This window comes from Melospiza georgiana, unplaced genomic scaffold, assembly GCF_028018845.1.
Source record: "Melospiza georgiana isolate bMelGeo1 unplaced genomic scaffold, bMelGeo1.pri scaffold_29, whole genome shotgun sequence".
Lineage (NCBI taxonomy): Eukaryota > Metazoa > Chordata > Aves > Passeriformes > Passerellidae > Melospiza > Melospiza georgiana.
This window is the reverse complement of record NW_026652215.1, coordinates 1806228-1949693: the sequence shown is the minus strand read 5'-3', so window position 1 is coordinate 1949693 and position 143466 is coordinate 1806228. Positions and strand designations below refer to the sequence as shown.

Genomic DNA, 143466 nt, shown 5'->3' with positions numbered 1-143466 from the left:
TACTAACAAAGTCAGAGCAGGAAAAGGGGAAATAAAATAAGCCCCTCACCTCTCTCCAGCTCTGCCTCCCACCCCAGCAGTGCAGGGAGACAGGGAATGAGGGTTATGGTCAGTTCATCACCCATGGCTTCTGCCCCTGCTCAGGGAGAGGAGTGGTTCCCCTGCTGCACCGTGGGTCCCTCCCAAGGGAGACAGCTCTGCAGGAGCTTCTCCCATGTGAGTCCATTTCAGGGGCAGCAGCCCTCTGCAAACTGCTGCAGTGTGAGTCCATGCCAGGGACAAGAGTCCTTCCCAAACTGCTGCAGCATGGGTCACTCTTCCAGGGGGTGCATTCCTCCAGGGACAGGCTGCTGCAGCCTGGGAGCAGGGCCCCTCTCTCCATGGCTCTCCTGCAGGGTGCCTGGGTCTCCAGGGCCTGGAGCACCTCCTGCCCCTCCTTCTGCACTGACCTTGATGTGTGCAGAGTTGTTCTTCTCACATGTTCTCCCTCTGCTCTCCTCTTAGTGGAGTTAAAACTGTGTCACAATCTCTATTTTGATTTCTTTTTCAATCTGTTATTGAAGCGGCATTGCCACCATTTGTAACTGGCCCAGCCTTTGCCAGCAGCAGGTCCATCTTTGAAGCCACCAGGAATTGGCTGTGCCAGACACGGTGGAAGCTTCCAGCAGCTTCTCACAGGAGCCGTCCCTGTGCCCCCCTGTGAAATACAAAGCTGTGTTTCGTGTCAGGTTCATACAGGCAACGTGGTATTTGTGATTGTAATATGGGTGGGAAGTGACCATGGGACAGTTATAAAGACGATTTCTAATAATTACTAAGGAAAGTAAAGCATAGCTTTGAACCTATCTTTTGTTCGTAATTAACCTTTATAAGTCTTAAGTTGATTTAGGAGCATTGGAATTAAATCTTTAGGGATGTTGCTTTTTGACAAGAACTTTATGCTTGTAGCTAAGCCTTAAAGAGTTTTGCAATAATAACCTGTTGAATTATAATTTTAGAATATTGCTTGTAGTAAGGATCTTTGAAACTATAGCTTTCGAATATATATAAAGGAAACATGCTTATCTCACACCTTACAAAACAGTGAAAAGCAGCTTGAGAAAGGAAGATGAACATCAACTCATGGATTAATAGTTTTAACCAAGGGAAGCTGGACATCACTGTTTTGAGATTTATAGTCTCTGCAATTAAAAGGTGGACCCACAACTGGAATCTGGACCACGCCATCTGGGAGATTCCTTCCTTCTTTCAGAAACTGAACCACCACCATCTGGGCATACTCCTTTCTGGGATACATCCTGAGGAAAACTAATCACAAAAGGTATGGAATTGTGACATAAAAATTGGGAATAGAAACTGCTGAGAAAGCTGATGAGTACCCCTATAAATACCTGTAAGCCTCAACTATCAGTGTGCAGTTGGAGGGAAAACTTCCCCCACTGTACCCAGCGCTGTATTGCTCATACTTTACCATATTAATTAATTGTTGAAGTGAAGGTGAGACGACCATCCTTTAATGCATTGAACTCCGATTTATTGATCAATCAGTCACTTTAAATAACAGTGTTAACGAACTTCATGCATATTCCAAAATCCAAGTTTATGATAGGCAAACAGAGAAAACTCTAACCACTCCTTTTGTTTTACAATACCGTTAATTGTTTACACAAAACAAAACCAGTGTTCCCACTGTGGTATGAAAGGTTCCCAAAACTTCCATATCTGTTCCCAGGGTGCCATCTTTTCCCAGAGAGGGTGTTTCGCTTATTATGGGAAGACTGTCTTAGAACCTTATTGTTTATAAAGTGATGCCTGAGAAAGTCTAATTGTTTATAGAAATCAGGCTGGGAACTGCTTTTGGAACTGCTTTGCAACTACCTTTTACTTTTCTCTCACTGTATGCCTTCATGGCCTTTTTCTTTAAGCCATGCTTGAACTAAACTCCCGACATTTCCCCTTTTTCTTTTTGAGAAAGGAGGTTTTTTTGCCAGGTTTTCTCTATCATCCTACTAACCATTTTTTGGATACAGCTACAGAAACAAGGTAATATAAGTAAGAGCAATAAGAGTACACCTAATATCCCTATAACATATATTACAAGGTTTCTTAACCATGGTCCCAATCCTAAGCTTTTAAGCCATTCATCAATTCCCAATCCTTCTTCTTCCTTAAGGCTGTTAAGCCCTAGCCATAGCTCTTTTATCTTAGCATGAATAGATACAGAATGATCAGATAAATTCATGCAACACATCCCTTCAGAGTCTTCAAACCCATGGCCTTGTGCTAGCAGCAAAAAATCTATGGCAGCTCTAACAACTTTGCACATCTGCAGCCAACATATCTAATATCTGTGAGGTCTTATTCAATTCACCCTTAGCCCAACACCCTATTTGTTTTGCTAAAGTCATTGCTTTGCTTGAAGCACCCCATGGTAGGAGAGCTGAAACCATCACTAGTTTAAATTTACTCCAGAACCATGGATCTCCTATTTGACTACAGTCTAAGTTATGTAAGCTGCGCCTTTGCCTGCTTGTCTTATGACTTAGTTGCATTAACACAGATATATTAGGGTGGAATAATGATAACTTGCCTAAATAACAAGGTCCACCCTGAGGTTGGGCAGTTATACCATTCCAGGCTCTATCTCCACAAATTAGAAATATTCCTGTAGGTAATTTCTTAGGTGTCATGATCCTAGAGCCTTTACATTGGTTATAAAGCTGTTTGGACACTATGTCTGGGCTTAGAGATGAATCCAGAGTAGCCCATGTCTGTTTATGCTGATTCATCTTTTGAGAATTAGAGTAATCAAAGCTGAACCACCCACCGTTGGAAGTGCTGGTCATGCTAGCATTTGCACTTCCAAAAAGAACTAACTTCTCATGTGGGGAATGCAAAGGAGTATTAAGTGATTGAATTAGCAGACATTGACGGTAGCTGTCACTCTGACTGGCAGTATACCCTCTTTGTGCAGGCAATTTATTGTGCAGGCAATTTATTATTTACCATATGGCACATACATAAGGCACGGTTATTAATAAGACTACAAAATTCTTGAGGAGACCATACTGGAAGCCCTACCAAACATGTTCGAAATGGATTAGTAACTCCTCCAAGGCTGAGACAAAGCAATGACTGATTAATCTGCCTAGCAAGTGTTATCCATACATTATCTCTAGGTTGACTAAAATGTGTTACCCTTAATTCTTCAGCTACCACTACACCAAGCAATATAACAAAAGTAAACCTCATTTTTCTGTTTTTACTTTGACCTTCTTTTTCTTATCAGTTTTTAACCTTGCTGTTCCCGAGACCTGAAGACCACACCTTTGTAACCTTCTAATGCAGTTATCTAATGCCTGATTGGGATCTCCTTTTATAGGCCCTACAACAGAATGTTGTGTTAAAGGCACCAGTTTTCTACACCTTACAGAGGCTATATATGATGCTCTTTGAGCTTTAACCCTTTTCAAAATACACTGTACCTCCCACCGATAATAGGCCAAGATTCTCTGCTCATGAGATTCATAAAGGTCTAAAGCTAAGGCAGTGTTTAGTCCTGTTTCATTCCGTAGTGCCCGCTCCCAATTATGTTCCCAGGTATGTCTATAATTACAGGTGTTATACCATAAATGAGATAGCGACAACTGATCCACCCAAAAGGTCTTATCACAACCCCCGCAACACAGTGCAACCCAAGCAGCACAATGTGGGCTGTGACATTCAAGGCAGTTCTCTTTTGCCGGTCCTTTTATATGGAAAGATGATGATTCAATAATGCCAATCAGTTCTCTGGTCGTCCGGCAACGGCGTGTTATCCCAAAGGGTTAAAACCACCCCCCAGCTGAGCCACAATGTCCAGCCTTATCAGGCATTGCACGGTAGGTGGTAATTGGACTAAGAAAAGAAAGCTGTTAGCTGATTTCATTCATGCGAACCTGGAGAGGAGGCGAACAGGCAAGTCTGAAAATGATCCCTTCTGTCCTTGGGTTTCTCAGAAAAGTTCAAAATCAGTTTTACAGTCTGTAATCCTTTAGTCATTTGGCTGAAATGGCATCAGCTGGGCGATTCTCAGTCCTTTGTTGATTTGGAGTGGTGAGAAAGCACTTAAAATATTTAACTTAGCAGACTTATTTTCAAATCAACAGAACTTAACTGGCTTCAAAATTCTATGGGCTAACTGTGTTACACTCTTTGCAACATAAGAATAGGCAATTCTAATAACTAAACTGTATTTTCAGCTAGCAAGGTTTCTCTGATGTTCACAACAACACTTTGAACACAAATCATAAAATAAACGCCTATTGTAAAAGCATAAATCTATCTAGCATCACTTAAACTCAATAGCACTTATACTTAAAATACTTAAAATATTTAAACTTAATAGAACTTAACATTACTTAAACTTATCTTTACTTAAACTTAACAGATTTTTAGATCAACAGAACTTACATGTAAAATCTCTTAATTCTAATAAAACTTAACAAAACTTAACCTTAATAGTATTTAGCATTTAACGACACTAGATAATTTAACTTAAACTACTTAATAACAGATAACTTACTATAGACATAAAATATAGCATTCATTATCACTCACCCACAGGCCTGACTCCAAAACACCAAACCAAAACAACATTTCTCACATTTTTGCTGCAGCATTTATACCAAAAAGCACACTCATACAGTCTCACTCATACAATCAATCCAACACATCTTAATATTTTTAAACTTTTCAAAATATAATTTTAGAGTCTGATGTTCCACTGACTGAACCATCTGGGCTTCTGATGTTAAAGTCTATGTTAATGCAGGTGATTCTGACAGCATAACCAATGCTGAGCCAAACTGGCCGAAATTTGACCCATGCATACAGTACGCTGATTCCTGTTTCATATTCTCTGCCAGGAAGAACAAAAGTGCCTTTAACTTTCCTTGTTTACCATCACTGGTTTCTCAGTTTCACAGAATCACAGAATCACAGAATTTTCAAGACTGGAAGAGACCTATAAGATCATCTAGTCCAGCCGATGTTCTAAGTGTTCAACTAGATCATGGCAGCAAGTGCCACATCCAGTCTTTTTTTAAATTCTTCAAGGGATGATGCCTCCACCACCTCACTAGGTAAATGATTCCAGTTTCTGACCACTCTTTCTGTGAAGTATTTTCTTCTTACTTCTAACTTACATCTACCTTGACGCAACTTGAGACTGTGTCCTCTTGTTCTATCTGTTGTCGCCCGGAGAAAGAGGCCGACCCCCAGCTCACTACAGCCACCCTTCAGGAAGTTGTAGAGAGTGATGAGGTCGCCCCTTAATCTCCTTTTCTCCAGGCTGAACAACCCCAGCTCCCTCAGTCGCTCTTCATATGGCTTGTGTTCCAAGCCCTTTATTAGTTTCGTTGCTCTCCTCTGGACACGCTCAAGTAACTCGACGTCCCTCCTGAAGTGAGGGGCCCAGAACTGGATGCAATACTCTAAGTGAGGCCTCACCAGTGCCGAGTACAGGGGAAGAATGACCTTCCTGCTCCTGCTGGCCACTCCATTTCTGATACTGGCCAGGATGGCATTGGCCCTCTTGGCTACCTGGGCACACTGCTGGCTCATATTCAATCGACTGTCAACCAGCACCCCCAGGTCCCTTTCCACCTGGGCACTATCCAGCCACTCCATCCCCAGCTTGTATCGGTACAGGGGATTATTATGGCCGAAGTGCAATACTCGGCACTTGGACTTATTGAAGCTCATCCCGTTTGATTCTGTCCATATGTCCAGCCTTTCCAAGTCCCTCTGAAGAATCCTACACCCCTCTAATTGATCTACACTCATTCCCAATTTGGTATCGTCGGCGAAACTACTAATAAAAGACTCTAAGCCCTCATCCATATCATCAATAAAAATATTGAACAAAACATTTGAACATATTGAACAAAGCAGGGATCTTTTCCTTTTGTTGACAAAAGTTACATCCATTAGGCTGTTAGGTCCAAGACCGAGGCTCTTTACCAGCTGCGGGGCGGAGAGACAAGCTCTGGCGCTAGAAAAGCACTCTGGTCGCCGCTTGTGCCGGAGCGGACGGGCCCCCCCCCCCGCTCCGCGCTGCGGGTCACTCCCTCTGCGGCGGCCCCGCTCCCCCTGCGGTGGCTCCCTGTGGTGTCGGGTTGGAGACAGGAGAGGGTGCCGATGCTGCAGCGATGACTTCTGTTGGTGCCCGGTCATCCGAGCGGCATTTTTGGCCCCAATTATTTGATTTGCAAATGCAGCTGACGCTTGGAGAGGTGCAAGAGCGGCTAATTCCTGACTCTGAGAGGACTTTGCCTGTTCTTGCAAGCCTATTCCTGATGCTGATTTCTGTTTGATCGCATCTACCACAAAAGCCTGCTGTCCCGTAGATATGAGGGCCATCTTTTCTAATGCCCCTTCTATAGTCCAATTAGTACCTAGGGTGTTAAGTACTCTCCTAGTAGTAGAATTACAATTTCGGAGAGCACACTCCCTGAGCAATGCTCCCCTAAGATATTTTGGCACCTCAGCTCTTTCAATTTCTGCAGCAACCTTATCAATAAAAGAGCTAAATGATTCCTCTCTGCCTTGCTTGATTCCTTTATATACAGGTCTCTCTTCTGGTTCCTTTACCCTTTCCATCGCGAGTCTGACTAACCTCATTGCCTCCCGGCACTTCTCCTGACCTATTAAGGCTTGTGCCTCAGGACGAAAGAAAGGTCCCAGACCCATAAGCTCACTAACAGTGACGCCATGGAGGGGGTCACCCTGCTGCCTTTGAACTGCCACGCACTCACTAATGAGCGCTTGCCAATGAGCATTAAACAGCAATTGTTGATGTTGGGTAAAGATTAATTTAACTATGCCACGACAATCATTAACAAGAAGGATGCTGGTGTCAAAAATATAGTCGAGCATTTGTTTGGCTGGTTCACTTTTAAAGCCAAACTGGCTAACAGTAGCTCGCAATTGAGATAACATCTTCCAGTCTAAAGCAGTGATTGTAGCCTGTATGCCCCCCCCCGGCCTGAGGAGTGAAAACAACTGGACAAGCCAGCTCGCTAGCCGTGCTTATCAGCTCTTGATCTCCCTTTTCCATGGTATCTTTGGCCAGAGCAGCCCACGCATCCCGTCTATCCCTCGCAGTCGTCGCCGCTAGATAGTTTTCCAACTGATTGCTTTTCGGGAACGGAGTATGCGTTTTTGGCCCCGGCTGCTGCGATACAGCGGATACGGGAGACTCAGAGCTCAAAAGGCAAATCCAGAGATGTCCAACTCAGCGCTTCCTCAGATTTCTGGAGAACATCTCGCCTTCAGCCCAACATTTTAAAGAGGTTTTCCCGCACATGTGGAGGCTTGCTGGCAGCACATTCCTTCAGCTGGGTGCCCATCACCTTGCAGAGGGCAGAGGCGAGCTTGGTGGCCACGGTGCGGACGTTGGCGCTCCACACAGGCAGCGCCTTGTTCCCCAGGCAGGGCCAGAGCACGGGCAGGGCGTCGCGCTGGGCGACTTCAGGGCTCCTGGCATGAACCCCCTGCACAAGCACTGCCGGGACAGAGACACAGCTCCTTACCCACCAGCCTCCCTGCAACAAGGATCTGCCTCTGCTTCTGCTTCTTGCCAGCCTCTCTGGCCAAGAGCAGCAAAACAGCACCCAGGGCCCCTTGGTCCAGAAACGGGCAAAGCAGCTGAGCATCCTGGAAACAGAACCACCCACCCCTCAGCACTAATTGCTCCAAACAGAGCCTTGTCCCTGTGGCAGACTTCCTACCTTTACTAAATTATTTCACAATCTCTGCATGAACAATGAATGAAATGTCCAATTGCCTTTGATTTCCATTAAGAAGTTGTCTAAACCCACACTGAAGATTTGGAAATGCACCATAGAGAGGAAATGGAGAGATTTCTAATAAAAGGGATGATTCTATTTTTGTAACTTTGATGTCAAGTGCCAAATGTCTAATCTGGTTCTTCCCTGTGCTCAGTGGCACACAGCAAAGGGCAGGATTAGAACACACCTCAAAAGTCCAGCCCACCAGAGATGGCTGCTGCCTGACAGCTGGATGAGAAACATCAGTGACCAGCTGGTGTCTTTGGCAGAATGCTTTTGGGGCTTCTTACAAAGAGCTGTTTCAAACCTCAGGGTGTCTTAGATAATTACCCAGACCCCATTGCTGTGGCATTTAGGCATCTCCACATTCTAATGCCATTTTCCCTCCCAATGGTAATGGCATTTTTTCTTATAATGTCCACTGAAATAGGGGCATAGAGAAAGAAAAATGCTACACAGGGGACTGAAATGTAACCAAAACATGTCTCTGAAATCTCTCTGCCCATTTTCTGAACTGAACTATATCAAACACAGACAAATATTTGCTACCAACAGGCTTCTTGCATGGCAGATTTTGCTGAGAGAAAAAAACCTCAAGTCCTTTGGAGACCATTCTTATTTTCTGATCAGACAAAATGTTATCTAGTACGCATTTAATATTCTGTGGTGGAAGAGACTTCATTTTCTCTATGCTGTTAATCCATCAGCGGTCATCAACACTGAAAGAGCTCCTGCAAGTACCCAAAACCAATTCTGCTAAGCAGGAAAAGAGTTATGGTACCCATTTTAAAATGGGAATTCATTTGAATTTAAATGCAATTAAAGACATCGGTGACTACTGAATGTGAGGAACAGCTGTGTGTTCCTACTAAATCTCAGAGAGAACATCTGCTCTTTCTAAAGTACTCATAATTTATGGTTAATTCCTTTATTTGAAAAATAGATCAAAAGAACTGCTAAACTAAATTCCCTATTGCTGGAGATCTACTTTATTCAAATACTCTTTAAAGGGCCTTTGACATTCCCAATTGCTGAACATGCCCTTTTGAGATTCCTAATGAAGAAAATAAGTGTATTACACCTTGCATTCAAAGATGTTGGCATAATTAGCAGTGAATTTAGCCCCAGTTAAAGCAAGGCTATCAATCATCTTCTCTGCTATATATTGAGATTATCCTTTTTCCATTCCTTGGCTATTGCTGACACAGCAAGCTCCTCTGAGGAATCAATTATCAGCTGCATGTGTAGCATTTTGGGCAGCGCTGACACAGGCAGACACTGCTTGCACACCCTGAAAGGCTCAGTCCAAGGCCCCTCTGACAGCACAGGCAGGGAGCCTCAGCACTCTGCTTCTGTCCCTGTGCCCCAGAGGCTGCCTTGCCCTAAACCTGTGCCTCTGGTACCTCTGTTGAGTTCTGGCCTAAGCTGTGACCCCCAGGCCCTGCACGGTTCAGCCTCAAAACTTTCCAAGGGAAAAACAAGAATTCTGTGAGGACAAAACAAACTGATGCCCTGAAACAGCATTTGCCACCATTTCCCCTCAAAGATCACAGATGTCCCTGAGCTCCCCAGAGAGGAGCCAGCTGGGGCATTTTTAGCCCTCCCTTTGCTGGAGGTGGTTCTGAGATGCCCCAGTGAGAGCTCAGCCCCAGGCCGAGCGCTGCCCCCATCTCAGGTGCTGCCCAGCTCTGCAGCAGCCAGGGAAAACCTGCCAAACCCACCTGCCTTGGCTATGGGGCAGCAGGGACACGCTCAGCACCTCCTGGTTTGGAGGAGCTGCTCTGCTGTCTGCTCACAGGCATTCCCTGTAAATACTCCCTGGGAAGAGCTCTGGGCTCAGAAGGGGAGGCCAAACCTGTGATACGCTCGGTGACATCCAGCAGGGCCTGGCCACTCAGGTGATTCCATTGGTAGCTGAACTCTTTCAGCAGGGACACTTTATCTACAAGGGAAACACACGTTTCTGCTCACTTTTCTCAGGTCATAGGAGAAAGGGCAGGGCCAACCCCATTTTATAAAATCAAGCACATTTCTGCAGATGTTTGAATCCTATTCTTCTTTCCTTCCAGCATACGTGGCAGAGTTTTAAATTCGAAAAGAAAAGCTCTCCTCTCGCATTTGTAAATCCAAAGTTGTCTGCTGTAGCAGGAGCTGTGTTAAAACATTTCACATCAGGGACCTCAAGAGTTCAGTCACATGGAAGCAGTGGAAAGGTTTTGCATCCCAGAGCAAAAAGGAAGAGCCGCATACTTGGGTCACAGAAAGGCACTGAGTCAGACAGTTCCTGAGATCACAGAGCAGCTGGGGAGGAGAAAGTGGAAACTCCTCTTGAAGACCTGCCTCTTCAACACACCTTTTTTCAGGCATATTCCTCCAGTATGGAATTTTCAGAGCTGACATAAATGTGTGTGACAAAGGAATTTAGAGCAGCCCTTGCCTATGTAGTTAATTGCTGTGGCCATCTTGCTCCATGCAAAACAACAGGTGGAACACGGCATCATTGACAGCTGGGTTTATACCTCTTTGTTCTAAAGAAATGAACTTGGTGAATCACAAGTTCCCCTTTGAAAATAGAAGACAAAGAAGAAAAGTGGAAAATAGGCAGCTAATGCCTCTAATGTAGAGCCTCCCAGGTGGCTGCTCTGCAGAAGCTCTGATGGGTCAGTGTCCCTTCATGCCAAAAGCAAAGCTGTTCATTTGGGAAGTCAGATGGGGCCCAAGCAAACTCCAAACCCCCTTTGCCTCTGAACTGTAGCAGAGCTGCAGTCCAGGACTTGCTCTTCAGACAAGCAGCAGAGAGCCAAGGGCTCCTGGGACTGTTGGGAAATGCTGATCCCATTCCAGCCTGTTGGGGATGGTGCATAAGGACTGCACCTGCACAGCCTCTGGTGGGTGTCAGCTGGAGTGTTCCACAGACAAGAGCAGCTGTCGAGGCACTCAGCGCTCTCTTGTGCAGGAGAGACAGAGACGAAGCTGAGGAGTGTGTCGCCTTCTGATGCAAGGCGAGGTGACCTGGTTCTGAGGAAACGGCACGGCGACCCAAACTCTCCAGGGTCACTCGGGCCAAGAACACACACAGACACCAGTATGGTGGACGGTTCAAGACCTTTATTGTCCTGTTTCGTCGGGTTTTATACCGGGAAAGTTTTTTCCCTATGTCAGGGGGCCTTACTTTACTGTAATTGGTTAGTAAGGAGTAGAAAGTTACTAATGTTAGGGGGGACTACATTCTTGGGTGATCCCTTATCACTAGAAGTTAGGGGGAGAAGTGCTCTACTGCTTTCCGTAACATCGCGAGATTTTCCGAGCGCTTGACCCTATCTACTACATCTCCCCCCCGTTTTTTACAAATGAACGGAGTAGTCATATACATAGGTACTGAGCTGAGGCATGGGGTTGTCAACAGAGAAAGGGGTTTGGTGAACCTGGGTAGAGAATCTTGTGACTGGTAGTGTTCTCTGGTCGAATTCACAGCAGCGAATTGCTGGCCTGTGAACAGGATGTTGGCCCGTTCTAGGCGGGTCTGAATGAATGAGACTAGCTTGTTCAGCAGGCATGGTCCGAAGGTGACAGCTAAAAGCAGCATTGCCAATGGACCTATTAGGGTAGAAATTAGGGTGGTTAGCCATGGTGATCGATTGAACCAGGACTCGAACCAACCCTGTTGGGCTTCCCTGTGTTTCTGTCTCTGAGCCAGTCTGTTTCAGAGTTCTGCCATGGAGTCTCTCACGACTCCCATGTGGTCTGCATAGAAGCAACACTCCTCTTTCAAGGCGGCACACAGGCCCCCTTGCTGCATGAACAGGAGGTCTAGTCCTCGCCTGTTCTGCAAGACTACTTCTGAGAGTGAGGAGACTGACTTCTCTAGAAAGGAGATGGATTTCTCAATCCTCTGTGGGTCCTCGTCAATTGTTGTCTGCAGCTGTGACAGTCCTTGGTGCTGGGTCACCAAGGCTGAGACTCCTGTGGCCGTTCCGGCTGCTCCTAGGCCCAGCAGCATTGCGACAGCTACACCTGTTGCTATTTCTCTTTTGTGGAGCCGGCTGGGCTCCTCGAAATGGCGATACACTTCTTCATCTGCGCGGCACAGGGCCCTAGGAACAATCAGAACTTGGACACAACAGTCGTTAGAGTCATTGAATTTGGCAAGGAACACACAGGGACTCACTCCGGATTGCTGGCAAACCCACATCCCAGATGCGGATGGGACTACCCACTTACTGTTTTTCCCGTTGGGTTTGACAACTTTGGTGCAGACGTTGCCTTTCCGCCTAGCTAGGGTTGCATTGCCAAAGCATCTGCCCTGGCCTGTGACTTGACTCAGGGTGATTCCTTTGCGGGGGGTGTCCCCTCTACATTGGTTGGGTGCATCTGCTGTGGGGTAACTGAAGGGAGTGTTTAAAGCGACTCCTTCATAAAAGGGAGGTTCGACGTTGTAACAGAGCCAGCAGGATTCGGTTAGGTTAGGGTTAGATTCGTTCAGGGATAGGAAGGTAGCTTCTAACATACGAAGGATTGGATCTAAATCTGACTCGGCTAAATGGTCTACCCGAAAGGACAGGTGTGTGGAGTGTGGGGAATTGGGGTCTACCTTTGGCCGTCCTGGAAACAGGTCGGTGATGCAGAGCACGAAGGATGGGGTGTTCGGTGTGGTGATTTCTGTGAGCACCTTGTCACTACTAAGGTGTCGCATGACCCACCTGAATGGCCGATGGGGGTAGTGGTCTGGGCTGACTTGCCCTCTGGCAACAAGCCCCAACAGCAAAATCACACAGAAACACCATTGATGCTTGGGTCTCACCCGTGCGGGTCTCTCGGGCGCTGCCTGACGGCTTGGTGGTCTGTCACTTTCGTCTGGAACCGGGATGTACGCGTCACGAGGACATCCCACGAGCAGGTCCTGTAAACAGAAACTCGCAACTCTCATCAGTCTCATTCTGCTCGCTATGGAGGTCCGGCTTAATTGACTTAAGTGGACGCCACCTAATTTGCCATCCTTTTTGACAGCTGCGTACCCTCTCCCCGTGAGCGTCAACCTCCAGCCCCGTTCCCATTCGCCTAGCTCGTTTCTCATTACCACCTGTGGGCCCTCCGCTCCTGTTTCTGCTCCCAGGCCTTCTGATCCTCCCTTTTTCATCTGCTCCAGTCGCTCCAGCTGCCTCTGGCCCTCCTGGTGCAGCTCCTCAGCCCTCAATGCCCGCTCCTCTACATTCTGCTCCGTCTGTTTCACAATGCCCTGCCGGGCTCTCATTAGCTCCTGCTTCCTCTGGCGCTCCAGCTCCTCCTGGACCTCCATGTCCTTCTCTCGCTCTATTTCCATCATCTTGTTCAGGCGCCTCTTTTCCTCCGTCAGTTCCTTGAGGATCGTCTGCTTCTCCAGGACTTGTTTGTCCCAGATCATGTCGGACTTGGCACTGAGGAACAGCGCGTTCCCTTCCCGCACATCTTCCTCCTCTTCCGGCTTCATCCTTGTCGCTCGCTGCGGCAGCTTCTGCTTCCCCTGCTGCAGCTCCTCATCCACGTCTCTCCCGCGGTCCCTCTCGTCCTCCAGCTCTGCCTTTGCTTCTTCCAACATTAGGGCTGCTGCTGATGTTGACACTCCTGGTCCCTTTTTTGTGTGAAGCGTTAAAGCCACCAACTGAGTGCTTTTCCACGCCCGAGACTGCCCTCCCACTTCGTTCACTGGAGGGACTTCTTTGAATTGCCAACGTCCGGGCCAATGCGCTTGGGGAAAAATCGTGCAGTCTGATCCCGTGTCTGCCCAGAACTGAAACCCTATGGCGTGGGGATGCTGACTGCCGTAAAGGCGGCATGTCCCCCACACCATCAGGGGCTCCTTCCCTATTCTCATGGCCAGGGCCACCCAGGGATCCCACGCTGGGGCGTTCCCTGCTGTTCCCGTGACTCCGGCGCGGCTTGTGGCGGTGGGAGGTGCGAAAGCATTACTGGTGGTGGTGTGCAGTTCTGGCATTGCGTTGTAGGTGGGGATGTAAAATTGACTGCTCCCTGTGGGGGCATGGGGTACGAGGGTCCCCTGCCCCACTGGGGGTTGCTGTAGTTGGGCCGCTGCACATTCCAGATGGGAGGGGGCTGAACACTGCCCGGCCACCCCCTCCCTCCCCCGTTTCCCTGGAGCCTGGATCTGCATTCCTCAGCTAAATGTCCCTTCTTCCCACATGCCCAGCATGGTCCCCTAAGTTCTCCTTCTCGTGGTGGAGCAGCTGCTGGTAGGCACCTTGGCTGGGGGCAGTTTGCTGCCACGTGGCCTGCCTGGCCACACTCAAGGCATGCCATCGCACTGGTTATTGCAGTGTGGACCGCTGCTTGGATGGCAGCAAGGTGTTCCTCCTTTGCCACGTGTCTGATCATGTCGGCTATGTTAGCCCCAGGTGGCAGTGATCTTAAAATGTCCTTGGTGGCTGAATTGCATTGCTGGCGTAGGCAGTCTGCCAGCACGGGACCCTTAGCCTCTGAGGGTAGCGCAGAGGAATCTACTGCGGCCTGAAGCTTGTCCACAAACTGAGTGAAGCTCTCACTCTCACCCTGTTTTATGGTGGACCACGGGGCAGGGTTAGCCACTACTTTGGAAGCAGAACGAATGGCCTCTCGGGCAGCCCGGGTGGTTGTCATAACTTCATGGGCCCTTAATCCCTCAGCCTGGGCCTGGGGGGTGATCATAGTGGGGTCTTTACCCATCAATCTCTGTATACTGGAGCCGTGTAGTGGATGGTCAGGTCCCGTTATCTGGGCTAGCTCCTTCGTGCATTGATCCTCCCACTCTTGTTCAAAAACAATCATTCCTGCCCCATCAAAAATCATCCTACACGTCTGTTTGATGTCAAAGGGGAGCATGTCATGCCCCCCAAAAACCCCGTCTATGAGTGTGTTAACCATGGCAGAATTAATTCCCTTGTCTGCAATCGCTTTAACAATTGCCTGCACATCTTTCGGATTGACCGGTGAATAGGTCCTTTGGTTTCCGCCTGCCCCCCCCACACGGACAGGGAACACTAGCTTAGCTGAAGGGTTGTACTCGGCGCAGGCTATCTTTATTTTTCGCCAGTCTGTAAGCGGGGTCCGGTCTTTCTCTGAGGATCCCTTCACCCATGCGGGAGCGCTGTGACTAGAGACCTTATATGCTGTTGCTCTCCCTCTGTTAAGGCTAGTATCCGAATCGGAGCTCCCCAACTCCCTCTCGGACTCGTCCCGGCTCGGGTCTGAGTCGGAGTCAGATGTGGATTGGCCGAGCACTTCTGGGCTGCTCTGCCTTTTTCTCGGGCTCCGACCCCGCCCCCTCCTGCGGAGGGTGGACTGTTCCCTCCCCCTGGGGTCCCCCCGCCTCCTGCTGGGGGAGGTCCTTGCCTTATGTGGGCTTAATTTGAATAGAGCGCTCTGATTGGTCTCACCCTCCACCGTGGGGAACGCCCCCCCCCCCCGCTCTCCCGCGCATGCGATGTTAGGCGCGCTGACTCCATTTCTGCCCTTTTCCCCCTCTTCTCTTCCGCCCTGACCATGCGGTCGGTCGCCATTTTCGAGCCCATACGGCGGCGGAGAGATCGTATCGATCCGGGCGGTTTCTGACCGTCCCGCTGCCTCCCGCGCCTCCTCCGCCAGCCCCCCCCCAAAAACACTGCGCCCGTTGCTCTGCCTCCTGCGTCGGGTCGGCAATCGGCGGGGGGGAGACGGGTAGAGGGGCCGCGGTTTTGTCGAGGGGCTCCGGGGGGGGACTGGGATCTGGCGGGCTCCACGGGGGGGTTGGGGGGTCTCCCGGGGGTTCTGGGCTGGGATTCGGGGGGAGGTGGGACGCGCCTCGCCCCCGCACGTCCCCGTCTGCAATCTGATCACTTTCCGGGGTGATCTGTGTCGCTGCCCCCACCCCTAGCTGCGGAGTAGCTATTAAGCAGCTTCTGGCACCTTTCCAGGTTTCTTGCTCTTGTCGAGCTTTTTGCAGAGCCCGGATGACTCTGCCCCACGATTTTAGGGCTTTCCCCGAGCCCGAAGACATGGTATCCTCGGCCAGGGTTTTCGTACAATTATCCCACACCTCCGGGTGTAAAATATCCCCGGGGCTCTCTATAGCCCCCAGCTTAATCAATCTCGACAATGCGAGAGTCGTATCTTTAAGCTTACAATCAATTCCCCATTGTGTGCACACTTCACTTACGACCTTTGCAATCACTTCCATGATTCGAGGGCGTCCCCTCCGCTGCACAAGGCCAGCTGTGCAGCCGCCGTCCTCTGTCCAGGCGATACCCGTTCCCCGAGCACTGGTTCGATCCCGGGTTTCCGGCACCACTTGTCGCCTTCTGATGCAAGGCGAGGTGACCTGGTTCCGAGGAAACGGCACGGCGACCCAAACTCTCCAGGGTCACTCGGGCCAAGAACACACACAGACACCAGTATGGTGGACGGTTCAAGACCTTTATTGTCCCGTTTCGTCGGGTTTTATACCGGGAAAGTTTTTTCCCTACGTCAGGGGGCTTTACTTTACTGTAATTGGTTAGTAAGGAGTAGAAAGTTACTAATGTTAGGGGCAACAACATTCTTGGGTGATCCTTTATCACTAGGAGTTAGGGGGAGAGGAGCTCTACTGCTTTCCGTAACATCGTGAGACTTTCCGAACGCCTGACCCTATTCTACTACACCGTTCAGTTATCAAGAACTGTCAAACCACAGAACAGAGGGGCCTTGTGAGGACATAAAATATATAAATTTAATCTGAAGTATGGCTTGTATTTTATGAAAATGAATCAAGGGTCAAATCCAGCAAAAAATTCCCAGAATATGTAAATTGGAAAGAATGTTTGAATATATATAACCCTCCTGAGTATGTATTTACCAAATACAAATGAAAAGGTACATAAGGAGAATTGTTGTAATTAACTGTGTGCCTCTGGCAGTTGCCAACCACCCAGCATGCTGTTTGCTGTCATTTTTATCCATTATTAAACATTTACAAATTTTAAAGAGTGAGTCCTGTTTCTCACACAGTTTAATCAAAAACCATTATTTTGGGTACAATAAGAGAGAAAAATGTGTGTGTGTTGTGGTGTGCTGTAAATGTCCCATTTTGGCCTTCCAGGTCATCCCCCCAGGTGTGCCTTGCCTCTCTCCCTTCCCCCTTGCCCCCACGCTGAGTGAGTCCTGTCAATCAGGCTTAACATTCCAGCAAGGCGTCGTGTGGTTGGTCAAGTTCAAAGGATGCCCCTATGCCCAGAGGTCATTGGCCTTTCTGGGTGTCATCTTCCCCTGAGACCCTGCCCCTCTCACCTGGTTGGTGGTCACCTGTACCTCCCCTCCCCCTGTCCCTGAGCTTAAAAAGGTGATCAGACCATGTGGCCGGGTTTCTGTTGGAGCAGTTCCTCACGTTTGGACCTCTGTAACGATGGAGTAAACCTCTGGACATTAAACCCTCCAGCAGAATCCTCTCCTTTTTCTCTTCACCATCGCCTGAAGCTATTCCTCCTGAGGTAAACGGGGTTCCTAACAAGCCTGGACTTGTTCAGTGCCCAGCTGCAACCACCAGCAAGCCAAGGTATCTCTGGGGTGATACACCGCAGTTGCTGCCTTTGGCCCGGCAGCGAGGGTCAGACTGGCCCAGGCACAATCTAACTGGTAATATTGGGAGCCTTTTTCCAATATGTGTGCACTTCCCCAGCACTGGCAGGGGGAATGAGGAGCCCCATGGGGAGCTGTGAAGAGGAAGAAGGGACCCCTGAAGGGAATCAATGCCCCCAGTGCCCCCAGTGTCACAGCACGTCATCGTAGTCACAGGGGTCCCGCTGTCCCTCATGGGGTCCCAGCAGCTCCGCATTGGTCACTTGTGGATCCTGAGGTGGGGCAGGGGTGAGAGACACCCGTGGGGGTCCTGAAAGTGACACTGGTTATGGGGACCTGGATGGGGGTGACACTTGTGGATGACGTGTCCCTGTCCCCCCCTGCACTTACCCTCTGCCCACTCAGTGCCCATGATGAGGGTGTTGAGCACAGTCCCCTCCTCCGGGGGTGTCCTGGGGGGGAGGGGGGGGTCTGGGTGGTGTCTGGGGAAGGAAAAAGGGGAGTCCCAGCCCAAGACACCCACTCACCTGTCCTGTGGCTTCCCAGCAGCTTCAAGGAAAAAGGGAGGGGGTGACTGTGGGAACCCCGGGGCCCCTGAACCTTCCTGGGACCTCAGCAGCTCCAACCACCAATGGGACACCCAAATCCCCACAGCAGCCCTGATTCCTAATGGATCCCTGATCTCTGCCCTCCCTCTGGTGCCTCCCCCTTACTCCAGGACCCCTGTCACGCCCCCCTGTCACCCACCCCAGCGGTGCCACCAGTGACAGTCCCCAATGACAGCCAGGAGCAGGAGCAGGAAAAGGAGGGTCCTGCCGACATTCACAGCCACTGCTGGGGACAGAGGGGACACGGTGTCAGGGTCACCTTGAACCCTAGGGGTCCTGAACCACCTGGCGACACCATGTGACCCCACCTGTGACCCAGGGTGAGCCAGGTGTCATCTCCAGTGCCACCTCTGGGCTGAGTGCCCGGAACACGCGGTGCCCGTCCTGTCCCAGCTGGTTGGTGGCCACGCACTAAGAGGTGCCCGAATGTCCCACATCGATGGCCCTGAGCTCCAGGACGGGACCCTGGGTGACCTCCTGCCCATTGTGCAGCCAGGTGAAGGTGATAGGGGCTGAGCCCACCTGCACGAGCAGTGCAGGGTCACGTTGTCACCTGCACGCACCTGGTGTGACAGGAGACTGGGGGTGATGGTGGCATTGGCCACGGGCACTGTGGGGACACAGACAGGGCTGAGGGCACAGGGAGGGGCTGGCAGCCGGTGTGTGGGAATAGGAAGAAGGGGGGATGGGTGTGATGGATAAAGTTGGGGATGGGGTCACACCACAGAGGGGTGTGGGGACTCAGGGCAGAGGTGGAGGAACCCAAGAAAGGTGTCTGGGGGTCACAGAGGTCCCCAGGAAGGGGACCTGAGGGGTCTCTTGGGGTCCCCATGCCCATCCCTGCACTCACTGCGCATTGTGACACGGAGCCGGGCACTGCTTTTCTGCACACCCCCCCTCGGAGCGCACCTGGCAGCTGTAATTCCCCTAGTGGGAGACCCCCACAGTGGGCACCAGCAGCTGCAGGGACCCTGTGGACCCCCCACAACCTGCCCATCCCGGTAGAGCACGTGCAGAAGGGGGGCTCGGGGCTGCGGGGGCCTGGGGGTGCTGAGGCAGCTGAGAGTCAGGGGGGACCCATTGGTGGGCTCGGGGGGACCCTCCAGCACCGGCACAGGGAAGAGCTCAGGGAAGGAGAGGGGAGGTGAGGACTGTGGCTCTGAGTGTGCGGGGAAGTGGTTTTGGGGGTGTCAGGAGATTAGAGTTCCAGCAGTGGGGATGCTCACTGTGCACTGTCACTGTCACTGCTGCTGACCATGACTGCCAGGACCCCACCCAGCCCTCACATCAGTAGCGGCTGTTGTGGCTCAGCTGCAGAGGGGACAGGGACAGCTCAGGCTCATCACGGACCCCCTCCAGTTTCTTCCCATCACGGTAGAAGGACACTGAGGCAACTGTGCTGTCCTGCCAGCCCCCGGCATCGCAGTGTCACTGTGTCCCCCTCCAGCAGTACCCCCGCCGGCACCTGCAGCACCAGCCAGTCTGGGGGACAGAGAGGTCCTGTCACACCCGATGGCACCGGGACCCCTGGTCACACCCAGTGCACTAGGGGTGCCCAATTCCAGCATGGGGTTCCCCCACGCTGGGATGCTCTGGGATGTCCCCAGAGCAGGGGATGGGCTGTGGTCACACCAGGAGGTGACCCATGGAGTGGAGCCCACCACCAGGAGCCCTCGAGGTCCCCATGGGTGTCAGGCGGGGGACAGCCAAACCACCTTACCCTTTAAGACACTCACAGAGGGGCTGAACTTGGTGCCAGGTCTTTCACACGTGTAGGTTCCTCTCTCGGTGACAATGAGGTGATCCTGTCCCTGCTGCCGTCGGCGCCGCCCATCCTGGTACCAGGTGGTAGCACTGGCAATCCCCGAGCCCTGGCAGGTCAGTGTCACCTGGTCCCACAGCACTGCCAGCCTCCAGGGGGGCTCCACAACGAGCTGGGTGGTCTGGGCACCTGTGGGTGACAGGGGACACCAGCCTGCCAGGGCCAGTGCAGGGCTGAGGACAGCGGGGTGGGGTCATGGCATCCCCCGAGGACTCACCAGCAAGGCCGAGGGTCTGGGATGTAAGAGAGAAGGGACAGGGCTCAGTGCAGACAGGGGCAGAGGCACAGGGGCATGGGGTGTCAGGGATGTTCCCAAAGTGCCCTTGTGTGACATGGACCCCTTAAGGAAAGAGACACTGCAGCCATCCCTTGCTCAGGCTGAACACTGGGTCACACTGTGGACACCCCTGAACTGGGGACGCCATGGCCACCCCATGCTGGCAAAAGTCACCCTACTAGCCCCCTGATGCCTCCCTAAATCCTTGTCCCGACATTTTTGTCTCCACATTCCAGTCCCCCTTCTCCTGTCTCCACAGCCACCCCATGGCTCCAGTCACCTCATGCTCTCTCTCTGCTGGCACGTGGGACCTCAGGGGACTCCACAACCCCCCCTGTGCCCCCTCCCCATCCCCAGGGCATCAGGCCCGTGCCCAGGGCACTCACTCCACAGGAGCAGCGCCACCTTCCTGGCCATCCCAGTGTCCCGAGCCGTGTGGACTGGCTGTCACTCGCTGCTGGGCGTGGCTGTCCCCTGGGTGGTGGCTCTTTGGCCAAAGGGGAAGGAAGCGAGGTCAGATCTTGTCCTCACTTGTTGGTGGCCCTTGGTGGGGGCAGGGTGGCCTCAAGCACAGGATCATGGGGATGTGGCCATGGGGACAGGCTGTGGGATGGGTGGGAACAACCTGGGGACAAGGGTGGGTAGGGACAAGGTGGGACATGGGGTTCCCAGGAGCAGAGGGATTGGTGGGTTTGGGGACCCAGGGATGGGGTCTGTGGGAACGGGGGTCCCGAAGAGGGGGAATCATTGGGGATGGGGGGCCTATGTGAATGGGAGTGCCCAGGGCTGGGGGTTCTCAGGGATGGGAATCCCAGGGGAACGTGGGCTCCAGAGGTTTTGGGTCATGGGATGGGGATGCTGGGGGAATGGGGGGGTCCCACGGGAATGGGGGTCCTGGGAGAATCATGGTCCTGCAGGAATGAGGGTTTCAGGGTATGGAACAGGAGAGGGTTCCTTGGGAATGAGGGGTGCTGGGCCATGGAGATCCTGGGGAAGGTCAGTATTAGGATAGAGATCCCAGGCAAAATGGGACATAAGGAATGGGAGTCCCATGATTTGATTTCCAGGGAAATGGAGGTGCCAGGGATGGGCAGTGGCTGGATGGGCCTGTGGATCTCAGCTCCTTCCCTGGATGCCTCAGATTTTTGGGTGACTACAGGCCCAGCACAGCCCCCACAAGGTGCTGGAGGCCTGAGGGTCACCCTAGACAAATTCCGAGGGGCTCTGGCTCTGTAGAGCTGCTGCAGAGGTGAGAATTCTGTGGGGGAAAAAGGCCGGCCTGTAGTTTGCTCAGCCCTGCAAGAAGCACAAACCCCAAAGGGAGCCCAAGCAGTTGCTCTGCGAGAGCCTTTGGTGCTTTTCAGAACAGGGCTGGCTGGAAACCCCACCTTCAGGGGCAGCTGAGAGGGAACCAGTTCGGAAATGTAGCAATTGATCGTTTGCTCCTCTTTGTAAGGGACAGAGAGAACCACAAAACTACTGCAAATCCCACAGCAATCTGCTCACTGTCACCTGGACTCTCCAGGATCAAAACCTGCAGCCTTCTGGAACCTCATGGAATGAATTCTTGGATTCTGACTTTGGCCACAAAATTAGAAAGAAATGTGAGTAAATATCCATCAGAGGTTCTGCCTGAGGCCATTGTGGAGCTCTGGGGAGTGACCCTGTGTGGATTCCAGGTATCCCCAAAGCTGCTCCATCCCTGCCCTCCTCAATGGAGTGAAAGGCTGAGGGTTGGCAGGAATTGTGGTGTAAAGCCACCAGAGGGGCTGCTGTGGACCCAAGACCTTCCTGGGGTCAGGTGCTGCCTTCCTTCCATTTGGATTCATGGACAGCCCTCACGGGCGTTGTGCAGGGCATGTGCCTGAGTCCAGGACACTGCTACGCTGCCGGTGGGCACTGGGATCCAACCTGCTGCCTTGGCGGCTTCTGCCCGCTGCCGGTGGTGGTGCCGGGAGCGATTAGTGCCCGTGAGTTTGCAAAAGGAGCAATTTCCCCTCCTCCTCCCCGTCCGAGGCTGCCATGGCCCCTGAGGGGATGGAGCTGGACCAGGGCGCCCCCTGCTGGCCGGGATTGCTCCCTGCAGCGCCCCCTGCTGGCCACGGTTATAACTGCCACAAAAACCAACAGCGCTGAGTGGAAGGGAAAGTTCTGGGTTTCTGTTGTTTGTTCTGTTCTGGTTTATAAATTTCTTAGTAAAGAGCTGATATTCCTTTTCCTACACTTTTGCCTGGAAGCCACATAATTTTCCAAATTTAAAAATGTAAGAGATGGGTCTACTTTCCATTCCAGGAATGTTACCACTTTCCTTGGCTGACATTTCTAATTTAAATGTCAATTAAAGAGTTGCCAATTTCTGGGTTCCCGAGTTGATGGGACAGAGACCTCAAGAGGAGACATGGTCAAGGACTTGACCATCTCATGCTCTTCCTTTTAAGCTAGTTGGGACACCAAGGGCCCTCTCCTCAGATGGCACTTCTGCTCCTGTGGTCACACAGGAGCTGGCTTTGGTAGAATGTCACACTGTCCACAGTGTGCCATGGCTGACAGACTGATGGACAGATGGGGCCCTGTCTCTCACCACAAGCAAGGCCTGACCCACCCCTGCCACACACAGGTGTTCCAAAATGTCTCCAGACATCAAACATTTCCTGTCTCTGACACCCCACCATGTGCCATGCCCTAATCCCAACTGCCTTGGTAAAGAGCGACGCTCTGGAACCCTCACAGGGCCTTTGTGAGATCATCGTCTTGGGTACAGGGCAGAGGAGGGGTTTGGAACAGGGGACAAGAGAGTCCAGAGCCACCTGAAGGCCGCTGTGGCCATCAGAGCAGAGAAAGTCCAGGGCCCTGCCAGGTTCCTCTGGTGGAGGAAACATGCTGGGGACAGCGTTTGGGGTTTATTCCTTTTGTGGCTTTCCCTGGAAATTGTTCCTTTTTTGACCATTTGGACTCTGAAACTTGTTCCTGTTTCTGTTGGTTTTATTCTCTCTCATTGCTGTTTCAGGAGATTGTTCTTCTCTCAGCCCTTTGGGATCTTTGTGCCCCCACAGGGAGGGAGAGGGGCAGATTTTAGTGGCAGCACACACACGAGTGGGTGCGGATGGGTGGGCACCCCCAGTACCCCCCAGTTCCCCCCGGTGTCACAGCACATTCCCGTAGATGTCACCGAGTTCCTGCAGTTGCCCCTGGGGTCCCCGCAGCTCCCGTAGGTCACGTGGGGATCCTGAAGGGTGGTGGCACGGGGGGACACTGCGAGACACACGGGCTGTAGGATCTGGGTGGGGTAAAACTCTTGGGTGATGTGTCCCCCTGCGTGTGTCCTCCCCGTACTCACCCCCTGCCCTCTTGGTGGACAATGTTGGGTTCCCAGGGGAATGGGGGTGCCAGGGATAGGCAGTGGCTGGGTGGGCACAGGGGTCAAAGCTCCTTCCTGGAGTGCCTCAGATTTTGGGGTGACTCAAGGCCCAGCACAGCCCCCACCCTGGGGCACCCCAGGGCTGTCCTGGGAGTTTCTGTGTCCCTGCTCCACACATCCCTGGGTCAGGTCCCCCCATTTGCTCTTCCATCCCAGGCAACACCTGATGCCAAATTGCTTGAGACAAAATTATACATCTATAGAATAAAAGCAAAAGCATTATTTTCCCAAGAAAGAACAAACTCATCAAAAATCAATCTGACAAGGTTTAGAATGGTCTGGTTTATAGAATCCATTGCTTTCCCAACAAATCCCTCACAATAAAAACACAAACAAATCACAATGAAATGAGAAGTTTTGGTTCTCTTGCTGCATCCCACAGCAGCTTTATCTCCCTGAGTGTCCAACAGTTCCATGGGATTATTCCCTGCCTGCTGGGCAGCAACCCAGCCCATAGGAAACCTTTTCTTGACCCATATTTAGGAACTCTCCCTGTGTTTATCATTTCCACCTTGAAACCTGATTGACTTCCCATTGAAGAAGGGGAGAAGCTCTGTCTATCCTTGGGACAGTGCACAGGAATCTGTGGAAATGCCTGTGTGTGCCCCAGGGTCTGATTCCCTGGTAAATCCACTCCAGCCTGCCCTGAATTCCCCTGCATGGACACTCCCTGCTCCTGCTGTGACACCCCTGTTCCCCAGCCCCTCGTGTGCCGCCCCTGCTCAATATTTTCACACTTTCCCCTCTCTTCTGGTGTACACATCCAGAACACACACATTCTTTCCATGAGGTTCCAAAGGGCTGCAGGTTTTGTTCAAGAAGGAGGGTCCAGGTCAGGTTGTTGAGCAGATTGTGTTGTCCTTGCAGTAGTTTTGTGGTTTTTCTCAGTCCCTTGGGCAAAGGGACAAAGTGATCAATTGTTGCATTTCTGGACTGGTTCCCTCTCAGCTGCCCCTGCAGGGGGAGTTTCCAGCCAGCCCTGCTCTGAAAACCATCAAAGGCCCTCTCAGAGCCACTGCTTGGCCTGTCTTTGGGTCTTGTGCTTCTTGCAGGGCTGAGAAAACCACAGGCAGGCCTTTTTCCACCCACAGAATTCTCACCTCTGTAGCAGTTCTAAATCTGCCAGAATAAAAGCCTAGGGGACAGGGGGGACCCTCAGGTCCTGACTGTCACCTGGGGCTGGCCAGAGCAGGGCTGGGCAATGGCCATCCCTGTGCAGTGGGGCTGGGCCATGGCTGGGGCCCACCCTTGCATTGACAGGGGTCCCCAGGATGTGCCACCCCTGGGACAGGCACCCGGCCGGGAACATGCAGGGACATTTCTGGAACTGCCACCCTCTGGGACAGGACCCCCCATGCCAGGATACGTCACCCCCTGGGACAGGATTCTCTCAGGACAGGACCCCCCTTGATATGTCCCCCAGGACAGAACCCCGCCCCTTTCCCATCTGAAACTGAGCACAAATGGCCTCTTCCTTCTTGTCTAGGAAAAAGAAAGTGAAAGTGTTGAGGGGACACAGCCCAACACCCCCATCCCCCACAGCCTGCCCACCCTTTCCTGCATCCCCCACTCCCCATCTTCCCTCTCTCCTGGGTGCCCCCAACCTGTTCTTTGCTCAGGTGTTTCCCCGGATTGCTGTTTCAGGAACTGGGGATGGGGGTACATGGCACAAAAGTGAGGAAAATAGGGAAATAAGAGAAATAAAGAGAGGAAAAAGTCAAGGGCAGGGGTGGACACAGAGGCACAGCAACCCAGGACCCCCATGTGATACTTCCCCAGGAAATGAGCACCCCAGGGAGGCAGCGCTGGGCCCTGGGTCACCCCGATTTCTGAAGTACCCTGGGAAGGAGCTGTGACCCCTGTGCCCACCTAGCCACTGCGCATCCCTGGCACCCCCATTCCCCTGGGAAACCAACCATGGGACCCCCATTGCCTTGGTCTCTCCTCCCTGGGGACTTCTATCCCAGAACTGCCATTTCCCAGCACCACCATTGCCTTGAGCCCATCCCATGGGCTGCTTCTTCCCCCAGAACCCCTATTCCCAAGGGTCCCCTTTCTCCCCCTGCACCCCCAACTCCGGCACCCACATGCCATGACACCAAATCCCTGGGGACCCTGTTTCCACGGCACTCCCATCCCTGAATCCCCCTAGGCATGGAGACCCCAATTCCCCTGGACACCCACCCTTGGTACCCCACATCCCCTGAGCCCCCCCCTCCTGGCAACACCATCGCCAACCATGTCCCCAGACTATCCCAAAATGTCCCTGGCCTGTGCCCAGCTTGTGGCCATCCTGCCCCCACCAAGGGCCACCTACATGTGGGGATGGATGTGATCTCGCTTCCTTCCACTTCATCCGAAGAGTCACCAGCCAGGGGAGCGGTGGCCACAGCAATGAGTGACAGCAAGTGCACATGTCTGGGGACACCGGGATGGCTGGGAAGGTGGCGCTGCTCCTGTGGGGTGAGTCCCCTGGGCACGGGCCTGACACCCCGGGCATGGGGAGAGGACAGGGCACAGGGGAGCTGTGGGGTCCCCTGAGGTCCCCAGGGTCAGCAGGGCATTGAGCCCAGTGTGACCAGAGTCCTGGGGTGGCTTTTGGGGACAGGAACAGGGCTCAGGAATAGGGGAACTGGGATGTGGGGACAGGGGATAGAGATGTTGGGACAAGGATGTTGAAGAAGGAACCTTGGGGCGGGGGCAGCTGTGGGGACAGGGACACAGTGATGCAGGGACAGGGACAAGAGGACAAGCACCACGCTGATGGGCCATGGGGACAGGTGCCAATGGAATGGGACCATGGGTGCAGGGCCATGGGGATGTGGCTTTGGGGCTGCTGATGTTGACCAGTGTCAGCACAGGGTCCCCATTCCTGAGCATGGGTTGGCCACTGTGTCCCTGCCCTTGAGACATCTGTGCCACACCAATGCCCCCATGGAGACCTTTTGGGGACAGCCCCAACACCCCATATTCCCTGTGCTGCTGTCCCTCAGTGCCATCCCCCATCCAGCCCTGTCCCTTCTCCCTTTTAGCCCAGACCCTCAGCCTCGCTGGTGAGTCCTCGGGGGATGCCATGACCCGACTCTGCTGTCCTCAGCCCTGCACTGGCCCTGGTAGTCTGGTGTCCCCTGTCACCCACAGGTGCCCAGACCACCCAGCTCATTGTGGAGTCCCCGTGGAGGCCGGCGGTGCTGTGGGACAGGGTGACACTGACCTGCCAGAGCTCGGGGACTGCCAGTGCTACCACCTGGTACAAGGACAGGGAGCGCTGGGTGCAGGACGGACAGGAAAACATCACTGTTGCCAAGAAAGACACATACCAGTGTGTCAGACCTGGCACCAGGCGCAGTCCCCCCCTGAGAGTCTGAAATGGTGAGGGATGTTTAGGTGTCCCCAGCCTGGGACCCACGAGATCCCTGAGGGCCCCTGGTGGTCTTTGCTCCATAGGTCACCTCCTGTGTTACCAGAGCCTGTCCCCTGCTCTGAGACATCCCAGAGCATCCCAGAGTGAGAGGATCCTGTTGATGGAATTGATGACCTCTGGTGCACTGAGTGCAACCCAGTGGGGGTCTCAATTTCACCAGGACCCTCCAGATCCCTGTCATGTGATGTGATGTGATGAATCCTCTCTGTCTCTGAGACTGGCTGGTACTGCAGGCACTGGGGCAGGCGCTACTGGAGGGGGACACAGTGATACTGTGCTGCCAGGGCTGGTGGAACAACACGGTCACCTTGGTGTCCTTCTACCAAAAGGAGACAGATCTGGAGGTGTTCTCCAATAGCACCGAGCTGTCCCTGTCCACTCTGCAGCTGAACCACAGTGGCCACTACAGCTGCAAATGCCAGGTGGAATACTGGGTGTGGAAGGAGTCTGCGCTGGTGACAGTGCATGGTGAGCATCCCAGAGCTGCCACCCTGACACCTCCAGCCCCTTCCAGGGAACTTGGGGTCACAAATCTCCCTCCCCTCTCCTTCCCTGAGCTCTTCATGGTGCAAGTGCTGGAAGGTCCCCCTGATCTCACCGTAGGTTCCCCCCTCACTCTCAGCTGCCTCAGCATCTCCGGGCCCCTGCGGCCCTGAGCCCCCCTCCTGCACGTGTTCTACCAAGACGGGCAAGTGGTGGGGGGCCTGCAAGGGTCTTCGCCCGCTGTGGGGGTCTCCCACTCGGGGAATTACAGCTGCCAGGCACTCTCCAAGGGGAGGCCATGTGGAAGAGCAGTGCCCGGCTCTGCGTCACGGTGCGCAATGAGTGCTAGAATGGGTACAGGGAGCACCAAGAGACCCCTTGGGTCTCCTGCCTGGGCACCTCCATGGCCCCCGGACACCTTGCTTGTGTCCCCCCACCTCTGCCCTGTGTCCTCTCACCCCTCCATGGTGTGACCTCATCCCCGACATCCCCCATCACACCCATCCCCCCCTGTCCGTACCCACCCACACCGGCTGCCAGCCCCTCCCTGTGCCCTCAGCCCTGTCTGTGTCCCCACAGTGCCCGTGGTCATTGCCACCATCACCCCCAGTCCCCTGTCACACCAGGTGCGTGCAGGTGACCCCATGACCCTGCGCTGCTAGGTGCAGGTGGGTTCAGCCCCTGTCACCTTCACCTGACTGCACAATGGGCAGGAGGTTGGCTGGGGTCCCCTCCTGGAGCTCAGAGCCATCAATGTGGGACATTTGGGCACCTACCAGTACGTGGCCACCAACCAGCTGGAACAGGATGGCACCGCGTGTTCTGGGCACTCAGCCCTGAGCTGGCACTGACAGTGAAAACATGGGGACACAGGGACACAGGTGGCGACACACAGGGTCACTAGGGAGTGCAGGACCCCTGGAATGATGGGTAACCCTGACACCGTGTCCCCCTCTGTTTCTTGCAGTGGCTGCAGGGGTCGGTTGGGCCCTTTTGTTCCTGCACCTGCTTGTGGGTGTCATTGTGACCTGGCACCAGTGGCACCATATGGGTGGATGACAATGGGGAGACAGGGGTCCCAGGGAGCTGTAGAGTTGGGGAGCAATTAGCACCCACATCCCCAGAATTGTGACCTTGTCTGGGGGTCTTTTAGGGTTTGGGGAGGTGCTGGAGGGTCCTGCAGGGATGTTGGGGGTTCCCTTGGGGGTGTTTGGGTGTCTCTGTCTCTGCCGGGCTTTGGGTTCTTGAGGCTGAGTTGGTCAGGGGCACTGGGGATGTTCATGAATTCTGGGGGACCTCAGGGATGCTTGGGGGTCCTGTGGGAAATTGAGGGCCCCTTGGCTGTTCAGGATTCCTGAGAGGGGTCATAGCCCTCAGATCCCACAGTCACCCCTCCCCTCTTTCCTCTGCAACTGTCAGGAAGCAGCAGGAAAGGTGAATGGGGGCTCAACCCACCCTCTCCCTTTTTACCCCAGCCGCCACGACCTCCCATTTCTTCCCCCACATCCCCTTTGCTCTTTCAGGGTCCCCCCCAGATCCCCCGGCCCCCCCAGAGGAGGGGGAGGTGCTGTACACCTACATCGTGGTCACCAAGAGAGCAGGGGGTGAGTACGGTGGGGACACACACAGAGGGACACCTCACCCACGAGTGTCACCCCATCCAGATCCCACAGCCCATGTGTCTCGCAGTGTCCCCCCGTGCCACCACCCTCCAGGATCCCCAGGTGACCTACACGGAGCTGCGGGGACCCCAGGGGCGACCACAGGAACCCGGTGACATCTACGGGAATGTGCTGTGACACTGGGGGGCACTGGGGGTGCCCACCCATGGGCACCCACTCTTGTGTGTGCTGCCACTAAAAAATTGCTCCTCAACCTTGTTGTGAAGGGAGAAAGATCCCAAAGGACTGAGAGAAGAACAATTTCCTGAAACAGCAACAAGAGAGAATGAAACCACCAGCAACAGCAACAAGTTTCAGAGTCCAAAGAGTCACAAAAAGAACAATTTCCCAGGAGAGCCCCCAACAAGTAAGAAACCCTGAACACTCCTCCCAGCATGTTTCACACCCCAGAGTAACCTGGTATGGCCTTGGATCTTCCTCGCTCTGATGGCCAAAGCAGCCTTCAGAAGGCTTGGGATTCTCTTCTCCCCTCCTCTTCTCCCCTCCCAAACCCCTTCTCTCCCGTGATCATCCCACAACGATGCCATGAAGGCCCTGTGAGGGTTCTGGAGCCTGCCCCTTTGCCAGAGCAGTTGGGATCAGACCATGGCACATGGTGGGGTGTCAGAGACAGAAAAAGTGTGATGTCTGGAGACATTTTGGAACACCTGTGTGTGGCAGGGGTGGGTCAGGCCTTGCTTTTGGTGAGACAGGGCCCCGTCTGTCCATCAGTCTGTCAGCCATGGCACACTGGGGACAGTGTGACACTCTGCCAAAGCCAGCTCCTGAGTGGCTGTGTGAGCAGAAGTGCCATCTGGGGAGAGGGCCCTTGGTGGCCCAAGTGGCTTAGAGGGCAGAGCATGACGTGGCCAAGTCCCTGATCCTGTCTTCCCTATAGGTGTCTGTCCCATCCACATTGCAGCTCAGGAGCTGACATCTCGTTTATAAGCAATATGTGCCAAGAAAGTGGGAATGTTCCTGGAATAGAATTAAGACCCATGTCAAAAATGTTTTCTAATTTCAAAAATGGTGGGGCTTCCAGGCCAAAGTGTAGGAAAAGGAATAACAGGTCTTTATTGGGAAATTTATAAACCAGAAGAGAACAAACAACAGAAACCCAGAACTTTCCCTCCCGCTCAGGGCTGTTGGTTTTTGTGGCAGTTCTAACTGCGGCCATCAGGGGGCGCTGCAGGGAGCACTCCCGGCCAGCAGGGGGCGCCCTGGTCCAGCTCCATCCCCTCAGGGGCCATGGCGGCCTTGGACGGGAGGGAGGAGGGGAAATCGCTCCTTTTGAAAACTCACGGGCACCAATCGCTCCCGGCACCACCACCGGCAGCGAGCAGAAGCCGCCAAGGCAGCAGGTTGGATCACAGCGCCCACTGGCAGCGTAGCAGTGTCCCAGGGCCTGGCACACGCCCTGTGCAACACCTGCAACTGCTCTCCCTGATCCTGAATGGAAGGAAGGCAGCACCTGACCCCAGGAAGGTCTTGGGTCCACAGCAGCCCCTCTAGTGGCTTTACACCGCAATTCCTGCAAACCCTCAGCCTTTCACTCCGTTTTCTTCCTTCAGCCCTGGCACAGCCACTCTGGAAATGTTGAATTACCCTGGCACGTTGAGGAAAGCTGGTACTCGGTGCTGACTCTGCCAGGGCTCCTCAGGGGGCTCCAGAGCACGTTTGGAGTTCCTGCTCTTCCTGGGCCACTGCTGGTCCCTACACAGAAGCCACAGGGGGAGGAGGAGAAGGAGAGCAGAGCCGCAGCTCTGAGGGCTCTACAGCTGTAGCTGGAGCACAGGGGCAGCCCAGGCTGGAAGCAGTGCCTTGGGAGGGCAAAATGGGGCAAAATTGGAGCTGATTGGGCCAATGCCCCAGTTCTGCTCTGGGTGCTGCAGACCATTAAGGAGACATTGTAATTAGGGCCGGGGTTCCTAAATTTCAGCCATGGTTCTAAAGCATCCCAGTGCACAAACATCCAGTGCCTCTACTGGCGATTTTGGGCTACACAAGGCAGCACTGGACACAATTTGGGGGTCCGATGCTGCCAGCTCTGCCCACAAGGAGCTTTTTTGGCTGTCTGTGTTATGTTTGCCCAATATTCCCATCATAAAAAAATCCCAAACAATATTTGATATAGCAGCAATTTTAATTGAATAGCTGAGGAAATATATAAATAAGGGATAATTTGGTTCAAATATTAGCGCATAAGCAAAAAAAAATTGTGGGGTACAGAGTGAAGGGCTCTTGGAACCGTGCCACCTCACATATGAGCTTGCCAAGTGAAAATTACCCCCTTACATGCCATGTGTTAATACCATCTCCCCCCATTTTTGGTTTGTCATATTTCTATCTCCACCCTCATTACCACCTTTACCGCGCATGCGCCACCACTCAGTTTGGTGGTCGCACAAGTCTTTTGGAGGTCGTCTGATGAAGATTTCGTAGTCTTCCTGTTGTTGCCCAATTGATAAATGACACAAAACTCGGATAAGTTTTGTGGGTGCTTTATTAAGGGCCCGGGGAACTGGGGGACTCACGTCCCAAAATCCAAGCCCCCCAAATTCACGTATGGGTGCTCTTATACATGCAATTCACAACAAAGTCTCCCTCTTATCCCTCTTATACATGCAATTCACAACAAAGTCTCCAAGAAACAGTTTCCCCGTTCCCCTTGCCTGGTCACAGACCCCTTGTGATACATTCCTTGGTTCACAAACAAGATCATTAAGCCTCTGCTTATCTTATTCTAAGAGCATTGTATGCTGCCTCCAGACAGGTTAGCATTCTTACTTTCCTGCACTAGTTTAATTATTTATTAAATCCCTAAGACTACCTCCTAGGTTACACACAAAACTCAACACACTTTTCAACGGCTACTAAACTACTTTTTAAGAAACCAGTTCACACACAACTCACTATAATTAAATATTTTGCTAAATTTCATTTCTTTTCCAACATTTCCCCCCCTTTTGAGCATCCTTCAGTCCTGCTGCAAGGATGCTCAATCAACAGTAACATCTTCATAACGAGGTGGGGAGTGTTCTTCATTCTGCCACCCGTGGGTCATGGCCTTCAGCAACCGGAGAGATCGCCTCTTTTCCTTTTTGATCACACCTAAGAGGCATCTATATACAATCCATATAGTCACTAAAAATACTAAAAACATTAGTACATATTGTATAGCAGATGTAATCCAGCCAGACAGGTGAAGCCCCAAAGAATCAAATACTGCTCCTATCCAATTATGCTGTGCTTCCCTTTCAGTTTCCTTGGTTTTTGTTTCCACTTCTGCCAGTTGAGAAATATCTTTGTCAACTTCAAGTGTAACATTTGGAATGTCTACACAGCAATGATCTATTCTCCTACTCAGGTAACCACAAACTCCATGTTCCTTTAACAGTAGCAAATCCAATGCCATTCTGTTTTGTAGGGTCATTCTTGATGTAGCTTGCAATTGCAAATTTAGATCTTTAAATCCCTTCTTAGTAGCTGCTGCCAACCTTTCTGTCTGTCCTAACAAATTGTTGAGCATTTCCCTGTTTCGATATGTCGCTACCGGAGGGAATAATGACTCCAATATCCATCCAAATTGTACTCCTGAGCCAGGTTCATGCCACTGCTCCTCTAGGGATTCTTCCCTCTTTCTGAGTCCTTTCCTTTGGACCAATCTATTCTGTTTCCAGTATGGACACAATGTGGGAACCCCTAGGGTGATTTGTGTTACTGATCCATCTAGAGGTAAATGTGTGGTCCACTGTCCGTGTCCCAACACCCAGACTAGATTTCCAGGGCTATGCACAGTAGTATATCTGCAATCTATAGGTCCATCCATGGACTCTCTGCTAACCGTGTGAGCATACCCCCTACACTTGCATCCCCACTTTAATGCCATTTTCACCGGTACCAATCCAATTCGGTCTTCCGGTGTATCACATGTAAAAACCTCAGTACAATTCCAATCCTCCTTCTGTGGTCTGAACTCTCGGGAAGATGTAGATGTGATAAGGGCCCTATAATGTGACTGATTCTTTACTCCTGACCATTGGATGCACCATTGTACTTCCCCAAGGTAATCATAGTGTTCCAAAACACTAGGTCCCCATAATGTCTTCCAACTATTCCAGGTGTCAAAATTCTGTGTGACATTCTGGCAACTCATCTCATTTCGTTGGGATTTCATTCTTATTCATACTGTATTGCATGGCTCATCTATTGGCATTGCAATTAAACACCTCCTGGTATTTTGAATCCAACCATAATGATTGGATTTCTTTTCACATTCCTCTCTAGTCATAGCCCGAATGGTCCTACACGAATCCCTCCATACATCTACTGGTTTGGGAACTGACTGGCAGGACCATGAAACATTCTTGAATGTTTCAGGCATTTTGGTTACCGGTATTATTCCCCAGGGAATTGGTTCACCTGCAGCCTGTGGCAATGGCAGGCAAGCTGTTATTTTAGTCACATTCTGCATGATCCCAAAATCTCTGATTAATCTTACTACTAAATTTTCCTGGTCAGTATTTCATTCTATTGTATCATTAACCTCCCGTCTACTCCTTCTACCATGTCTCTGTAAGGATAACATCATTCTGTCATGCCTCCACCATGCATTTCCTATTCTAGGATTAGTGACACTCAACCACCCACAACCTTTGCCTTCCTTCCCCCACCAACTGGTCCCGTCCTCTATTCTGTCCCAGGTCAGTTCCCTATTTTGCTTCCACCATTTGACCCAAAGGTTCCTTTGATATCTTGATCTTACTAGGAAGGAACAATTTATTCTGAGAGGTGGCCCATCCCACATGTCCACTGCCATTGATACTGGATTAACCTTTATGTTTTCAGCACGATCCCCTGTCCATGGCAAAACCCTCATACTCACTCTTTTGTAATCAAAACTATCCCGTATTTTGACCAAACATGTATATTCTCCCGTATCGTTTGTGGTTACCTTGGTAAGATTCAGTACTGTGTTTCCTTGTTGTTTATCCTGATCCAAACCGACTCCTATCTTGCCTGGGCTTCTTTCAGCCCCCCGTTGCCATATTGCAATAACTTCACTGGTCTCAACTCTCTGGCTGTCAAAGATAACACAAGTTAATTGAACATCCATCCCTTCCATGACTGTAACCTTTGTTTCTTCAACCTGTACTAGAGTAGACCCTTGAACGGGTACTAGTCTCATGATCACTAGCAGTAATATAATTAAGAAGGCGGCTTTGCGCGGAAGATCATCCGGGTTGGAGACACTATCTGGGTTTCCCATTGGAACGGTGCCTTCTTTACCCTGGTGTAATGGATCCAAGCATCCATCCCCTGGACCTTCACCGCCGTGTAGGTCGTCATCATCACCTGGTGGGGTCCGCTCCACGATTCCCGTAGCGGATCCGTGATCCACTTCTTGACGTACACCTGGTCCCCAGGCTGGATGTCGTGGACAGAATTCTCCAGCGTGAGCGGTCTATTCCACTGTAACGTATTTCTTAAAGAATTCAAGATCTTATTAAGTGACATAACATACTCTGCAATCGCCTGGTCCCCACTCACATGTACCTCCCCTTTAATACAGTTGCATGATATGGTTTGCCATATAATATCTCATATGGACTTACGCCTACCTTTTCCCTTGGTTTAATTCGAATCCTGAGTAGGGCCAAAGGCAAAGCTTGAGGCCAGTGCAGTTTAGCTTCCTGGCAAATCTTTTTGATTTGTCCTTTCAGGGTTTGATTCATCCTTTCCACCTGCCCACTAGACTGAGGTCTCCAGGGGGTATGCAAATTCCAAGTTATATCTAACATTCGTGTTAATTCCTGCACTACCCCAGCTATAAAATGCTGATGACAATCCTAAAGGTACTCCAAATCTTGGTATTATTTCTTTTAACACGGTTTTTACCACCTCCTTAGCCTGATTAGTTCTACATGGAAAAGCTTCTGGCCACCCTGAGAACGTGCATACATACACTAACAAGTATCTGTATCCCTGTGCCCTAGGCAATTCGGAAAAATCAACTTGCCAGTAATCTCCTGGTTGTGGCCCGACTTGCAACTTTCCCATTTGTATTTGTCTCCTAACTACTGGATTATTTTTCAAACATACCGGGCACATTGCATTAACTCTTTTTGCCATTGTTAACATCTGATTAGAGATTATCTCATTCTTCAAAAATTTTACCAATACTTCTGCCCCCCAATGACATTTATTATGTTCTGATTCCAAAATAAATTTCATTATGCGGGTAGGTACCACTATTTGTCCCATTGGTGTAACATACCACCCAAGTTGATTCTTCTGTGCCCCTAGCAAGTTTATTAGTTTTCCATCTTCTATTGAATATTTGGGCTCCTGATTCAGGTATGGGGTAGCCGGATTTGTTCTTACCGGTACCAATGCCGTTTGAGTCCATACTTTCCGTGCCACTTGCCATGCTGTAACATCAGCAAATCGATTTCCTCTGTAAACGTCTCCTTCCGCAGTCTGATGTCCTCTAACATGCATGACTGCAACTGCTTTGGGACTATGTACCACATCCAGTAGCTGTAGCACTTCTTCCCGGTGCTTGATGTTGGTTCCCTGTGAATTCAAAAGCCCCCTTTCCTTCCATAACGCCCCATGTACATGAACCACACCAAAGACATATTTAGAATCTGTCCAGATATTAACCTTTTTGTCCTTGCTCAAATACAGGGCTCTGGTGAGTCCAATCACCTCTGCCTTCTGGGCCGAAGTTCCAGGTAACAAAGCCTTTGCCTCTATTACCTGATCCAATGTTACTACTGCATACTCGGCATAGCGAGTCCCATTCTCGACAAAACTGGATCCATCAGTGTATAGTTCCCATTCAGGTTCTTCCAATGGTTCATCCTTTAGGTCAGGTCTGCTGGCATATACTTGTTCAATTACCTCTACGCAATCGTGCACCAGTCCCCTAGCTTCCTGGTCACTGCGTAAAAACTCTGCTGGATTAACATGATTAGTAGTCCTTATTTCAATATCATCCTGTTCTCTCAGGATGGCCTGGTATTGCAACATTCGACTGGATGATAGCCAGTGACCCCCCTTTTACTCCAAAACAGCCATGACCATATGGGGAACAAACACTTTCATTTTTGCCCCCAAAGTCAATTTCCGGGCCTCTTGAATAAGAATTATTGTTGCCACCACGGCTCGTAAACGCGAGGGCCACCCGGAACTTACCGAATCCAGTTGTTTAGAGAAGTATCCCACTGGCCTCTTCCAGGATCCCACCTTCTGGGTGAGGACCCCCAATGCCAGTTTTTGCCTCTCATTCACGTACAACTGGAATTCCTTGGTCACATCAGGGAGTCCTAGGGCTGGGGCCTCCTTTAGTGCCTGCTTCAATTCCTGGAAGGCCTTCTTTTGCTGTGTCGTCCACTCCAACCGATGCTGCTTCAAGGCCTCATATAGTGGCTTGGCTAGGAGATCGAAATTCATGATCCACAGTTGACACCATCCCACCATTCCTAGAAAAGATCTCAATTCCTGATGGTTACGAGGCAGGAATAGCACATATTGCCTCTATTTGGTTTACTCCCAAACGTCTCTGCCCTTGTGTGATCTCACAACCGAGGTAAATACCGCTATTTTTGACCAATTGAGCTTTTTCCTTAGAAACCCGATACCCTGCTTGGCCAAGCATGTTGAGTAATTTAATTGTTAATTCCACGCACATTTCCCTTTCCTTAGTAGCCAGAAAAATGTCGTCCACATACTGCAGGACTACATACAAGGGATATTGTTACCTGGGTTATCTTCCATTCCTCCAGCTCCTTGGCCAGCTGGTTTCCAAAAATAGTAGGGGAGCATTTAAATCCCTGTGGGAGTCTTGTCCACGTAAGCTGCTTCTTTCTCCCAAAATCAGGACTCTCCCACTCGAAGGCAAAATATTTCCTACTCTCTACTGCCAGTGGGATGCAGAAGAAGGCATCTTTAAGGTCAATCACTGAGAACCATTTAAACTCCTCTGATACAGATGTTAACAAGGTATAAGGATTAGCAACAACTGGATGTATGTCTTTCACTATTTCATTAATAGCCCTTAAGTCCTGTACCAAACGGTACTTACCATTAGGTTTCTTTACTGGAAAAATTGGAGTATTATACTCCGATTCACATTCCTGTAATATTCCTTGAGCTAAAAATTGTTTAATTAACGTGGCTACTCCCCTCCTTGCCTCAAGCTTCAAGGGGTATTGCTTTATCCTCACTGGTCGGGCCCCTTCCTTTAGTTCCACCTTTACTGGCTGCGCAGCTTTAGATTTTCCGGGGACCCTTGTCTCCCATACCCAGGGTACTACAGCCTGCTCAATTTCTTCTGGAATAGGAGAGGCATCCACTTCCTTGATCACAAAAATGCCTGCTATTTGTTCCTCAGGTATTTCCAATTTCACCCTTCCCCCTTCAAATATTATTTTCACATTAAGTCGGGACAACAGATCTCTGCCAAGAAGGGGTGTGGGGCAGTTTGGCATATACAAAAATTGGTGATCTAATTCCTTCCCCCAAACCTAAGATTTAAAGGTTGTAAAAATGGTTGTTCCTCTAGTTTCCCTGTTGCCCCCACCACCTGTACCGTTGTGTCACTCAAAGGTCCCAATCGTCTATTGAGTACAGAATAAGTAGCTCCAGTGTCTACCATAAATTCTTGATCCTTTCCATCTATTTCTAAAACTACCCTTAAATCCTTTTCTAGTCAGCTTTGATTCCGATAGTTTCCCAAAACTAGTGCTTGAGCGACTTCTGCTGGTCCTCCCGTGAATCCTCCCACAGGGGCATTCCCCATTGGACCTGTCCTTAATCCCATGTTTCCCATGCCCATACCTCCTCTAACCGGGCATTCATTTTTCCAGGGTCCCAATTGTCGGCGAAACGCACACTGGTTTGGATCCAACCTCCCCATGTTAGGTGCAAACCCAAATCCTCCCCGACCTCTTGCCAACCCCCTTTGTCCGCGATTAGCTCCTTTCTTTCTTTACATCCCACACACTCCCTTTCATCATTCACTTCTAAAACCAAAATACCACATTCCTTTTGCCATTCCTCTTTCCGATATAAAACGAAAAACAAATCCAAATATGGTATTTCATCCCATTTCTCATTCCTCCTTAAAAATTGCATCAAAGATTCCATTATCCCCAATTCCAGTGTACCATTCACCGGTCATCCCGCTTCCCCAATCTCATATTCAGGCCACCAATGATTACAATAATCTATCATTTTGCTTTTATCCAATTCTTGATAATACCCTTCACTTTTCCACCGTTTCAATATACAACCTAATGGTGTATTTCCAGGTATTTTACCATTGGCTTGCACTAAGGTTTTAAAAGTTTTAAAAGACATCATATTACAACGCTTAATTCCACTATTAATCCCAATAAACCAATATACCTTAAACCAATATACCTTCTCGCCGTCCTTCCCTAAAACAAACAGGAGGCGAGTTCCGGTCCTGCGTCCTTAGACGTCTTATGGCCGGAGCCTAGGCTTTTTTACCAACCACCAAATCCAAATCCAATTATCACCTTTTTCCAATATAAAGCACCTTCGGGCTTACCTTAATGCAGTTTGTCCGACAGGCGCGGGGGGTCGGGCACGACCGATGACTCCCCGAGAAGTGCTCGGTGCCGGCTTGGAGTGGATCGGGACGCGAACCGCCCCAGCAGCCCTCGGAGTCCTGCCGCGGTCGCCAGAAAACTGTTGCCCGATTGATAAATGACACAAAACTTGGATAAGTTTTGTGGGTGCTTTATTAAGGGCCCGGGGAACTGGGGGACTCACGTCCCAAAGTCCGAGCCCCCAAATTCACGTATGGGTGCTTCCCTCTTATACATGCGATTCACAACAAAGTCTCCAAGGAACAGTTTCCCCGTTCCCTTTGCCTAGCCTCCAAGGAACAGTTCCCCGTTCCCCTTGCCTGGTCACAGACCCCTTGTGATACATTCCTTGGTTCACAAACAAGATCATTAATCCTCTGCTTATCTTATTCTAAGAGCATTGTATGCTGCCTCTAGACAGGTTAGCATTCTTACTTTCTTGCACTAGTTTAATTATTTATTAAATCCCTAAGACTACCTGCTAGGTTACACACAAAACTCAACACACTTTTCAACTGCTACAAAACTGCTTTTTAACAAACCAGTTCACACACAACTCACTATAATTAAATATTTTGCTAAATTTCATTTCTTTTCCAACACCCTGGCAGGCACGGCAGGAGCAGCGCCCTGGCAGCCTCAGCAATCGCCCTCTGACATCTCTGGCACGCACTGCCATGGGCTGCAATTCCAGCTGCCAGCAAGGAAAAGATGCTCCTGCCCTTCAAGGCCAAATTCTGAAGGGGCCAAGACACAAATGCAGCAAGATCTTACACAGACATTTCACTGCCAGCCTCTATAACTTCATCCAGGGCTGTTTGAGCACCTGGATGGGGAAGGGAAAAAAAAAAATAATCAGGGGAGGGTCTTTGGCTGGGAGCTGCCACAGGTAAAGAGAGACCCTGGAAGGGAAAAGGAGCAGACCCAGGATATCAAGAGAGAAAGCCGGACACAAATGGCAACCAGCTGACAAGGTGGCACTCTGAAAACCAAACCTGGGCTTATGGAATAGGAATGGGACAGAAATGAAGAATTCTGAAACTTTATTTACTTGGCTTCTCTGAGCAATCTGTGAAGCCAGGACTTCACCATTCTGACAGGGCAGAAGCACTTTCTAGATCAAACCTGAGCTTCGTCCCTTTTACTCTGAGCCCAGTAAATCCCAATGAAGTCATTTGTGGTCGTTTTCATCAAGGGCCCAAGCTCTTTGTTCCAGCACATCCAGCAAGCACCAGGCAGGACAGCACAGGAACCCAACACTCAGCTGAGGGATTCAGAACATCTAAACACCAGCAGGGCACATTGCTCATTTTTGCTCCAATAGATTTGAGAAATGAAACCCTGGGGATGAGAGCTCTTTTTCAGAGCAGTAATTGCTAGTTGATTTTTATGAAGTTGATAGGGTCTGAATTTGAAGTGTTGGTCGGTTGTTAAACATTGAACGTTATAGTTCTAGGACTTGCCTTTAGTTGCCGCTATTCCGTGTTACCATTTTACCCTGTATTTGTATCTCTCCCCGGCATACTCTGTATTTGTGCCCCTTTCCGCCTCAGCCCAGATTTGTATCCCTTCCCGTCCCAGACTGAATTTAAATGAGAGGCCGTGGGAACTCCATGAACCCTCTCTGAACAACAAACCAGCACATAAACGATGACTTTACCCCAGCAGAACCGCACTAAATCACCCACCCTTGAGCAGAGCCGGATTCTGTCCTGCCCCCATAATTTTAATAGTGCTCAGCTTGGAGGATCCCCCTATGCTCCGAGCCAACGTTGCCTTCCTAAGGACTCTGGTGAGGACGGAAGCCCCGGCTGTGCCGAGAGACAAAGCTGCGCTGTTGCTGCTGCTGCTCCTCCTGCTCAGCGCGGTCCTGTGGGAGCAGCGGCGCTGTGCGCGACCCCTCGGGTTCCGCACCCAGAGCTGTCTTTAATAAAGGCCTTTTGAAAGGAGGTGCTCCAATGGCCCTGTTTATCACACTGCCAGAGCCCCTCCCCAAAACCTCCAAAACCCTCACAGGACACCCTCAGGACCCCCCAGAGCCCCCCCCAAACTCCCGCAGGACCATCCCAACACCCCCAGACCCTCCCAAGACCTTCCTATGACCCCTCCCCAAAACCCTCCCAGACCCTCCCACGGCCACCCCGCTTCGGGATCCCTCTTAGGACCCATCCGCGCCCCCCAGGTCCCCCCACAATGCCCCAGGGCCCCTCCCCAAAGCCCCCCCGGACTCTTCCCCGCCCCCCCCCCGATCCCCTCTCAGGCCCCTCCCGCTCCTGTCCCGAGCCCGGCGGGTCCCGGCGGCGGCGGGGAACGGGGCGGGGCGCCGCTTCTGGCTCGCCTCTGATTGGCTGGGCCGGCGCCGGGGAGGCGGGCCTTGCTGAGGGGAGCTGCGCCGTGATTCGTTGGTTCAGGGCCGTGCAGCGCGGTGATTGATTAGTTCGGCGGGACGCGCCGCTCTTGGCTGAGGGAGCCGGCGCACGCGGCGGAGGCGGGGGGAAGCTTGAGCGAGTCTGGGTTGTTCTCAGGTGGGTTTAGGGGGATCTGAGGGGAAGTGGGAGGGTCTGAGGGCATTTTGGGGGATTGTGAGAGGAACTGGGGGGTTGCGAGGTTGGTCCGGGGAGAAATTTGGGGGATTCTGAGGGGATTTCGTAGGGTTTTGGGGGGAATTGAGGAGTCTGAGGGGGATTTGGGGCAGTCTGATGGATTTGCGGGGGGGTCTCAGGTGGGTCTGGGGTGAATTTCGGGGGGAAATGGGGGGGGGTCTGAGAGTCCTGGGGAGGTTTTGGTGTCCAGGGTGGTCCTGGGCCAACCCTGGGGGGCTCTGGGCGGTTTGGGGTTCCTGGAGGGGTCCCGGGGGAGATTTGGGGGTCTCGGCGGTCCCAGGCCCACCCTGAACCGGGGTCTGGGGGTTTCGGGGGGAGGGGGCACAGCAGGGGTTCCCCCCCCGGTTTTTAGGGTCTCCCATGGTGCCCCCTCCCCAAAAAGCTCCGAGGGCCCCCTGAAGTGGCTCCTGTTCCACCGGCCGGTGCCCCCTGTTATGAATAAGAAGCCTGACTAGGCCAATATTCAAGCAGCAATCAATTTATTATTTAATATGGTAAAGTACGAGCAATACAGCGCTGGGTACAGTGGGGGAAGTTTTCTCTCTAACTGTACGCCCATAATTGATGGTTACAGGTATTTATAGGGGTAGTCATCAGCTTTTTTCAGTAGTTTCTATTTCTAATCTTTTACTCATCAGCAATTTTTATTCCAAATTATTGGATCACAATTCTATACACTATTGTGATTTTAATTTCTCAGGATGTATCTCAAAGGAGTATCCCCAGATGGTGACGGTCCAGTTTCCGAAAGAAGAAAGACGAATCCCATCTGGTGGGGTCCAGCTCCCTAGATGTGTGTCCACCTTTTAATTGCAGAGACCATAAATCTCATAACAGTGATGTCCAGCTTCTCTTTGGTTGAAACTATAAACTCTTGAGGTGATGTTCATCTTCCTTTCTCAAGCTGCTTTTCTCTGCTTCAATAAGGTGTGAGATAAGCATGTTGTCTTTATATATATTCCAAAGCTACAGTTTCAAGGATACAAGTAATATTCTAAAATTATACTTCAGAAGGTTATTATTGCAGAGCTCTTTATGGATTAAATGCAAGCAAAAAGGAACATCCTTAACACCTTAATTCCAATGCTCCTAAATCAACTAGGGTTAATTGCAAACAAAAGAGAGGTTCAAAGGCCTTTTTCCATGCTTTATTTTCCTCAGTTATTTTTAGAATTCACAACTATCCCATTGTCGGTGTCCACACATTTCTCATTCGCAAGTACACATGTCACCTGTTTGTACCTGACACAAAAGACAGCTTTGCCTCTCACACCCCTGATCCAGGATGGGCCCGCTCAGTCTGGGGGGTTCTGGGGGGATTTGTGGGGATTTTGCGGGGGTTTTGGGGATTTCGGGGTCACTTTTTTGGGCTTTGGGGGATTTTATTGTCAGTTTGGAAGGAATTATTGGAGGTTTTGGGATGTAATTACTGGGCGAGAATTGCGTGATTTTCAGGCTTTTGTATTTTGGGGGATTTTATTGGAGTTGTGAGGGGTTTCTTGAGAAAGGATTTATTGAAATTATTTGGAGTATTTTTTAATCTTGGTGAGTTCCACTGGGATTTTCAGAGATTCTCTGGGGTTTTCGAGGGTTTTCTTGTAATTAGGGGGGATTTTGTGGGATTTTCATGGAATTTTGGGGGGCTTTTGGGGCATTCCTTGGTGTGGGGAAGAGCTGAGAGGCACCAAAATCTCCTTAAAACTCCCAAAGTCCAAATAAAACCCACTAAATCCCAAATAAATCTCTCAGAATCTCATTAGAACACCCTAGAATCCCAATAAAAGCCCACAAAATCCTTTGAAATCCCAATAATCCTGACTAAACTCCTCAAGTCCCCCAAAAATGTCCACAAAACCATAAAAAGTCCCACAAAATCTCCCCCAAGATCCAAAGAAATTCTGGCAACACACAAAAAAACCCCACAAAACCCCTGAAATCCCACCAAAAATCTCAAAAAAACCCAAAACCCCAATGAACCCCACTAAATGGCTCCACAATGCCAATAAAATGCCCCAAAATCTCCTAAAAATCCCAATAAAACCCCCAGAATCATTGAGAATCCCAAGAAATCCCAACAAAATCTCAGTAAAACAAACAAAATGCAAAAGAAGCCACAAAAACTTCAATAAACCCCCAAACACCCCCAGAAAAACTCCCCCTCAACATGCCAATAAAATCCCCCAAAATCTAAACCCCCCAAAATTCACAAAACCAGCCACTCCCAGTCACTCCCAGTATGATTCCAGTCGCTCTCAATGCGGTCCCAGTGTAACCCAGTATGGACTCAGCTGCTCTCACTGTGATCCCAGTGTGATCCCAGTTGCTCCCAGCATAATTCCAGATGTTCCCAGTTCCTCCCATTATGATCCCAGTTGCCCCAATAACAGTCCCAGTCCCTCCCAGCAGGGTCCCAGTGGTGCCCAGTTGCCTCCAGGGTAGATTCAGTACCCCAGTTTCCCCCAGCATCGTCCCAGGTGGTCCCAGCATGATCCCAGCTGTTCCCAGTGTGGTTCCAGTCCCCCCAGTATGGTTAGAGACACTCCCAGTGGGTTTTAGATACCTCAGAATAATCCCAGTCTTTCCCAGTTGCTCCCAGTTTCCTCTAGCACAATCCCAGTTTCCATCTGTTGCTCAAAGGGTGGCCCCAGTTGCTCCCCGTATGATGCCAGTTGCCCCAGTTATAGTCTCAGTGCTCTCAGCATGGTTCCAGAACCTTCCAGCTGATCCCAGTTGCTCCCAGTGTGTCACATTTTCCTCCCAACATGGGCCCAGTAGCTCCCAGTAACCCCCAGTCAGGTTCCATTCACTCCCAGTGTAATCCCAGTATGATTGCAGTCTACTCCCAGTATGATCCCAGTCACTTGCAGTCTAATCCCAGTTGCTCCCAGTCACTCTCACGCTGATGCCAGTGCCCCCACTGTGATCCCAGTTGCTCCCAGCATAGGCCCAGCTGTTCCCAGTGTGCTTCCATCACTCCACTGTGGTTACAGACACTCCCAGTATGGTCCCAGTTGAACCCAGTTGTCCCTGCTCTGGTCCCAGTTACTCCCCAGATGATCCCAGTCCCTCCCAGCATGGTCCCAGTTGTTGTTATTATATTTCTGGAGTCCCAGCTCTCAGGCTGCCACAGCCCTCGGCTGTCCTATCTTGTATTGCTGTTGTTATATTTCTAGAGTCCCGTACCTTCAGGGTGCTCTTCTCACACACAGCTCTTCACAGCAGTGTCGCTCCTGCTTCTCGGTCAGGGCTCCTCCAAGACTCTCCCTGCACAGCCAACCCACTCCCTTTTATCCCAGTTATCTTCATTAGCCACAGCAGCCACCCAATTAAGGACATCACAGCTGCAGCCCATTTACAATTAGGATCAGGGCACGGCCACTTACACAATACATAGATTTTACTAGGACTCCTACTATACCCACTCACTCCCAGTTGCCCCCAGTGTGGGCCCCGTTCTCCCCAGCATTGTCCCAGTTGTTCCCAGTGTGGTTCCAGTCCCCCCAGTATGGTGACAGTCACTCCCAGTATATCCCAGTTGTCCCCAGCATGCATCCAGTCCTTCCCAGTTTCTCCAGTTTACTTGCAGCATCATCCCAGTCTCACTCACTTGCTCCCAGTAGCCCAAACTGTGATCTCAGTTGCTCCCTTTCAACCCCTGTATCATTCCAGTAAGCTCCAGTTTGATCCCAGTCACATGCCTGCTCTTCCAGTGTCGTCCCAGTATAATCCCAGTTGCTTCCAGTCTCTCCCAGTATGGTCCCAGCCGCCTCCAGCATGGTTCCAGTTGCTTCCTGGATCAGCCCAGTCATTCCCAGTATGATGCCATTTGCTCCCAGCATGCTCCCAGTTGCTCCCAGTCAGGCCCAGCATGGGGGATGATGTGCAGGGTGTGTTCCCAGTCGCTCTCAGACACTCCCAGTATTAGTCCAGTCCTTCCCAGTATGATCCAAAGATGAGCCCAGTGTGCTCCCAGTCCCTGCCAGTATGAACCAGTTGTGCTCCACATGGTTCCAGTTGCTCTCTTTCACCCTCACTTTTTTTCCAGTCACTCCCAGTATCTCCCAGTGTACCCCAGTTTCCTCCACCGTCTTTCCAGTTCCTTCCAGTATGATCCCATTTGCTCACAAGCACTCCCAGTCAGCCTCAGTGTAGTGGCACTCACTGCCAGTATTATCCCAGTCACCTCCAGCATGATCCCAGTTCATCCCAGTTGAAGTCCAGCAGTTTCCAATCACCACCAGCATGCACCCAGTCACTCCCAGTTCCTCCCAGTTACTCCTAGCATGTTCCCAGTTACTCACAGGTATTCCCAGTCACACTCAGCACCATCCCTGTCACTCCCAGTTTATCCCATTTCTCCCTAACATGGTCTCAATTGCTCTCTGCAGGCTCCTACTCACTCCCAGTATGATCCCAGTATGATCCCAGTCTCCATCAGTGCGATCACAGTCTGGCCTGACATGGCACTATGATCCCAGCATGATGTCAGTACATAGCAAATACAGTCCCAGTCACTCCCGGTACGATCCCAGTATGATGCCAGTACAAAGCCAGTACAGTCCCAGTCACTCCCGGTACGATCCCAGTATGATCCCAGTACAAAGCCAGTACAGTCCCAGTCACTCCCAGTAGGATCCCAGTCCAGCCCAGTCCCTGGCAGTGCTGCCACTGCTGGGATCCCCCAGCCCTGTGTGCGTTCCCCCCTGGCAGATGTGCCGAGAGGAGCCCCAAGGGCTGGCAGTGGCCAGGCAGGGTCCCCAGCAAGGCCCAGTTGGGATGTGCAGCCCCCAGTGTGCCCAGTTTGCCTCTCCTTTGGCCCGGGCCGGGCTCCCCCCACCCACAGCGGCTGGGAGCAGCCGAGAGCCCCGCGCTGCCCATCCCGACCGGTCCCGGCTCCATCCCCGCTCCTGCCGTGGGCTGTGAGGGCTGCAGGGAATGGGCACCGAGGGTGTGGCTGCTGCTGGGGGAGGAGGAGGAGGGAGGGAAGGGTAGGGATGAAGGGGGAGGAGGAGGAGGGGTAAGGGAGGAGGAGGAGGAGAAGGAATGGAAGGGGCAGGATGGAAGAGGAGAAGGAGTTGGGTATAACACAGAGGAGCTCGAGGAGGGATGGAAGAGGAGGAGCGGGAGGAGAAAGAGGAGGGAAGGAGGCGGGGTTACAGGGGAGGAGGAGAGGGAGGAGGGATGGAGGAGGAGAAGGAGGTGGGGATAAGACAGAGGAGGAGCGGGAGGAAGAGGCGGGACAAAGGCTGATCAAGGCTTATCAAGGCTTATCAAGGCTGAACAGATGGAGCCGCGCTGCAGCCCTGCCTGAATTCGCAGCCCCCACCCGTGGGATCATCGCCCCCCCCCCGTTGCGCCGGTGAGCAGGGAGGGGGAACCCAGCCCAGACATCCCGGGGAGTCCCTGGGTTGGGTTTTTGGGGGGATGTTTGGAGAATGAAGCAGTCCAAGGCTGAGCGGAAAAGGCCCCTCGGGGGGACATCGGGGGGTGCCGGTGGCGGCTGCCGGCAGAGGCAGCCTGGAGGAGCAGAGCCCTGTGTCCCCCAGGAGCCCAAAGTGGGGAGCCCAGAGAGGGGGGAGCGCTGCCATTGGCGGGAGCCTCAAGAGCCTGGAGAGGGGCAGGGGGAACTCCTTGGAGCCGCTGCAGCCCAGAGCAGAGAATGAGGGGAGAAGGGAGCCCGGGAGCCCAAACAGCCCCGGCATCCCGAAATGGGGAGAGCCAAGAGGGGGGAGCTTTTGGCATTGCTGGGACTGCCAGCAGCCTGGGCAGGGCGGGCACCGAGGAGAAGGGGGACCCCCAATCCAAGCGTGACCCCAGCAGCTGGGACAGGGGGGAACACTGTAACACCAGAGGGGAGGGACCAGGGACAGGGAACTCCTGGGAGGCTTTTCCAGGGCTGAATCTTGGTGTTTGGGAGGTTTTTATATAGCCCATGTGGCCAGTGACTTGTAGAGACGGACTTGGGCAGAGGGACATTCAAACTGAACATGTGTTGGGGAAGATGAAACAGGGAAGCCTCATAAATATGATTGTCTGGCAAAAGAATTTGAGAATATTGAAACTCTAAGCAAGATTGAGATGGAAGCAAACTTTGAGATACCTTAGTGAACAACTGGAAAACAATGGTGTGGCTTGACTGAAGGTAATCCCCTTTTGTTGAAACAATTCCCTGTGCGTGCAGACAGACCCAGGGGTCAGAGAAGACCCTACTAGCTCAGCAGAAGGGGTCCAAAGCGGTGTTTTTAGGGTTTAAAATGTAACACAGTATCATGATGTAATGATTCTTACAGGCTGTATATAAATGCTCTAGGATTAGTATCTTGAACTAGATTGGTTAGTGAGAAATAGAATATTCAACAGAGAAGAAGATTTATTGTATTGTAACGGGAAGCTTACTCTCTTACGCTCTTCCCCTCTTACTCTCTCACCCTCTCATCCTCTCTACCCCTCTCTTCTCTCAGGCCTGCTCCGACCTGTGGCTGGCAGCTCCAAGCGGGGCCCTGCACCCAGGCCCTTTGCAATAAACCGCAAGTTCCACAACCTGGCTGCAGAGATCTCTCGTCTCTGTCCGTCCCGACCGTCCTACCCCTCAATGCTCCTACAAACGCGCTCATCCCTTGTTTTCCCCAAACCAGGATTTCCCATTGCCAACCCCTGGGAGACTGCGAGGAAGACGGAGATGCCCCAGGACACTGAGGCAGGTGAGGAGGAAGTCAGTGCCCCTTTCCCCTCTGTGCTGCTCCATCTCCCAGCCCAGCACGGCCCCGGCTGCAGCTCAGCCCTGGGGGATCTCCTTGCCCTTGCCTGTGGCACGGAGGCAAATCCCATCCTGTCCTTGTCCTTCCTCCCCCAGAGCAGGAGCTGAGCATGGAGAGCAGGGAGGACAAATGCCCGCGGCAGAACCTGGTGGCAGAGGCCGTTTTGAGCGGCTCCACAGCGCAGGAAGCCAACGGGGAGGAAAAGGCGCGGAGATGCCGCACGAGGAGGAGCTGCAAACGCAGCTGGTGGGGATCTGAGGGGGAAAGAGCCAGCCTTGGCCGGGAAGGCAGCCAGAGATGGAGCCAGAGCTCGGAGCTGGTGCTCCATGAGCAGCTCCATGATGGGGAGAAGCCCTACACGTGCGTGGAGTGTGGGAAGAGCTTCAGGCAGAGCTCCCACCTGATCAGGCATCAGATGATCCACACTGGGGAGAAGCCCTACAAGTGTGGGGAGTGTGGGAAGAGCTTCAGGGAGAGCTCCAGCCTGATCAAGCACCAGAGGATCCACACTGGGGAGAGGCCCTTCGAGTGCGGGGAGTGTGGACAGAGCTTCAGCCAGCGCTACCACCTGATCAGGCACCAGAGGACCCACACTGGGGAGAGGCCCTACGAGTGTTCCAAGTGTCGGAAGGGGTTTCAGACCAGCTTCCATCTCATCAGGCACTATCAGAGTCACACAGAGGAGAGGCCCTTCCGCTGCCCCAACTGTGGGAAGGGATTCAGGTGGAACTCCCACCTCGTCAGGCACAGGCACATCCACACTGGGGAGAGGCTCCATGAGTGTGATAAATGCAGGAAGAGGTTTCTGACCAGCTCCCATCTCCTCCGGCACTATCAGAGTCACACAGAGGAGAGGCCCTTCCGCTGCCCCGACTGTGGGAAGGGATTCCAGTGCAACTCCACCCTCGTCAGGCACCGGCGCATCCACACTGGGGAGAGGCCCTACGAGTGTCCCCAGTGTGGGAAGAGCTTCTCCAGCAGCTCTCACTTGACTCAACACCAACGGAGGCACCGGTAAGGGAAGCCCTGCGAGTGCCCCGAGTGCGGGCAGAGCTTCGTGCGCTGCTCCAGCTCCATCCCCCACTGGAGGAGGCACTTTGGGCACAGCCCTGGTCACTCACATTCCCTGTGATCCATGTTGGCAACACACCTGGCAGCTTTTACTTTTGTTTTGGCCCTAATGTTTCTAGCTTCTCTATCTCTTTGCACTCCGAAAGTCAAGAGAGATGGATCTGTCACCTGAAAACCACTGAAATCCCAGTGAAAACTACTCAATCTTACCCAAAAGGGCTCAATCCCACCTCAAAAAAACTCAGCGCCGTACCAAACTCACTTGATTTCTCAGCCACCTAAGTAAGATGGGGCTGGGAGGAGACTGAGAGAAGTGGGATCTCAGAGCGGTGGGATGAGGATTGTGTGGAGCTGGGTGTGTGGGATGCAGTTGATAGCAAATAAAATTCTCAGACTTACTGATTTCTCTCCCGTTCATGTTCAGTCCGTTGCAGTTCTGTTTGCAGAGTGCTGCCTTCTCAGCTCATTGTGTTTGTGTCCCCTGTTCTCTCCTGCCTCTCTTTGCCTGCTCTGTTTCTCTCTCAGTGTCTCCCTTGACCCAGGGACCACCACAGATCCTCCCCTGATTTAATTGACCCAGGCACCCCCAGAGACCCTCCCTATATTTAATTGCCTCAGGGACCACCAAATACCCTCCTTTGATTTATTGCCCCAGTGACCACCAAGGATTCTGCCCTGATTCAATTGACTCCATCCCTGATTTAATTGACCTCTGCCCTGTTTTAATTGACCCCTCTGTCACCAAAGACCCTGCCCATATTATTTATTATTTTATTTCCCAAATATTATTTTAATTCCCAGTCCCAGGAGCTGAAGTCCTGAAGGCTGGCAGGGAAATGTCTCTGTAGGATTTTGCTCCATTTGCCTTCAAGGGCGGGAACATCTTTTCCTGTCTGGGAGCTGGAATTCCAGCCTTTTGGAATGTATGCCGAGCAATACAGACTGGCATCAGATATGGACTGGGATCAAATGGATTGGGATCAAACGTATTTGGATCAAATAGGGACTGGGATCAAATATGGACTGGGATCAAATAGGGACTGGGATCATATGTACTATCCTGAATTTCCTCATTATCCAAAAATTCCCATAATTCTGGAATTTCTGTTATCCCAAAATTCTCATTATCCCAAATTTCCCATTGATCTGGAATTTCTGTTAGACTGGAATTCCCGTTATCCCAAATTTCCCCTTGATCCCAGAATTCCCATTATCCTGGAATTTCTGTTATCCTGGGATAAATCCCATTATCCCAGTTCCCCATTATCCCACTCTCCCAGTTCCCCCCATTATCCCAGTCCCCCACATTATCCCAGTTCCCCCCTTATCCCATTTTTCCTGTTATCCCAGTTTCCCCCGTTTTCCCAGTTCCCCCCCACCCCGCTATCCTGTGCCCCCCAGTTATCCCAGTTCCCTACTCAGCGGATGCCTGAGAGACTGGAATCCTATGCACTGGGACAAACTGGAATGGGATAGCCCAGACTGGGATCCTATGGACCTGAATTATATGGAACTGGGATCCTATGGACTGGGATAAACTGGACTGGGATAGCCTGCACTGGGATCCTACGGAAAAGGATAAACTGGACCGGGATAAACTGGAATGGCACCAAATAGGGATTGGGACTGTATAAACTGGAACCCTGTGAAATGGGATCCTATAGACTGGGACTGCACAGACTGGGACCCTATGGATCCGGGCCATACACACTGGGATAAACTGGTCTGAGATTCTATGGACTGGGATCCCACCAAACTGGGATCGCATGGACCGGGACTGGAAATACAGGGATGGCATGGAAGAGGAGGGATAACGGAGATCGAGAAAGGATGGAAAAAAGAGGAGTAGGTGGGGTTAGGGAGGAGCAGGAGGAGGAGGAGGGGTAAAATGGGAGGGAAGAAGAAGGAGAAGGAGGGAGGGTCAGGGAGGAGGAGGAGGAGGGAGGGAAAGGGAGGGACAGAGGAGGAGAAGGAGGTGGGGAAAGAGGAGGGGGAGGGGGGATGGAAGAGGAGAAGGAGGTGCGGTGAGGGAGAAGGAGGAGGAGAGGGGATGGAAGAGGTGGAGTGGGAGGAAGAGGAAGAGGAGGGACAAAGGCGGATCAAGGCTGAGCAGATGGAACCATGCGCTGGAGCCCTTCCTGAACTTGCAGCCCTCACCTGTGGGATCATCGCTCCGCCCCCGTCGCGCCGGTGAGCAGGGAGGGGGAGCCCGGCCCAGACATCCCGGGGGGTCCCTGGGTTGGGTTTTTGGGGGGATGTTTGGAGAATGAAGCAGTCCAAGGCTGAGCGGAAAAGGCCCCTCGGGGGGACATCGGGGGTGGCGGTGGCGGTGCCGGCAGGGGCAGCCTGGAGGAGCAGAGCCCTGTGTCCCCCAGGAGCCCAAAGTGGGGAGCCCAGAGAGGGGGGAGCGCCGCCATGGGCGGGAGCCTCAAGAGCCTGGAGAGGGGCAGGGGGGACTCCTTGGAGCCGCTGCAGCCCCGAGCAGAGAATGAGGGGAGAAGAGAGCCCGGGAGCCCAAACAGCCCCGGCATCCCGAAATGGGGAGAGCGAAGCAGGGGGAGCTTTTGGCATTGCTGGATCTGCCAGCAGCCTGGGCAGGGCGGGCACCGAGGAGAAGTGGGACCCCAATCCAAGCATGACTCCAGCAGCTGAGACAGGGGGGAACACTGTAACACCAGAGGCAAGGGACCTGGGAGGCTTTTCCAGGGCTGAATCTTGGTGTTTGGGAGGTTTTCTGCAGCCCAGATGGCCAATGACTTGTAGAGATGGACTGGTGCAGAGGGACCTTCAAACTCACCGTGCTCATCCCTTGTTTTCCCCAAACCAGGATTTCCCATTGCCAACCCTTGGCAGGCTGTGAGGAAGAGGAAGATGCCCACGGACACTGAGGCAGGTGAGGAGGAAGTCAGTGCCCCTTTCCCCTCTGTGCTGCTCCCTCTCCCAGCCCAGCATGGCCCCAGCTGCAGCACAGCCCTGGGGGATCTCCTTGCCCTTGCCTGTGGCACGGAGGCAAATCCCATCCTGTCCTTGTCCTTCCTCCCCCAGAGCAGGAGCTGAGCATGGAGAGCAGGGAGGACAAATGCCTGTGGCAGAGCCTGGTGGCAGAGGCCGTTTTGAGCGGCTCCACAGCGCAGGAATCCAACGGGGAGGAAAAGGCGCGGAGATGCCGCACGAGGAGGGGCTGCAAACGCAGCTGGCAGGGATCTGAGGGGGAAAGAGCCAGCCTGGGCCGGGAAGGCGGCCGGAGATGGAGCCAGAGCTCGGAGCTGGTGCTCCATGAGCAGGTTCATGATGGGGAGAAGCCCCACACATGCGTGGAGTGTGGGAAGAGCTTCAGGTGGAACTGCGACCTGATCCTGCACCAGAGGACCCACACTGGGGAACGGCCCTATGAGTGTGATCAGTGCAGGAAGAGGTTTCAGACCAGCTGTGATCTCCTCAAGCACCAGCGCACTCACACAGAGGAGAGGCCCTTCCACTGCCCCGACAGCGGGAAGGGCTTCAGGCAATATATCTGTCTTGTCAGGCACCGACGGATCCACACTGGGGAGAGGCCCCACGAGTGTCCCCAGTGTGGGAAGAGCTTCAACCAGAGCTCCAACCTGATCAGGCACCAGAGGACCCACACTGGGGAACGGCCCCATCAGTGTGGGGAGTGTGGGATGAGCTTCAGGGAGAGCTCCACCCTGGTCCAGCACTGGCACATCCACACTGGGGAACGGCCCTACGAATGTGGGGAATGTGGGAAGAGCTTCTCACAGAGCTCCCACCTGATCCGCTACCAAAAGATCCACACTGGGGAGAGGCTCTATGAGTGTGATAAATGCAGGAAGAGGTTTCTGACCAGTTCCCATCTCCTCCGGCACTATCAGAGTCACACAGAGGAGAGGCCCTTCCAATGCCCTGACTGTGGGAAGGGATTCAAGCGTAACTCCACCCTCGTCAGGCACCGGCGCATCTCCACTGGGGAGAGGCCCTACGAGTGTCCCCAGTGTGGGAAGAGCTTCTCCAGCAACTCTCACTTGACCCAACACCAACGGAGGCACCGGTAAGGGAAGCCCTGCGAGTGCCCCGAGTGCGGGCAGAGCTTCGTGCGGTGCTCCAGCTCCATCCCCCACTGGAGGAGGCACTCTGGGCACAGCCCGGGTCACTCACATTCCCTGTGATCCATGTTGGCAACACACCTGTCTGGTTTTCCTTTTGGTTCAACCTTAATTTTTTTCTCTTCTCCTTGTTTTTCCACTCTAGAAACCAAGAGGGATCAATCTGTCACTTCAAAACCACTCAAATCCCACTGAAAATAACTGAATTTTAACCCAAAAGGGCTCAATTCCACCTCAGATTGCTTGTTCCCTCCTCAAAAAAACTCATTCCCATGCCAAACTCTCCATTGCACAGCTGCCAGGGTGAGATGGAGTTGGGAGGAGATTGGTAGAATTGGGATCTCAATTTGGAGCAATGCGATGGGGATTGTGTGGGGCGGGCTGGGTGTGTGGGATGTATTTGATAGCAAATAAAACTTTCAGACTGTATGGTTTCTGTCCCATTCATTTTCAGTCAGTTCTGTTTGCAGAGTGCTGCCTTCTCAGCTGATTCAATTTCTATAAAAATCCCCCTTTTAAAATTGCGTAACCCAAACAATCCAAAAACCAATATCCAAATAAAACCACCCACACACAATTTTTTTTGTAAATAATTTTAATTTTTCAAGAGTACTTAAGGATGTTATTGAAGTTTAATTGTTTAGTTAAAATGTTTGAGAAATTAGAGTGGTGTTTGGTTTTGTGTTTAGTGTATTTGTAATATAAATTGGTTTACCAAGGTGTGTTAGATTGCATGTTAGTTTTTTTAGATATTTTTTATCTCAACTGTATTAGTCGTCGAGTTAAAACTTTCAAAAGTTATTTCTTGGTACATAATTTATTTATATTTATTGGTCATGTTATAGTAATAGTTATTGTTGTTTTGGATTGAATCATTATTGGAGTATTGTAAGTAAGAGTTGAAATTACTATATTTCATTTTCATTATAATGATTTCATTTTAATAATTATCTTTTTCTTTATGATTTCATCCTAATTTTTTAAGATGATAGGAAGGAAGTTCAAGGGCAGGAACATTTTTTCCTGGCTGGGAACTGGAATTCCAGACCCTGGGAGTGTGTGCAGGACCACACAGACTGGGATCAAATATGGGCTGGGATCACCTGGACTGGGACCACACACACTGGGCTGGGTCCATTTGTTTAAGTAATATTGTTCTATAGTTTTTATTTCTGTTGTTAATTAAGCTCAGTGGAATAGCTGCTTGTGTTAAACTGCCTGCTTGGATGGGATAACATCCAATGCACACAGGATGAGGACACATGTACAGATCTGCCAACTATCAGCACTCCCTGTCTGAAGGCAGAGTTCACCAAGCCCCAAAAGCTGGAGGTGATAAAGAGAAGGAGCCAAAACCACAGCCAAGAAACACACATGCTCTGAAAAGGCAGACCCAAGGAGGCGCCATGTAAAATCATTCCTGGAACATGTAAAGTAGGTTATGGATATGCATGAGGGTCTATGAATATGCAAGAGGCTGAAGGGGAAAGGTATTTCAGGTGGATCCCCGAAGGTAACAGGGTGCTCCTGGCTGAGTGCCAAGATGCACCCGGCCGTGATAACCTTTGCTCCATGGTCCTGGTCTCCCATTGTCTTTTATTAAACCTTTTACATTTTCACAGGAGAGTGAATGCTTTTTTCACCAATGGAATCTCAAGGACACAAGGGTCAGTGGTTAAGGCAAGGCTCTGCTTTGACCAGGTGGGGCCTCATGGGACACAGGTGCCGCTGGGACATTGCCAGGTCTGGTAGGAACAAGGCTCCATTATTTCACAGGAAGGCCTCAGGGCACCCAGGAGAGCGGCGTGACAATGACATCTTGGGGAACCAAGTGTCACCTGCAAACACAACGGGGCCTCATGGAAGCCAGGGGCCACTTGGATATTGCCAGGGCAGGTGGAACTCAGTGTCCATTGTGACACAGCACAGCCTCATGGAACTCAGCAGAGCACTGGGACAGCCTGGAATCTCATGGAGCCAAAGCTCTGCTTTGGCAAAGTGGGGCCCACAGGACACAGGTGCCAGCGGGACATTTATTACTGCGCCTGAGTGGGTCGCAGCTGGTGAGAGACAGACGGTGAATCTTGTATCTTGATCAGAAGGCTTGATTTATTAAGATATTATATATAATACATTATGACTATACTAATAGAATATAGAGAGAGGTTTGCAGAGCAGCTAGGCTAGCTGAGAATAGATAGAAAAGAATCTACAACAAAGTTGTGTTCAAGGACTCAGTCCCCTAGCTTGCACTGGTGATTGGCCCTTAATTATAAACATAGGAAATGAGCCAATCGAGGTGTTCCTGTTGCATTCCACAGCATCTGATAATATTTGTTTACCTTGTCTTCTGGAGCCTCTGGCCTCCCGAAGACACAGAAATCCGAAAGAAAGGATTTCTGTGGAGAAATGTCTGCGACAGACTTTGCCAGCTCTTGTGGAACCCAGTGTCCACTGTGACACAGCAGAACCTCATGGAAACATGGGAACCACTGTGACACAGTGAAATCTCATGGAAGAAAGTGTCAGCTGTGAATGCAGCATGGCCTCACAGAACCCAGGGGCAACGGGGACCGTGCTGTGGCTTGTGGGAGCAAGGGGCCATTGTGACACATCAGGGCCTCCTGGAACCCAGGAGAACATTGTGGGCCCATGGATTCTCATGGAAGCATGGCCCCATTGTGACAAAGGACAGTGTCACAATGGTCTCCTGGGTTCCATGAGTCCTCACTGTGTTTAGAATTGACCCTTGATTCCCCAAGATTCCATGGCATCCCTCTGCTCTCCTGTGATTTGAGGCTGTGCTGTGTCACAATGGACACTTGCTTCCACCGAGGCTGGAGATGTCCCAGTGGCACTGGGCTTCCATGAGGCCGCGCTTTGTCACAATGGGGCCTTGGTTCCATGAGATTCCATTGTCCCACAATGGTCTCCTGGGTGCCATGAGGCCTGCCTTTGTCACAGTGGAACCTTGCTTGCATGAGCCTTGGCAATGTCCCAGTGGCACAGGGGTTCCATGAGACCCTACCATGTCACAATGGGCCCTTGGTTCCATCAGGTTCCATTGTGTCACAGTGTCCTCCCAGGTCCCATGAGGCCTTGGTCTGACACAGTGGTTCCTACCAGGCCTGACAATGTCCCAGTGCCACCTGTGTCCCATGAGACCCACCTTGATCAAAGCACAGCCTTGCTCCCATGAGATTCCACTGTGCCACAATGTTCTGCTTGGTTTCATGAGAACCTGATGTGTTGACAATTGATCCTTGGATCCCAGAGATTCCATTGTATCACAGGGTGTCCTTGGTTCCATGAGGCCCAGCTTTGTCACAACTGGACCTTGGTTCCATGAGATTCCATTGTATCACAGTGGTGTCCTTGGTTCCATGAGGCCCTGCTGGGTCACAGTGGAGCCTTTGTGACATTCATTTCCATGGTGCCACAATGGTCTCCAGCATTTCATGAAGCCACACAGCAAAAGAGTGGACCCTTGAATCCATGAGTTTCCATTCCATCACAATAGTCTTTTGGATTCCATGAGACCACGCTGTAAAACAGTGGAGCCTTGGGACCATGAGTTTCAATTCCATCAGGAGGATCTCTTGCATTCCATGAGGCCCTGCTGTGTCACTAAGGAGCCTTTGTTCCATGTGTTCCCATTGGGACACAATGGTCTCCATGAGGCTGAGCCCTGAAACTCTGGGCACTTGGTTCCATGGTGTCACCATGGTCTCCTGGGTCCTGTAACAATTCACACTTGGTTCCATGAGATTCCACGCTGTCACCCACACAATCTCCTTTAGCCTTCAGTTACATTTTAAAAGTCACAGTTACAACACTTCATTAGCATACTCAGATTTGCATAAAGCTGCGTCACGGCTTTACAACCCTGAGTGGCTTCAGCACCTGTGTCAGTTCCTCCTGTGGTGGCTGTCACTCTTCTGGTGGCCTGCCCCACAGAGCCCTGGTGGTGCCTCAGCTGGCCAGCCGGGAGCGCAGGCCCGCAGGCAGCAGCGGCTGCCCCGAGCAAAAGGCCCGGCCGCCTCGGGCGGGCGCTGCGGGCACTGCGGGCGCTGCTCTGCTGGCCCTGCCTGGCGTGGCAGCTGCAGGAGCAGCGTCCATGGCCCTGCCCAGCCTGGGCCGGCCGATGGCGGCTGCTCCCTGTGCGGGGCCCCAGGGAGCCACACGGGCGGCCTCGGCCTGGACATGGCCCCGCAGCCTCAGCTGCCCCGGCCAGCCTGGAGCATCTCCCCAGCACCCACAGGCACTGCTGGGCCAGCCCTGTACAGCACGCGTGGGACACGATTGGTGACAGAGCGCTCAGCAGGGAATCCCAGAGTCATCGAGGTGGGAAGAGACCCTGATGCTCACCTAGTGCCACGGCACCCTGGCAGCACCATCATCACCGCAAAACCACGTCCCCAAGGGCCACATCCGCACAACTCCTCAACGCCTCAGAGACGGTGACTCCATTGCCTCCCTGGGCAACTTCTTCCAATGCCTCACCCCTCTGTCAGAGAAAAATTCTTTCTGATATTGAATCCAAACCTCCCCTGGTGCCATCAAAGGCCATATCCTCTCATCTTGAAAGGATTCTGCACTGGTTCTTTGGGAGTATATGCCTGAAGAATGGGCAGAGATGGGAGGTGCTGCTCCATGGATGTGACTACAGGACTTTGACTCATACCATTCTTCCAAAACAAAATCAAGTTGAGTTTAAGAAATAGTAGTAGTTTAGAAAAATTTAAAAGTTAGCCAAAAAGTATTTTAATAAATTAAAAAAAAAAAGAATAGGAATAAGAAGATGATGAAGAAGAAATAGTAGTAGTAAATTTATTAAGAATAATAAGAATGAGAATAGGAATAAGAAGATGAAGAGCAAGATGAAAAACTATTAATTAATATAAGAATATTAAAAAAATAAGAATGACATAGAAAATAGGCATAACAAGTGAATAAGATTACTTATAAGGAGAAAAAGAATAATATTTTAAAGAAGAAGAAATAATACTAGTAGCAACTAAGAAAAAGAAGGGGAAGAAGAAGAAGACAAAGAAGAAGAAATAATAATAATAAGAAGAATATTAAATCAAATTGATAATGTACACGTCTTCTAGAATCCCAGAATGCAGGAAAGGACCTTAAAAAGTACCTCCTTCCAGCTGATCATCTTCTGAGCTCTCTCTCTCCAAGACCTCTTTCGTACTTCCATCTCCCTAGCTCCCATTTCTTGTTCAATAAAATCCACGAACAAAACCATCTGGTTTTGTTCTCCTATGGTCTCATTTGTGCCTTCACTGGGGCAGAGGCACCTCTCCCTCATGGCACCTTAAGCCTGGATGGAACCATGGGCAGGTTCTTTCCAGCCACAAGCATTCCAGCATTCTGTCAGGGACTCCCTGCCCTTCTTCCCTCCGCTCCCAGCTGCAGAATGTGCAGCAAAGCCGCCTTTGCTGTCTGCTCAGGGAGCCCAGCCAGCTGCTGCAGCCTGACCCTGCCCTGCACGGCTCCCCTGGCAGGCACGGCAGGAGCAGCGCCCCGGCAGCCTCAGCAATTGCCCTCTGACATCTCTGGCACACACTGCCATGGGCTGCAATTCCAGCTGCCAGCAAGGAAAAGATGCTCCTGCCCTTCAAGGCCTAATTCTGAAGGGGCCAAGACACAAATGCAGCAAGATCTTACACAGACATTTCACTGCCAGCCTCCAGAACTTCATCTAGGGCTGTTTGAGCACCTGGATGGGGAATGAAAAAAAATCAGGGGAGGGTCCTTGGCTGGGAGCTGCCACAGGTAAAGAGAGACCCTGGAAGGGAAAAGGAGCAGACCAAGGAAGGCAGGAAAGAAGGCAGGACACAAATGGCAACCAGCTGAGAAGGTGGCACTCTGAAAACCAGACCTGGGCTTATGGAATAGGAATGGGACAGAAATGAAGAATTCTGAAACTTTATTTACTTGGCTTCTCTGAGCAATCTGTGAAGCCAGGACTTCACCATCCTGACAGGGAGGAAGTATTTTCTAGATCAAATCTGAATTTCATCCCTTTTACTGTGAGCCCAGTAAATCCCAATGAACTCAATTCTTGTCGTTTGCATCAAGGGCCCAAGCTCTTCGTTCCAGCACATCCAGCAAGCACCAGGCAGGACAGCACAGGAACCCAACTCACAGCTGAGGGACTCAGAACATGTCAACACCAGCAGGGCACATTGCTCATTTTTGCTACAATAGACAGCACTGAAAAGGATAGGTAGTGACAACCTCCTCATCACCCCAGTCCCTTCTCCCTTTTCAATTTTCTCTGAAATTACCAAAACAGCTCTTAAAATTCCTTTATTTTTGTCAATCCCAGATCTTTTGAGAGCAGACTCAGGAAGAGAGCACAACATTAATCTGTTGTTATTCAGACATGGCTTGTTGTCCATCTTTCCCTAATAAATGACAGCAATAGATCTTGAGAATAACCAGGTATTCTGAGTAATTTTTCCTGCAACAAGTTATTTTCCTATCATGGTGCATCTGTAATTGTATTACTTATTAAAAGACCAATATAAATACAGTACAACACCTTGCAATTACTTCCCTTTCTATTTGTAAACCTCAAAGTCTTCCAGGTCTTAACAACAGGAAAAACTATGTGTCACCCTTTGGGGATATGAACATTTTTAGGGTTTGGACACATGCCGGGATAGTCACTGTAAGAGCTGGATGGACTGGAAAACCAACTGATGTAACAGTATTTTATGGTGAGAGGCAAATCCTGTGGCTGCTGCCCCAGGAATTTCTTTTCATTTGAGAAGCATCAAGAAAGGCCAAGAGCGTTGAAACACACAGAGCCTGGGGGAGGCATCAGGGTTTTTCTTGTAGCAGCTTCTCCCTGTAAAGAACCCCCTGTCAGGCTCAACTTGAGAGAAATTCTCTGACAATATCCAACCATCAGCTTCTTTTGGGTGGGATGAGGAACAGCCATGAGCCCACTCCAGCACGGGAAATATTTCAATGCACTGGAGCAGCAGCGCCTGCAGGGGAGAGACTCTTTGGCTCTGGGCTCTCTGTGGCACTTTCTGCTGCAAGGCCATTCCCCTCTCGATGTCCCAATGTGGGGTTTGGAGGCCTTGGGCACATGAGCACTGTATAGGGGCAAAGGAGCTCTGTGTTCAGTGGGGCAAAGAGTGAGGACAGTGGAGCAGAGCCAGGAGAGTGTTTAAAGGGAGATTTCAGGGATGGTGGTCCTTTTGACATATTGTAAAACAGCCAGAGAGAGACAGACTTAATGCCAAGGGCAGCTGGGGAGGCCCAGACTGGCACCAGGAGAAAGGAATTTCCCTGGCAGGGCAAGGCTGTGGTGCAGCACGTCCCCAGTGGGAGCCTGGAGCAGCCCAAGGCTTTATGTGGGCAGGCAGAGGCAGGCAGGAGGCAGAGCTGTCAGCAAAGGAAGGGCCCAGCCAGGTGGGGCAGCCAGGGGATGCCGACAGCCTGCAGGGACAGAGGCGCAGGGCAGGGACACCGTAGGACGGCCTGGGCTGCACAGGGCACAAAAAAATATCTCCCAAGATGGGGCTGGGAGGCCTCACCACATAACTAGGATGTAGAGTCTGATGGCTCTGGGCTCACTTGTGTGCCGACTGAGGACAGGAGCAGCCTGAAAGGAATTGAAGGGTGGCTCCAGAGATGCTGGAGTTTTCCTTCATTGTATGAAACACACAGAGAAAGAAAGAATGGCACCAAAGGTGTGGAGTGCCCCGCCCCAGGAGGCGAGGATTCTACCCAGACAGAGAGCATGGGGCGAGCGACGTGATTTAATGAAGATTCCACCCCTCCACCCTGTGGGCCCTGGCCCTGCAAGCCTGGGAAAAGACACTCCACTCCATGTGGTCAAAATAGGAATGGCCCCAGAATGTTCTTCCTTTTCTGTGCCCTCATTGCTTTAAATTCTACTGCAGTGTCCCTGCCTTATTTTTTCCATTGGTTGTCCTCCTCTATCCACCCCTTTGCAGTCCCCTGTTCCTCCTGCCATTGGACCCTGACACTAAACTCCACCCTACCCCGTCATATAAAACCCATGACCCTACCCCCTCATTTCTTGTCTTAGTCCCTGGCAGAGTAAAGGGTTCTGGGTTTTGGTAAAGTAGAAACCATCATGTTGCCTTCCTGTCCCTGTCGGTCAACAGGGGCTGCCTGAGGTCTGAGACTCCGGGGCCCAAGTGAGTTGTTGTGCCCCTCGCTGCGGCAGAATGCAGCATAAGGGCAGCTGGGGAGGTCCAGACTGGACATGAGGAGAGAGGAATGCCTCTGCCAGGGCAGGGCTGTGGTGCAGCACATCCCCTAGAAGGAGCCTGGAGCAGCCCAAGGCTTTGTGTGGCAGGCAGAGGCAGGCAGGAGGCAGAGCTGTCAGCAAAGGAAGGGCCCAGCCAGGTGGGGCAGCTGGGGGATGCCGACAGCTGGCAGGGACAGAGGTGCAGGGCAGGGACACCGTAGGACGGCCTGGGCTGCACAGGGCACAGGGATGGGCAGCAGCTGCAAGACAGCCCTGCCAGAGCCAACTTGGGCAGCACTTTGGCCATGGCTGCTGGGCCTGGGCCTGAGGCAGGAGCAGGAGACAAGTGACCCTTGCAGGGCTGGGGCCTCATTGCCTCCTTGTCCCTGCTCAGCAGCCTGGCAGGGGCTGCCCCATGCTCCTGCCCTTGCCATTGCACATGCCCACATGCCAGTGCCCATCCCGGGAAGAGCCCGGAGCAAGGAGGGAGGGACAGGATCTGCCTGGCCAGGGGCTGGGGCTCAGGCCTTGGCCCTTTGCATTCCTGAGACACATCCAGGTGTGCTCAGCACCAGAGACACCTTTGCCTTGTTTGTCCCCAGCTGTCATCACTGCCTCCAGTGTTCTGCTCTCCCTGGAACCCAGGGACATTTTCTCAGTCCTGTTCCTCAGTGAGACCCATTAAAAGTTACAGAAATTTTGGACTTGGAATCTGATTTTGAGCTCTTGAGAAGTTCTTTGAGTACACTCTGAGGGACTGGGTCTGATGCAAAGAGCACCAAAGCCCCAGAGGCTCATTAAAGTCCCTGTGCTGTGTCTGTGCTGCTGAGCTGGGCCAGGCTCCTGGCCCAGAGGAAGCCCCTGGCAAGGGCAGCGCTGCAGAGAGACAGCTCTGGCCAGGAGCAGCTCCTGTGCACAGCCCAGCAGGGCTGGGGCACTGCCAGGGCCCCTCAGGACACCAGCAGGGCACAGACAGAGCTCACAGGGGCTCAGCACTGGCAGGGGCTGTGGGATGGCCCAGAGGGGGCTGTGTCACAGCAGCACCTCTGTGGCTGTGTCACAGAGGCACAGAGCAGCTGGGATGTCAGCAAGGGGCTGTGTGACAGCACAGAGTGGGCTGTGTGAGGTCACAGATTGGGCTGTGACATCACAGAGTTTGTTGTGTGAGGTCATTGAGCAGCTACACCATCATAGAGGGGACTGTGTGACATCACAGAGCAGGCTGTGACATCATGGCATGCCTGTATGACATCATATAGCAGGCTGTGAGGTCAAAACGTGTGCAGTGACATTACAGAGTTGCAGTATGACATCATAGAGAGGATTGTGTGACATCACTGAGGGGTTTGTGACATCACGGAGGTGGCATGGACATGATAGGGTAGGATGTGACGCCATAGAGCAGACTCTGCCCTCATGGAGGGTGGCGTTGTGGCATCAGAGAGTGGGTTGTAGTATCACTGGGTGTCTGAGTAACATCACAGGACAGTCTGTGACATCAGAGAACATGCAGTGACATCACTGGGTGAGTTTGTGACACCACAGTGTCTTCTGAGACATCCCAGGAGGCAGCTGTATGACATCACAGAGTCATATGCCAGCATTGGCTCTGTGGCATCACAAGGGGGATTCATGACATCTCAGCATGTGCTGTGACATCACAGGTGACGGTGTGACATCACAGATTGTTGTGTGACATCACAGGGGCTGGGTGACATCACAGGTGACTGTGTGACATCACAGCTGGCGACATTACAGATGGCTGTGTGATATCACAGGGGCTGTTTGACATCACAGGGGCAGTGTGAGGTCGCTGGGGAGGTCACTCTGCCCCAGCCCCCCTCACAGCTCCCCCCAGAGCAGTCCAACCCTGCTCGTGCACAGCGGGGTCCCCTGTCCCCCCGGGTCCCCCCGCCCCCGGCCCCGCAGCCTCCCCCAGAGGATGTTCCACGAGATCAACCCCAGAGCCTGACACGGGGACGGGGGGCCGGGGCCCTGGGGGTGGCACAGGGGGACAAGGACCCCCCGGCAGCGTCCCCGTGTCCCCCAGGGCCAGAGCCTGGGCCAGGGCTCCTTCACCCTGCTACCCACGAGGCCTTGAGAGTGCTGAAAAAATCCCCAGCAAGGGAGCAGCAAAAAACAGATTGAATATTAAGGGACAGCGGCACAAAGTTCATTGGCAAGAGTCACTCTGCTTCTGAGTGAACACTTCAGGCACAGCAAGGAAACAAAGCAACAACAAAACCAAACAGAATCCAGGCAATCAAACCAGAAATGAATCCAGAACTGTCCCTGTGTGTCTGTGTGAAACAAGGACAGTGAGGGCAAGGATAAAAGGAATATGGCAAAAAAGGTTAACAGAGCTCAAATTTAACAGGACTTAACTGATACCTTAACCTTAATGGATACCTTCAACTTCACAACTTAGAAAAGAGCAGAGGTAAACAGTATGTAACCTAACTTATAACCTATGACTTAGCAATTTAACAGAGGAATAACACTTAACAATATTTAACTTAACTTATATTAAACATAACAACTTAGCAAAAGAAGAACTCTTAGCAGCATTTAACTTAGCTTAAACCTTGTGACTTAACCTAACTTACAGGCCTGACTGGCTCAGCTATCCAAGGCACTCAAACCCCTCAGAAAGCAGCATTGCTGCCACATTTCCCCAGCACAGGCACTCCTGTGTGCACACAGACACAAAGAGTCAGTGCAAGGCACCTGTGAGCAATTCCCCTGAGGGCAGGCAATGCTCCCTGTGGATCCTTTGGCATCTCCCCAGCAGGTGAAGGGTTGATCCTGGAGGAGTGGGGGTATCGACCCAGGCTCCGTTGTTGTTGGGGATCCCCGAGTGCAGCAAATGGGAGAGTTCCCGGCTGGGAGAGGCCCCACTCAGAGGGAGTCGCTGGCCCAGGAGAGCTCCAAGGGCTCCTTTTGGAGCGCTGTTTGCAGGGCCCCAAGAGAGGGGCTTCAGTCCCAGCAATGGCTCATCCTGGCCGCACTTGGCACCAACAGCTTTCTTTGGCAGGGTGAGAACAGGGATGTTGTGCCACTGAGGGAACAAAAACAGTTCCCAGGGCTGCTCCTAAAGGAACCAGGAGCTGGCTGGGCAGCAGCAGTGCCTGGAGCAGACAGTGTTTGTGATGAGCTGCAGAGGAGCTGAGCCCAGGGGCTGCTGGCCAAGGCTGAGGCCCAAGGAGCATTTCTCAACTGGCAGGGCGGCCTGAGAAGGGGAGGGGGGAATGCAGCAGCACAGGGCCCATGGAACCAAGGGACCATTGTGACACTGTGGGCCCTGTGAGACCAAGGGACCATTGTGACACTGTGGGGCTCTGTGACGCCAAGGGACCATTGTGACACTGTGGAGCCTCATGGAATCATGGAGAGCACTGTGACATTGCTGGGCCTCGTGTCATCAGTGGTCCATTGCAACACTGGGCAACCAAAGGAGACCATTGTGATGCTGCAGGGATGCATGGAACCTTAGGGCCATGGTGATATTGTGGAACCCCATTGAACCAAGGGTTCATTGTGACACTGCAGGGCTGTGTGGAACCAAAGCTCCAGGGTGACACAGAGGGACCTCCTGTCATCAATGGTCCATTGTGACACTGTGGAGCCAAATGAGACCATTGTGACGCTGCAAACTCCAGGGTCCAAATGTCCATTGTGACATTGCAGGGCTTGGGGAATAGAGGATCCTGTGACATTGTGGAAAGCCTTTGTGCTTTCCTTCCCATGGAAAAGAACTGTCTGGCTTCTCCAGGTGCCCATGGCTGAGATTGGAATTCCACCTCCAAATTTCCTTAAATCCAAAGACTGCTCCCAGACAGAATCTGCCATTCCTGACAAGTCTGGCTGGCCTTGCCCTAGTGAGGCTCTCACCTGCCTTCCAAATACTGGGGCTGTGTGCTTTCTTTCCTATAGAAAAGAGTTGCCCTTCTCAGCCAAGTGCACACGACCTGAATTGCTATTTCCACCTCCAGCATTCCCTGTTGTGAGAGACTGGAGGAGATTGTGAGAGACTGGCTGGAAACATTTTGTGTGTGGGGGAGGAAGAAGCAGGTCCATCCTTGCCCTGCCCTGTAAACTCAGCACTGCCCTGGAACCCCAATCCCCCCAGACCCTCCATCCCAGCCTAGCAGTGTCTGCCAGTCCCTGGCACAGCACAGGCAATGCTCCACAGCCACCTCTGCAGCCCCCAGCCCAGCTCCTGAGACCAAATGAGCCCAAGGCCCACCTGGGGGAAAGGCCCAGGGAGATCCAGGGGTATTGAGAGCTGACCAAAAGGCAAGCACACATCTTGGCATCTTAACTCCTCTTGAAATTTCGATCTGAACACCACTGGAATCCAGGAGCTGGTAGCTGTGTGTGCACTTCTCTAAATCTTATTTTTCTCTCTTTCTGTGTCTAGTTGTTCTATATATGTCCTCTTGCAAATTTTGATTAACTTAAAATTGAACAGGTTTAGAGTTTGTGAAGTTGAATGGGCCAAGTCAATGCTTTGAGAAGTGTTTTTTATTGACTGAATGTCATATTAATCCTTTTGCCAAAGTTTCTCTGATTTTCTAAATTTGCCAGTCAAGGCTGTTAGGTTGTTTTGAGCTCCTGAGAATCTCTTGTTGGTATTTCTCTAGTACATAAAACCAAAGTATAGAACAATTGTAATTCCTTTAAAATGTCTCCTTGAGAGAGTTGTTTGGGGGATGGCAGTCAGGGCTTGTCTGTCCTGCTTGGCACAGCCCAGGCAGGGCTTTCCCAGCCACATTCCACACTCCATTTCCCAGCTGGAGCCGCTGCTGCCTCTGAGTTGTGCTGCCCCAGCCCCAGGGACGCTCTCCTTGTCTGCCCATTCCCCCACGGTCTCTGGGCAGGGATGGCCTCAGTGGGGGCTGCTGACATCCTCAGCAACTTGGAGGCTGCTGCTGAATTTTCCTGCTCCAGAGGCTTCTTCAGCCTTCAGCTCTTTAGTGCAGGAATTCAGTGTCCCAGGGCTCATTAACATTCAGAACACCTTAACTAGCCAAGCCTCTGGGAATAATTGGATTTTAATTTTCAAATGGATTTTAATTTTCAAATCTTTTGTGGTTAGGTAGATCTCAGCAGCGTATTCAAAGTAAATGCATGATATTTAAAACTATAGCAAGAAGATTTTTTTAGGTCCGATTTAGTTTTTTTTTCCTGTTTTTTTTTTTTTATTGCTATGTGCAATCTCCAATTGACACTGAATCCAAGTATCTCCTCATGAATTTGAGTAGATATGAAAATCAAGACCCTTCATGGCTGACAATCAATCAGACTCTGTCCCTACTCCCACCCCACCCTTCCCCCCATCCAAGCCCTGGCACTCAGAGCAGCCTTGTGCAGATCTGAGCTCCTTCCAGCCCAGGCTGCACCTGCAGCTTTCAGCTCCTTGGCTCCAGCTCCCACCTGCTTTTCTTGGAGAAGGAGCTGCCTGAGACACAGAGAGATGTTCATTTCTTGTCAGCCAACAAAGCCAAGGGAAGGCTCAGCTCCATCAAATGCAAAAGTCATTCCTCTGCTGGATATTAAATGCACTTTGCACAGCAGACAGTCTCAGAGCAATGGAAAACACTTTCTGTGCCCAGGACTGGTCCCAGGGTCCCCCCAAACCCTCCCTGACCCAATTCTGCCCAGATTTGCTCTTTGCACTCACAACTCACACACTGAAGTCAGGAACTCCCTCCATGCCCAGAGGGAGGAAAAGAGAGAAAGGGGATGAAGAGCTCTCCTGTGCAGAGCCAAGGTCTGAGTGCCCCTGCAGTGGGAACCACAACTCATCAGGTTTGTGTCCTTTGGGCTCAGGGACTGGTGATACTTAGAGGCACAGAAAAGTTTCTTGCCTGTGGAGAGTCTGGTTCAAGCATGGCTTAAAGAAAAATGCCATGAAGGCATACAATTGAGGGAAAAGTAAAAGGTAGTTGTAAAGCAGTTCCCAGGCTTGATTTTATAAACAATTAGGCTCTCTCAAGCATCACTTTATAAACAATAAGGTTCTCAGACAGTCTTCCCATAACAAGCAAAACACTCTGTCCCTGGGCTCTTTGGGAAAAGATAGCTCCCTGGGAACAGATATGGAAGTTTTGGGAACCTTTCATATCACAGTGGGAACGCTGGTTCTGTTTTTAATAAACAATTATAGGTATTGTAAAACAAAAGGAGTGGTTAGAGTTTTCTCTGTTAGCCTATCGTGAGCTTGTATTTTGCAATATGCATGATGTTAATTAACACTGTTATATAAAGTGGCTGATCGATCAATAAATCGGAGTTCGATGCATCAATCGGATGGTCGTCTCCCTTCACTTCAATACTTGCCAACAAACACAAGTTGTACATGATACAGTTAAAAACCCATCACAGATCTTTCCTCAGCTCTCTGTGATGTCCCAGCAGCATTTGACATGTCCAACATCCCAGAGGCATTTCCAGACAGGAACAGTTTGAGGCAAAAACATGCGATTGTCAATTCTGTGATAAACACAATTAAGATGTTCACTAATGTTGTATTACTTTGAACATCGGAAATATTGCAACACTCCCTGCAGCTCAAAGGATGAAACCAGTCAGTTGAGAGGCACTTGAATGACCAGAGCTCATCTAGAGGAAGAACTCTGAGAGCAATGGGAAAGACACAGATCCCTCTGGTCTAGTGAAGAGATGTCCTTAGACATGGGCATTCGAACAGGAGAGATGGAAACACATGAAGGAAGAGGGCTGCAGGTCCCTGACAGCACCACAGGGCTCCCATTCCATCAACATCTGCTCTGCTCCAGTCTGAAACAGGGCCCAGCATGGTGCTGGGATCATCAGAGAGCTGAGGTGTGTGCTGGAATTCAGTGCCCTCCTCATCCCACAGCAGCCCTGCATTTCCCTCCTGCAGCCTTGGTCTCCAGCACAGCCGAGGCTCTTTGGGCTCTGCACTGTTCCTGCAGCCCCCAAGGGCAGCTGAGCTCTGCCTTTGGCACAGTCAGGCCTGGCCAGCGCAGGCCATGCTCAGCAATTGCTTGTGTGTGTCTGGCCTTGCTGTCAGCCCCGGCAGCGGCTTCGTGGCCCCTTTGTGGCCCTGTGCTGGCCCAGCCATGGTGGCCCAGCCCCTGTGCAGGCCCAGCCCAGGCCAGGACCATTGTGGATGGGAACGGCCCCTGTGCCGTGGTGCCCACAGCAGCCTTGGGGCTCTGTGCCCCATGGCTTCCCTGCTGGGCAGCCTCTACCAGCTCCTGCAGAGCCCGTGGCACCTGTGGGGCTGCACAGACAGCCCTGCCCCACAAGGCCTGGCCTGAGTCCTGCCCCTGCACGCTCAGCCAGGCTGAGATGGACACTGATGGTTTCTGGGCCAGGCTCTCTGAGCCCAGCCCAGCTCCCTGCAAGCTCTGACAGCTGCCCTGAGCTCTGGGCAGCACCAAGGGCCTCTCCCCAGCCCAGCCCAGCCAGCTCTGGCCCCACAGCTCTGCTCAGGCCAGGCTGCTCTGGCCACTGGCCCCACAGCCTTAGCCCCTTGCAAGGGCACAGCAGCAGCTGCAGCTGCCACAGGACTCAGCCCCAGCCATGGGGGAAGGTGCTGGGCCAAGGCCAAAGGAGGCTCCCTGGCTGCCCTGCTCCTCTCTGCCTGAGTTGCTGAGAGCTCTGCAGCCCCTGCTGCCATCCCATCTGCCCAGGGCAGCACAAGAGCCCTGACCTTGGGGCCCTCAAGAGCTGCTCCTGCTCCAGGCCCAGGGCCCATGCCAAAGCTGGGGCAGCCACAAAGCTGTGCCCATTTCTGTTTATTGCTGCTCTGATGGGGATGGATCCTCAGCCACTTGGAGGTTGCTTGTCGCAGACATTTTTTCATAGAATTCCTTTCTTTGGGATTTGTTCATCTTCTGGGAAGCTGAGGCCCCGAAAGAGAATGTAAACAATGATTATCAGCTGCTGTGGAATGCAATAGGATGCACCTAGTGCCATAGTGATTGGCTCATGTTCCATGTGTACAATTAAGGGCCAAGCACAGGGCAAGCTCCCTGGACACAGAACTTTGTTATTCATTCTTTCCTAGGCCATTCTTAGCTTAGCAAGCCTGTGCAACTTCTCTCTTGATTCCTTTTAGTATAGTTATAATGTATTATATATCATCTATCAATAAATCCAGCCTTCTGATCTTTCACCAAGATTCTCGTCCATATCTTTCACCCTGAAGACCTCATCAGGTCATTGTAATAGTTGCTGATGAATTTTACTCCTCCAGAGGTCTCTTCTTTATCAAGCTCTTCAGTTTAGGAATTCACTGAAAAAGGCTGATAAAGATTTGTTCAAATCACCCAAAGAAGACAAGGCCCTGGGAATAATCTAAGTTTTCAGTTCTTCCGTGATTATTTACACACATTTCAGAAATGTATTTGAAGTGAATATACTGTATTGGAGAAAATACAGACTGAACTGTTTTGCCTTGTGTTCTTTTCCTGTTTATAGACTGATATCAGCAATGCAATGTCCAGTTGATATTGACCCCCAGCACCTCCTAATACATCATGAATACATACGAAAATCAAGACCCTTCATGGCTGAAAATCAATCACACTTTGTCCCTACCCCCTCCCCACCATTTCCCTCATCCAACCCCTGGGACTCCTATGGATCAGGAACAGTGTGCCCAGCAGGAGCAGGGAAGTGATTCTTTTTCTGTGCTCAGTACTGGTTGGGCAGCACACTGTTAGGTCACAGGAGCTGGCTGCCCAGGGCGGTGGGTGAGTCCCTGTCCCTGGAAGTGTTTAAGGAAAGACTGGATGTGGCATTCATTGCCATGGCCTGGGTGACAAGGTGGTGTTGGGTCCCAGGTTGGATTTGATGCTTTCCAAGGTCTTTTCCAGCCTGGTTGATTCTCTGATGATTGAGACACTGCAGGGCCCTGGGGAAGCAAGGGGCCATTGTGAAACTACAGGGCCTGGTGGCACTAAGAGGACCATGGTGATACTGTGTACAACATGGCAGCGCAGAGCCAAGGGGCCATTGTGACACTGTGGGGATGAATGGAAGCAAGGAGTCCATTGTGACAGTCTAGGTCCTGGTGGAACCACAGAGGTCACTGTGACACTGTGGGGCCTTGTGGAACCAAGGGGCCATCGTGCCACTGCGGAACCAAAGAGACCCTGGGGAGAGCCTGGGGACATGGAATCAAGGGGCCATTGCGCCATTGCAAGGACTCTGGGAACCGAGGGAACAATTTTGACTCTGTGGTGCCCCATGGAGCCAAGGGTCCCTGGTGACACTGCAGGATCTTGTGTCACCAGGGCTCCATTGGGACACTGCAGCACCAAGGAATTCATTGTGGCACTCTGAGGCCTCATGGAACCAAGAGGCCACTGTGACCCTGCAGGGCCTTGTGGAACCATGCAGAGCATTGTGACAGAGCAGGACCTAGTGTCATGATGGGGCCATTGTGACACTGCAGGGCCCCATGGAACCAAGGGGTCAGTGCTGCTCCTCAGTGTCACATATTTTATGTGGACATATTTTATGAAAAATCCTTTTGCTAGGTATTTTTCTCCTGAGAACCAGAGAGGCCTCAGAAACTAAATGTAAGCAGTAATTATCTACTGCTTTGGAATACAAAGGTGGATCTTTGATTGGTCTCATGTGGTTGTCTTTAATGTCCAATCACAGTTTGGCTGTCTTGGACTCTCTGGTCAGTCACAAGATTTTATTATCATTCAATTCTTTTCTATTGTTTGCTAGCCTTCTGACGAAATCTCTTCTTCTATTCTTTTAGGATAGTTTTAGTATATAATTTTCTTTTAATAAAATATATATAATAAATTTATAAATCAGCTTTCTGACACATGGATTCAAGTTTCTTGTATCTTCCCTTGTTCTGTGACCGCTGTGAAAACCACCACACCTCAGGGACTCCTGAAATGAAGGAAACATGTTTGACCTCATGGTGGCCCTTGGGACCAAGAGACCATTGTGACAGTGTGGAACCAAGGAGAGCATTGCTGCACCACCAGACCTCATGGAACCAAGGATCCACTGAGACACTGCAGAGCCCTGGGGTACCATGGTGCCATTGTGACCGTGCAGAGCCCAAGGATCCAAGGGACTTTGTGACACTGAGTGCTCCCATTGAACCAAAGGGACATTGTGACACTGGGAAGCCTCATGGAGTCATGGAGATCATTGTGACACTCTGAGGCCTCATGGAACCCTGGTGACACTAATTTGGGTGGGAGTGTTGATCTGCTGGAGGGTAGGAGGGCTCTGCACATGGCCCTGGACAGGCTGGATCCAGGGCCAGAATCCAAGAAGGTGAGGTTTAACAAGTCCAAGTGCCAGGTCCTGCACTTTGGCCACAACAACCCCTGTAGCACTACAGGCTGGGGACAGAGTGGCTGGACAGCAGCCAGGCAGAAAGGGACCAGCAGGGACTGATGGACAGCAGGCTGGACATGAGCCAGCCATGTGCCCAGGCGGCCAAGAAGACCGATGGCTCCTGGGCTAGAGCAGGAATGGTGGGGCCAGCAGGAGCAGGGCAGGGATTCTTCCCCTGTGCTCAGCGCTGCTTGGGCAGCACCTGGAGTGCTGTGTCCAGTTCTAAGTCCCCTGTGGTGAATAAAAGGAAGAAATTTGTAGCTGGAAGAGTAAAGAAAGCACAGGTGAAGCCAAGGAAATGCTCAGGGCAATTTGGGGGTGGCTGCCACACAGCCCTGGCTCTGAGCAACAGCGTCTGCAGTGGGACAGGAAACTCCCAGCTGATGGGAATAAACTTTCTGGCTGACTGCAGAGGCCAGGACAAAGCTGAGTGGTTTCCCTGGTGTCCTCCAGCCCTTGCTGGCCCCAGGGGCTGATGGCATTTGTGCTCCCTCAGGTTCATGTCCCCACAGCAACAGCATGGGCGTGCTCCCCCTGCTGTGTGCAATGGAAACAGGGGCTCCTGAGCCAGTGCTGCCATGTCTGTGCCTGCAAGGATGGGGCACCTGTGTGAGCTGGGGGAGAGGCCAGGGCTGCAGAGGGGGGATGTTGTTGGCAGCTCTATGTGGATGCTCTGGAATGTGGCCCTGGGCTGTGCAGCGCACTGGGGATGGATCAGTCCCTGCTCTGCTGCTCCTTCCCATCTGCTCCATGGCCCTAGCAGAGCACCAGCCATGCTGTTTTCCCCCAGCCTGCCCATGGCCAGCCTGAGGCTGCTCATGAGGGTTTTCCATGCTGAGCATTGGCCTGGCCATGTTCTTGAGAGAGCCTGGACAAGGAGCCTGGAGCCCCCTGGCCTGAGGTGTCACGGCTGCCCCAGCAGTGCCCATGGCCTGTCCCTGCTGCAGCCCCAGCACTGCCACCCCCAGGGCTGTGCCCGGCCCCGAGAGCACTCAGGCCCAACAGCAACACCAGGGCCACCAGGGCAGCGGGGCAGGGCCACGGCAGCAGCATTGGCAACACCAAGTGCTGCTGCTGGGCACAGCTGCTGGGCCAGCACTGATCTGCCCCCAGCTCTGCACACAGACATTGCTGCTGCAGCTCCAGAGAAGGCAACAAAAGGGCATCTCTGCAGAAAACTCTGCTGGGAGATCCCTTAGTTCATTTAAAGCACTGAGGGTGCAGCCCCTCATTTACACAGTCTGTGGCCACAGGGAATGTGGAGAGAAACAAAAGAAGAATCAGTGCAAACAGTGACAATTTTATAGACAATATTAATACCTAAAACAAAGGAAAAAAATACCACCACAGCCAAACCAATCAGAAGTATTAAAGATGATTTTTATTAGAAGTGATTGGCAGAAATTGGTCATCAGTTTAATGTTTCTGAAACCATCCAGTCATCAGTCTCCAGACTGCAGCCTTGAGCTCCTGGTTCCTCAGGCTGTAGATGAGGGGGTTCAGGGCTGGAGGCACCACCGAGTACAGAACTGACAGGACCAGATCCAGGGATGGGGATGCCATGGAGGGGGGCTTCAGCTGAGCACACATGCCAGTGCTGAGGAACAGGGAGACCACAGCCAGGTGAGGGAGGGAGGTGGAAAAGGCTTTGTGCCGTCCCTGCTCAGAGGGGACCCTCAGCACAGCCCTGAAGATCTGCATGTAAGAGAAAACAATGAACACAAAACAACCAATTGCTAAACAGGCACTGACAGCAATGAGCCCAAATTCCATGAGGGATTTGGAGTGTGAGCAGGAGAGCTTGAGGATCTGTGGGATTTCACAGAAGAACTGGCCCAGGGCATTGCCATGGCACAGGGGAAGGGAAAATGTATTGGCTGTGTGCATGACAGCATTGAGAAAGGCACTGGCCCAGGCAGCTGCTGCCATGTGGGCACAAGCTCTGCTGCCCAGGAGGGTCCCGTAGTGTAGGGGTTTGCAGATGGACACATAGCGATCGTAGCACATGACAGTCAGGAGGCAAAATTCTGCTGAGATGAAGAATAGAAAGAAAAAGAGCTGTGCAGCACATCCAGTGTAGGAGATGTTCCTGGTGTCCCAGAGGCAATTGTGCATGGCTTTAGGGACAGTGGTGCAGATGGAGCCCAGGTCGCTGAGGGCCAGGTTGAGCAGAAAGAAGAACATGGGCGTGTGCAGGTGGTGGCCGCAGGCTACGGCGCTGATGATGAGGCCGTTGCCCAGGAGGGCAGCCAGGGAGATGCCCAGCAAGAGGCAGAAGTGCAGGATCTGCAGCTGCCGTGTGTCTGCCAATGCCAACAGGAGGAAGTGGCTGATGGAGCTGCTGTTAGACATTTGCTGTCTCTGGCCATTGGGGAGCTTTTCATGGAGAAAAGTCAGTGACAGGTTAGGAGAAACTTCTTCCAGCAAAATCAAAGCCTTTTCCCACAGACCCTTCTCCTCTATCACTCTGACACCCTTTTGATTTTCTACCAGATTTTCTTTCAGCTCTAAGTGGGGAGCCCTGTTTAGTTCTGGCTGAGTGGGGCTTCACATGCAGGGCAGCTAGACGCAGTTTTTTTTATTCATCCTTGCTGGGCAGACATGGGCAGGGACAGGGACCTGTCCTCTTGTTCCACTTGGAAACCCTATTAACACAGAAGACCCTGTCAGCATCTGCACCCCCACTGACAGAGAGTGGGAATGGTCAAGTCTGCTTAAATATTTTAGAGTTTTTACAGCTCCTCTTCCCCCTCTCCTTCTGACTATTTTTAGATGGCAGAAACTCTCAGAATTTCTGCTGCCCTCTGGGAGAACAGAGTGATTTCTCTAAAGCAAGGTGGTGAGTGGAGAGCGAGGGGATGATGTCTGCCTCCCAGTCCTGGTCCAGGATTCTCTGGGCTTTCTCCATTCTCAGACATAGGATAATCACCCTCCCATGTTTCCTTTAAAAACCATCCTGACACTGCTGAGAGTAGATGGATCCCCCACACTTCACCAAATGTCTATCCCCTTCTCAACATCTCAGCCGCACATTTGTACCAAGGAACACACGGGGCTCATTTCACCAACCCAACAGCATTTTCTCATCATAGAACTTCTGTGCCTCACCCTGGGGCTTTCAGATAACACAGAGATGTTACAGGACAGGTTTGCATCCTGGATTGAAGCTCCCAGCTTAGACTGAAATCTCAGAGAGACTTCCAAGTGTCCTTATGATGGCATTGGATGAAGGGAGATGCAGCTCCTTCCCTGGCTGCACTGATAGAATTGCCCAGAGCTGGGCACTAAGGACAGCGTCACCCTGAGCCAGCTGTGCTCCCTGCCAGAGCCCCCAGGGCCAGGCAGCTGCTCCCAGCCCTGTGCTCTGCAGAGGGAACTGGGCCCGGGGCTGCAGAGCTGCCCCATGGCTCTGCTGCAGCTCTGCCTGCACAGGAGGGGCTGCACGCCTTGGAGCCCCGGCCCTGAGGGCAGAGGCTTGGCTGGGGGCAGGAGGGAGGGGGCTTGTTCAGAGGAAGGGGCTGCACTGGATGGGATCCTGTGGGCATCTCTAAACTCTCCCTGCTACAGCATTGCTAGGCTTTGTTTTCTCTCATTGCCTGATCTTCTCTCTGATTCCTACAGATTTTCCTCCTGCAGGTGTTTTCCTGTGCCTGATCTCTCCCTGCCAGCACTCACAGACCACAAATCTCTGTGCACTCTCCTTGGCCTGAGAGAACCCTGTCTGTTTGCAGGGCACTGGCTGGGGCAGGTTCTGTTTGCAGCTTGGAGCAAGGACAGCTCAGACTGAGCCTGATGGCTCCAGCAAAGGCGATGCTGGTGCTGTCCATGGGCAGAGTGGCTGCAAGAACATTAGGGATCGCCTGTGAACCTATTGATCACTAAAGGGAACAGTTTAGATCTCTCAGGTACTTGTGAAAATTCATAATTAATAATCAACCAGTAATATTTAACCCTCCCTCCCCACCATGCTCCAATAGTTGGAAACTGAATACGTAGTCTTTTTAAATTTTATCAAAATCATTGTCTTGATAATATTATATGACTGATCAGAACCCCTCAGCATGACAGAACTTCATGACTATTTCACCTACCCTGCTCCAGAAGAACTCAGAGTTGTACTCACAGAGTCTGTAGACATTGGGATGTTCCAGCTTTAGAAAATGGCTTCAGGAGCTGCAGCTGCATTGTCCTGCACCCAGATGTTCCTGTGCCAAGGGCTGGCAGTGATTGTGCCCCACGCACTTCTCAGCACCTTCCCAGCCCTGACTGATTGAAGCTCTCTGTGCCTCTGTGCTGTGCCCGGGGTGGCTGCAGGCAGTGCCCCAGCCCTGCTGGGCTGGCAGAAGAGCTGCTCATCAAGAGAAATGTGCTTTTGAAGCTCTTCTTGGCTCTTTAGGAGCCCAGCCCAGCTTAGCAGCACAGACACAGCACAAGGACTTTAATGAGCCTCTGGGGCTTTGTGCTCAGGCCCTGAACATCAGTCCCTGAAAGGGTGCTGAAGAAACCTCTCCAGAACTCCAAGGTAGAATCCAACTCCAAAGTTTCTTGAACTTTTAATGGGTCCCACTGAGGTTCATGACTGAGGAAGTGTCCCCAGGCCCCAGGCAGAGCAGAGAACTGGAGGCACTGATGGCAGCTGGGGACAAAGAGAAGCCAAGTCTTGGTGCCCTGGGGCAAAGCAGGGTCTGTGCCACCAAGGGCTGGGAGGAGACACCTTGTCCTGAGGCACTGGGGCCTCCTGGCACAGCCCCAGTCTGGGGCTGGGCACTGTCAGCCCCTTGTCCTGCCCTCAGCATCCTCCCCTAGCCCACATCCCATGGCCTCAAGGATCTGCTGGAAGGAGTCCCTGGGGAGCCTTGCTTAGGAATGGCCCTGGGGGCTCCTGAATGCTCACAGAGTTTTTCAAAGGACTTTGGGTTTTGCTTTTGTCTTGGAGTCTCTGAGAGGTTTGTGCAATCATGGCTTCCAACTATCTGCTGTAATTAGTCCCTGGAGAGGATTTGTCAATAACAACACTCACTGGGGCTCCTTAATGCTTCAAGGCACTTCAGTTATTTTAAGGCACTTCGTGTTTCTCTTTTGATACAGACTCTGTGAGAGTTTTGTGCAGTCATGGCCCCAATTATCTGTTTTAACTAGTCCCTTGAGAACTTTGTACTGACATTTAGTGGGGCTCATTAATACTTTGAGATACTCAAGATTTTAAGGTACTCTGGATTTTCCTTTCCACACTGAATCTCTGAGAGGTTTTTGTGCCATCCTGGCCTCCAATTCTCTCCTCCAAGGAGTCCATGAGGAGCCTGTGTAGGGGATGGACCTCATGGGACGCATCCATGATTTGAGACACTTTGGGGTTTTCTTCTGACTTTGACTCCTGGAAAGGTTTGTGCAATCTCCTCTCAGGCCCTGAGGTTCCAGGGCCCAGCTCCAAATGCACCGTGGGGCTCATTAGGATCAAGCAAGTCCTGACAAACCATGGCTCTGCCTTGATTTCCCTCTGCTCTAGTTCAGTTCATCAGAAATGTTTCTGTAGTGGTTTTGGTTCACCAATTTGAGATTTCTTGGAGAATGCAACAATTATTTTAGTGGGTTCAGTGTTGGCTAATGACCAGTGCACTCACTAGAATATACTTACTCATTTCCTCCTGTGTGATAAGGTTAGGAGAATGGCAAAGCAGGCTCAAAACTTTAAAAGGGTATAAGGAAAAGTTCATTAATAGCAACTAAAAGAAAGAGCAATAAGAACAAAACTTTCAGAACACCTCTCCCTACAACCTTTTCTTTCTTACTGACAATAAAAAGAGACAAACCTAGAATTTTCAGTCAGTTTACCCCAACTATAATAGTCTTTCTTGAGTTCACTTAGGGAGAGGAGTCTCTTTTTCATGCTATGGAGACCTCTCCAGAAGAAACACTTCTCTTCTGGCTCTCAATTTCCATGAATAGCAACTGCCCAGAAAAATCTGCTTTTGTGACATCCCTCCCAGTTGTTCAAAGCTCTTTTACAGTTGTGTTTATGGGCCATCCCTCCCATCCAGGACTCAACTTCCTCTTCGCTGCCCTCGGTGTCTTCATGTTGCTCCTCTATGTGCCTGCACTTTGTCCTTTTCTCTCACTCAAGGGACAATGGAAGCACTGAAAGAGTTAATATCTCACCCGAGGCCTGCAGATGGTTCTGTGACCCCAGCTAGGCTCAGTACTTGCAGCCAGACCTGCTCCATGTTCCCTGGGTTCCATGGGGCCCCACAGTGTCCCAATGGTCCCTTGCTTCCATGAGGACCTGAGGTGTCATAATGCCCCCTTGGTGACACGAGGCCCTGAAGAGTCACAATGGTCCCCATGGTTCCATCAGGCCCCACAGAGCCATAATGGTCTCTGGGTTCCATGAAGCCCTGCTGTGTCACCATGACTCCTTGGTTCCATGGGCTCCAGTGGAGCCACAATGATCCCCTTGGTTCCATGAGGTCCCCGGAGTGTCCCAGGGATCTTCATGGGAAGGAAAGAACCCAACTCCAGTGTTGCAAGGGCAGCCACCAGAGGCCAAGGCCAGCCAGACTTGATGGTACTGACAGATTTACCTGGGAGCAACCCTTGGATATAGAGAATTTTGGAGGTGGAATCCCAATTTCAGACATGGGCACCTGGAGGGGAAGGACGGTTCTTTTACATAGGAAGGAAAGCAGGGAACACTGGTATTTGAGGGGCAGACGAAAAGTGGCCATCAGAGGCCTAAGTCAGCCAGACCTCTCTGTTCTAGTTGCCTTTATATGAAAGCAACCCTTGGATATAGGGAATTTGGGAGGTGGATTCCCAATTTTGGCCATTTCTTTGTAGATAAGAATGACAGTTCTTTTTCATAGGAAGGAAAGCTCGGAGCCCAAGTGTTTTAAAGGCAGAAGAGGAGAGAGGTGGCTCCTGTCCTGGCTCCCAAGCCAGCCAGACCTGATTGTCATGGCAGCTTTTGTCATGGAGGAGTCCTTGGATATTTGGAATTTCAGAGGAGAAATCTCAATTTTGACCTTGGACTCCTTGAGAAGAAGGATGATTCTTTTCCATAAGAAGGAAAGCATCGAGCCACAGTGTTTCGAGGCTGGTGAGGGACAGCTCCCAAGTGGCAAGGGCAGCTAGACCTGTCTGGCTTTCATTTGGGAGCAATCCTTGGATGAACGGAGTTTTGGAGGTAGAATTCCAGGTTTGGCTATGGGCACCAGGTCAGGATGGATGGTTTTTACCAATAGGAAAGAAAAATGCCAAGTCTAAGTGTTTTTGAAGATGATGAGAGGTGGTCACCCTTAGGCCAACACAGCCAGACCTGTCTGTCCTGGCACCTTTCATCTAGGGACTCTCCTTGGACATAGGGCATTTTGGAGGTGGAATCTCATGTTTGGTTGTGGGTGCCTGGACAGGAAAACAAGTCCTTTTCATTAGGAAGGAAAACACAAAGCCCCAATGTTTCAGAGGCAGATGACTGCCAGCCCTCAGAAAGCCAAGGCCAGCCAGACTTATCAGTCCTGGCAGCTTTTGTCTGGGAGCTATGCTTGGATATTGGGAATTCTGGAGGCAGATTCTCAGTTTTGGCCATGGGCACCTGGTCGAGATGGATGGTTTTTTCCCATAAGAAAGAAAAGCACATGATCCCAGTTTCAAAGGCAGATGAGAGGGGGCCCCTGGGTGGCCAAGGCAGCCAGATGTGTCTCTCCTGGCTGATTTGTGGAGAGCATTATTAATAATTGGTTAGCTGAGAAAGGCCACACTGATATAATGCCACTGGTTAAACTGAAGGAGAAAAGTCAGCAGTCAGCAAGCTGAAAGGAAGAGTCAGCAGCGACCTTGCTGCAACATGAGGATAGGGAGTTGAGATTAGTCCTGAATATATCCTAAGAATATGTAGAAAGTATCAAAAGTAGAGCCATAGGAATGTAGAAGTAGGCGTAGGTGCTGATATGTAAGCTGACCAATCCTGAGCTCAACTTTTGCAATATGTATGAAGCTCATTATTAACTGTATTTAACCCGCCGTACTGATCAATAAAATTGAGCCTGTGATGATCAAACTGATGTCCTGGTTCCCTTCCGCCGACAAATGGTGGAGAATGCGGGCATAACCGAATCTCTGCCCTTTTTCTCGGATTAAAAGAAAAAGGGATTACGCCACGGTCGAGGAAGTTGGGTTTGGGTCCCAGCAGCCGGAATTTGAAGCACCCTTAAGGTTCACAACTGTGACTTAAGCCAATACGTGTCCACCGGAGCCTGGAGAGCTGCAACAGCGTGCGCTGATTAATAGGTATGGATGGGCAAGCGGCATATGATTTATTTACCGCCTATTTAGAGCAGCGTGGGATAAAAGGGATAGATTTAAAAAAGGAGTTACCAGGGCTATTAGCTTATGGCCTTGCTAAGGGTATCTTTTCTAATCCTCATACAGTTCATGAGTTATCAGAGTGGAGAAAGTTTGGGGAAATATTGTGGGATACAGTACTAGACGATGATAAGTCAGCAAAGAAATTTGGGAAGTTATGGCGGGTGGTGTATAACACATTACTTCAGCAGGTCTCTGAGAGAAAGGCAGCAGAAAGGGCGACAGAAGCTCATAAGAGGAATATAGGGTATGGTCGTGAAGATGATCCCCTGGCACCTTCTGTAACTAAGGTACTTATGCCTAAGAGTCCCCAGCAAAGTGGTGTGGAGGATTTCTCTATAGGCGCAGTGGAACCGTCTGCACCTTTCCTGTCAGAGGGGGAGGGCGAGTCGGATGGTGGGGGTAAGAGCAAGCCAGCTTTGCCTCCGCTACCAGCTTCAGGCGGGTCGGATGGTGGGGGTAGGAGTAAGCCAGCTTCGCCTCCGCCGCCAGCCTTGCCTCCGCCGCTTCCCCTCAATGAGCCGGCTCCGGTTACAGCTTCGGTGGGGGAAGGGCCCATTTCCCTGCCAGAGCCGGCTCCAGCGGGGGGGCGGATTGCCCCCCGCAGGCTGGCTCCACTTGAGTCGGCTCCGGTTTCACTGTCAGCTCCAGCGGGGCTTCCCCCGCGCGAGCCAGCCTCTGCCTCACTGCCCCCCACCGCGCGAAAACTCGGTGTCTGCACCGAAGCGCCAGCAGCATAGCACCCTTAAAGGGCCAGATCCCATCCCAGGGGCACACCGTGATCCATGGGGGGAGATGGCTAAACAGAGGAGGGAAGCTTGGGCTGCTTTGGCGAAAGAAGTAATGCAAATGGGGGATGGTGAGGCGGTGGAAATAGCTTCTAGTCTTGCATGTCCAGTTACATACACACCACAGTATGATGGACAGGGGAACCTTACGCATAATATAGCAGAATATACTCCCTTAGATTTGAAGCTGTTAACTCAGCTACGTTCTACGGTTAGTCAGTTTGGAGTAAAAAGTGAACCTGTTAAGCAAATGTTAGATTATCTTTTTAATACTCAGGTTTTATGTCCTAATGATTTAAGAGGAATAGTTCGGTTGATATTCACTCAGCATCAGCAGTTATTATTTAATGCCCATTGGCACGCGTTGGTAAATGAATCGGTTGCTGTACAACGAGCCCAGGGAGACCCATTACATGGGGTGACAGTAGAGGAGCTGATGGGCTTAGGGGCATATTTGCGTACAGAGGCACAGATGATATCGGGAGCTGATAAACTTAGAGAGTCTATGTGGTTAGTGCGTGCTGCAATAGATATGGTTAAAGAGCCAGGAGGGTTACCGGCTTATATGGGTATTAAGCAAGGAAGGGAAGAATCATTTGGAAATTTTATCGATAGAACAGCTACTGCTATAGATCGGGCTGGTGTGGCAGATTACATGAAGGAGGCGCTATTGAAGCAGTGTGCCTTGCAAAATAGCAATCCAGCAACCCAGAGAGTGTTAGCTACTTTAGGGGCAAATTGGACTATTGAGGAAGCATTAGAGCGAATGGCATTAATGCCAACAGCTTCACAGGCATTTATAGCAGAAGCCTTAAAGGAATTAGGATTGGGGTTGCAAAAGCAAGCAGAGTCCACTCAAAATCAGGTGCTAGCTGCCCTTGCTCCTCTCCGAAACGGCTCTCTGGCATTCACTCAAGGAGGTTCGAAGCCATTCCTCAAGTGTTACCGATGCGGCAACGAAGGCCATACACGCCGAACGTGCGGAGCAACTGGCGTATGGTGTCAACACTGCCGATCCAGCTCCCACAACACTACGGCTTGTAGGCGCCGGTCGGGAAACCATTTGCAGAGCGCGCATCTCGGGGGCCGCGCCCAGACACAAGTTGCCGCCGTGACATCGGAGACACCAGCAGCTGCCGTGACATCGCTGCTACCTCCTGTCTGCAACCCGCAACAACCGGGAGCCTTGGCTTGGACTTAGCAGCAGCAGTAGACGTCACACTAATGACGAACCGGCCTGAGAGGATACCCACTGGAATAAAGGGTCCTCTTATACTAAATGGACAAACATGTGGAGCATTATTGCTGGGATGTTCCTCTATAACTATGTTGGGATTATTTGTTTTGCCTGGTGTTATCGATGCGGACTTTACAGGGGAAATACAAATTATGGCTTACACCCTTTATCCTCCGATTAAAATTACAAAAGGACAACGCATTGCACAATTGGTACCACTGTCACAAATGACATCAGGAATACAATCATTTACTGGTCAAGCACGGGATGAAAAAGGTTTTGGCTCTACTGGTGTTACACTGTTAACTGTGGATTTACAAAATAGAACAAAGCAAAAAGTTGAAATTACCTATGGGCATCAAAGCATAACCCTTTATGGATTATTGGATACAGGAGCAGATACTAGCATCATTTCTCCAGAAGCTTGGCCACAACATTGGCCTCTATTTCCCTCATCAAACATGCTCACAGGAGTAGGAGGATTTACATTGGCAAGCAGGTCGCCGTCTTTGTCTGTGTGCATTGAGAATCAACAAATATCTGCTGTGTTTTCAATTGTTCAACTGCCTCCTACAGTTTCCTGCTTAATTGGAAGGGACATTTTAACACAATTGGGAGTGGTGTTAACTAATCAGCACCCTTTGGGGTAATTGCCATTGCTTGGACTTTCCCCATTCCACTCACCTGGAAAACGGATACACCAGTGATGGTTAAGCAATGGCCATTAAAAGGGGAGAGTCTTATGCATGCCCATGAATTGGTACAGGAACAATATACAAAGGGACACCTACGACTGTCCACAAGCCCTTGGAATACACCTATTTTTGTAATCAAAAAGAAATCAGGGAAATATCGTTTGATTAATGATTTGAGGGCTGTAAATGACCAAATGGAACCAATGGGGGCCTTACAGCCTGGTCTTCCAAATCCAGCTATGATTCCAGAACACTGGCCACTTTTAATTATTGACCTAAAGGATTGTTTTTTCACTATTGGCCTGCATCCTGATGACATGAAGAGATTTGCTTTTACTTTACCAGCAATAAATCGTGGGGAACTAGATAAAAGATTTGAATGGACATCTCTTCCGCAGGGCATGCGCAACTCTCCCACTTTATGTCAGCTTTATGTTGATGCTGCATTACAGCCACTACGTCGTAAATGGCCAGCAACTATAATATATCATTACATGGACGATATTTTGTTTGCACAGCAACAGCCATTCTCCTCTTTACAGATTAACACCATTATAAATACTCTTGCTGCATATTCACTTGTTATTGCTGCAGAGAAAATTCAGACTACAAAGCCCTGGAAATATTTGGGATGGACTTTGACGGATCAAATAGTGATACCACAAAAATTGGAATTACAATTGGACATTAAAACTCTACATGATGCACAGAAGTTGCTGGGAGACTTACAGTGGCTGAAGCCTATTGTGGGAATACCAAATCACTTATTAGAAGCCCTACGGCCTTTGTTAAAAGGTGTGGACCCTACTACTCCTGTACACCTGACAAAGGAGCATCATCTTGCCTTGCAGCAAATTAGTAACTGTATACAACAAGGGTATGTGTCTCGTCGACAACTCGACCACCCCATTGACCTTACTATTTGGAATAGCCCTTGCCACTTGCTTGGTGCTCTCTCTCAGCTGCAAAAGAAAACGGGGGAGATACGGGTGTTGGAATGGTTATCACCACCACTACAGCACAAGAAAACAATATCTTCAAAAATTGAACAATTGGCTGCATTAATCAAAAAGGGGCGTCTCAGAATTCTTGAAGTGGATGGTAGAGAACCTGCTACTATTAGATTGCCTATGGAAAAAGAAACCTTGGACTGGTACTTGATAAATTCAAAGAATTTACAAGAAGCATTATTGATATCACCTGCTAAAGTAGAGACTAGTAAATTAGTGCCTAGAGTTTTGCAATGGATGACAGAATGGAACTGGATTACTCAACCTTTGAGAGAAGACAACCCCATAGAAGGAGCTATTACAGTTTTTAAAGATGCAGGAAAGAAATCAAGGCGTGCTGCTTTTACCTGGCAAGAAAAAGGACAATGGAAGCATCAACTCCTCACAGCAGACCCTGCAGATAGCTTACAAACTTTGGAATTGTTAGCAGTAGTATGGGCGGTGTCCAACTTACAGGAGCCTTTAAATGTGGTCACAGACTCTATGTATGTTGCAGGAGTAGTCAAACGAATAGAGGAAGCAGCAATTAAGGAAGTGAATAATAGACGATTGTATGAGTTACTGATACAGTTAAGGAAGGCTTTACGAGAAAGAAAGGCAGCATATTCTGTGATTCATATTAGGAGCCATAAGTGGTCTGAAGGTTTAGGAGAAGGGAATGAATGTGCAGATAAATTGGTTACCCTACCCATTGATAATTCTTGTCCTATTGACAAGCACACATTGGCCAGAGAAGCACATAGTAGATATCATCAAAATGCAAGAGGTTTAGCAAAATACTTTGAGCTGAGTTTGTCAGAAGCCAAGGCCATTGTCAGAGCATGTCCAACATGTAGTTATCATAATGGTGGGATAGGTCTAGGCATTGGAGTTAATCCTCGAGGTTTAAAAATAAATGAGATATGGCAAATGGATGTTACACACATAGCTAGATTCGGTAAAGTCAAGCATGTGCACGTCACCATAGATACATACAGTCATTCCATATGGGCTACGGCTCAGGCAGGACAGAAAGCTATACAGGTTATCAGATATCTGTTAAGTTGTTTCGCTGTTATGGGAGTTCTAAAGAGTATCAAAACGGATAATGGTCGAGGTTATGTAAGTGCTAGGGTCCGGAAGTTTTTGAATCAGTGGTCTGTTAAGCACGTGACAGGTATTCCACACTCTTCTACTGGACAGGCAATAGTGGAAAGAGCAAACGGTACCCTTAAGCAGTATATTGAAAAACATCAAGATTTGACAGATCCACAAGCATGTTTGGCTAAGGTTTTGTATGTGATTAATCATTTATGCATTTTTGGGGAAGATGATACCCCCCCTGCAATGAAACATCATCCGAGGTCAGGTCAGGAAAATACTAAGGAAACAGAGGTCTGGGTTAAGTATAAGAACCCGAGTACAGGATTATGGGAAAAACCTGCAAAAGTATTATATTGGGGTCGGGGGTATCTTTGCGTTTCCTCACCTACAGGGCCTTTGTGGGTGCCTGCTAAGTGGACTAAACCTGTTTTTGATGCAGCCTCTGGTGGATCGCCTTACGGAGGAGGACAGGGAGCGACTGGGGAAGAAACTGCTTCTAGTCCTACAACCACTACTGTTACAATTGAAGGGGTACTCGGAAGCAGTGGACAGAGCACTGACACGTCACTACCGGACGGTCCAGGAGTTGATTGGTTTCATTGACTCATTATCAACTTTTCACTTAACAGATCCAGCGAAACTACATTGCCTTGACTGTCACAATCCACATTGTGCTGCCTGGATAGCTCTACGTTGTGGGGGTTGTAAAAGAACTTTTTGGATAGAACAATCATTATTACGGGATTTGTGGTGTCATACTTGTGAACACGAGCACACGTGGGGAAAAAGCTGGCAAGATGAATTAAGGAAACAAACGGGGCAAAACGCATATATAGCTCTAAATCTTTATGAGTCTCCTGAACAGAAGGTTCTTGCTTATTATCGATGGGAAATACAATGTATTGTAAATAGAATTAAGGTTCAAAGTAAATCACATATAGTTTCTATAAGGTGTAGGAAATTAGTGCCTTTAACACAGCATTCAGTTGTAGGACCCTTCCAAGGGGATCCTGATAGAGCATTAGATTGCTGCATTGATAAGTTGCAAAAATTAAGTTTGAAAGTGGCACGGGCAACTGCCAGGCCAGGTGACCCAGATGTCCCCCCAGTGCTGGTTGCCATGGAAACAGTGCCCAGCCCTGCCCCTTTCTGTCTGGCTGACCTGGCCTTTGGCCCTGGCAGTGCCTGTGGCTGCTGGTTCCTGGTGCCAAAGCGGCCAGCACAGCACAGGGCAGGTGGCCATGGCACAGCCCCCAGCAAGGGATCCCCTCTGGCTCTGGGCATTGACACCAGCCCTGAGCACGGGCCCAGGGCAGCTTTCCATGGCCACTAACCATCACAAGGGGGCCGGGCATTGGTTGCCATGGCACCAAACCAAGGACCGGGTCCCCATGGCCATTGCCATGGCCCCTGGTGGCACCAATGAGTGTCACTGCAATTGTACCTGGAACAGCCCTGGCACCGCTTTGTCCCAGGGTTGCCATGGCAGCCGAGGACAGCAACAGCTCTGCAAGCAAGTGGCCATGGAACCTGGCTTCAGAAATGGCTCCTTGGGCTGGTTTCCAAGGAAACCTGAACTGATGGGGGTTGCCATGGCACCCAAACCCAGCAGTGGGGTCCTTGCAGTGTCCAAGGCAACAGTCCCTTGCAATGGCACCACTGCATGTTGGGATGATGATCCACCCTCACAGCTGGCCCGGGACAGGTCTGGAGTGCTGCTGGTGGCAGCTTGGGCTTGGCACACACTTGAGGAGGATGTCTGTTTGCAGTGGGGAAACTCAGGAGTTTTAGATTGCTTCAAAAATCAAAGAAGGAAAATCCCTCTTTCGCTGTGTGCAGCTACTTCTCCAAGCAAAGCAGGTTCCAGGTGAGTGAGGAGAGACACGATGGGCTTTGGGAATGTGGAGCAAGGTTGTCTACACTGGCTCAGAGCTCAAGGCACCACTTCTCTGAGCAGGCCAGGGCTCCTTAGGAGAGTCCCTGGATCAGTATCAGTCACTGAATGCTGCAATCACCTCTTGTGTAATAGGAACAGCAATAAAAGACACCCTTTAAAATAGGACTACATATTTCCTGGAAGCTCTTTGAACTATTTCTCCATAACTGTCAAAGGAAAACCTCCTAATGAACTACACTGGAGCAGAGGGAAATCAAGGCAGAGCCAGGGTTTGTCAGGACTTGCTTGATCCTCATGAGCCTCACTGTGCATTTGGAGTGAGCCCTTGAACCTCAGGGCCTGGGAGGAGATTGCACAAACCTTGCCAGGAGTCAAAGGCAGAGGAAACACCCCAAGTGTCTCCAGGCATTCATGGCTCCCTTGAGGTCCCTCTCCAAAACAGGCTCCTCATGGACTCCTTGGAGGAGAGAATTGGTGGCCAGGAAGCACAAAAACCTCTCAGACAGTGTGGAAAGGAAAATCCAAAGCACCTTCAACACCTTGAGTCTCAAAGCATTAATGAGCCCCATTTCGTGTCAGTACAAAGATCTCCAGGGACTAATTAACGCAGATAATTGGGGCCATGATTGCACAAACCTGTCAAAGAGTCTGTATCCAAAGGGAAACACCAAGTACCTTAAAAGAACTGAAGTAACTTGAAGCATTAATGAGCCCCACTGAGTGGTATTACTGAGAAGGCCTCTGCAGGGACTAATTACAACACATAATTGGAGGCCATGACTGCACAAAGCTCTCAGAGACTCCAAGGCAAAAGCAAAACCAAAAGTCCTTTGAAAAACCGGCAGGCCCTGGGAGCATTGAGGAGCCCCCAGGGCCATTCCTGAGCAAGGCTCCCCAGGGACTCCTTCCAGCAGATCCTTGAGGCCACTGGGATGTGGGCTAGGGGGGAATGCTGAGGGCAGGACAAGGGGCTGACAGTGCCCAGCCTGGCTGGGGCTGTGCCAGGAGGCCCCAGGGCCTCAGGAAAAGGTGTCTCCTCACAGCCCTTGGTGGCACAGACCCTGCTGCTGTGCTCCAGGGCACCAAGAACTGGCTTCTCATTGTCCCCAGCTGCCATCAGGGCCTGCAGCTCTCTGCTCTTTCTGGGGCCTGGGGAAACTTTCTCTGTCGTGTCCCTAACAGGGATCTCTTCAAAGTACAAGAAACTTCAGTGTTTCAATAGAACTGAGTTCTTGAGGGTTGTGTGACATCACAGAGCTGGCTGTGACATCACAGAGCTCGCTGTGACATCACAGAGCAGGGTGTAAGGTCATAGAGCAGTGTCTGCCATCATAGCGGGTGGCTCTGAGGCATCAGAGAGAGGGTTGTGACACCACCTGGTGGCTGTGTAACATCATAGAGGAAGCTGTGACATCACAGAACAGATTGTGACATCACAGGGTGACTTTGTGACGTCAGTCTTCTGTGATGTCACAGCCCTGCTGTATGAAATCACAGGGTGACATAGAGTTGGCTCTGTGACATCACAGGGTCAGTGTGATATCACAGGGTCAGTGTGACATCACAGAGGCTGTGTGACATCACATGGGCAGAGTGACATCACAGATGGCTGTGTGACATCACAGGGGCAGTGTGAGGTCACTGGGGAGGTCACTCTGCCCTGGCCCCCCTCATAGCTCCCCCCAGAGCAGTCCAACCCTGCTCGTGCACAGCGGGGTCCCCTGTCCCCCCGGGTCCCCCCGCCCCCGGCCCCGCAGCCTCCCCCAGAGGATGTTCCACGAGATCGACCCCAGGGCCTGACACAGGGATGGGGGGCCGGGGCCCTGGGGGTGGCACAGGGGGACAGGGACCCCCCGGCAGCATCCCCGTGTCCCCCAGGGCCAAGGCCTGGGCCAGGGCTCCTTCACCCTGTTACAAACGAGGGCTTGAGAGCGCTGAAAAAATCCCCAGCAAGGGATCAGCAAAAACCAGATTTAATATTAAGGGACAGCAGCACAAAGTTCCTTGGCAAGAGTCACTCTGCTCCTGACTGGGCACTTCAGGCACTCCAAGGAAACAAAGCATCAAGAAAACCAAACAGAATCCAGGCAATAAAACCAGAAATTAACCTAGAACTGTCCCTCTGTGTGTGTGTGTATGTGTGTGTGTGTGTGACACAAGGACAGCAAGGGCAAGGATAAAAAGAACATGGCCTGAAAGCTTAACAGAGCTCAAACTTAACAGGACTATACTTATACATTAACCTTAACTGATACTTTCAACGTCACAATTTAGCAAAAGAGCAGATTATAACAGCATGTAACCTAACTTAAACCTATGACTTCGCAATTTAACAGAGGAATAACACTTAACAATATTGAACTTAACATATAACTTATACTAAAGGTAACCGCTTAGCAAAAGAAAACCTCTCAGCAGCATTTAACTTCACTTAGGCCTTGTGATTTAACCTTCCCTACAGGCCTGACTGACTCAGCTATCCAAGGCACTCAAACCCCTCAGAGAGCAGCATTTCTGCCACATTTCCCCAGCACAGGCACTCCTGTGTGCACACAGACACAAAGAGTCAGTGCAAGGCACCTGTGAGCAATTCCCCTGAGGGCAGGGAATGCTCAGTGCTGATTCTTTGGCATCTCCCCAGCGGGTGAAGGGTTGAGCCTGGAGGAGTGGGGGGGATCGGCCTAGGTTCCGTCATTGTTCAGGATCCCCGAGTGCAGCAAATGGGAGAGTTCCCGGCTGGGAGAGGCCCCACTCAGAGGGAGTCGCTGGCCCAGGAGAGCTCCAAGGGCTCCTTTTGGAGCGCTGTTTGCAGGGCCCCAAGAGAGGGGCTTCAGTCCCAGCAATGGTTCATCCTGGCCGCACTTGGCACCAACAGCTTCCTTTGGCAGTGTGAGAACAGGAATGTTGTGCCACTGAGGGAACAGAAACTGTTCCCAGGACTGTTGCTAAAGGAACCAGGAGCTGGTTGGGCAGCAGCAGTGCCTGGAGCAGACAGTGTTTGTGATGAGCTGCAGAGGAGCTGAGCCCAGGGGCTGTTGGCCAAGGCCGAGGCCCAAGGAGCATTTCTCAGCTGGCAGGGCGGCCTGAGAAGGGGAGGGGGGAATGCAGCAGCACAGGGCCATGGAACCAAGGGACCATTGTGACACTGTGGGGCCCTGTGAGACCAAGGGAACATTGTGACACTGTGGGGCCTCATGGAATCATGGAGAGCACTGTGACATTGCTGGGCCTCATGGAACCAAGGGGACTGTACTGACACTGTGTGGCTCCATGGAATGTAGGGATCATTGTGACACTGTGAGGCCCCATCGAACCAAGGGTCCATTATGACACCACAGGGCCTCATGGAACCATGGAGACCATTATGACACTTTGGGGTGTGATGGAACCAAGCGACCATTGTGACACTGTGGGACTCCATGGAACCAAAGGTTCCTTGTGACATTGTAAGGCCTCGTGGAACCATGGAAAGACAATTGAGACACTTTACAGCCTCATAGAACCAAAGGGCTATTGTGACACTGAGGGGCCCATGGAATCACAGAGACCATTGTGGCACTCAGGGGACTCATGGAGACCATTGTGACACTATGAGGCCCCATGGGATAAGCAAAGCATTGTGATGCTGTGAAGCCTCATGGAACCAGTGAGACCTTTGTGACCCTGGGAGGACCATTGTGATATTGTGGGGCCTCATGAAACCAAGAGGCCTTTTTGACACTCCAGGGCTGAATGGAACCAAAGCTCCAGGGTGACACAGAGTGGCCTCCTGTAATCAATTGTGACAATGTGGAGTCAAAGGAGAGCATTGTGACACTGCAAACCCCCAGGGTCCAAAGGTCCATTGAGACATTGCAGTGCTCATGGAACAGAGGAGTCACGTGACATTTTGGGGCCTGGGGAACCACGGAGACCATTGTGACACTGCAAGGGCTCATGGAATCCTTGGGACCATTGTGACACTGCAGGGCCCTATGACACCTGGGGGCCACTGTGACATTGTGGGACTCCATTGAACCTGGGGGCCAGCGACACTGCAGGTCTTCTTGTAATCAAGTGGCCATTGTGACATTGCTGGAACCCATGGAATCAAATCACCATGATGACACTGCGGGGCTCCATGGATCCAAGGCACCATTGTGACACTATGGAGCCCCATAAAACCAGGGGAAAACAGAACAGGTCTGGCTGGTTTGGCTTCCCATAGACTGCCTGACTGGTCCAATTGACCTTTGCATGTTCAGGGTCACTTCTCATCTGCTGCTGAAACACTGGGGCTCTGTGCTTTCCTTCCCAATGGAAAAGAACTGTCCTTCTGCTCCAGACACCCATGGCCACAATTGGGATTTCATCTCCAAAGTTCCTTATATCCAGGGATTGTTCCCATAGAAATATTGCCAGGATAAGTCTGGCTGGCAGTGGTTTCACATGGGTCACCTCTCATCTGTCCCCAAAACACTGGGGGAGGCTCCATGCTCTCCTTCCCATGGGAAAGAACTGTCCTGCTTCTCCAGGTGCCCATGGCCGAGATTGGGTTTCCACCCCCTAAATTCCCTAAATCCAAAATCTGCTATTATTGACAAGTCTAGCTGGCCTTGGCCTACTGAGGCTCTCACCTGCCTTCCAAATCTTGGGGCTCTGTGCTTTCCTTCCTATGGAAAACAACTGTCCTTCTCAGCCAGGTGCTCATGGCCAGAATTGGGATTTCACCTCCAGCATTGCCTGTTGTGACAGACCAGAGGAGATTGTTGGCTCTAAACATTTTTTGTGTGGGGGAGGAAGGGGCAGGTCCAGCCTTGCCCTGCCCTGTGACCCCAATCCCTCCAGGGGCCTCCAGTGGGTTTACGGTTTCTACCTGAACCGCGGCACACTGAACCCCCAGCACTGCCATCCCACCCGGGGCACTGGGGCCCTCTTGGCTCTACTCAGTGCTGCTGCTGTACTCGGGGCACCCTAAACCCCGCTAGGGACCCGTGTCCCCCCACTGCAGGGATTGTGCGCGACTCACACCGCCCCGATCCTCCACGCACACGGAGCTCCGTTCGGGGTTTGCGTGCCAACTCACCAATTCATCTGCCACCTTTACTCGAGTTTGGTGCACAGGAAAAACACCAGCCAGATATCTGCAAGAGGTCAGGAATTACACAAATTTTTACAGGCAAAGTACAAAAAACCAAGAAACTAATGCAACATCCAATTACAAAGAAAACACTTATCATAGCAGTAACTTTATTAACTTAGTTCATTTGACGTAGAAACCATTGAACACGTAAGCTGTTGAGGTACCCAAAAATGTTCCATATAAAGAGCATTAGAAGGAGAAGAAAAAGAGAGAGACAGAAAGACAGAAGCTCTATAGAAAGACACACATATGACTAACAGCTCCTAGGGTTCCAGTGTGTGTGAGACACAAACCCCAGGAGAGGGCAGAGTCCATACCAGGGGCTGACCTTGCGCTCCGTGTTTTTACGCCTCCGGGCCTTTGTGGGCCTCCCCCCAGGTGGGATTTCTGATCGCTCAGGCAATCAGGGATGGGTTAGCACTGTCCCCACTGTGTGACTGATTGACAGCTCATCCCACAGTGTCTCAGGACACTGATCTCATCCATCCTCTGATAGTGCCTATGGTGACACTGGGGAACTTCATGGAACCATGGGTCAGTTTTGACCAGGTGGGTACAAGGACACCACAGTGACATCAGGGAACCTCGTGGGAACAAGTGGCCATTTTGATGCTGTGGATCCCCATGGAACCAAAGGAACATGGAACAGGCTGATGCCTTCAGTTTTAGCTGTCATATTTCCAGATTCTCTACTGCATTAGTCTGTAACTCTGGACTTCATACACAGTGTTAGCAAGTTCTCTTCACAGCGCAGTCAGACAAAACAATCCTTTTCCAGCCCCAGAACCGGACACTGTTGCAGCTTCAGGCACATAAAGTGCAAACAACAGCGAATTGAGGAGAGCAAACCGGGAGGATGGGTCTGCATAACCTAAGGCTGTAATTGGACAACTAACCCCAATATTTAAACGGACCAAACCTTATGAAAGGGTGAAAACTCCTGACCAGCCATCCATTTTGAGTGTAGCCTCGGCTGGGCTCTTGACCTGCTCAAGGTGAATCCTTTGAAGGCCTTTTAATAAATCCCAGCAAGAGGCAGAAGCCATGAGAAAGCTGACAACTCTTTGTGAGAACAGAGTTGTGGAGCAGTGAAAAATAACTTGTTTTTACTGAGACAGAGCTCTAGGACTGTGGAAAACAACCTACTTTCCCTGAAAAAGAGCTGTAAGACTGTGATAAACACCAGCCACCTGTATAAACTGTATTTTCCCTCTTAGATAGAAAAATGACGACTATCTCACAAACAAATTTTGCTGCACATACACACCAGGGGTTTGAGTAACCAATCAATACAGGATAACAACTTGTTGCTGACCAGCTGGGGATAGACATGGGATGTTTTAAAAAACCCGACAAAAAGGCCTATAAAAAGACCGTATAAAAATAGCACAGGATTGGTCCTTTCTTTTTGCACCATAAAACATGTTCTGCATCCCTCTTTATCGGGTGCTGTTGCTGTGCCCTTTTATTTCATAGCTTTTTGGAGGGTCTGTTCCAGTTCACCCCCTGTATGTTGTCTTTCCCCAAGCTGGATTATTCCCAGATTATATCCCTCCCCTTTTACCCTTCAATCATTATAATCCCCACCCTATATTCCAGTGCCTTCCCTATCCATCCCTGTAAACTCTGCCCCTGTTCTGGATCCTTCCCTGTCAATCTCCCGTAAACCCCTCCCCTGCAGGTTCCGCCCCTCGGAAATTCCCCTCATGGATGACGCCCCATTGGCCCATGTGACCTGCCCTCTCCGCCCCCCCTTATCCCCATTGGTCCCTGAGATGTATTCCCCTCCTTTTGCTCCTCCCTCCCTGATTCCGTATTGGCTCAGTGATCATGCCCACCCACAGTTCTGGTGCTGTATAAAATCCTGAGCACAGTGGTACTTGAAACTCTTTGGTGCCTGTTCCCTTTGCGGAATAAAGCTTCCTCAGAATCTCACATCAAAGGCCTTCCTCTCCTCTTTAGTCTCCCCCCTGACGCCTACACCATTCCAGCTGTGGAGCAGGTGGCTCCAAGGTTCAGCTCTCCCTGTTTCAGGGGAAGCTGTTCCCCACTCATGGCACCGCGGTGCCCCTGAGCCAGCTGTGGACTCCAGTGCGGTGTCAGCCCGGGGCTCCTGCTGGGCTGAGTCTGCCCTCAGGCAGGGCTCAGGTCCCCCACGGCATCTCGGTGTCACCTGCGAGCCACGTGGAGAAGACACCTCTGTGCTCTCTGCTCAGAATTTCACTGCCAGGACAGCAGGAATGCAACCCAAACCTGCCTTCAACCTGCGGGGGTGGGGAACTCCTACACCAGGGGCTTTCTGGCCATTCTTCTGCTCATGGCCAAGACATTTTCCTTGCCCCTCTGCCAGGGCAATGCTCTGTGCCAGCTCTGCTGTGAGACTTCCCTGGGGCCATGCCGGCACCAGTGGTTCCTTCAGTATTGGAACTGGAGTCAGCGAACACAACTGAGCCCTGGTGAGCTCTCAGGATGGCCGGGGACAACTGATCCACCTGGCTCACCCTGATATTTACCCAAGTCCTGCTGGAGCCGATGGACCTAGCAGCCAAGAACGACCCCAGAGCCAGGTAGAACCACTTGCCCTTTCCCAGGACACCGTGGTGGATCTACCCCACTGTGGCCAGGCATTACAGGCAACCGTGTAGGGCCCCTCACCCAGGAAACCCCACAGCCTCGCTGTGCCCCGTAGACAGGTAGACCCAGCAGCCCCATCCCGCCAGGAAACCAAATTTCAAGACCAAGAAATAATTTCAACGTACTTTTGATATAGGAAAATTATTTTGGCATTTAAATTCTTTTTAGTAAATAAATAATTTTGGGGGTGTTCCATTGTATTTGCAGGGATGCCCGATGAAGGCAGGAATGATGCGTTTAACTCCATGTTCTCAGAAGGTTAATTTATTACTTTATAATACTGTCTTATGTTAAAGTATACTACACTATACTATACTATACTGTACTATACTATACTATACTATATTATACTAAAGAACAGAGAAATGATACTTATTGAATGTTCAAAAGACAATAATGAAAACTCCCGAGTTTTTCCCAGAGTCTCGACACAGCTTGGCCATAACTGGCCAATGAGTCAAAATAACTCACACCAGAATCCAATCAAACAAATCACCTGTGGGTAAACAATCTCCCAACACATTCTGCACATGAGCACAACACATGAGAAGAAAATCAGATAAGAATTGTTCTCCTTTTTCTCTGAGGCTACTCACCTTCCCAGGAGAAGAAACCTAGGCGGAGGGATTTTTTCAGAGAATGTGAATGCCGCAGTGTTAGAGATGAGTAATGAGATGGTTGGCTCTCCCAATTAAAGGGTGAACATGATAAGTATGTTAAGACAAGTTGTACAGATGTATAGTTATGTTACTGCAATGTGTCCCCCCCACCCAGCATTGTTATCCCGGGCTGATCTTGGTAGTCCGGGCATTTGGGGAGGGGCAAATTGCTCCTAAGAGACACGGCTTAGCAACACCTGTCCTCCCATCCAGTTCCAAGAAAGCAGTCTACACCAATGGACAGCGAGGAAGGGTCAACATACAGCCTTTGGGAGGAGCTGGGGCTGCCTGTTGCAGCAGCAAGGATATAAAAAGGAGAGCAGCCATTGTGTGGATGAGTCAGCCACATGGTTACCAGCCACGAAATGGGGAGAAAAAGTTTTAAAAGAAAGCTTGTTTTGAATTTTTATTTTTCTTTTAAACCCAGGCCATTCCTACCACTTTCACAGTGAACCATGAAATAAACAGGGCAGGAGACTTATTCTCCTTTTAATGCCTTTATTAAAAGTGACCAGCTTAAGGTTGGGAGGCTCGACAGGTCCACAGCTTCTCTGTCATCGATCCCAGGATGACTCGGAGGAGGAGGAATGGAGGAATGTGTAGCTTTGTCCACTAAGGGGCAAAGGTGAGGGTCCGACCCTCACAAGAGCAGTGTGGATATACCCCATGTTACAACTTTTGGGTTTTCTAGTCTCGGGGTCTTTGTTCCAGCTGAGGTCTGTGCTCAGGGCGAGGGGCAACAAAGGTTCTCAGCATCTCCGCAGGCTCAGTACTTTTCTTCTCACATCCAGACATAACTTTGATCTCTTAATTCTGTGTTGGCTTGTTGTTTTTGGAGTCTTTTCGGTAAGTTTGGTAGGGTGGCTTCCCATGGCATGCTGGTCTCAAGGTTATTTTGCATGCCTTCTGATGCCCTTCCCCCCACACCTTGTCTCCTCCTTTCACTGTCCGGGTAGAAGGGCTATTAACTTAGCTTTAGGCAGGGCCATACTGATACAAAAGGAGCAATTAACAAAAACAGCCAGTGATAACAATAACAAACAGGTAGAACTCCACCTTGGCAGCAACTGGTGTAACTGGTTCACACTGCAACCTTTTTTTTTTTTTAAATTGGCAGATTTTTTACTTATAACAACCTACAACTTTTCTCACCACCTGGACACCCACCCCCCCAGTCAACCCACACCCCCTAGACTCTGCACAACTCCCAACACACCATTTGTCTGGGGGAAAGCACAGACTGTGTCAAGGCAGCAGAGCCCAGACCTGGCCTGACTTCCCTGGACCACCGGAAAGGAGAAAATCCAGACCTACAGACACACACATGGACACAGATCAAAGCTTTGCTCAAAGGGTTTATTGATTCTTGAGGAATGATTAATCAGGGGAAATGGCCCAGGGCTCAAAGGGTTCAGTGGGTTCCTCCAGGGATGATCATCTCCTCATGCCACTGGAGAGGAAAAAGTACACTGCTCCTTCCAAACCTAAAAGACAAACCTCAGAAGGTGACTTCTAGAGCCCACTGGGACATGGATGGGCTTTGCCCCCAGCCCTGTCCCTGCAGGCACGGCTCACCTAGGCATCCAGAGAGGCAGCCAGGCGCTTCTGCCGCAGGAGAGCCCGCAGCTCTTTAGCCACAGGGGCCTGGAGACAAAGGCAGCGTTAGAGACACACTGGGGGCACCAGGCTGCACTGGGAGGCAGGGGAGAGCAGGGGGGCCTTGGGGAAGGGGCTGTGGCAGCAATGGGGTGCAAGAGCTGCTGTGCTGCTGCCCAGAAGCACTGGGCTCCTGGCCAAGAGGCATGTCTGGGGCAGGGGCTACGTCCTGGCTCATCCAGGGGGCCCTGGGGTGACAGGGCTGGAATGCAGCAGGGCCCTGGGCAAAGGCTTCACTAGGGAGGAGTCCTGGGGCAGGGCATTGTCTGGGCTATCAGGAGGGGTGCACTGGGCTGTGCTGGGACACACTGGGATGGCCTGGGCTGTGGTGGCCATGCAAGGGGAGGGTCTGACACCGGCAGAACTCGTGGTACCCACCAGAGGCGTCTCCAGGACCGCGACATTGTCTAAATCCAACTGCAGAGAGACCAGGAGACCTCGCTGGTCACTGGGATGTCCCCAGTGCCAGCAAGGGATGGGGGGACACCACTGCCCCCCAATTCCCTGAGGGGATGCCCTCCAATGCCAGCAGACCACTCACCTCTTGGAGATCATCTTGGGTTCCTTCCAGGAGTGCCTGGAAAGGAGAACAAAGGCAGGGTCTGGACTGGACCTTGTGTGGCTGTCCCTATGGGGGTAGGGAGCAGGGCACAGGCAGAGGGATGGGAATTCAGGGCCTCCAAGGAGATCTGTTTGAGGTGGGGGGAGACCCAAAGACACTGATCTGGGGTCAATTGAGGGCCCAGGGGACAGGGCTGGGGGTGTGGAAGGAGCAGGCTGTGAGGTACAGGGGAGGAGAAAGGAATTGAAGTGTAGGGACATGGGAGTGCAATGGAGGGGCTTGGTGGGGACAGAAGAATGAGGATGGATGGGGACAAAACCAACAAGACTGGGAGATGCTGTGGGAGTGGGGGTGAGTCGGGAAATTGTACAGGGGGACCCCTCTGCAGTGGCCAGGAAGAAAGGCAAACAACTGAGGGGGGACATGGAAGGAAAGGCCTCAGGTATGGTCAGTGGGAGGGCACCTGGGGACTGGATCCAGTCCACTGACCGCTCCCACTCCAACTTCCTGCACGCGGTGGCTGCCCATGATGGGATCCAGGCATCTTGGGTGGTGGGCAGCGACGCAAAGGCATCCGGTGACCCTGTGGGGACACCCCCAGTCCAACACAATCCATCCTCCAACAGCCCCCAGGGCCAGATCCCCCATCTCCTGCTGCGCCTCCCCTCCCAGAGCTTTCCCTGGGGGACACCCCAGAGCTGAGCCCGGCCCCAAACCCAACATGTGGGAGAACAAGGAGAACAAGGGACATGTGATCACAGGCACTGCAGACCCTGGGGAGCACTGGGCAATGCTGATCACCTGCAGACAAGGCTGAGGGTTGGGGAATGGCTCAGGTCTGGCACTTCCCACATGGGAATACCCCATTGTTCCTATTTCCCTACAGGCTGAAAACTAGTACAGTCTCCAGCCCCAGAGCTGAGTCCAGAGAGAAATATGCCCCATCCGGTCCCTCATCCTGTCACACCTGCAGGCTCAATGCCATCACAGAGCACCTGGGTCCTGCTCTGATTCACGTTGGTGTTTCAGGGAACCATCCCCAACAAGGATCAAACTGCAGCGCTGCCCCTCCCTGAGACTTGCCCACAGTTCTGAAGGGACATGAGAGTGAATGGGAGGGGCTTGGTGCAGACAGAAGAATGAGGACAAGTGGGGACAAAAGCAACAGGACTGAGAGAAAACTGGAGGGAGTGGGGGGAGATGGCAGGAAGTGAGTCAGGGAATTGTACAGGGGGAACCCTCTGCAGTTGCCAGGAAGAAAGGCAAAAAACTGAGGGGGGACATGAAAGGAAAGGCCTCAGGAATGTCAGTGCGAGGGCACCTGGGGACCCTGAATGGGACACAGAGGAGGGACCAAAAGGGTGGGATGGGAGGCCAGAAAGGGCAGGATGTGGGGACAACGTTTGGCTGGTGCCTCACCTTGGCCTGTGCCGGGGGGCACAGCAGGATGGAGAAGAGCAGGGCCACGCTGAGCACAGCCACCTTCATCTTCCTCTGGCTCTGGGCAGCGCTGCCTGAGGCTGCAGCAGGTGAGGAGCACCTTTATCCCTGCCGGGACTCCTCCCTGCACCCTCCGTGCCAGCCCCCAGGCCAAAGCCCAGCTTGGCACAGCCCCCAGCCGTTGCCACAAGCCCAGCCCTGGCACAGAGTCTGTCCCACCCCATCTGAGGCACAGATCCAGCCCCCTCGCCCGGCATCCCTCCAGCTTCCTGCATGGGGCACCTCCTGCTGCCCCTCCCCTCCCAGAGTTTTCCCTGTGGGACACCCCAGAGCAGATCCCGGCCCCAAACCCAACATGTGGGAGAACAAGGGGAACAAGGGACATGTGATCAGGTGGCTGATTGGCATCTCAGGCACTGCAGTCACTGGGGAGCACTGGGCAATGCTGATCACCTGCAGACAAGGCTGAGGGTTGGGGAATGGCTCAGGAGTGACAATTCCCACATCCACACAACCCGATATCCCTTTCCCTGCAGATGCCAAACCCGACCAAGCTCCATGCCTAGAGCATATGCCCTGCCCTGCCCCTCATCCTGTCACACCTGCAGCCACGGAGCCCCCCCAGAGCACCTGGGTCATGGCCGTGGCTCTGGGCCCAGGCCAGCACTGGCCCTGAGCAGGATGTGCCCATCCCAGGGACATGGGGAAGTGGGCACCTGTCCCCAGGCAGCCACTCGGAGCTAATTGGGGTAACAGAGGTGCCCTCTGAGGAGGAGGGGTATTGGTGCCCTGCCAGCATCTCTGACGAGCCCTGTTTACCCAGGCCCTGAAGCACCAGGAGGACATTCAGACATCCTGGGCCTCCAGGAAGGAAAATCCACAGTGAGGTGGTTCCTGAGATCTCTCCAAGGCTGTGATTCCTGTTTAACATTCCGGAGCATTAGTGACGGGTTCTGCACCTCTCTTTTTCCAGGGACTTTTTGGATTCAGCAGAGATGTCTTGTGGGCCAGCTGGGAAAACATTTCAGGCCACTGCCTTGACTGTTTGCTCCGCAACTGCAGGGCCCAGGAAGTTTTTTCTGTGGAGAGCCCCAGGGCTGAGAGATCAGAGGGTCCCTGTGGGGGATCCTTGACCAGAGGCACGAGTGCTGTGACATCATTGGGTGCTGAGGACACCATGGAATGGAATTGAGGACACGTCCGCAGGATTCTAATTGCAGAATAATGGCCAAGGCGAGATCCAGACCTCCTTGGAGATCAGTGCCAGTCAGGGGGGTGGCGTTGGACAGCCACTGACCACGTGCCACCAGCCCAGGCAGAAGGAGCTGGAAAAGCCCAGAGGCTCCCAGTGTGGGCAGATTGGCCCTGCAGCTTAAGGGACCCCATGGGAATGTCCCTACCCCCCTCAGGGCTGTGCATGAGCTGTGCAGTCTCTCCCTCCAGCTCTGCAGATTTCAGCAATGACCTATTTCTCCTCTTCGACTGACTGGTGCTTTTGCACAAATAATTTACATCGGAGTCCTCAGCACAGGAAAGGCTCAGACTTCATGGAGCAGCTCCAGAGCAGGCTGAGATGCTCCAAAGGGTTGGAGCACCTCTGTGACAGAGACAGGCTGGGGGAGTTGAGGTGGTTCAGTCTAGATCAGAAAAGGCCATGGAGAGACCCAATTGAGACCGTGCAGGACTTCAAGGAACCTCACAAGAAATGTGGGGAGAAATGTTTAGTAGGGCTTGTCTAACTGGGGAAGGGGAAATGGTTTTAAAGCAGAAGAGAATAAGTTCAGACTGGCGATAAGGAAGAAATCTTTGATGCTGTGGTGGTGAAACACTGGCACAGGTTTCCCAGGCACCTGGTGGATGCCTCATCCATGGAAATATTCCTGGTTGGATGGGCTCTGAGCAGCAGGATGGAGCAAAAGATGTCTCTGCTCCCACCCCACAGGAGGCCCTGTGGTGTCAGCTTCCAGAGGGGTTGGTGTCTCTTTTAGGATTCAATTCCCCCAGAGAGCAGAGGGAACACACAGCAGCACAGATGGCAGGAACGTCCTCTCATGGAGATGGGAATATTCTGGATCCACAGGCTCAGGCTGCCCAGTTTTGTGTCTTTGTAGATGGACACCAGTGTCAGAAGAGACTGAGAACCAGGAGGCCCCACAGTGTCTCTGAGTGCCCTTGGTTCCGGGAGGCCACACAGAATCCCAAGGTGTGGCAGTAAGTTCCTTTGTTATGAAACTGTGCTGTTATAAAAAAAAAGTAATTTGTTCCAGTTGCCCCCCATGCATGTTGGTTTGTCCCAGAGATCCCATCCCCCTGTCCATCTCCCTCAAGAGCTCCCCCTAATTCCAGATCCTTCCCTGCCACTGAGGGAAACCCTGCCCTCCTCCCTTGTCCATTACAGAAACCCCACCTTTCTCTCTAGAAACTTCTGTGTCCATCTTGTATCCCTCGAATGCCAATTGCTATGCTCAGTCCACTCTCCTCCCCTGTTGTTCCCCACTGGCTGCCATAATGTGTGCCCTGCCCTGTGCTCCTCCCCAGGTTTCTGCCATTGCTTCTGGTTTGTATCCTCCACATGTTCCCTGTCCCGTACTGAAGCTATTGGAACCCTGGATTTGCTGTCACTTGTCCCTGCACCCTCTCAGAGATTAAATCCTTTTGGGAACCTGCACAAGTGATCTCTCTCTTTCCTTGGCTCTGGGTTTCTCAGCTCAAGACAACATCAGTGGCTGCACAGAGCAGCTGCTGCTTCTGGGAGAGAGCAGCCCTGCTTGTACCACCAGCCAAACCGGCCCCAAGGGCGGACAGGGAGTGGCCACTCCTGGCACAGGCCAGGAGACAGGGCTGGCTGCAGACATCTCTGAGTGGCCGCCGTGTCACCAGGGCCCCTTTGGCTCCATGAGGCCCCACAGACTCCCAGGGTCCTTTTGGCTGCATGAGGCCCCACAGACTCCCAGGGCCCCTTTGGCTCCATGAGGCCCCACAGAATCTCAGGGCCCCTTTGGCTCCACAAGGCCCCACAGAATCCCAGGGCCCCTTTGGCTCCATGAGGCCTCACAATGTCACAAAGACCCCTGGACACCACAAGGCCCTGAGGTATCCCAATGGATCCTTGGTTCCAACTGGCATTGCTTTGTCACAAGGGCCTCTGGATTCCCTGAGACCCCACAGTGTCACAGTGTCCCCCTGTTTCCACAAGCCACAGGGTCACAATGAACATCTTTAGGCACCAGAGTGTCACAGCATCCCCTTAGTTCCATGAACTCCACAGTGTCACAATGTCCCCTTGGTGCCACTTAGTCCTGCAGTGTCACAATGGTTCCTGGGAACCATGAGGCCCTGAGGGATCACAGTGGATGGTTCCATGAGGCCCCACAGGTTGGCATCTCCTCTTGGTTCCACAAGGGCCCATGGCCACAAAGGGGCTTCTGGATTCTACAAGGGCCCAGAGTGTAACAGAGCCCCTGTGATCCCATGAGTCCTGGCAGTGTCACCATGTCCCCAGGAGGCCATGCAGTGTCACAGTGTCCTCAGGAAACACTGCAGTGTCACAATGTCCCCATGAGTCCCTGCAGTGTCACAATGTCCCCATGAATCCTAGCAGTGTCACAATGTCCCCAGGAGGCTCTGCAGTGTCACAGAGGAGCAGCACTGGAGTGGGCACAGCCCCAGGGGAGGTTTGGCAGCGTTCCCCTCTCTGTGACACCCCAGCAGTGACAGCCACAATGCTCCCCACTCTGTGACACTACAGGTGTGGCAGTACCATGTCCTGTCTCTGTGACACCACAAGGGTGGCAGCCCTAAAATTCCACTCTTTATGACCCCACAGCAATGGCTGCCCCAACATTCCCTTCTCTGTCACACCAGAGCAGTAGCAGCACCAACATTCCCCTCTCTGTGACACCATAGTGGTGGCAATCCTGACTGTCCCCTCTCTGTGACACTTCAGTTAGGGCAGCCCTAAGTCCCTTATCTGTGACACCACAGCTGTGACACCCTTAGTCCCCCTCTCTGTGACACCAGAGGTGGCACCCCCAGCATTCCCCTCTGTCTGACACCAACACAGTGGCAAACCAAAGATTCCCCTCTCTATGAGAAAGCAGTGGTGGCAGCCCTAACATTACAACATCACATCGGTGGCAGCCCCAACGTTCCCCTGTCTATGAAAACACAGAAAACACAGCCCCAACATTCCCCTCTCTGTGACACTGCAGCAGGAGCAGCCCCAGTGTTCCCCAGTCTGTGACACTGCAGTGGTGGCAGCCCAAAATTTCTCTCAGTGACACCATTGCTGTGGCAGCCCCAGTGTCCCCCTCTCTGTGGCACCGCAGTGGTGGAAGCCCCCAAGTTCCCCTCTCTATGACACTGCAGGAGTGGCTGTCTAAAGTTCTACTCTCTATGACAGCACCACAGTGGCAGTTCCAACATTCCCGTCTTTGTGATATTTCAGCATTTGCAGCCTCAGTGTTCCCCTGTCAGTGACACCACAGTGGTGGCAACCTCAGTGTTCCCCTCTCTGTGACATGACAGCGGTGGCAATACAACGTCCCCTTGTTTATGACACCAAAGCGATTGCAACCCCTGTGTTCCTCTGTCTGTGACACCACAGAGGTGGCACCCCCAGCGTTCTCCTGTCAATGACAGCATTGCAGGGGCAGGCCAAACCTTCCCCTCTCTATGACACTGCAGGGATGGCAGCCCCAAATGTTCTCCTGTTTGTGACACCACAGCAGTGGCAGCCCCAGTGTTCCCTTCCATGACAGCACAGCAGCAGCTGCCCCAACCTTCCCCTCTCTGTGACCCCACAGCCCTGGCAGCCCCAGTGTTCCCCTCTCTGTGACACCACAGCTGTGGCAGTCCTGTTGTCCTGGTCTCTGTGGCACCACAGCTGTGGCAGTCCCGTTGTCCCAGTCTCTGTGACACCACAGTGGTTGCTGCCCAAACGTTCCCTTCTCTGTGACACTGCAGCTGTGGCAGCAGCACTCGAACAGAAGCAGCAGCCGTGGAACAGCAGGGGAGCAGGGGAGGAGCAGAGACAGAGCTCTGGAACAGCGGGGGATGAGCAGTGGTAGAGCAGTGTTGGAGCAGTGGTGGAGCAATGGTGGACGAGCAGAGGAACTGTGCTGGAACATCGCCAGAGCAGCAGTGGAGCAGCTTTTGAGGAGCAATGGGGTGACCATGGAAAAGGTGGAACAGTGGTGGCACAGGAAACACAGCCATGAACAGTGGTGGCACATTGGTGACACAGTGGTAGCACATACGTGGCACACTGGTGGCACACTGGTGGCACTTTGGTGGCAAATTGGAGGCATGTTGGTGGCACATTGGTGGCACACTGGTGGCACACTGGTGACACATTGGTAGCACATTGGTGGCACACTGGTGGCACTTTGTTGGCACATTGGAGGCACATTGGTGGCACATTGGTGGCACGTTGGTGGCATGTTGGTGGCACAGGCGCCACAGCCATGGAGCAGCGCCAGAGATGCCGAAGCTGCGGGACACAGAGCAGCTCCAAGCGCTGTATCCTGCAGGAACTGGCCCCTCACACCAGAGCAATCCCATCAGGCTGACCCAGAGCAGGGGCAGCAGCAGGAATTGCTGCTGGGCTCTGGAAGGCACGGATGGAGAGCACTTAATGGTGCCCTGGGGGTTTGATCCTGCTCATTGTGGCCTCTTTAGTGATGCCGGGACAGTTCCAGTCCACCTGAAGTCATGAACTCAGGAGATACTCAGGACAAAAGCAATCAACTGCCTTCTTTACTGCAGGGAAATACAGCTTGGGAGAAGTTTAATGATTCCTGATTTAGGAACCAAACTGGGTCAGTTATTGGCCTGTGGTTTGTTCTAGTCCAAGGAGCAATTTCCAAAGTGCTGTGCTTTGGCATTAAAAATGAGCAACGTGCCTCATCACCTGGATATTGCGCTTGGAGTACAGAGCTATTTGTGGTTGTTATGATCGAGAAAATCACTGGAATTCTTTTCCCGATTTCACTCTTTCTTCCTCTCTCTGGGATGAAGCCTCCAACACTCCCTGCAGATCTGCTTTCCAGAATCTGCTCCACTGGAGTTGGGATGGGACAAATGAGCAGAGGGAAGAGGGAGGAAAATGGACCATTCAAACTGCAAACTCTATTTTTGTAACCTCTGGGTTTCAGTGTTTAGAAACCGGCATTGATAGTTTTCTCTGACCAAATCCCTCATTTCTCACTTTTGCCCTGGCAGAAAACCTTCCTTTGGCCCCATTTAGGAACTGACTCTTGGAAACGCCTCAGTGAAGATGCTTTTTTTGTTGGTTTTGCTAACAGATGACAAGAAAATCAATGCAAAGGGAGGGATGAGGGAGAGGGCAGAAACAATTCCTTTCTTTTGTCTTCCTGGTGGAAAATCTCCTGTGGAGGTTGTGCTGCAGCCGGAGATGGCCAAGGCCAAGGGCTGAGGGAAGCGATTCAGCTGAGGCAGCTGAGACATCTCTTCCCTGGTTTGCAGCCCTGGGGCTGGCAGGGGACACAGCTGCCCCCCATGCACCCCACACCCCCTGGAATGGGGGATTCTTCCTGCCTCAGCCAGATGCTCCTTCTCTATCCCTGGCCTGGGTGCTCCTGGTCTGAGCTCCCTGCCATGGTCACTGCTGGGGGTGGGGAGCAGGAGGGAGGAGTTCAGCGCCAACCTGGGAGGTGCCAGCGGGGTCAGAGATGTGTGGAGGTGACAGTGACAGAGTGACAGGATGTGCAGATGGACACAGGGACAAGAAACACCTCTGGGGGAAAACTTGCCTCTTTGAGATTTAGGGAAATTTCCTTTGGGACACACACATGGACACAGACACACAAACACAGAGTGTAGCTTTGCTGAAAGGGTTTATTTCTCATTTGAAGAAAAAGGCCCAGGGCTCACAGGGGATCAGGTGATTTCTCCAGAGGTGATCATCTCCTCATGCCACTGGAGGGGGACAGGACATGGTTTTCACCAACCTAAGACAGAGAGCCCAAAATGTGATCCCCTGTATCCCCTGGGACAGGTGAGGGGCCGTGTGCCCACCCCTGTTTCTGGAGGGTGAAAAGAATTGACGTCTGGATAAACCCAGGACAGGATTTGGCCCCTCAGATCCACAGGGTTCCCAGACCCCCTAAGCCCTGGGATGCTCCAAAACTGGCCTAAGAAATGCCCCCAGGGGGACTGTGGGGTTCCCAGAGCTGCCCAAGTGCAAGGAAAGACTTGGGGGCTGCTCGGAGCAGCACCCCCAAGAAACAATCAGTGAAAGCTCCTTTCTGTCCCTCTGCTGGCCCCAAACTCTGCCCACCCAGAACACCCCAGGGTCCCCACAGGATCATGTGGGAGCCAAAGGAGCACCAAGTGCTGCTCACCTATCCATGGAGAGCGGCAGCCAGGCGCTTCTGCCGCAGGAGAGCCTGCAGCTCTTCAGCCACAGGGGGCTGGGGACAAAGGCAGCGTTAGAGACACACTGGGAGCACCGGGCTGCACTGGGAGGCAGGGGAGAGCAGGGGGGCCTTGGGGAAGGGGCTGTGGCAGCAGTGGGGTGCAGGAGCCGCTGTGCTGCTGCCCAGAAGCACTGGGCTCCTGGCCAAGAGGCACAGCTGGGGCAGGGGCTGCGTCCTGGCCCATCCAGGGGGTCCTGGGGTGACAGGGATGGAATGCAGCAGGGCCCTGGGCAAAGGATTCCCTGGGGAGGAGCCCTGGGGCAGGCCATTGTCTGGGCTGTCAGGAGGGGTGCACTGGGACAGACTGGGATGGCCTGGGCTGTGGTGGCCATGCAAGGGGAGGATCTGACACCGGCAGAACTCGTGGTACCCACCAGAGGCGTCTCCAGGACCGCGACATTGTCTAAATCCAATTTTAAATCCAACTGCAGAGAGACCAGGAGACCTCGCTGGTCACTGGGATGTCCCCGGTGCCAGCAAGGGATGGAGGGGACACCACTGCCCCTCAGTTCGCTGAGGGGATGCCCTCCAATGCCAGCAGACCACTCATCTCCGTTAGATCATCTTGGGCTCCTTCCAGGAGTGCCTGGAAAGGAGAACAAAGGCAGGGTCTGGACTGGACCTTGTGTGGCTGTCCCTATGGGGGTAGGGAGCAGGGCACAGGCAGAGGGATGGGAATTCAGGGCCTCCAAGGAGATCTGTTTGAGGTGGGGGGAGACCCAAAGACACTGATCTGGGGTCAATTGAGGTCCCAGGGGACAGGGCTGGGGGTGTGGAAGGAGCAGGGTGTGAGGTACACGGGAGGAGAAAGGAATTGAAATGTAGGGACATGGGAGTGCAAGGGAGGGGCTTAGTGGGGACAGAAGAACGAGGACGAGGACGGGTGGGGACAAAACCAACATTACTGGGAGATGGTGTGGGAGTGGGGGATGAGTCAGGGAATTGTACAGGGAGACCCCTCTGCAGTGGCCAGGAAGAAAGGCAAAGGATTGAGGGGGGGCATGGAAAGAAAGGCCTCAGGAATGTCAGTGCGAGGGCACCTGGGGACCCTGAATGGGACACAGAGGAGGGACCAAAAGGGTAGGATGGGAGGCCAGAAAGGGCAGGATGTGGGGACAGTGTTTGGCTGGTGCCTCACCTTGGCCTGTGCCGGGGCGCACAGCAGGATGGAGAAGAGCAGGGCCACGCTGAGCACAGCCACCTTCATCTTCCTCTGGCTCTGGGCAGCGCTGCCTGAGGCTGCAGCAGGTGAGGAGCACCTTTATCCCTGCCGGGACTCCTCCCTGCACCCTCCGTGCCAGCCCCCAGGCCAAAGCCCAGCTTGGCACAGCCCCCAGCCGTTGCCACAAGCCCAGCCCTGGCACAGAGCCCATCCCACCCCACTGGAGGCACAGATCCAGCCCCCTCGCCCGGCATCCCTCCAGCTTCCTGCATGGGGCAGATGCCTCTGGAAGGGCCCAGGCACCTGGAGGGCCAAGGGGGGCAGGCAGGGAGCCAAAGGCACCTGGGGACCCTGTGGGGACAACCCCCAGTCCAACACAATCCATCCTCCAACAGCCCCCAGGGCCAGATCCCCCATCTCCTGCTGCGCCTCCCCTCCCAGAGCTTTCCCTGTGGGACACCCCAGAGCTGAGCCCGGCCCCAAACCCAACATGTGGGAGAACAAGGGGAACAAGGGACATGTGATCAGGTTGCTGATTGGCATCTCAGTCACTGCAGTCACTGGGGAGCACTGGGCAATGCTGATCACCTGAAGACAAGGCTGAGGGTTGGGGAATGGCTCAGCAGTGACAATTCCCACATCCACACAACCCGATATCCCTTTCCCTGCAGATGCCAAACCCGACCAAGCTCCATGCCCAGAGCATATGCCCTGTCCTGCCCCTCATCCTGTCACACCTGCAGCCACAGAGCCCTCCCAGGGCACCTGGGTCATGGCCCTGGCTCTGGGCCCAGGCCAGCACTGGCCCTGAGCAGGATGTGCCCATCCCAGGGACATGGGGAAGTGGGCACCTGTCCCCAGGCAGCCACTCGGAGCTAACTGGGGTAACAGAGGTGCCCTGTGAGGAGGAGGGGTATTGGTGCCCTGCCAGCATCTCTGACATCTCTGGGCCTATTTACCCAGGCCCTGAGGCACCAGGAGGACATTTAGACATCCTGGGCCTCCAGGAAGGAAAATCCACAGTGAACTGGTTCCTGAGAACTCTCCAAGGCTGTGATTCCTGTTTGACATTCCAGGGCATTAGTGAAGGGTTCTGCACATCTCTTTCCCCAGGCACAAAGTGGATCCATCAGAGAAGTGTTATGACCCAGCTGGGAAAGCATTTCAGGCCACTGCCTTGACTGTTTGCTCTGGAACTCACCCAAGGAGGCACAGGGCCCAAGGGAGAAGATTTTTCTCAGGGGTTTGGTGCTTTGTGCCGTTGGAGGAGAGACCAGAGTGTCCTCATGGGAGATTCTTGACCAGATGGACAAGAGCTGTGACATCATTGGTGGGCTGAGGTCACCTTGGAGAGAAATTTAAGGAAGTGTCTGCAGGGTCCTAAATGGTGAATGAATGGATGGAGGAGATTCTCACTGTCCTGACCCACTATCCAGCAAAACCACAGCCAAGGGAAGAGGCCTGGTGGAATCAGGGGGGAAGCAGACCTTGTTGAGCCTGGTGCACACTGGGCAGGGTGGGGTGATCGCCCGCTGGTGTCCCAGCTGTCAGTGCAATACCACTGCTCTGATGGACTGGGTCCTTAAGAAACAAAAGAAGTGATCAAGCTCAGGGGAGGAGGGGATTTGGTCACTTCTCTTCTCTGGGAGTTTCTTTCCGAGGGGGGACATTCCATGAGAATTGGGATGCGGTAAAGGACAGGGCTGAGGGCAGGTGCTCCCTCCATCTCTGGGCTTCAGAGGAGGACGCTGGGAGCTGCTGCTTGGGAAAAGGAATTGGTTGAGCAGGTGGCCAGAGCAGCTTCCCCATGCAGGTGCTGTCAGGTGCCTGCAGCACCAAAAGCGTCTCCACTTGGGGCTGCCTTGACAACTCCCCCAGCCCAGCAGACCCTGAGCCCGGATGGTGCAATCAAAGCTTCACCAGAGGGACGAGAGGACTCCTCGCAGAGCAGATCCAGCCAGGTTTATTAAGGGAAAATCCAAGGGTCCAGGTGAAGTGAGGGTGAAGAGGGAAACAGGAGCAAGCAGGAACACAACCTCTACTGAAGGGAACCAGAAGCGAACAGCCAGGAGCAGGGCTGGGGCCAGGGTATATAATTGGAGGACGGCAGGAGGGGTCAGGGCACAAATTTTCCAATGGGGGAGGCAGTCAGGGGTGGAGTTAAGGTGGGGTGACACGGGACTCACCAATGGGGGAGCAGAGTGGGAGGGGTCTCTCAGAGAAAGCCAATGGAGGAACGGGGAGTACAGAACTTTCTGGAACTGGGGGACGAACAGCAGTCGATTGACAGCAGCACATTAACATTAACAGGCAAAGAACCATGGGGAATTGTGCCAGTCTCTCACCTTAACTGCAACAGTGGTGTCCTCCCATGGCATTCCAGGTTCCTCTTCTCCATGACTGTCTTCCACATCTCCCCCTTTTTTATTTATTAAATAAACATTTCCCAGTGTTTTGTCAATTCTTTCCTTAAAACACATCAGTGCTGCTGAAACAATAACAACTATGAGAAGGACCCACAAGAAACTTTTAAGAATGGGGGCCACCCACACAGGAACGCCCCACTGCATGAGCGTTTTGTCCATCATGTCCACAACTTTATTTTCAGTAAGAAGAGACTTAATTTGCTCTTGTATTTGTTTGATGTTGGCCTGGATCGATGGGCTTTTCGATGGCAGGTTGAAACAACAAAGCCGTTTGAAATCTTCACAACCATGGACATGGGAGAGCAGCAGGAAGGTGATGGCTGCTCTGTTCTGAAGGGTGGCATGTCTGGTGGTTTCCTCGTCCACTAGAAGGTCTGATAAGGCAGGGGACGTAGCGTTGGTTTGCTTACTAAGCCAGCACTCCAGGTGAGAAAGCTCACCGAGGGCCTTCACAGCTGCAACCCATGGTAGAAAGATGGAAACAGCCACCCTCTTCATCTTGTCCCAATTATAAATTTGGTCATCACAATTTTGATTGAATTGGGAGTTCGATCTTTTTTGGCGTGCCAATTGAGTTTCTCGTTTCCAGTTTTTAATTTGGGTAGTGTTTGGGGTGAGGGTAGTAAGCTGACCAAGGCTGCAGGGGCCCCCTTTGATCTTTGAGGGGATCCCTGGCCACACCCCCTCCCCACAGATGAGAAACACTCCCATGGGAAGCACTCTGGGAAACGGAGAGGACTTAGACAATGTTTTGGCAGTATAATTGTACCAGTCAACGACATTGTATCTCTCATAAATTGGTGATATATCTTTTCTCACTATCATCTGTGGTTTGGATTTCTCATGCCAATTTTGTTAGGGTTGCTTGTAGAAAAAGTTTACAGAATAAGTCACTTTGAGGAGCCTGGTAGGTCTAGTTCTTTGGGCTCCTGTGGTGCATGTGGTAAGATCTTCATCCACTCGTCCCAGGTGTCTACCGGGGTGGGCTTCTTACCTGCATAGGTATATTCATTTGGTGACAGGGGGATTCCCACCTGACATGTAGACAATGGGTCATTTGCACGTCCCATGGCCGTGCAAAAGTTATCTTGCTTGAGAGATTTTGCCAGTGTGACCCATACGTTTTCTGTTGGTTGTGGCACAACCCATCCAACCGCTGTTTGGATGCACAGGAGCACAATGACAGTGGCAGCAGCTGTTAAGGTATTTCGGGGTGTCTTGGGAGTGGCCATCTGGTCCTCAAGTGAGTCAGTTATCAACTGTTCGAGCACTGATAGAAATATGAATGGTCAAGTTAGTTGTCACTGTAATTTTCTTTGTTTTGTCCCTATGGTAGGGAGGGCGAGCAATTGGCAATTGGGGCAGGTGGAGACAATTGCCTTGGCTTGGTCTGTGGAAATCTTAAATTGACGTACTAAAGCTGGAGCATTCTTATGGAAGAATGCATGGCTTAGACGAGCCTGTTGAAAGATGCGGTGCAGCAAGGGAAATGTGGGTGGCACTTGCTGCCATTGCTAACAAGTCTGCTCTCCGGTTGCCCTCAGTGATGTATCTTGGCAGCTCTGTGTGCGACCGGACATGCAGGATGTGATAAGGTTGCTCTCTGTGGGAGATGAACCAAATTAATTCAGAGAGAAAGCTGTATAATTTTCTATTTTGGACTTGCTTGAGCAGGGCATGCTCTGCCTGCTCTGCTATCCCGGTGACAAATGCAGAATCTGTGACTAATTTGAAGGGTTGTTGAAATGTTCGAAACATCCTCACACCTGCAGCAAGTTCTGCAGTCGGGGGGGAACCTTCAACAACCTGGATATCAGACTCCTCCTTCTGAGTGTCAGGGTCCCTCAAGGTGAACACTGACTTGTGAGATTTGCCTGAGCCATCAGTGAACTTGGTGATAGCGTTTTTGAGTGGAGTTTTACTTTTATATGATTTTGGGGCCAAATGCAGTGAATCTTTAAAAAGTCTGTGTTTAGGATAATGAATTGAAACTTTTCTGGGATAGCTGTCTAATGAAATTTGCGGATGTTCATTTGTTTGTAATAGAGAATCCAATTGTTCCAAAGTATAAGGGAGGTAAATGCACACCAGATCACAAGCTGCGAGGGTCCGGAAGCGATGTCAGACTTTAATAATAAGTTTGGCTCCAAGTTCTGGTGGGGTGGTGACTGTTTTATGTGGTTGGTGCAGCAGAAAAAGCCACTTGATGATGACGACGAGTGGGTTTTTTGCAGTATCATCCCACTGAAAGAGCAATGCATGGAAGTGTGGGCACTTACCAAAAATACCGAGGCTGAGGGGAAGGGACCGGTCTGTCCGATGTGCCTGGCGGTGTTTGATGGCGTTGACGACTCTCTCCAAAGCCTCACAGGCTTCTGGCGTTAACGAGCGTGGGGAAGTCAGGTCGCCATCTCCTCGTAGAAGGTCCAAGAGCGGTGCCAGTTCTTCTGTGGTGAGGCCCAGGAGAGGTCAGATCCACGTGATGATGCCGCACAGCTGTTGCATGTCTCTTAATGTCTGGGAGTGCTTGAGGTTTGAGGCACATGGTCCTTCCTGTGATTAAAAACCCGAGGTACTTCCATGGGCTTGATAGCTGGATTTTGTCCTGAGCTATCAGAAACCCCGCACTTTCGACAGCTGTGACAGTCTTGGAAAGTGCTGTGTCTAATAAGTGTTGATGGAAGCACAGATTACTACATCATCCATGTAATGCAGGTGTAATACTCTGTCCGAAGTTTCTCTCATCTGCCTCACATTTATCACTGGGGACCACAGAAGAAAAGACCCTTGTCTGAAGTTTCTGGCCCTGTTGGAGAAAGTTACATGCCAAGGGCCCCGAGACCTGAGCACAGCTCCTGGCATTGCTAAGCTATTGTTCACAGGTGTGTTTGCTGTATGCTACACTGAACCCAATGAAAGGAAGAAGGGGGCAGCTTGCCTTTTTGCAACACTACCCTTGGAAGTTATCCCACCCCTCGGCCTGGCTGGACTTCTCCTGAGTGTTGGGTGGTCCCCCACAGAAGACCCCTCACTTGTCTTACAACTGCCATGACAGACAGACTGAGATGTAAGAAGCCTCTCCATCAAAGACCGAGACATGAAATCCCTACGTGAAAAGGCCCCCCCACACTCTTTCCAAGGACTGGGACTGAGGCCCCCAGCCTGGGGGAGGTGTGTGGGGGAGGCAAACTGACCAAAGCAAGATGGATGTTGCAGGTGTGAGCAGTGGACCAAGAAGACAATGGCTCTCGCCCACTGCTGAGAACATGGACTGTGTGTACCCTTCTCTAAATACCATTTTTTCCCCCAAAAATACAATAGACTACCTTTGATTTGGTTTCAAGTTTTACCCCTTCCCCCATCAAAAAAAAAGAGTATAATAGAGTTCGGATGAACTGCAATCTGAGATCTCCCCGGACGTGACCTGGTGAACTCCATTGGCTGGACATTGAAGAACTTCACTGTTTCTACGTTTGGTAGCTCTATACCTTCCTTTCTCTTCCTCCCTCTTTTTCCCTTTTCCCCACTTCCTCCCCAATGCATTTTGTTGTGGTTATTCAATACTGGTACATTTGTTTTGATTATCACTGCAATCCCCTCTACCGTGTCAGTGTTTTTTGCACTCTGAGATCAACCCACAAACCATCACAAAACCCGTTCATAAGGACAGATCACGACACTTGCATACATACTATAGAACCCTTCTGTCAAGCCTTAAAAATTCTCTACAAATTCATTTCCAACATTACTGGGTCTGGCACTGCCCAGATCTGGTGTTTGCTGCCACCACCAGTGCCCAGATCTGGAAATTCCCTTGTTCCAGCAGAGCCAAGTCCAGCAATTTTCTGGTAAAGAAAGACAAAATCTGTCAATTTCCGCTTCCGACATCGGCAATGCCAAGGTCTGGTGTTTGCTGCCACTGCCCGTACCCCAGTCTGGACATTTTTTATTCCAACACAGCCCAGGTGCAGCAATTTTTTGGAAAAAGAAGACAAAAGGCAGCAATTTCCTGGTGCCAAGACTATCACCACCCAGACCTGGTGTTTGATGGCACCGCCCATGCCCAGATCTGGACATTTCCCTGTGCCACCACAGCCCAAGTGACGCAATTTGCTGGCAAGGAAAGCCCAAGCCCAGCAGCTTCCTGGTGCTGCCACCAGCAGCACTGTCTCTGTCTCTCTGGGAGCCCCTCAGGATCTCTGGCCAGTCCCGAGTTGGCAGACACCAGGGGCAGCCCCAACATGGCCGACAGTGGGGAGACGCTCTCTGTGCCCCGAGGGTGCTGAGGGCACCTGGGCTGGGCGCCTTTGCTGCAGGAGAGACACCAGAGACATTGGTAGGAGATAAAGGGCCGGGTCTTAGCAGGGGTTAATCCAAGGTTTTTTTCTAGGAGTCCCAAAGGAGCCCCTGCACCTCAGGGGGCTCCTGCTGAGAGCCCCGGGAGATGTGCCAAGGTTACATTTAAAGGGAGGTGGAAACTGAAAGGAGATAACATTTTACTGACCAATAAGTGACCTTAAGGGATGGGTATTGGTGGACAGATATTTAGGACAGCATATGGGGCAAGGCTTGGGGCGCTGACCCCTGGACGCTGGCTGATCACTCGACATCCTGGAGCAAAGCTTCTAGATGGACAGGATGGGATGCTGAGTGATTGACAGAGAGCCAGGGTGGGGATTTGGGGGTGATCTCAGCAAGGGGAAGGGTTTACACAGGTAAAGGGAGGGGGGTACAGTCTGGAATAAATCATTTGGGAAAAATATGGGGATAAAAAACAAAACTACTTCCAAGTATTACAAAGTATAAAATGCACTACAACATTTGTTATAAAGATACAGTTTTTATTTCTGTTGTTAATTATAAGCTTAGACATAATAGTGAAATAGCTGATATAAGTATGCTTGTGTTAAAATGCCTGCTTGGATGGGATAACATCCAATGAACATGAGATGAAGACACCTGGTGCAGATGTGGCAGCCATCAGCACTCACTGTCTGAAGGCAGTGTGGGCCGTGGCCAAAACTGAAGATGATGATAAAAAAGGACCAAAACCACAACCAAGGCATGTGCATGCTCTAAAAAGGTGGAACCGAGGAAGAGCCATGCTAAACAGTTCTTGGAATATGGAAACTAGTTTGGGAAAAAAGTTTACTATGCATGAGGGTCCATGAACATGCAACAGGCTGATGGAAGGAAAAGGTATTTAAGGGATATCCCGAAGATAACAGGGTGGTCTTGGTTCAGTGCCAAGATGCACCCGGCCGTAATAACCTTTGCTCCATGCTCCCCTTGACCTTTATTAAACTCTTTGAATTTTCCCAGTAGAGTTACCGTGTTTCTCCCAGCCCCAAACAGAGAGCTCTGCCCGGGGGCTCCGGGCAAAGGCAGCGGCGCTCGGCAGCGGCCCCAGCCCGCCCAGGCCCGGGCATTGCCCCGCACCGGGACAAAAACCCGCCCAAAGGAGCCCTTGGAAAGCCCGCCCGTGGCTCCTCCGCGCCCCAAAGCTGCTGGTGCTGCCCCCGGTGCTGCCGCAGCCGCGGCTCTGGAGCTGGGAGGCTCTGCGGGACCCCTGGGCCGGGCCCCCTCCCAGCCGTGCCCGCCCCGGGGCTGATGCTCGGCCTGGGCTCTCTCACTGCTCCGGCTCCCGCACGGCCCCGCTGGGAGCGGGCCCCGAGTGCCCGGTGCCACAGGGCCCCAAGCCCCTGCCCGGCCCAGGGTCAGTGTCCATGGCCAGGCCCTGCCCGGGGCTGCGGCCCCTGCCCGCCCCCGGCACAACCTACGGCTCCAGCGCAGCTCCCTCCAGTCGGGCACTGCGGGCTCCAGCCAGGCACAACATTCTGGTCATGGCATCTCTGCTATCTCTGCTCACATGGGCACAACATCCCAGTCACGGCATCTCTGGTGTGTCTGCTCACATGGGCACAACATCCCGGGCATGGCATCTCTGGTGTCCCTGCTCACATGGTGTGAAAAATAGATGTATTTTATGATTGGCTTTTTGCAAATATTAAAATCAATATTATATGTGTTGTGTTAGAAAGCAATGCTGAATTAATTTTCTTAAGTACTGCGTTAAATATAGTTTTAGGTTATAAAAATTGTTAAAATAGAAACTATGCTATGTGAGATACTTTTTTTAAAGAAAGGACTTGCAGTGAGATAGCAGCCACAGGACACTGAAGTCTTTCAGAGAAGAAGAATTTATTGCCTTCTTATCAGAAGAAACAAACTTCTTCCCACCTCGAAGGCATGGTTAGGATTAGAGGGAAGAAGTTGACACTGACCAGACAGAATCCTGTGTTTGAATGGAATTTATGCATCATGTATGAATATGCAACGGGCTATTGTTTTTAAGGGTTAGTCCTTTGTTAACAGGTGTCCTTTTTCGGGCTCATGCTGCCCAAAAAAAGGTACCCGAACGCCCGTAACTCTTTGCTTTTATTATCTCATATTGTCCTAATTTAATTTGTCCAAATTTTTATTACTCTAGTTGTGTCACTGTTCTTTTTAACCATTTTATTACTATTAAACTTTTAAAAATTTTAAAAACAAGGGATTGGCGTTTTTCACAATTTGGTAGCAGAGGATGGTTTGCCGGCTAGGAGCAGGCTGGCTCTGTGGCAGAACTGCCGGAGGGGCTCCCAGACTGTCGGGGTCCCGAGTCCAGGATGGCAGCATTGGCCCAGGAAGTGGGCCGAGAGAGAGAAGAGAAAAGGAGAGAAGAGAGAGAGAGGGTTAAAGAGATCCAAGGCATGCCCCCAGGGTCCCCATGCCTGGGGCTGCTCTCCCCGGCTCCTGCTCTGCAGTGAAATGGCAGCAGCAGGGGAAGGCCAAGAACAGCACTGATAGCAAGGCCGTGAAGAGAAAGAGAGGGGGAGGGGGACTAGCACTAAAAGATAAAATCAAAGCAGAGATTGATGACTCTCCAAACCTCACAAAGCGGTTTGTTTTTCTTAAGTAAGAACGTTTTTTGGTTTCTTTTTTTTTGTGGTTGTTTTGTTTGTTGTTAACGAGAAGGATTTTTTCCTGAAGAAGAGGCTGCTGTAGAGAAAGCTTTTAGCTAAACCCAGAAAGTTAAGAAGGAAAGCGAATAGTAAAAGTTAATGCAGTATTATCTTTCTTTTATTACTATGCTATTAAGAAGTCCTTTCCACGTACTACTGAAGCAACAATCAAAATCATGGAAAGAGACTGAATTCATGCCAGCAGAATCAAAGGACTTGTGAAGAAACCTGAGGAACAGACTATCACATTTAGACTGTGTGATACCGAACTGACTTTCCAATGGGGACTGAGTGGCAAGAGTTTGAGAAAACCCAAATGATCCAAGAAATGTTCAAAGAATAACACTGAATTAAGAAATAAGATAACGCTTATATCACTAGTTTTGAGCACTACCTGAATAAAACATCTCCTTGGGGGAGGAAAACTTCAGATAGAAGGATCAAGAATGTTTTTGTATTCTGACCTTAGGCTGAGAATTGTACAGAGGAGAAGGGGAATTACCATTTCCATTAGTAAACTTTATTTGATTCATTCCAATACTAGACATGCTAGCTGGGTTATAAGTAAAAATTGTGAGAGTAATTAGTGTTGTAGTTCACAAAATTTATGCTCTTATTGCAAAAAGTGTTAAAGAACTGACTTGGTTTTGTGGATGGGAATTATTAATGCCTGTTGAATGAGAGATGCCTGAAGAACAGTAAGAGACCATGTTATGAACAAAAATTCAGTTGATTTTTTTCTGTGAGAAAAAAAGTTACCACTACTGCTGGGCTGCTGCCTGTGTATGGTAATTACGGGTCGTTGTTGTTAATGGTTGTTTTTGTATTAGTAAAAGCCCTGGCTGGGGCGAGGTAATGGCCCTTCTCCGAGACAGTAACGGGTGGGGACCTTCCCAAACAGTGAGGAGAAGAGACCTGGGGGGGTGGTTTATGCAAAGTGACTCCAGGACCAGCATGCTGTGGGGGACTATGGCTCGAAACACATAGAGAAAAACCCAAAAACAACGAGCCAAATAAGAGTTGAGAGACTGGAGTGATGTCTGGACGTGAGGAGCCGAGTGCTGAGCATGCAGAGATGCTGAACACCTTCGGAGCCCCTCTTGCCCTGAGCATGGGAGTCGTCCCGAAACCGGGAGCAGGGAGGAAGGAACAGAGAAAACTGACATCGGACGGGATCACCACGCCCTAAAGGCTCCCACGAGGACGTGATTCCCCAGCTCTGCCCTTAGTGGATAGAGCTGTGCTTATCCTCCTCCTCTGAGTCGCCCTGGGAGAGAGGACGGGAGACTGCAGCCCCGCCGAGCTGCCCAATCCTGAGCTGATCACTTTTAACAAAGGCATTAAAGAGGATAAGAAGTCTCCAGGCCCTGTTTATTTCAGCTGGGAGCTCGTCCGGGATAGCCATGCTGCAAGAGGACTCAAGACTGGCCATCTTGGACCTCAAGGACAGCTGGCTACAAGGACCAGAGGGATCAGCTCAGGAGCAGCGACGCAGAGGAGCACCGGAGCACTGGACTGGTGAGAAATCTGGTGGCGGGAGTGGGAGATGAGCATGGGTGTGTGTGAATGAGACGAGGGCCGGCAGCCGGACCTTCGACCTGAGAGTGGGCCCCTTAGTACTGCGTTTTCGGTCTTTCGCGAGAAAGCCGGCCAGGAACATGGGGCAGTGCTTGGGTGCTTGGAATTAGTGTGAGTGAGTCGTCTCCTAAGGGGGAAAAAAGGCCCCCCCAACCCCGCCGGGCGTGCAGAGAGAATATTTGTATGAATGGCACGCACCCAAAGTAAGTCCTGACAGAGGGAAGTCAGGCAGATTTGTAAATCCCGAGAAGGATTCGGGTAGCTCACAAGCCCTGCAGGCAACGTAAGTCCTGACAAAGGAGTCAGGCACAAACCCCAGCGAAGGAGGCTGTGGTTTGCTTTTAAGTCCTGATATGGTGAAGCCTAAAAATTGGTGGGTTAGGCAAACTAAAATCAGGCATTTGTTTTTCCTGACTTAGGGAGTCAGGCACGACCCGGATTCTTAGGCCGAGGTTTCGTGTGTTCAAGTCTCGATAGATGTAAGACCTGACGTTGGGAAAGTTGGGCTATCAAGAGATTGGGCAGTTGTGTCAGTATAAAGTCCTGAGCATCAGGCAGAAATTTTGGTTGATACAGGAGCAGATAAGTCCTGTCTCAACGAAGTACTAAAAAGTATAGTATAGTGAAAAAACATCTGAAGTTAGACAAACAGCTAGGTAGAAAGGATATCCAATAGCACCAAAACTGGCCAGTAAAACTAAACTTGTAATAAGTGATGTGAAAGTAAAAGGTACCTTTTTGTTGTCTTGTTGTGTGTGTGAGAGTGAGTCACAAGCAAAGTCAGCCTCAACTTCCCAGGCAGGTGGGAAGGGGGCAGTGGAAGTGTGTGTGTGTGTGACGTGCAAACCAGGCTTGTGTCCCCCGGGCGGGGGGGGGGGGCTGTGGCCAAAGAGTGTGTGTGACCTGCAAACCAGACTAGTGCTCCCCAGATGTGTGAGGGAGCCGTAGCTGTGAGAGCGTGAGTGACACGCAGACAGCCTCACAGGTGAATGTGCACCAGAGGCAACCAGAGCCAGGGCCCTTCCAGGAGGCCCAGAGATGCTGAGACCTGTGGGCCAACCCCAAGGTGAGGGGTGGGCTATAGGGACCCGTGATTTTCTAGCAATAAGGATTCAGTTTGTGTCTTGAGGGTCTGAAGGAATGTATGAGAGTGAATATAGACAAATTAGAATAGAGGTAATGTAGATTGTGCATTACAAGTTTTACCACATCTCCTTAGAGGGAAGTGTATTGTGTAGAAGAATGGTGTAAGAAAAAAAGAAAAAAAAATTAAGTGTAAGGGGTTGAAAGAAGTATTTAGGCTCTAAGTGAAAGTAAGAAACAGAAGCAAGAGATAAATAGATAAGATCTTGAAAAATAGAACAGAAAACCAGTGAATTAAATACACAGAAAAATAGGGGAATAAAAGTACTTTCGGAGTTAAGTTAGCTAACAGAAATACAACTCCTTGAAAGATACAGAGTATGTAGAAGTTGATGAGAGAAACATGCAAGCTATGGAAAAAGAGAAATTAACCAATAACATTAAACAGAGAAACTGAGTTTTGATAAAATCATTAAATAGAAGACCATTAATGCCTGTGTTTGAAAGCCCATTTCAGGTACCCTTCATTACTAATTCAACTGTGCAGATCAAAGGAAAAAGGTTGGACTCACATCACTCTCACCCCATGGCATTGGACCAGGATTCAACACCAGTTTTTTTTCCTCTGGCATTCTGGCATTGCACCAGACTCCACCCCATTCTCCTTCTGGCATTGGGCCAGGCTCCCAGTTTTTCCCTCTGGCATTGGGCCAGAGTCCACACCACTCACCTCTGGGCACTGGATAAGGGTTCAGCCACATCACAAGTTAATTCACCTGAGTATACTGTGATTTAAAGTTGACTCTCAGAAGGAAGAGTCAAAAAGACTGAACTTTGTGGGAAAAAATTGGTATCAGAGCTCTAACATTGCTTAAAATGTTTCAAGACTGTTCTGTGTAAACTATGTTGGTAAAAAGTTTAAGACTGTAAATAAGTAATTCTGGTTAAGTTACCCAATTTAATTCTAAAGACTCCAGGTTAATCCTCTACAGAACACTCCCCTAGGAGAAACCAAAATTAGCAGGGAACAGACCAAGAGAGGTTTAACCAGAGAAGTGGGTGGAAGGGACTCTAAAGAGCTTGGAAGCTTCTTCTCAGTAAAATTCCCCAAGAGGCAAGGCCGGGTGGGCAGGCTGTGTGAGATTACCCATACCGGACTCTTGGGAAGGGTAGTAATGATGGCTCTGATTGCTGGTGGTGCTCTGGGAAGCCCAGCTGAGCCGTGCAATGAATGCTACCAACCCCTCTGTGAGGAGGAAGTGAGCTCCAGGTCGAGAGTCCACATCAGTTCTAACCCTAATTGTGTTAACCTCTCCCAATTGGTCCTTTATCAGAAAAATAAGAGAATGTATTGGATAGCACACAATACTGCCACTTTTAGGCAGCCACTCCTAGGAGAGTGCCCTATAGGAGAAGCCTGGTTGTGTTTTGAATGTGATGCTGCTGAAACAAGCTCAGCAGTAAAAAGAAAAGAAATTATGAAAATGGTAAGAATTGTTTGTAACAAGTATTTAGCAGTGGAGTATTCAGTCACCCAGTGGATCCCAAGAGATCCAAACAAATTAGAGTCTGTTGAGAAAAAAGAAAGAGACAAGTGTACTCACCATGAAGTTTATGAATGTTATGAGTGTACTGAAAAAGAGATAAACCCCTTTTGGAACACATTTCAAGGGAGCTCTAAACCCCTAGGTTTGATCTCTGATACCGCAACACACACCAAATTGTCAGGAGACTGGTCTGGCAGCTGCATTGCTAGAGTGATAAAACCAATTTTCTTCTTATTACCCAAAGAAACTGGATCGAGTTTGGGAGTTCCTATATATAATGTTTTGGGAGAAATTAAACAGAACAGGGAAAGTGAAATAGAAATTGAGAAAATCCAAAATTGTAAAAGCCAGGTTCAGATCCCAATATCTGTGTTAAACAAAGTAATCCGGCTCCAGGCAGTATTAAAAATAAAGAATTCAATTATTAGGAACCAAACGAAATAAAAAGATTAGCATGTGTAAATAATCGAGATCAAACTCCTACACTTGATCCCAGTGGGTGGGAGAACCTGGAGATTTTCAGAAAAGATGTATGGGAAAAGGTAGTTTTTCTCGCTGTGTGTATACTTGGAAGATTGCTCTTTTTACTATGTTTATTCATCTGTTTCAGTAAAATAGTATTTGCCATGCAGACCAACCTAAAGAAACCAAGGAAAGTAACAAGGTTAAGTAACCATGATTACCAAAGTGCACAAGAAATTTATAGTAGATTCAAAACAAAAAAATTGTGAGTTGATGCGAGCTTAAAATTTAAGCTTGATCAAAGAAAAAGAGGGGGGACTGTTATGAACAAAAATTCAGTTGATTTTTTTCTGTGAGAAAGAAAGTTACCACTACTGCTGGGCTGCTGCCTGTGTATGGTAATTACGGGTCGTTGTTGTTAATGGTTGTTTTTGTATTAGTAAAAGCACTGGCTGGGGCGAGGTAATGGCCCTTCTCCGAGACAGTAACGGGTGGCGACCTTCCCAAACAGTGAGGAGAAGAGACCTGGGGGGGTGGTTTATGCAAAGTGACTCCAGGACCAGCATGCTGTGGGGGACTATGGCTCGAAACACATAGAGAAAAACCCAAAAACAACGAGCCAAATAAGAGTTGAGAGACTGGAGTGATGTCTGGACGTGAGGAGCCGAGTGCTGAGCCTGCAGAGATGCTGAACACCTTCGGAGCCCCTCTCGCCCTGAGCACGGGAGTCATCCTGAAACCAGGAGCAGGGAGGAAGGAACAGAGAAAACTGACATCGGACGGGATCACCACGCCCTAAAGGCTCCCACGAGGACGTGATTCCCCAGCTCTGCCCTTAGTGGATAGAGCTGTGCTTATCTTCCTCCTCTGAGTTGCCCTGGGAGAGAGGACGGGAGACTGCAGCCCCGCCGAGCTGCCCAATCCTGAGCTGATCACTTTTAACAAAGGCATTAAAGAGGATAAGAAGTCTCCTGGCCCTGTTTATTTCAGACAACAGTTAAAGAGTGTCAAAAAAAATTGCTTAGAAATTAGTTAAGGCAGAGGGCAAGACCAGATTGGCCTCTGTATTTTGCCACTGAGAAGATCAAATACATCTGCTGTGGGTTGCAACCTCACAGGCATGAGAGGTGGAAGTATAAGCCATACTGGACCTCTGTTATTCCTGTTTCTGGCACTCATTTGTTGTCTTTTCCCTTTTGGGATACGAGCAAGATTGTGTCAAAAATGCTACAAAAAGCATCACATGGAAAGAAACCAAAGTTCGTCTTTTATTACACAGACCTATGTCAACAGCAACTGTTCTAACCCATCCAAATTAGAAACCTGTAGGCAAAACAGAGTAAATTATTGGATTACAAGAAATTTAAGAAAAAGTGGTAATAGATTTAGAAATGAATGTCCAAAAGGAGAGAGATGGATTTGTTTTAAATTTAATCTTGAAGATACGGTTCAAGATTTGGTAAAAAAACAAATAATAAACAAAAACGTAAAATCAGCACAGCAATCTAACTCTGTATTGACTCCAAATTATCTGTTGAGTCGTATTACAAGACTCCAAGCAGTTACAGAAATGGTAGCAAATAAGGCTGCCCAAGCATTAGAGTTAATATTAAGTCAGCTAAGCCAAACAAAAATTGTAGGGTATCAAAATAGGTTGGCTTTGGACTATTTATTGGCCAAAGAATGGGGTGTTTGTGGAAAGTTCAATATATCAGATTGTTGAAAATTGATGACCACAGAAAAGTCATTCTAGAAAAAGCAAAAGAAATCAAAGAAGAAAAATATATATGCATATATTAACCCAGGTACCAGTCCAAAAATTAGAAAACAATGTTAAAATCTAGCTGGTGGGGTAATGTATTAGAAGAAATTAAGATCTTTCATTTTGTGTTACAACTGTTTTTGTATTTCTTCCTTGTGTAATCCCCTGTTTTATTTTGCCATAGTCCAGAAGATACAAATAGATAAGAAATATTGCTCAAGCCAAATGATTTACAAAGAATAAGAGTGGGAATTGTGAAAAATGCATGTATTTTATGACTGGCTTTTTGCAAATATTAAAATGAATGTTATATGTGTTGTGTTAGAAAGCAATGCTGAATTAATTTTCTTAAGTACTGTGTTAAATATAGTTTTAGGTTATAAAAATTGTTAAAATAGAAACTATGCTATGTAAGATGCTTTGTTTAAAAGAAAGGACTTGCAGCGATATAGCAGCCACAGGGCACCTAGATCTTTCAGAGAAGAAGAATTTATTACTCTCTTATCAGAAGAAACGAACTTCTTCTCACCTCAAAGGCGCTGTTAGGATTAGAAGGAAGAAGCTGACACTGACCAGACAGAATCCTGTGTTTGAATGGAATTTATGCATCATGTATGAAGTCTATGAATATGTAACAGGCTATTGTTCTTAAGGGTTAATCCTTTGTTACCAGGGGTCCTTTTTCAGGCTTGTGCTGCCCAGAAAAGGTACCCGGATGTCCGCAACTCTTTGCTTTTATTATCTCATATTGTCCTAATTCAATTTGTCCAAATTTTTATTACTCTAATTGTGTCACTATTCTTTATAACCATTTAATACTATTAAACTTTTAAAAATTTTAAAAACAAGTGATTGGCGTTGTCCTGGGGTGACATTATGATGCTTGTATCCCCATTCATCTGTTCTGTGCCTTTAAGATCAACTCTGAGGAGTGAAAGTTTTGTTTGGGTTTCTCTTATCAGGGACACAGAGACACGCAGTACTTAGGGCTACTTTCGCTTTTTGTTTTTTGCTTTTGGCTTCTCTGCTTTGCTTGCTTTCTCTCTGCTCTCGCTTTTGCTTCTGCTTATTAGCTAGTTTAGCTAAACAGTGCACATTCCTTCCTGGACTGTTTCTCCTCTCCTGTTTCTGTGACCATCTCGAACCTGCTCCAGACTGGGACCTGGGAACACCAAAGGTTTGCACCGTTTGGCTGCAGCAGCTGCCCCAGTGCTGGAGCGACTGAGAACAGAGCAACCACCCCTGAAAGAGACTTTCTGATCTTGTCATCTTTCTCAGAGCAGTGTCAGCTGGTATTGTTCATTTTGTGTGCTGGGGGTGTTGTGTCTGTCAAATAAACAGGTTCTTTCCACTTCTCTCTGAGGAATTCTTCCCGAACCAGTTGCGGGGGAGGGGCCATGTGGGTTTGCTTTCTGGAGGGGCCCTCCTTTGCAGGTTCTTTAACAAATTTGCCCTAAACTAGGACAGGTGTTTTTCACACATGGGCACAACCAGCTACTGCTGAGGCAACCCCAGCTCCCACTGAAGGCTTCCCACCCAAACTGCTGCCTTCAGCTCTGACACACCATCCAGGAATCCAAGTGCAAAGCTGAAATCTGATTAGAGAATCTTGCAAAATCACATCCCAGAACATTTTGCTATAAAATCACAAATGTTGACAGAAGCTGAGAAAGCCAACAACATTAGAAAACAAGCTTCCAGCACTGGGACTAGAAGAGCTCAGGCAATCCATTTGATTGGAATGAGCCCTCTCTTTCTGACATGTGAGCAATGCCATGGAATTTCCCAAACCAGGGAAATAGGGAACCCGGGCAGCAGCAGCTTCACACACAGCAATGACAAAGAACAGGGCAGGGCAAGAGGCTGACAGAATTATAGCTTCTACTTGCAATGAAGAACTTTTGTTTTGAGTTATACTATAGCCACTATTTATAGAGTCAAAATACTAAAAAATATTAGTAGTAATAAAAATAATAGCTTAATGTTAATAGCAATAATAGCCACAATAGCAATAAGAAGAATCAATAATGGTAATAAAAACCCTGCCATGCTATACTTGGTTCGCATGGCCAGGTTTTGGTACGGCAGAGCTCTAGGAGCGCCTTCTGTGAGAGGCTGCTGGAAGCAGCTGCTCCTCTGCGTCCCACAGTCAATTCCAGCCGGCTCCAGGATGGAGCAGCTGCTGGCCAAGGCTGGGCCAGCTGGAAATGGTGGTGACACCTTTGGGGTGAGAGATTTCAGGAAATGGGTGATGGTGTAGGTGTAACTGTGAACAGGGAAGAGCAGGGTGAGAACACTGAGAGGAACAACTCTGCACAGCCCAGGGCAGGATGGGCAGCAGGAGGGGCAAGAGCTACTCCAGGGTCTGGAGCTGATTGCCCTGAGATTCCCTGGGCAGCCCCTGGGGAGGCAGCTGGGCCCCTGCAGCCCATGGAGGGCCCGGAGAGCAGAGATGCACCTGCAGCACCTGGAGGAGCCCGTGCTGGAGCCGGGCGGGCCTGAGTAGGGGCTGGGAGCCCATGAGAAACCTGTGCTGGAGCAGGGACCTGACAGGGAGCTGCAAACCCTGCAGAGAGGAGCCCACGCTGGAGCAGGGTCCTGGCAGGGTTGGAAATGGCCATGGACAGGGACATGGGGGGACACAGCCATGGATGGTGACATGGGAGGACATGAACATGGATGGGGACACGAACTGGGACAGCATCAGTGCCACCACCTGTGCCACCACAGTGCCACCAGCACCTTCATCTCAGCCATGGCGCTGCCTGATGCAGTTCCTGCCACCACGTCCCCCCTGCTACCATTGTGGTGTCCCAGCCAAATGTCACCCCCCAGCAGGGCAGGATGGGAGCTTGTTCAGCTGGTGACAAGTGGCCCAGGAGTGAGTGACAGCCACCAGGGTGTCCTAGGGCCACTGCGCTCAGGGGACCCCAACTGCCTCTGGGGACAGGGCAAGGGTCAGTGTCACCCACAGGGGCCATGCTGGTGTCACTGGAGGCGTCCTGGTGGCAGCGTCCCCACAGGTGTGGTGACATTGTCCCCTAGTGTGTGTCCTGCTGGCATCATGTCCATTATATGTTGGTGACCCAAGTTACATCATCCTTGTTCTCCTCCCCAGTTCCAGAATGTTCCCCACTCCCACTTTCCCATTGGTTCCCGTTCCCTGCAGCTCCTCCCCTGAATCCCAGTTGGTTGTTGCCCTTTTGTGCTGCCTTTGCACCGCCCTTGTTCCCTCTGCCCATTGGCCTCAGAGCCAAAGTGTGGTGGTGTTTGCAGGGGCCCCAGGATGAGGGAAGAGATGGGAATCTTGACTCCATGTTTCAGAAGGCTGATTTATTATTTTATAATATATTAAAAGAAAATGATATATTAAAATTATACTCAAAGAATAGAAGAGAGGATTTCATCAGAGGGCCAGCAAGGAATAGAAAAGAATGATAACAAAAGCTCGTGACTCTCAGAGAGTCCGAGCCAGCCGACTGTTATTGGCCATTAATTAGAAACAACCAACATGGACCAATCAAAGATGCACCTGTTGCATTCCACAGCAGCAGATAATTATTGTTTTTCTTTTCCTCTGAGGCTTCTCAGCTTCTCAGGAGAAAACTCCTGGCAAAGGGATTTTTCAGAAAATATCATGGCAACACTAAAGCTCCACCTCCCTTGTCCCATATAAAACCATGGACCCTGCTTTGTTCTTGGTTCTCTGTGCCTGGAGCCCTTGGGTGTGCTGGCCCATTAAGCACCACTGGTACTCCCAGCATCGATCCCCTCCCGCCTGTTTTCCCCCGAGCTGCAATCACCACCGGCCTGGCACTTGCTGGGCCATCCCTGCCCTAAAGGAGATGCTCTGGGGAAGGCAGTGCCTGGGGCTGGGATGGGCTCTGAGCGCTGCTTTGGGCTGGGGAGGCTGAACTTCCTTCCCAGGGGCTTCTCTGGGGCAGGGCTTGGGTTTGGCCTGGAAACAGAGGGAAGGTTCCAGGAGGTTTTTGTTCCTGCCCAGAGCCGAGGCCTTTCCTGTTCCTCATCCTGCCCTGGCAGCGAGGGGCTGGGGGAGCAGCAGAAAGGGGCAGAGACACAGCTGAGACAGGGACTCTGACTTGAGCCCAGGGCATTCCCAGAGCATGTGGAAGAAGGATCAGTCTGGAAAGAGGGGGAAGGAGCAGAAAGGGGGGGATGCTGGCAGTGACGGCATTTGTGTCCCCAGGTCACCATTGCCTGGGCTGGAGCCCTGCTCACCTGGGCACGGACGAACACTCACCTGCCCGTGGGAAGCAGGGAATGAATTCCTGGCTTTGCTTCCTTGCACAGCTTTTCCTTCCCCCATAGACCTGTCTGTGCCTGAGCCCAGGAGTTTGGGCTCTTTGTCTCTTTCACTCCCTGGATTCTCCCCCATGGGTGCTCCAGGGAACTGGGCCTGAGGCCAGAGAGAGAGACAGGAGAGATGGAGCCGTGCACTGCTGCCATGGCCACAAGCAGGGCACCCTCATCCATTAATGAAATCACGCACAGACACGGGCAGGTGTGATTTTACACCCTCCCCTGCTGTTTGCATTTCCTGCAAGCTTTCTGCAGTGTTGCGGGCAATATTTTTGTCCTTTTTCAGGTGATTGACACAGCACCTCACAGGACACACTCACAGGATCACGAGAATTATGTGATATACCATGGATTCATGTCCCTAAAAAATACCAAGGCTCTAATTGATTAGTTACTGTTTGAGTCTAGAAGTGGGCAGTACAAACTTCCATTTTTCACTTTCAGGTGCTCATGGGGAAAGCACGGCATATTCTTCCAGGTCTTTGCACAATATTTGTTAGCTACATACATTAGCAAATCTCATTTACATCACTGCTCAACAGCTCAACATAAGGAACCCAAACTACTGGCCTATCCCTAAGACTACACAAAAAGAAAAAAACAAATATGTTTTGCTTCCCACTTCAGCTGCATTTGGGATTTTTGATTTTTCATGATATTTTAAGATGTACTTGTAGTTTTCTTGTTATGTCTAGGCTCTGAAGTAGGGTTTGTCATTGTTGTAAAACCAAGATTAATCAAGGATTAATACAGAAATAGATGTTCTAAACTATCCTTGCTGGTCCCTAGGAAGGCCAGTGGGTGATTTCTGTCTGTGTTCAAATATGTAAAGCAACAACAAATAGTCCCACACTTTATATTTCAGATAAACAATTTAATGGCATCTTAACATTGTCTTCACAATCTTATAAGATGCATATTTCACTCCTAATGAAGCTGAAATCTTTTTAAATACAAGTAATTCTACTGAAATTTTAGAAGTTTCAAAACCATTTTAACATACTGAAAATAAAACAATCTAAAAGACAAGTCTAACAGCCATTAAAATGCAGGAAAAAGCAAGAGGACTTCAGTAAAAGAACATACCTTTAACAGCTACATTTTCTCCACTAAGTATTTATGTGTTAAGAGAAACAGAGTAAATGTAAAAGAACAGAAATTATTTAAAACTAGAATTTCTAATGCTAGAAACAGCTTTGAAACAACTTTCTATGTAGTTCTATTTATTTCCAAATTTAAAATTGGCCAATTTTTGTCCCAACATTTTGAAGCACAAGGGAGGAAAGGTGGAAAATGCTCTGCAAGGGTTGCAGTTATGGATCTCTAAAGTTTATATGTGTAAAGGAATGAACATAGTATTAAACACACTGAGTATGACAGAAAAATGCAACAAAGCACCAACTCTGAGAGAAAAACAACCCTGCAAGCAGTGCCAGGGCACTGGGCATTTCTGCATTTTAAGCAAAGAGCTTTACAGCATCCATAATTTTCCTTTTTCTGTCCATTTTGGAAAACGAAGCCCAGCCCGCCTCGCACATTCTCCTCATGCTTTTGAGTTTCAGAGCAGAGCCTGGAGATTTCACACTGCATGGAGATGGGCTCTAGGAAGGAAAATAAAGCCATCCTTTAGTTTCTGTAAACAATCTGATTAGCTGTTTGGTTTAATCTTAGGAAAGGCTAACATACCTTTTTTGGTGCTGTGGAATGTACTTGTGAAGCTTGTGGAAAATCTTTGTACAAATTTTTAAACATTTCTTCTTCCGAGACTATGCTGTAATAAATTAGAAAGTTACTTAGTCACACTATATTAAAAATACTTTTTCTTTCCCCTAAGGATATTAAACCATGAAAAAAAAAAAGTTAAGATGTCATTATGAGGCATAACAGTTCAATAAAAAGAATGTTAATTATGTACATACAATGACAATTCCAGAAAGAACCAATAAATTAAAAATATACAGATAAATATTGGCTGGAATGTGGGAGCCCAAACTCTTTATTTCATTCTCAGCCCCAGCAGTGAGCACAAAGAGCTGCTCAGCACATGATTTGTTCTCTGACTCTTACCGGGAGGTCAGTGTGCTCAGAGCTGTCTGACTCAGTGTCCAGCTGCACAAGCACTTTCTGCTTTTTCCTGCTGCTCTGCCCTGCAGGCAGGTTTGTGCTTCTTCCACTCTGCATTTTATCCCTTGTAGGAGTCTTTATAACACATGTCTGGGAAAGAAAATGTTTCTATTTTTAGATCATATTTTATGGGGTAAATATGGAATCTAAAGCCAAACTCAGGACCCAGTTTACAGTCTGAATGTCCAAGAATTCACCTGAGAGAAATGGTGGAACTCTGATCTTTCCATCCAAACATGGAGCAAAGACCCAAACAAAGTGGGGTGGGGTGGAAATATCATTTCTTATAATTTTTTTGTTGCCAAATTAGGAGAATGAAGGGAAGCTATGGAAGAGCTGAGTTTCATGGCACATTGTATTTAAGTTCTCCATGCTTATCTGCAGAAATTCAGGTTATTCTGAACTGTAGCCACTATGTTGGACTCTATCAAACATCAACGAAAATGGGAACAAACAAAACTGCAGGAAAAGGCTTTCAGAGAAAGATTGATAGCTACATCAAGATTGGTGTTACTTAAAATAGTTTTTTCACTAGAAGTGAAACTGAGAAGCATTGAATGGTCCAGTGCAGTCCTTTTTTAGACAGGTAACATCAAAATGGTGCTGGATTCCATTGTTCCAATGTGAAAACCACAAGTGAACTCCTGACAGGAAGAAGGGTGAGTTCTGCAGTCAGGACTACTTTGATACTTTGACCATTTTTACAGCTGTATCAGCTTTTTTCTCTTCCATAGAGGAAAAGTGCCTTTACAAATGGACACTTGTAAGACTAAGTAAAAAGATTCTAGAGACATAAAAAATCAGCAACTGAGCAAGAAAAATTACACACTGGGAGCCCTTCCAGAAACTGCTGTCTAATATCTCCATGGAATGGTGTGACCCTTTAAAATCCCTTCTTATCCCGGGGAAAAAAAAAAAAATCATCTACAGAGAAGTAAGAAATACAGGCAGAAAAATGCAACAAGAAAAATTCACTGTTAGGAGTTACAAAACTTCAATGTTGGACTGTCCAAGGGACTTCCTGTTCTGAAGAACACATTTTTTGTTTTTACTTTTTTTTTTTTAATTTTAGGAATATAATTTGGAGACTTTCTATTTTTTACATGAATAGATTCACTGTATAGATCTAAACAAGGTTTAGGAGTCCCAGGAACATAAGTTTGTATTTTCTATAATTTAAAAAGTTTGAAGTCAAAAGCATTCCAATGTCTTCTGTTGAATGCAAATAAATTCTCATGGCACTTCAATTGATTCTACACATATAAACACTCCCAAATTCTAAAAGCAATTAAAAAGTTGAAGTTACCTTGTGTTTCTTTTCACTTTCAGCAATCATACTGCCAGAGTGCTCTTTTACAAGATTCTCCTACAAAGAGTTATGTGACAGCAAGGAAATATTTAGTTGATTTCAGTTGTTAAAAATCTTTTTGGTGTAATGACAGAGCACAATCTATATAACAAAAATATGACCAGGTTTGGTACAACCCCAGCATTCAAAAGTCACTGAAAAAACTCTGCAGTTTAGGGAACTTTTTTGCTTTAGCTAGTTAAAATTACCAAAAATAAAGGAGAGTTTTGTTTTGTTGTTTGTTTATTTATATATAATCTATAATCACAGACCGTTACAAAGTTCACACAAATCTATGACCAGACTTAGCACAAGCCCAGCATTCCGAAGTCACTGTTTTTCTGTTCAGTTTCATTTCTGATCCAACTCCTCCCACAGCACAAGCCCAGGCCACACCTCTCACCCCCACTGCTCAAGGAATAAAAAACTCCACCTTTTCTTCAATTTCTGCTCTCAGTTGTTCCTTAAGGGAGGGCAGTTCCTTTTTCAAACATGACAGCTCATTTTCCTACAAACCATTAAATAAAGGACAGGGTTAACTATGCACAGCCCAGAAAAAGGAAAACAATCCCAGATGAGACAGTAATTAACAGGGACACTCATTAGATACACAAGATAATTCTATTTGCTTTTCAGCCCTATACTTGAAGCTTTGCTTTAGCTTGTTTAACAAAGACTGAAGCACTGTCAGAAACAGGTATTTGATCCAAAGTGTTCAAGGTAATACCTTAAAACCCTTGGGAGAGCAGGGGTGAGAGGGCACAATCTAAATATTTAAAACAAAAGTTTCCTATTCAAAGTGGGGAGTCAGAACATGACCCACTATCTGGAGGAGCAGACAGAAACACACTGCTACTGCAATTTATTTTTAGAAACATTTGGAGTTTTTAGTGCCCAGAATAAGATCTGTTGCAGCAGGTTGGGTGGCACTGCTACTGGTAAAAATTCAAACCACACTGGAAAAGTTCCCAGAGAATGTCTCTGGTGGGAAAGACCCCAGAGCACAGCAGGAAAAGGAACTCTCTAAGCAAACTGAAAAAAGATTTTAGAAGTCACAAACTGACTGAAGATCACATCTTTTGTCTCTCTGTGCTGACAGTGGGCAAGAGAGAGGGATTGGGAAAAAAGGTGTTTTAAAGGTTTATATTAATTCTCATTACTCACTTTTAATTCTATTAATAATAATTTTTGATACTATTTAAGTTTGAATCTGCTTTACCCTCAAAGTGTTTTTCTCCTAATCCTTATCTCAACTCAGTCCTTGAATTTTTCTTTCCCCTCCTCTGCTCAACAATAGCAGAGAAAAATCAGTGAATGTTTTTTTGTGTGTGCCTGGCACTTAGCCAGTATAAAACCACTACACAAGGACATCAGCCCCTTCACTGAATTATTGACCATTGCAAAGTGCTCCTTACCAGGGCTCTTTCTGATGAGAACTGTTTTTGCTGTTTCATTTTATATACTTTTAACTCTGCATCTTTTTCTTCAACCATTTTATCATATTCATTCTGTGGTAAGAAAACCAAACCAACAACAAGCTCAAAACATGTGACTAAATGTTACAATTATAGAGTTATCCAGTCTTTAAACATCATTTTTTCAAATCAGGCTCTTAAGATTCATAAAGAAAAGGTGCATTGATGCTTCTGCAGAAACTGTAAAACAGGAAATGCTCAATTCAAGTATTATTTTGTGGACTGGCACAGTTTTATTTCTGTGCAGCAATATGTGCTCAGCACTAAGAACCAGCTGTGTCATCTTTATTAATGTATCTGCTAAAGATATTGCAAAATGAGGAATAGAAAGGTAAACTAAAACGTGTCAGGCTAAGCTGCTGACAGTCACTAGGTAACCTTTGAGAAAGAGGCAAACTGATACTGAAAAATATTGCATTCAGATGGTATCAAAGGAAGCCTGAATTGAAAAAAATCTAAAAATCCCAGAAGTTTAGACAACTGGAATTTATCTGCCCATAGGAATCTTTTCAAAATCTTCAAATGAATTTGATTTTAGATGATGCAAAGTGCAGCATGTGTTCAGCTTCCTTTTCCCAGCCTGTTTCTGCTTTTGAAAGGTCATTAACATGGTGTCACAAGTTATAAACATGGTATTGACATGGTATCACCCATTGCAAACCACACCAAGCAGGAAAATCTCTGACCTTGTGCTTTTCCATCAGTGCCATCATCTCAGTTATCTTGTGCTGACATCTGGCATCAGTTTCTCTCTGTATCATTGCAGTTTCATCACAAAGCAACCTCATCTTTTCTACCTGCCAGTAATAAATTGCATTTCATTAATCAACATAACAATATATTTTTTTTAAATCTTTAAATCTTAATTTCTTCTTCCCCCTGTGGGTACAAAGTTTGCAGTCCCGCTTGGGCTTTATTTGCCTTCAAGATCCCTTTGCAATCCCTCATCTTTTCTGCAGATTGTTAAAATGGGCAAGATCAAAGGTACAGCCATGGCAGGCAAGCTCACTGCAAACCAAAAGTACTCTGCCCTAACATTTCTTAGTATTGCCATCAGAAAATGTGTGGGCAGAAAAATACTAATATGGGAGAAGTTATAATCTAATTTAACTGGGCTGACCTTATACCAAGGGTGGAATTTCTTTGAACTATATCTTGAAAGAAAGAATTTTTAATGGAGTTCTCATTTTCAAAGACATATTCAAATACTTCAACCTAAGCACCTAATGTACTAAAGCTTTGCTCACAGGGATTCACAACAAGTTCCATTTATGTTAATAAGACTGAAATATGAGCAAGGACTCTGGCCAACAAAGCTTCATAAAAACATTTTAAATTAAAAAAAAATTAAATTACAGCAAAAATTAACACGTGTCACTTCTTCATGAAGTTTGTTTTCATTTACTTTTCTTGTTTCTATGTCTTTTTGATAGATGTCAACTTCTTCCTTATGTTGCTTGTTCATATTTTCCATCTCTAACTGTAATTTATTCACCTTTGGAGAAAGCAGAATTGTTATTTGTTTAGGAATTACTATGTTGATGATTTTTTCTTACCTCTTATTTTTGAGCACAAACACTGTTACTTTTCAGGTATATGGTTAAAGTGTTTCCTATTTAAAAGTTCAGCTTTTTTTTAATAAAGAGTTGAACTTTGGCCTGAAGTGAGTTAGAAAATACTCAAAGGAACAATGGCAACAGCACAATGGGGAAGATTGCCCTAAGCAGTCACCCTAAATGCTGTGAATGCCTTGGAAAAAAAACAAATAGAGATGGAGATTTTATTCCCTCTCTTGTAAATCTGTATCAGATTTTCACAGGTTTTATGGTACATTTTCTCCCAGCTGTGCATTTTGATTACAGTTTTTCCTTTTAAGTTTATCATATGAATATCCTCAAAAAAGTCCACTTTTCTTCAAGTGCAGTACCCAAAGCTGGACACAATATTCCCATCAGAGGGATTGCCACTGCAGAACACATTTAAAGAACAGCCTAAAAAGACTAATATATTTATATATATATTTCTTTTAAATGCTTTTCTGTTACAATGAGGTTGCTGAACCCTGTTGCTGAACTATCAACAAAAGAAAAAAAAAAGGAACAGATTGGAAACATCATTAATTGCAATGTGAATCCATCCCTTAAATGTCCAATAGTCAGTGCCCAGTGATTAAAAATGGAAGCATCTTCTAAAAACTATGAGCTCATTCCTGCAAAGTCTGTATCCCAGATCCATAAACCAGTTCAGAATGTATTTAACAAGTATTATCATTACTTACACTGGGAGTTAAAAACACTCACCTCATCTTCTACATGATGTTATTTAAACCTATCTTCCCTTCATAAGTATTGCTTTTCTTGCTTTCTGCAGTAATTTTCTTTTTCAGCACCTTATTCTGTTGAAACTAAACAAAACAAGCATTGTACCTTAATAAGTTATAGAATTATGTCATGGTTTAACTGCATCAAGAAATTCCAGCTTTCATCAGGCAAATAACTCTCTGTTGTGCAGCTCAGGTTCCAGAACAATTCTTCAAACAAATGAATGTTTATGACCTTCAGAAAGGCTCCTCCTGAGCAGCAGGAGGGAATAACAAATGAGGTGCAGAATGGGAATTAAAACTAAGATGCTGCTGACAGAAGGTGTGAAGATGTCATGACCAAAAATACAAGTTATTTATTTTTACAGTGAAGTTACTACAGTTTGTGCCAGTGCAGAATTCTTTTCTACTAGTGGTAACTGAGATACTCATACAAGTACATAAATAACACTATGCACTAAATGAAAAAGAGTAGCAGTTTATTAAAGATATTTTTTTTGTAATTGCTCTTTTCAAATTAAGGCTCATTTAACAAATCAAGTGATCCCTAAGATGACTCTCTAATTTGCTCAGGGTTAGGATAAGAAAGGAGAATTTTTAAATTACATAGGTGTATCTAAAGACATCACAGCAGACATAAACCTGCTGAAAGGGCAACCCAAAATATAATGTGTTTATGTACTTGTGACATTTAAAATCTCTACACACCTCCTACTGCAACTCTTCAATGCACTTGGTTTTATTTTCCATCTGTTTCTTTAAATTATTCATCTGAAAGAGATATTTCAGACATGAATTAGTAAGTTCTACAAATTACTCCCTATGTGAGCAATTCCTGTAGATGTTCTCAAACCTGCACTTGCACCAGTCTGGTTTGTTCCAATGGGACTAAAACACCAGCTGACATGTTAGAATAATCAGAGTTTTAGCCATAAAGTACTACAAGATGTTAATTAATAGCAGTGAACCAGTTCTTTAGTGGTTATGGAGTTAAGAAAGAAGAAGAAAAAAACCCCAGTATCTTCACAATTTAAAAAATGCACTTGTATGAAGTTCCCTACATCCATGAAAAAATGAATTTTCCCAATTATTTTCTAGAATCTTCAATGGCTTTTCCTTTCTTGAAATTTCATTTTCAGTTCTCTTAACCTGAAATTAAATTGCAAATCTTTGACTTTTACAATGAAATTTTGAAATTTGCTAAAAACCCCAGGTTGCTTTGAACCAATAGAAAGAAAAGTAAAAATGTTTGAATCTATTTAAGCTCAAACTCACACTACATAAAAAAAGCTAATCCAGAGCCCATCCATCACTGAGTGGGTATATGAAAAAACAAAAGCAGGTTCTCTGTTTGCCTGAAAACAAACAAATAAATCTTTAATATTAAACTTCCAGCACAGAGTGAACATCCCAGTGGCTGTGCTTGTCTTTTGAAATACCAGGGCTCACATGGGGACACACAATGGCACAGCTGGCAGCAGCTGGGAAAGAAGAAACCTCTGGCAGAGATCACATCCCCCAGGCAGAGCTTTGCAGAAAAAAACCCCAACAAAGATTTTACATTGAATGCTGTCCTACAGGTTCTGTAAGATAGTTTCCTGACACATTACATACATTTTCTTCTCTTTCATCCAGTGTACTTTTCATCTCTTCACCTGTCTTTGCCATTTTCTCCTTCAAAGACTCCAGTTCATTTCTAAGTGCCAAATTAACAAGCATTAGTAAATATTTCCTTATTGCCTTTAACTTATTTTCAGTACTTCTAATAAACCCATATTTTATTTTCTGAAAAGAGCTGCTAATGTTGATGGGAACTTCATAACCTGCTCAACGAAAATGTTCTTAAAATGCAGCAACATGCCCAGTAAGTCAATATGTGAAGTGTCCATACTTCTTTTAAGTAGGAAAAGATGTTCCAAGAACCCAAGGAAAATACATCCTGACCTGGACTATTGCAATGCAGCTGTGGAACATGGGAGCTGCCTGTCTGTTGAACTGGGGAGGATACAGAGAGTAACTCTGATCCAGTTTTGCCTTGTCACATTTAATCCATAACCTTCAGCTTCCATTTGAATTTCCTTCACACCTGAGATGTCTAATGCAAAACAAGACAGCTCCTACCGTGTAATACAAAATGATGGCAAACATTGTTCCTGCAGCAATTGGTATTTCTAATCTGAGACAATTTGTACTTGGCCAACAGCAATTCTGAATAGTTTCTGTTTTGCTATGTAATCTAGAAAAACATTAATCAAAAAATCCCAGAAAGCAGCATTTGAACAGAACAAACTGAGTCTACTTCCTTTAACAATATCAGTTATTATTATTTGTTTTTACTTGCCTTAGCTGGCTATTTGCCTCTTCTAGGTTTTCAACTAACTGCTTTGTATTTTCTTCTTCTTTCTTACTATCCTAAATAAAGACCCACATGTCAGCAAAGAAATAAAATTCAAAGTGACTTCTTAAAAAATTCAAACACATCCAGAGCACACTGACCTGCCTTGTTCACAAGTGTAAATACACTTCCTTTCCAATTCAAATACAAAAAATAGCTCAGGTACTCTACAGACCCAAGTCATGTTGCAGCTCATCATCTAATTTGTGAAACTGAGTCATTTGTCAAATTGAGTGTTGTCTTTTCAAGAAAGCTGGAAGTTTATAACTTGCCTCTTGTTGTTCTTGCAGCTTCTGGAGTTCTGCAGCCACAGCATTTTTCTTTTGTGCTGTTTGTTCTTTCTCTAGTGAAAGCTTACTGAGATACACTGTTAGCTGTTCATTCTTTAACCTAATTTAAACCAAATGGCCAAGAGGAATAAGAAGATGCATTTTGAATCTCCTTTTAAATTAAACTTACCCATTATCAAGTGTTATTCCATGCTGAAAAAAAGTCCAGGTCTTTATCTACAAATATAAGCTCTGCAGCAGAGTCAAAGAGATGTAAAAAGGGGACAGAAGAAGGAAAGAAACTCAGAGTCAACTTTTATATAAATATAATGGTTAGTGAAGGTGATGTAGTTCAAAGCAAGATTAGCAATGAATTCAGAAACTTGCTTGTGGGATCTCAGCACCTCAGGACTGAGGTGCAGAGACCGAGAACACCCTTGGGGGGCTCGGGAGTCCTGGAATGTTGCCAGAAGTGTCTGGTGGCAGGACTTTGATCCTACACAGGAGATGACACCTGTATGAGGACTGGGAGGATTTCACTGGGGTGAATGGTGAAGGGATAAGTTAATTAAGGTGTAGAACACAGGGTTTAGGATTTCTGTACAGGGGGGTCTAAAGAAGTAAGATGGAGGAATTGGGGTGTGTCCTGTCCTTCTTCTTCTTCTTCTTGGCCTCCATCTTCTGTGGTGATGGTGGCACTTTGGGATTGGTCTTTACTAAAAGTGCACCGGTTAATAAGAGTAGAAGGTATTGGAGAAAAATCATAAATATTGTACACGTAATTTCGGGTATAAAGATAAGTGACCGCCCCAGGGGCTGCGGGAGTGTGCCCATGGCTGACTTGCTGTGCAGACCTCTGTCGGGCTGAAAGAAAATCTTTTAGATAAACAATTAATAAACACCGAGACCGAAACAAGATCAGAAGTCTCTCCTTGTCCTTTGAAGCGCCGGGCTGCCCAAGGCCACTCTGGGCCTTTCCAGGTCTTTGAAACAGCCAAGAAACCGAGCAAGTGGCATCCCTGAGCTATCTCCGGACATAAAACAGCCGGGAAGAGAAACCGACAACCAGCAAACATAAATCAACCATAAAACAGAAGAGAAAGAGAAAAATGGGATCCGACATCTGGCGTTCCCTGCTTGGGCTACTCCCCACCAAACCCTTTCGGGGGGGGGATCAGCCCTGAAGAGCTGAAGCTCAAGAACTGAAGAGCAAAGAGGGCAGCTCCAATCTAGGACGAGTTCTCAGGAGAGCACTGATAGCTCCTGAGGAGAGAAGCCTGAAGAAAAAAGAAAAAGAAGAAGGAAAAAAAAAAAAAACAAACGGCCAGAAGAGTCTGTAAAAAACAGAAGTCACTGAGAATTACATCTCTCAGCTTCTACCGAAGACAGTTCGTAGCAGAGCAGCCCGGATCGGAACCGGAAGGCGCCTCCGGATTCTTCTCCTGTGACCTGCTGGACAGAGACGGGAGGCTTCGGACAGCTCTGACGACAGATTCGGTGAGAAGGTCAAAATATAAGAACATAATTGCACACTCTCCCAAGAACAGCGGGAAATTTTGTCCGCCTTACAAGGCGTGGCTCAAACACACACAGAAGAGATCCCAAGGAAAGTATTAAAACAGCTATTGTTGTGGGCAAGGCTTAATTACCCACTGGCCGAAACATGCCTGCTATTCGAAGTGGGGTTTTGACAGGAAATCAATAGGCACTTATATTTCTTAATGACAAAAAAAGACGAGACAGCGTTAAAGCTGCTCTCGCCGGCAAGATTAATGCTGGAAGGCATATCAGCACAGTCGAAAAGACTGGGAGAGCAACGAAAAGTTGTGGCATCCTCAGCAGAAGGGTGGGGGAGCAAAGCTCCGGAAAAAAAAAAAAAATTATTTCTTGCTATAAGAAGCCAGGGGGAAAGGGCTCTCGAGAAAAGAGAGCAGGAAAAAATATTAAAGCCCCGGTCCCAAAACCCAGAAACCCCAGGAAACTCCTAAAGCGTCCTGAAACTCCGGAGAGTACAGGGGAGTCAGGATCGGAAGGGGGGGTGAAGGGGGACAGAGAAGGGATCGGGGGGGGGGGGGACGCTTCCTCGCGGGGGCACGGCGCGGTAGCGACGGAGCAGGCGGGGAGCGTGGGAGAAGAGATACCGGGAGACACGTGTCCCGGTGCGGCTTTTGTCAGCACGGCGTCGGGGGGTGGCGGCCTCCCCGGAGACGCGCGCGGCGGGCAGAACTCGGAAAAACCCGCGGACAAATTCGGCTCGAATTGCGGGGCGGGGCGGGCCCGGGTGCCGGCGGGGGGCGGGCCGTACACACCGGCGGGAGGAATGGACACAGAGACAGAGTCAGGGGCAGACCGAGGGAGGAGACCTGGGAGGTGGAACAAGGTGGGGAGAGTGACGTCAGCCCGGGAGAGACGGGGAGAGGCTCGGAGAGCACACATGCGCAGAGAGTAGAGCGCGGGCGGGGGCGGGCCCGTGACGTCTCGGGCGAGGAGGGGCCGTGCTGGGGTTCCTATGTCCCAGCGGCTCCACACCCTCTTCAGACTTGGTACCTCTGGATGAAAACCCTCGGAGTCCCAGTCCCTTCCCTTCAAGGGAGACGTTCTGGTGTTCAAGCTCCATTTCCAGCTGAATTAAAAGCCAGGCAGACACGGTCTCAAACGAGATCACGAACACGGCAGTTGACAGGACGAGGGGCAGTCGAGCCCATGCTGTCGTCCGAGCTGGGGAGGCCGGTGACAGCGCCACCTAGTGGGGGGCAAGGCTTTCGCTTGTATCTCCACAGATCGAGGTCTGACGTGGGTGTCGGTACGACACGTGAAACCATTTCGAGTGCGAGAACATGAAAACGCGGATCCGAGAAACAATGATTCCAGTAACAAAGAGACGAGTACTCAGACGGAGGTCGAGACTCAGACTGCACAGAACGATTCAAAAGAAAAATAAGAAGAGGCTAAAGACTTTGGGGGAATTTTTCTCTAGAGTCTTGAATGAAAAATAGAACGATAATTTCACGCAGAAGCGGAATTATGGGTTTCATGATGCTTATGTGCATCATTCTTTCATTCATTGCAGTAAGCAATGGGGGTAATATACCTATTAGTCAGCAAAAGCAAAATGTATGGTAGAATTCTTTGACATCTCTCCCATTTGGAGAGGAATTTTAAGGGTAGACTTCTTTGACATCTCTCCCATTTGGAGAGGAATTTTAAGAGTAGGATTCTATGTTTTAATAATTCTACTAGTCCTCATACTTGTTATCCCATGCATATTTGCATGTTTAAAACACGCTATGAATCGGATAGCAAAAGAAGTTTTCCTGGTGCAAACAGAAGGGGGAGATGTGGGATCTCAGCACCTCAGGACTGAGGTACAGAGAGACCGAGAACACCCTTGGGGGGCTCGGGAGTCCTGGAATGTTGCCAGAAGTGTCTGGTGGCAGGACTTTGATCCTACACAGGAGATGACACCTGTATGAGGACTGGGAGGATTTCACTGGGTGAATGGTGAAGGGATAAGTTAGTTAGAGTATAGAACACAGGGTTTAGGATTTCTGTACAGGGGGGTCTAGAGAAGTAAGATGGAGGAATTGGGGCGTGTCCTGTCCTACTTCTTCTTCTTCTTGGCCTCCATCTTCTGTGGTGATGGTGGCACTTTGGGATTGGTCTTTACTAGAAGTGCACCGGTTAGTAAGAGTAGAAGGTATTGGAGAAAAATCATAAATATTGTACACGTAATTTCGGGTATAAAGATAAGTGACCGCCCCGGAGGCTGGGGAGTGTGCCCATGGCTGACATGCTGTGCAGACCTCTGTTGGGCTGAAAGAAAATCTTTTAGATAAACAATTAATAAACACCGAGACCGAAATAAGATCAGAAGTCTCTCCTCGTCCTTTGAAGCGCGGGCTGTCCAAGGCTACTCTGGGCCTTTCCAGGTCTTTGAAACAGCCGAGAAACCGAGCAAGTGGCATCCCTGAAAATCTCCGGACATAAAACAGCCAGCAGGAGAAACAGAAAACCAACAAGCATAAATCAACTATAAAACAAACCTAAACCAGAAATAAATCAGCGCAAAAAAGAGAAAACCCTGGAATCCGACATTCAGCAGCAGCCTCCAAGTTGCTGAGGATGTCAGCAGCCCCCACTGAGGCCATCCCTGCCCAGAGACCGTGGGGGAATGGGCAGACAAGGAGAGCGTCCCTGGGGCTGGGGCAGCACAACTCAGAGGCAGCAGCGGCTCCAGCTGGGAAATGGAGTGTGGAATGTGGCTGGGAAAGCCCTGCCTGGGCTGTGCCAAGCAGGACACACAAGCCCTGACTGCCGCCCACTAAAAAACTTTCTCAATGAGAGATTTAAAACGAATTGCAATTGTTTGTTTCCTCTGAGTTGGACGCAGTGCAGAAATTCTGACAAGAGATCATCAGGAGCTCAAAAGAACAAGACAGCTTTTACTAGTTATATTAGAAAATTATGGAAACTTGGCAAATGGTTTAATATGACATTCAATGAAAAAAAAAAAGAAATACTTATCAAAGCTTTAAATTGGACCATTCACCTTCACAAACTCTAAGCCCTTGCAGTTTTAAGTTACTCAAGACTTGCAAGAGAACAGAAATAGAAGAAATATACACAGAAAGAGAAAAATCAAAAAACATACAGAAGCACCCACACTGCTACCAAGTCCTGGATTCCGGGAGTGTTCAGATGGAAATTCCAAGAGGAGGTAGGGTCAAGATGTGTGCTTGCCTTGTGGTCAGCCTTCAATACCCCTTGGTTTCCCTGCGTCCTTCCCCCAGGTGGGACTTGGGCTCATTTGGTCCCTCAGGAGCTGGGCTGGGGCTGCAGAGGTGGCTGTGGAGCATTGCCTGTGCTGTGCCAGGGACTGGCAGACACTGCTGGGCTGGGATAGAGGCTCTGGGGGGATTGGGGTTCCAGGGCACAGCAGCATTGGAGTTCCAGGGCAGGGCAAGGCTGGACCTGCCCCTTCCTCCCCTGTGCAAAAGTGTTTTGAGCCAACAGTCTCCTCCAGTCTCTCACAACAGGGAATGTTGGAGGTGAAATCCAAATTCTGTCCTTGGGTGCCTGGAGGAGAAGGACAGTTCTATTCCACAGGAAGGAAAACACAGGGCTCCAGTGTTTGGAAGGCAGCTGAGAGCCTCACAAGGCCAAGGCCTGGCAGACTTATCAATAAGGGTAGATTTTGTCTGGGAGCACTCTTTGAATTTAAGGAATTTTGGAGGTGGAAGACCAGTCTTGGCCATGGGCACCTGGAGAAGCAGGACAGTTCTTTCCACAGGAAGGAAAGCATGGAACCTTCCCCAGTATTTTGGGGACAGATGGGAAGTGTCCCTCATGAAACCACTGGCAGCTAGACTTGTCCTGGCAATATTCCTATTGGAACAATCATTGGATATAGGGAAATTTGGGGGTGAAATCCCAATTCAGGCCATGGGTGCCTGGCGGAAAAGAACAGTTCTTTTCCATTGGGAAGGAAAGCATGGAGTACCAGTATTTCAGAAGCAGATGACAAGAGAGTCTTAATGTTCCAAGGTCAGCTGGACCAGTCAGGTGGCCCCTGGGAGGCCAAACCAGCAAGACCTGTTCCATCTTCCCTTGGTTTTGTGGGGCCCCATAGTGTCACAATGGTGCCTTGGATCCATGAGGCCCCACAGTGCCATAATGGTGTTACATGGCTTTGCAAGGGTTCCTCAGGGGTGAAGAGATGGATGAGAATCTTGGCTTCATGATCAGAAGGCTGGATTT

At 50.0% G+C, this 143466-nt stretch overlaps 2 protein-coding genes across 2 annotated transcripts; both read left to right on the top strand.

The window, feature by feature from the left end:
* The first annotated feature begins 47209 nt into the window (after positions 1-47209).
* LOC131096439 (zinc finger protein 180-like) lies at positions 47210-49880 on the top strand. The gene is made up of 2 exons (XM_058044776.1): positions 47210-48007; positions 48160-49880. Exons 1-2 carry the CDS (start codon positions 47899-47901, stop codon positions 49080-49082), a joined length of 1032 nt encoding a protein of 343 aa, XP_057900759.1. The 5' UTR covers positions 47210-47898; the 3' UTR covers positions 49083-49880.
* Positions 49881-51165: 1285 nt separating this feature from the next.
* LOC131096337 (zinc finger protein 3-like) lies at positions 51166-140158 on the top strand. Its single transcript, XM_058044675.1, has 5 exons — positions 51166-51325; positions 51963-52028; positions 52181-53117; positions 139083-139206; positions 139718-140158. The coding sequence occupies exons 2-5, from the start codon at positions 52007-52009 to the stop codon at positions 140156-140158; spliced, it is 1524 nt and encodes a 507-aa protein (XP_057900658.1). The 5' UTR covers positions 51166-51325; positions 51963-52006.
* The last annotated feature ends 3308 nt before the right edge of the window (positions 140159-143466 follow it).

Excerpts from the sequence above, each read along its gene's own strand:
- LOC131096337 (XM_058044675.1), top strand. The coding sequence starts at position 52,007 with ATGCCCACGGACACTGAGGCAG. Across the intron at positions 53,118-139,082 it reads ACTGGGGAGAGGCCCTACGA|CTTCTACCGAAGACAGTTCG; the intron begins GTGTCCCCAGTG and ends TACATCTCTCAG. Across the intron at positions 139,207-139,717 it reads CAGCTCTGACGACAGATTCG|AGTACAGGGGAGTCAGGATC; the intron begins GTGAGAAGGTCA and ends GAAACTCCGGAG.
- LOC131096439 (XM_058044776.1), top strand. The coding sequence starts at position 47,899 with ATGCTCCTACAAACGCGCTCATCCCTTGTTTTCCCCAAACCAGGATTT. Across the intron at positions 48,008-48,159 it reads GCCCCAGGACACTGAGGCAG|AGCAGGAGCTGAGCATGGAG; the intron begins GTGAGGAGGAAG and ends TTCCTCCCCCAG.